The sequence below is a fragment of the Plectropomus leopardus genome, chromosome 22 (genome assembly GCF_008729295.1).
Source record: "Plectropomus leopardus isolate mb chromosome 22, YSFRI_Pleo_2.0, whole genome shotgun sequence".
Lineage (NCBI taxonomy): Eukaryota > Metazoa > Chordata > Actinopteri > Perciformes > Serranidae > Plectropomus > Plectropomus leopardus.
Window position 1 is genome coordinate 22998341 of NC_056484.1, and position 112369 is coordinate 23110709.

At 38.2% G+C, this 112369-nt stretch overlaps 6 protein-coding genes across 8 annotated transcripts; 2 read left to right on the forward strand and 4 right to left on the reverse strand.

The window, feature by feature from the left end:
- Positions 1-955: 955 nt before the first annotated feature.
- hmga2 (high mobility group AT-hook 2) lies at positions 956-20970 on the reverse strand. Its single transcript, XM_042511777.1, has 4 exons — positions 20477-20970; positions 18261-18347; positions 7008-7058; positions 956-1048 (listed from the first exon to the last, which is right to left on the reverse strand). The coding sequence occupies exons 1-4, from the start codon at positions 20582-20584 to the stop codon at positions 956-958; spliced, it is 339 nt and encodes a 112-aa protein (XP_042367711.1). The 5' UTR covers positions 20585-20970.
- Positions 20971-44734: 23764 nt separating this feature from the next.
- Positions 44735-59097, reverse strand: msrb3 (methionine sulfoxide reductase B3). 3 transcript variants are annotated; one of them, XM_042511503.1, is made up of 7 exons: positions 58912-59097; positions 52530-52679; positions 49878-49986; positions 49118-49195; positions 48587-48615; positions 46660-46757; positions 44735-45904 (listed from the first exon to the last, which is right to left on the reverse strand). In XM_042511503.1, the coding sequence occupies exons 2-7, from the start codon at positions 52603-52605 to the stop codon at positions 45719-45721; spliced, it is 576 nt and encodes a 191-aa protein (XP_042367437.1). In that variant the 5' UTR covers positions 52606-52679; positions 58912-59097; the 3' UTR covers positions 44735-45718. The 3 variants fall into 3 exon arrangements, with proteins under 3 accessions (XP_042367437.1, XP_042367436.1, XP_042367438.1); XM_042511502.1 differs by lacking the exon at positions 52530-52679 and adding an exon at positions 55341-55462 and having other exon boundaries at positions 58912-59096; XM_042511504.1 differs by lacking the exon at positions 58912-59097 and adding an exon at positions 55341-55429.
- A 3693-nt stretch (positions 59098-62790) lies between these two features.
- lemd3 (LEM domain containing 3) lies at positions 62791-80209 on the reverse strand. Its single transcript, XM_042511688.1, is given in 17 exon segments — positions 62791-64050; positions 66043-66121; positions 66220-66325; positions 66434-66515; positions 67049-67227; positions 67899-68001; positions 68213-68314; positions 69618-69763; positions 70045-70124; positions 72253-72326; positions 73298-73367; positions 74434-74474; positions 78751-78855; positions 78858-79359; positions 79362-79745; positions 79747-79991; positions 79994-80209. Coding segments are annotated over 17 exon segments (2568 nt in total). The 5' UTR covers positions 80085-80209; the 3' UTR covers positions 62791-63871.
- A 2510-nt stretch (positions 80210-82719) lies between these two features.
- tmbim4 (transmembrane BAX inhibitor motif containing 4) lies at positions 82720-93985 on the reverse strand. The gene is made up of 7 exons (XM_042511303.1): positions 93775-93985; positions 92425-92533; positions 91845-91950; positions 89368-89401; positions 89162-89279; positions 89014-89059; positions 82720-86256 (listed from the first exon to the last, which is right to left on the reverse strand). Exons 1-7 carry the CDS (start codon positions 93968-93970, stop codon positions 86050-86052), a joined length of 816 nt encoding a protein of 271 aa, XP_042367237.1. The 5' UTR covers positions 93971-93985; the 3' UTR covers positions 82720-86049.
- A 3162-nt stretch (positions 93986-97147) lies between these two features.
- Positions 97148-102177, forward strand: LOC121961410 (beta-2-microglobulin-like). Its single transcript, XM_042511395.1, is given in 6 exon segments — positions 97148-97324; positions 99479-99572; positions 99574-99697; positions 99699-99750; positions 101539-101575; positions 101705-102177. Coding segments are annotated over 5 exon segments (354 nt in total). The 5' UTR covers positions 97148-97254; the 3' UTR covers positions 101553-101575; positions 101705-102177.
- Positions 102178-104834: 2657 nt separating this feature from the next.
- On the forward strand, positions 104835-107923 carry LOC121961505 (beta-2-microglobulin-like). Its single transcript, XM_042511515.1, has 4 exons — positions 104835-105036; positions 106246-106518; positions 107597-107634; positions 107741-107923. Exons 1-3 carry the CDS (start codon positions 104970-104972, stop codon positions 107608-107610), a joined length of 354 nt encoding a protein of 117 aa, XP_042367449.1. The 5' UTR covers positions 104835-104969; the 3' UTR covers positions 107611-107634; positions 107741-107923.
- Positions 107924-112369: the final 4446 nt, after the last annotated feature.

Below are 112369 nucleotides of genomic sequence, written 5' to 3' on the forward strand. Positions count from 1 at the left end.
AAGTGCAGCAGGGCGGGACTTAACAAAAAAACTTTTGGGAAAAAAATGTGCTCGAACACCAGCATCGACTGGGAGGAGGTCAAAGATCATCGACCAGGAGATCAAGGTGGCCCATCTCTAAACAGAGGCAGTGGATGTGTTAACACATGATGTTAGCATATGACGTAAATATGGAACTTTGAACATCTAAGCAAACTCCGTTTGATGATGAAAATTGTCCAATCAAGAAAGTAGACTTTGAGTTAAGATCATCTTGTCAAACATAAAGGTCAAGAAAGGTTTATAATGCTCTAGAATATATCATACCAAAAATTCAGACTTGTGTTAGTCTTGCTTGTGCACCACTGCTCTGATTCAGCCCCTGACTCACTCTGGAGACCAGCTCTGCCGGAGGATCTGTTGCCCAGATCCCTGGAGCCAAGTTCCATATTTTCTCTGCGAAGCATGCCAAGGCTATAAAAAGCCTTTTAATGTCTGACACTGATCACAATAGTACAATTACTCCTGCCTTACACATGCAGACATTCAAAGGTTCTCACATGCTGCTAGTTTCGGAGGGCTTTCCAGGCCTCCTCGCCGCTCTTTCAAAGCTGCTGGACAAACTCCTAATCGTGCTGCTCATCACCTCTGCCAGACTTTCTTACTTTTCTTCTCCTCCGAGCTCTGATTCCAACGCTTGGCACCTGCCTTCAGCATCTGACCCGAAGCCAAGAGCAGCAGAGCCTTGTGTGAGATGGGAGTAGACCTCTCCCATTCACACTCTATCAGCTCCCCGAACACACTCTCATGCCACAGCACTTGTGCTCCCTCACCCATTCACTTAGTCATTTCCGCACATTTAATGCAGAGGGCATTAGTCTCACAGTAGACTCCATTTAACAGCAGCGAGGGTTTGCGTGGGCACAGAAAGGGGAGATGGGTATGAGTGTGTCCTGGGTGTGAGTTACGTCGGATGTCAAACACAAAGAGGCAGCTGTGTGGAGGGCAGCAGGACAGCCCAAGGGTAGCGAAATAGTTTGGCTTCCAAACTCTGGCAGAGAGGAGCTGGCTGACCAGAGGACAGGGAAGCAAATAGAGACCGATCCAGAATCATGTTTTCTCCTCTTTCCTGTCCTCTCTATACAAATACAAATGGACCAACTTGTGCTTTGCATTTGTTGGAACATTGCTCGACTAATCATCTTTGTTCACCTTAGACATTGTTTGTGCAGTTTTGCTGTATTCTTGATGGCCATCAAATGACGATCAATAAATTAATTAACCAAACGCCAGGAATCATCTACAAACTGGCTATTTCCACACGTTTCCATACAGAGCCGTCACATACCACCACTTTGTCAGTGGACTTTGGCGTCTATATGTTATGCTGCATCTGCTGTCAACGTTCCGGTATGCTGCTACCGACGCGACACCCAACGCAGTGCAGGACTGTGCTGTGATGTGGCGGTGGTGTATTTGCAATTTAAAAAAAAAAAAACAACCAAAAAAAAACGACATTTGAAGGAGCGGCGGGTAGGATTTAGGAGTGGCGGGCCGCCACTCCTAAATGAGTGTAGAGGAAACACTGATGTGGTTAAGTTTAGGGGGAAAAAAAACTGATGGTTTTGCTCTATATTCGGACGGGATCCTTATACCATACCTTCCTTATACTACGTTGTTACCAGCAGCGTATCACACTGCCACAACAGGTTCTATCCAGCTAACTGGTGGCATATCATAACACAGTCAAAGCTTCCATCTGGCTACGTAACAAACTGACACTGCCTCATGGGATATCATAGTGCCATCAAAGGTGGCTTTTGGCATCGGTATCTTACGCCAAAATCACCAACAAAGCCACAGTATATGACAACTTCGAAATGAGAACAGGCTGGTTATTTTCTCTTTATTCCCTCGCACTGTTTTCAACCAAAACATTGTAAAGACAGAAGGAAATCAATTGAAATACTGTTCCTTAGAAACGTTGCAAAATAAAAGATACTAAAATATTGAGATGCCATTTCACATTGGACAAAAGTATAGCAAACTGTGGTAGGTCACTGGCAGTCATCTGAGCTCAAAGGGACAGTTTACTCCAAAATCAGGAACTTTGGCGACTCTTTGTCATCTAAGGGACAAATTTCATCCGTCTCTGTCCAAACAGCACTTAAACATCATTTCAAATTCTCCTGTGTTTTTGGTGTTTTTCAACAAATTTGTGAGGTGGAACGTAACCCAGCTGGCTGTCATTGAGCATTGGTGTTTGGATGAATTTAGGTTGTGACTTTGGGTGACCAAAATTCAATTTCAGTCAAAACATCTGATGCCAATGTCAATTTGGTGTGGAATACTGATGACAGATGACAATGATACTTTGTTGGTTGCAAGTCTCAATGTAGAATAACAATATTTAGTCGTATGTAGACCAAAACCATGTCATGATAACATCCACACAACGTGAAATTCTCATGATTTTGGACTTAATAAAACATCAATCTGATTTCCATTCCAACCAAAATGTTACAGTCCATCCAATGTAAGAGTCAAATGTTTTTTTGACTAAATATTGATGCCCAGTGCCAGCTGGAAACATACAAGAAAAAAAAAACAGAAAGGCATAGTCATCTTCCGGTAAGGGAGTCTATTGCCTAATTTTAACATTTAAAAAAACCTGCATAGTTGCACTAATTTTGTTCAGAAATGGGTGTTATAGGCAGCCAAATGTTAAGGTTGCCAAAGCTATACTGTAACACGCCTTCAAACAGGGACAAAGAGTTTAGTTTGCCTGTAGAGGAACCAACACATAAAATCCGTTGGACCGTCGCCATTTGGCAGCAGAAAAGGGGGACTGCTGTGATGAATGCAATCTATTGGAGAGCAGAGACTCCCCCTTCAAGCTTTTACTAGCAGAGGAAGCTGGTCAGCTCTGCAGAGGTCTACCCATCCATCTCAGCACCTGCACACAGAGAACAGGACCTGCAGCCATAAGGCAGAGGAGCAAGGTGACATACCGATGAGACTGACCCTGGATCAGTTCCTGCCAGCTGTGTGGTGGTGATAAAGAGAAACTCCACCAGCTGACTGGAAATTTATAAATCTCCTACTGCTTTTGGACATTTCTATTTTTTTATTAATGGACCAATGCTGTGGCAAAAATGTTCTGTGCATTAGAATATTTACAAATACTGACCCTGACGCCAATATATGTACAACCACTAATTCCATCAAGAGTAGGCAGTTCATGCCGATCCAAGCTTACAACAGCTGAGCGATATTTTATTATCACAATTTAGGATGACATATACTGTATACTCCAGCAGTGCGTCATGTGGATGCGACAGGTTTTGTTCATCTGCATTCTCAACTAACGCTGTCTGGTCTGCATTATCCTACTGCCTGTATCAGGTGCCGTTCAAACATCTGGCCCCGTATAAAACCTTACAAACAATTCTGTCTGGCCACGTTCTCAACTGATGCCCTCCAGCGGCGTATCATGCTTTTGGCGTCAGGATCTTACACCGAAAGCACTACAAAAGCAGCAGTATTTGATGACTCCGGAACCATCCGCTCTGAAATTAATCACAGTCCTAAACCTTTCGGCATTCAGACAGCAGACAATTTTGTTACGAATGTCAAAATATCAGCCATTGACTGATAAAGGAAACAGGAAACGAAATGCATGACCAGACCAACTGATTATGTTTTGTAGCCAGTAAGGTGGAGCATAAAAAGCATCACCACATCAACCACACCTGTGCCAACATTTTCCCTTATAATGCCAGATAAAAATGTGACTAATTGCTTTAAACTATAGAAATTCAGCAATTATTTGACAAAAAAGCCATTAAACATATACATAGTATGTATATACATATACATATACATATACACAGAAGATAGAAGATAAAAATAAAATTGAAATTAGTCCTTAAATCCTGCTACATCTTTTGATATAGTATTTGTATACATACAGACATATATATACACACACACACAGACACACACACATATATATACACACACACATGTATATATATGAGGCATCAACTAAAAGTTGAGGCATGCAAGTGCATTATGCTGCTGCATTGCTCCTGAATCCTTTAACGTTGAGATGTGTAAACTAAACAAGAAGACAAGAAAAAAAGCAGCTAAAGAGACTAATTATGGTGCTGACAGGTAGCTGTGCTGGTTAAACATTCTCTTTCAGATGGAGCAGAAAGCAGCCGGAAGGCAGAGACTTTGTCATATGGGCGTCAGCATATGGCCTGTAGCAGTCACAAAGGTACGCTATTTACAATGCAAAACTGACTGGTTTGCAGCGCGGCCTTACTGTAGTTCTGCCAGGACGGTTGACGTAAAGCAACCGAGGCCGCTGCGTGGGTGGATGTTGGTGTGTGTACCTGGGACATGCAGGCACCGGCAGGCTGCACAACAAAGGAAACGCTGCAGTAAAGCTCCCTGTTTTATCAGCTCAGTCCAAGGGTTCAGAGGCTGCCCACGGCTGGGCTGAAAAAAAAACTGACTTGTTGGTGTTGTTGCTCTGACTGAACATGGTGCTTGGCTGATACATATATTTTCAATAGTAGTGAAACTCACAAAGACTTTACACAGCTGGTTTTACATTTACCACAAATTATTTGCCAAAAAAGTTACAATGCATACTATGAAGTACTATGTTGTTGCTGTTTTTTTTTCCTTTACATGAGTATGTGCCCCTCTTATCATTCTATGTCCACTCTCTAAATCTGGAAATCTTTTGTGGGTCCATGAACGCACCACAGGTGGAGCTCTTCATGAGTTCTTTTTTTTCTTCAGCAACGGTTCGTGACTTATGTGGTGGATAATTGATCTGTCAATGTCTTTAGAACTGATCAGATCAGATCGATAGATAAAAAGAGCACTTAATGTAACTAAAAGCAAACTTTTACACCAAGCAAAATGAATGGCTGTTTGCAAACAGAAATTTTCCCTTTCACTGCGCTTGACATTCTGCTGCTCCCTCTGTGCCCTGATTACACTCTACCCTCCAATACTGTAGTGCTATACATAACCAAACAGTATAAACTATTCAACAGTGCTCCTAATAAATGGTCCAGCTCCAAAAATAGAAAATCTATTCGGGGCGGCAGATGTTTTGATCATGGCGGCCGCCACAAATACAAGAATGTAAGGGAAACCCTGATATAAATCTTATAAAATCATAAAGGTTTTTTTTTTTAAAGTTAGTATTCATTTGTTAAAACAAGTTTGTTTAAAACAAGTGAAACTGAAGTTAATCATAAAAAAGTAGTGCTGACTTTGCACTTTAAAGCGTATAGAATTATTTACCACAACAGAATTAAACTGACATGTTTCTGTCCTGTCTTGGTGTATTTAACTCATGTTACATTGGAAAAAAATGTTCGTAACGTTCTCTTCTGAACTAAGTGTAGGGGAAGGCATCAAGTTTTTTCAAGTTAAAAGGCTCAAGTCCAAGTGAAGTTACAAGTCATTGGTATTCAAGTCAAAGTCGATATACAAGGTTTTTTTTAATTATTATTATTGTGTCAAGGCAACTTGAAAGTCAATATGCAAATATAGCTATAAATCTTAATATATGTTCACTTTATATCTAAGTGTTAACTTAACCTAAATTTGCTTTATTTAATTTTAAGATGAAGTTGAAATAACCTTGTTACTTTGAAGTTTTAGCAACTTCAATAAACCAAGTTAGTCTGACTTAACTTGATCATGAAAAAGAGGATTTTGCCAATGATGACATCAGGAGACTTCACAAAATTCAATAAATATAACTAAATTTTAAGTGAACTTAACAATTACATATAAAGTTAACATTAAAATGGATAGCTATATTTACATACACTTTTCAAGTACATCAACATCATCAAATCAGATTTTACAGTGTGTGTTGTTGACGCTCTTTTCCACCGACTGTATAATAATTCTATTTGATTAATTAAGTCATGCACGTTTTGTTCAGTCTGTCTAATTGATTGTCAGCCACTAATCTTAACTTGCATAAGTTTTCCGTTGATTCACGATTTAAGGAAAATTTTGCTTTATTTCAACCTGCATATTTCCCAGATATGTTCCCATTGTGACTGTTTTGGTCACGCTAACATTGCACTCAGCACCTCTGTTATATCCTTTTGCAGTGATCGCTGACTGTATAGTGATGTAGATCCCTATGCAGTCAGACTCGGACACATGCTTCATGTAGAAATTATGTATTCAAAGTTAGCGTGACCAATAGAGTCACATGCACGTGAGCCAGGCAGCTCATGTACTCACTGCAGCCTTTGAAGCTACCGCATGAAGCTGATAAGTCTCAATGAGAGCTTGCACCAGTGAGAGTTTGGTTAATGGAGAACATACTAAATATTCTAAGAGTTGATTCTTGGAACACACCAATCCATCCAGGAAATGAAAATAAATCTAAAATTCACTCTTTACTTCTCTTCCACTCTGTTCTTTTGGCTTTCACTTCTTCTTTTTTTCCTCCTTTGACACATAAAAATGCAGCTGTGATATATGCAGGAGAAAGTTCATGTTCCCTGCCTCTCTCCTCACCCTTCCTGGTGGCACTTCTAACCGCCGACTGCCTTTCCCTGCGCTATCAATCAAGCCTGTTACTTTGGAGCTGATAAACAGTGAGGCCTTCAAGCTGTCAGTGGAATTATTTAAGTATTCCTGCGGCCAGCGTGGAGAGTAAACATTTTCTTTGACTGATAACGCAAACATTTTGGAGATATCCCCGAACACACACATACAGCAGCAACCAGAGAGGAACCTCTGGACATATTCAGGCCACATAATCAAAGTTAATAACAAATACAGAAGAATTCAACAGTCCGTCTAATTATGTTTTAAACCCAGGAGATAAATCCACTGGGAAACAAAATGCTTTTGAATGATGAGTAGCAAGAGTTTCTCTCTCTCCGACAGGGTTTTGTATGTTGTTCACAATATGTGTTTCAGTATCCAGCAGCAGAATCAAGCTCAGACTCAGAATCAAACTACAGACTCACCCATTTCCTGGGTCGCCCCCTAGGTCTTTTCTCCCCGGTTGCCTCGGCTTTCTGTGAAGACAGATAGGGAGCAATACAGTCAGTCTTTAACCAGACTATCACTTCACAAGGTTCCCACATATATTGTCATGGACAAAATTTCAAAACTTTTTCATGACTTTTCATGGAACCAAAGAAAGATCATTTTTGCCCCACTTGCCCATGTGTTCAAGGACTGTCGGAAATTTAAAAATTAGACAATCATTTTTGATTTTACAGTTTCAAAGCAAAAATACTTTTTTTTATGCAAAAACAAAATAACACATTAAAGAAATAAGCTTTTTTTTTTTTAAATAAAACTTGCAAATCTCTTACATATCCCACGCGGTGATAATTTAAAAAAAAAATCTACTTAGCATGTACTATTATTAGAAATAATTCATTTTTTGTGTTTTTTCATCTACAAACATAGTGACATCATGACAAAAACCTGGCATTTAAGGACAATTACAATTCTGAAAATTAATGAATATTTGATTGATATTGATATTTGTTTGATTTTAAACAAAACTTATCAAATGATTCCACATTAGCATTAGGCTTACATGGCCTAAGTTAGAAATGTGACTAGGTTTTGAGAGTCTTTCCTTACTGTTAAATGAATACCTGGAATATCCCAGTGTGTTTGGATTAAAGAGGGATAGAATTACTTTTCTTACAAAGATATCAAAATAATTTGACAATTGTGGGAACTGGGAGATATTGGCCCGTGCAGACTGTCCATTGCAGTCACAAAGCCAGCTGTGCGGTCATCCACAGTTAACAAGCCCAGACCCAAGTCAATAATTCTTTTAACACATCCACGCTCTCTGGCTTTGGCTGACAGGTGAAATCTTAGTCAAATTTCTGCACCGCGATGAATTTTGCAGACAATGACCAGCTGGTATCGGTGGTGGTGTTGGGGCATGTGTGAGGCCTTCTGCAGCTATTTGGCTCAGTAAACAACACCAGCTCCTTTTTCATCCTGACACTGAGTACAAGTCACCCAGCCTGGTCACATGGCAGCAGGTGGAGGGTTTCAACACATCACCTTCTGGGTCCCAGAGCACCAAAAACACAGAAAGCAAGACCTCTTGGACCAGAGAATTGCTTTGCTCAGGGTCCATTTTTTAATATAATACACAAATTGTCTGTTTTCAACCTTTCAATGTTTGCTTCCTCACTGATCTTTGCCTAAAGGTAAATTCAGCTGCAGTAGCCCCAAAATTTCCGGAAAATGTCACGACAGTTGGGACTCATGCTGCATTAATGTGCTGTCTGAAGGTCGTAGTTTCTGAGTTGGGAAGTTGTTCTTCCGACTTCGTTGTGTTCATGTGCTTTGAGGTCATAAAGTGAGAGCAAAATGGAAGCTACAAAGAAGATGGGTTGCATTTTAATTCTAAGAGCATGTAAACAAGAGGTCCATAGCTGTTTTCAGTTTATTTACTTTTTTATATATTATTTTATTATTTTATATTCTTACAATTTATGTTATGCTTTTATATATTTTCTTATTGAATCTAGTCAACCTACATACACAGGCAAATTAACACTGATATGATATTACACTTTACATGTAGCCAAAAACTGATATCTGATACATGAGTCAATAAATACGTTTCTTCCCATTGACCATTGACTTTTGCCGCCATGTATGCATTTATTGACATCACGTCATGTCATGTCAACTCGTGTTAGAAAATAAAGTTGTTATCTATGTTAGTATACTCGCCAAGCATGCTTTATAGTTCAAAGTTTGCTTGCTTGCTACAGCTAATAGATGCAGATACTAAAATGTGCAACTACAAATAGCAAATGATAGCTACTAGGAAAAAAATAACCAAATATATGATTTTTTACAGTCAATTGTTAAAACTTTCCATGCTTTCCATCATTTCTCCTGCCCTGAAGCGTCACGCAAACTTCACAACTCGGCAGCTCAGGTATCATCGAAATTTCCCAATTTTCCACTCTTAATTACAACTTTGGGGGGCCATTCGTGTGCTCATAATTCATAAATACAGTAAATATGACACTCCTGAGGAGCACATGAAGGCAGCATTAGCCCGGGCCTCTGTCAGTGGGTCCAGGGGATTTTACCTGCTGCAAACTCTATTTTTATGCCTTTTTCATGCACCCTGGCACTTATTTAGATTACTTTTTTTTTAAATCCTCAGTCTGAATCAGCTTCTATTCTTTGTGAATTGGAAAATGTTTGGCAGCCAACCAGCCAGGTTTGACCAATGGGCGATAAGTTCAGTGTTGCTGTCTTAGACCATGTCCACACTAATGCATAGTTGTCTCTGTTTTGGCCATCCACCTAGAGTAATGGATCACATGTAACTGTTAACTTTTCACAGGCATGGTAAAGTACTTTCTCATAGCTGAAATATTTACAACCCAACTTTCTATTGTCGGCAACAGCATGGGATCACCAGTGTTGGTCAGTATATGTTTCTCAGTAATGCGTGGTTTATGCTCACCATAGTGTCAGCAGCTTAAGCTTAGCATGCCAGAAAATGACATAATCAGCCCTTCTGCCTCAAGTGTGAAGCCTCTGAAAGTTGCTGCAGTGAATGGTTGTCCACCCCTGAATTTTTGTAACTTTCAGTTCAACAGAGATGCTCTCGAGGAGGTCTGATATCCTACAAACTGGTGCCCCACGAATGTTATTGCATCCTTAACCTTAAGTTACGTAATTAACGTAAAGTTTTGGAGGATATGTTTCAGCAAGTCAAGTTACTGTGGTTACGTTAAGGAAAAAGAAACATGGTTGGGCATCTTTAGGTTTACACAATTAAGTTTAGGGAAAAGAAGCAGACATCTGTAATGATGTCTAATAACTAACAACAATGAAATAGCCACCAGACTTGGGATTGAGGAGGTTTTTGCTGCAAGCTTTGGACAAACATGAAAGGTCGCTGTAATCGCTAAAACGCTGCATTGTGTAAAGAGTGGAGACCTGGTGTGAAAAAAATGGTATGAAATAATTTTGACTCAAAGGTAAGCGGCAGTATTAATTATAGCATACAAACTCAAAGTTAAGCAGTACATATGTGTATACCATTGCCAGGTAGTCTACTTTTCTGGAAACGTTCTTCCAGTAATACTTGTTGCCATCTTGTTTATCCACAGAGCATTTTGTTTGTAATTTATGACACAATGATGAAGTCTTGTCATGGGATGTTCTAACGCTCTGCTCATGCAGGTCTCCATAATGACATATCAAATTGCCGGCTAGCCAATCTGTGTACTGTAATCCCAGTTCTCTGTTTAGGATGCTGCATTTTTAATGTGGAGATTTAATCGTCTGAAAGGCAACACCCTGTTCAATTAATCATCAGTGTGTTTTATATGTCTGAGCAGAGAGATGCAGCATGTCTGCGGCGGCCCTGAATACCCAGAGATCTGACGCCTCTTTCAGCAGGATCGCCTTTCAAAGCCATTACAAATCACCATTACAATAAGATTAATGTGACCGTTTTCTGATGTGTCACTGCTGTGGTTAAAGTTGGATTAGGGTTTAGGCAGAAAAATTAATTGGTCTGGGTGAGGGAAGGACTGCGGTTTGAGTTTGAAAAATACTTTGTGAAAGTTTGGGAACCATTTGCATCATGGTTAAAATAAGGACCACTTGGTTAAGGGATGGTTAAAGAAACCAAATGTTGACTGTTAATAAGAAATAGGAAGCAAACACCTCCTTCCTACAAAGTTTGGGGATGTATAACAATGGGTTATCATTCAATGAGTTTTGGGGATGACATCTCTGTTTCAGTACAGATCTATACTGCTCTGGGTGAAATGCTAAAAAGTTGTTAAGGATATTAGCAAGCTAATATCTGCTAAAGGACAAACTACAGTTGAGGATGATGGAGATGTCATTAGTTTTTCAAGTATTTAGTCATAAAACAAAGTATTGGACTGATTTTATATTCTACCTTTATCCAATCTTACAACAAGCCATTAGCTGCAAGATTTTACTGAAAAATACAAATGTGACCCTCTGAAGTCGCAGAGTTACTAAGGTTCAACCTCTGGGTACCATGGATATCCATACCTAATGCCACAGCAATCCATTCAATAGTTGTTACGATATTTCAGTAAAAGCCAAACAGAAGAAGTGTAAACTTGCTGATTGCACAACAGGAAAAGTAATGGGATCACTGTAGTTTGAAGACTTCATGCTCTGGGGACCATGAATATTTGACCAAATGAGAGACTCAGTACGTTTACATGCACAGTTGAGTCAAGCCACAGTTATAGCTCAATTAGGACATTAAATTGGGCTACCGTGATTCGGGAGATTCGATTTATTGACAGAAGTATGTCCAACTCTGCCTCAGATGGTGAAGATATGTCCCCTTTCAGCTCGTTGCTATTGGACCTTCTGCCTGTTCACCTATTACACACATGCCAAACAAGTTAGAAAATGGCAAACAGGGTGCATGTTGAATGGTGACAACATGGATTAACTTTTAAAGTACATTTCCTACGTAGTCTATGCCTTAATTTTTATCTTTGTCCTGTTTTCTATCCTTGATCTTTTGTTTTTCAAGCTTTCTTCTATGTATATTTAAAAAATGTGTGTTAGTCCAAATTCAACTAAATTCAATAAATTCAACTCTGTACGAGTTCAGTTAGACTAACATGTTAAACTGTATTTTAAAAGTCCAGTTTTAGTCAAACTAATACAATAATTTGACTTTTTCAAACATCCCACTCTTTCCATCACTAGAGCCATGCTGCTAACATGGCTAAAAAAACAGAGTAATAGGAGATATTCCCCTCAGTAATCTTCCCAAAAAATTCCTCTTTTAACTCCAGAAACTTATAAATAAAATAAAAATCAAATAAGGTGGCAGCTGGCTGGAGATCAACAAGGATCTGAAAGTTTCTCATAAATGACCATTGCTAATACCAACCTGTTTTCTATATTGTGTCATTTCTGGTAAATACCACAATACAAAACCTGTGATTTCTGTTTTAAGTACAAACATAGGAAGACAGCAAAAAGGCAACTCACCCATCTATAAAGTTGTCATTTAATGAATTCATTGTTGAACATGGTAAGCTTGTTTACTGTTAGAATACTGTGTCATTATGTTCCCATCAGGAGCAACTGCTGATCAAGTGCTTGACCTAGTAGTAAAATTCAGTATACTGGTCCTGGCCAGTGTTTGGTTTAATATCAAACCACTTCAAAAATGTTTACACCTGCCAACACTAGAAGGAAGGCATGGTTTGAATTTCTCTTGAAGTTTTTATTGTCCAACTTCTGTGTGAAGGTCTACAAAGACAGTCTTTGAAAGCCGTTATTCCAATTTGTGCAATTCATCACAACAAGCTACAACACTGCAGGCTTCATGGGCCGCCTTTGAGAACAGGTCAGACACCACTTCATAAGGCCTTGTTTGTTTGAAGCATAATGAAGTATTCACTCACTCTATCAGTCTATCCACCTCCACATCCTAATGGAAGTAATGACAAAACAGTCATTATCTACAAAACCTTTTTAGAGGGCTATTAAGTGTTTGAACAAACAGCCAATTCTGCTGATTTCTTGGTAAGGGTGGCCTCAGATTTTGGAGAGAATTCCGAAATCTCCCTGTATTCACCCCTAGACTATATATTTTCTATTTATAATGTCTTGTTTTTTCAGAATGGCATAAAATCTAGTTTATATTTTGTAGTAATAGTCCAGTTAAGGTTTGCAGTGCAATAGTTTCTACTTACAAGCTGCCGTGATGTGTGTCAGAGATTGCAGGAGTGATTGATGCGGGGAGTGGAAGTGAACTTTTAAAGAGTATAAGTTAAAGGTGTGGGCTGACCCACGACTCTTTCATCTGGAAAGATTGATATCGTCAGTGTTTATCATAACAATACCAGATGAGATGAGACTGGATTATGGCGAGTGCAGAGTGGTTCACTTTTCAAAGTGCTGGGAATGTTTACAGTGGTTCATGGTGGCAAGGGAGCACTAAGGCTGCTGTCATCGTGAACCTAACACAGCTTCATCTACCTAACGAATGAAGACACGGGGACTTACCCTTGCCTCGCTGACATGTACAGTATCACATCCCAGAAGTTAGGTGGGATATTGCTGTGAAATCCCAAAGCTTCTCTCTTTTTTTGCAACTTTAATCTTTTCTCATTCATCAACTCTATCTCTCACGCACACCCATGTCTCCCCTCTGTGTACACAAGTGGGTAAGAGTGCTGCTGAGTTATGACCATGTGTTTCTATCAGCACAGATGCACAAATAGGTTCCTGTGTTTTCAAATGTGTTCATGTTGCAGTGTGGTCTTAAAGACTGGAACACACATCTGTGAGCTGTACATAAATGAGCGCACAGAGGAGTCAACTGGAGACATTCCCATGGCTGTTTCTTTTATACCTTTCCAAAACGTTAACAGTTTCTTTTCTGCTACCCATAACACCCTTCCCACAGTATAAAAATTAAGCCAAAATATCTCAAATGCAGCAGCTGCCATCTTGCGCTAGTGATGTCATTTGGAGCCAGAGTCTGCAGTATGTGTTGACCAATATTGGTTTTTCAGGGTCGATACTGAATATTTGTAGTTAATGGGACCAACAACCGATATTTGGAACCGATATGCATTAACAATAAAAATGAAAATCCTTCTGTCAATATTTAGAATTTGGAATATAACAAAATCCAACAAAAAACTTTGTTTAAACGCCTTTAACAATGATAAATCAATATCATACCATATACAGCAAGCAACTTAACTTTTTTAATAAAGTCAAGTGAAAATTTAAATTAAAAAAAATAATAAACAAAAAATGGCTACCTAAGGTTTTACAAGTCAAAGTTACTCCCATGCTGACACTTTCTTTGCACTTTTTACTTAATTAATTTTATCGGCAATCATACAGATCATCGGTAAAATGCCAAATATCGGCCCCAATATCGGCCAGGCTGATTATCTGTCGACCCCAGTTTTTTTCTGCTACACATAACACCCTTCCCTCTGTACAAAAATGAAGCTAAATATCTGGGATAAGGCCGCTGCCATCTTACACTAGTGATGTCATTTGGAGCCAGAGTCTGCACAGTAGCAATCTCTGCGGTATCAATCTCCTGACATACACCCATCCACCCAAACGTGAGCGGTGCTATGTCATCAAATTCCCTTTTATACAATCAAATCACTGCTTCAAATCAAACTTACAGGATAAAACAATACTTGTCAAACACCAGCGTGATAAGAACCACCTAAAATTAAATTTATTTGACAAGTACATTGAGTTTTCAGTTTGGCCAATTGGGAAAGAGACGTCTGTAAATTAGTGGATACATTTTTATGAGCATCAAAAACTTAGCAAAATGATTTGTTTTATTATCTAGATTTAACCCATTAAGTTCAATAACATTTGGAAACTTTGATCAGCATTCAAGCTAGGGAACTGTTAAACCAGAAGTCAGCCTGTTCAGAAAAATATTTAGGTTCAACCAAAGCTAGTTGGACCATCCAGCCATGAACTCTTTTCAGTCAACACTTCGCTCTTTTTTAAATAATCAAACCTGTCATATCTTCAGCTATTGAGGAAAAAACCTTTGGTTTTTCCTTTTGTTTTAAACATTTTCAGTATTTGGTTTGGTTGAAAAATCTTGAAATAGGCTTTCCATCACTGCTCCTATGAGAATGATTCTGAGTAGGGCTTGGCGACATGGGCTGAAATGACGATATGGGATTTTTTTTTAAATTCATTAATGAAAAAATACTTCATTAATGCTAGAACTGGGAGACACAATCAAAAAATTATCTTTGAGTTTACAATATTGTATTGATACTTTGAAAAAATATTAACAGGATTACATTTTTGATCAATAATCATTAGTAATGTAGATAGGGCTGAAACGATTCCTCGAATAATTCGAGTAACTCGATTACAAAAAATGATCGAGGAATTTTCTCTGCCTCGAGGAATCGTTTAATTTTGCCAGCTCAAAGCATGGTATTTCGCCCGGACTACTTTTAATGCGGCACAACGCGCTGACGTCACGCGCGTAAAGGAAAACGAAAGAGGCGGCGGATATGTTTGGTTTTAACCATGGATGTAGAGGTAACGACGAAGAAGGCGATGAAAGCGAAGAGAAAGGCACAAAGAAAAGGCAGAAAATGTCAAAAGTGTGGGAGCATTTCAAGCTGGACACCAAAGCGAACACTGCTGTGTGTATTCACTGTAAGACAGCACTTGCATACCACAACAGTACGTCTTCAATGCTGCAGCATCTCCACCGAAGGCCCCCTGTTTAATCCGAGAGCGGAGGACCGTCACCCGAGACAAGGCAAAATTAAGTTAACGTAGCGCTAATTAATGAGATTAACGTTACTGTACCTTGCTAACATAACGTTAGCCCTGCGGAGGGCTAGGTTTCTATTAATTATGACTACTGTCGATGCGTGGCTAACGTGCCTTTCATACAGGCTTTATTTAATCTGTAAAAACACAGCGCTGTAGAGTGATGAGGGTGGAAAATAAAAACATAATAAAGCTAACTGGGTAGTTAAAAAAGGAAACCAATGGTTCATTATTAGGTGAAATGTCTTATTGTCTCATGTATATTTATAATTGCTCTTTAACTAAACAAAAATATGTTTTATCCGATTACTCGATTAATCGATGGAATTTTCAGTAGAATACTCGATTACTAAAATATTCGATAGCTGCAGCCCTAAATGTAGATATAATGACTTAATGGGTAAGGGCAAATATTAAAACAAGTAGAAATGTCTGATAAGTTGAGAAAAGTATATCACTTTACTGTAATGCAACCTTTAAAATCAGGGGGAAAAAATACCATTTAAACCATATGAGGATATAACAATATCCAGTATCTAAGACCCTATATATCTTGTCACATCTCAATACGATTTCATATTTTTACATTGCCCATCCCTAATTCTGCGCAATCAATTTATTAAGACAATCTTCAGATTTTAATGCAACTATAGTAAATACATAAATCCTGCAGTCAAATCTATGGTGGTTATTTTTATGGCTCTGGTCAGTGTTGAACTGCATCACAGTGGCAGGTGTTTCTTGTATTTACATAATTTATATACCTGACTGGAGCAGAGGAAACAGACACACCTGGCAATAGGGCCATTTACCATAAGGCCACCACTAATACGACCTCAAAACTGAATCTACAAAACTGAAGCATGTCTATAAAGTTGGAGGATGGGGCAATTTTGCAGGGCACCAGCATGACAGACAGCACCTGAAAACCACAGTTTCACAGTGTCTCCGTCATTAACACCGCCAACAGCGTGATTTAGTGAATGTGTGTGTGTGTGTGTGTGTGTGTGTGTGTGTGTGTGTTTTGGAGTGGGGTTTCAACCTGTTAAGCAAGAAGCAGCTGAAACACTTTCTGATGTAACTGAGGTTACAGTAAGGCTGAGATAAGGTCAAAAGTAGTGCATCTTCCAAATTCAAACTCATCTCACTGACTGATTGACTGAAGATTATGATTATTAGGTAAACACACAAATCCTGAGAACCATCAAAAAGTTTACTTAGATGTTGTAATTTGCACAAAAAAAAGGGAAAGCATGACGTGAGATTTGAGTGACAAAAAGAATGGGTCTGCACTGAAACCTGAATGATCTACATGACAAAACACTAATTAGTCCTACTCATGGTGCACTAAGTAATTTTAGCTCACCATTTTAGTACATTTATATTTATTTCTCTTTCTCACATGTGATGTAGGTTGTTCACATTTTTAAAAAAGCAAATTAATTATGTTTAGAATAATCTTAATGAGAAAATTGGGCAGTCACTTGATCTTAGCAATTAGAAATATAGTGTTAGTGATGTCCACTCCAAAAGCCATGTATTGGTTATTGACAACCCGGGTCTTATTTGCAAGTTATTGTGTGGCAAATAAAATGAAACTTAACACTTCAACAATGCATGGTGAACATGTGGTACGGTTCAGGCACAACAACCACTTCATTATTGTTGGAAAATCATGTTTCGTCTTAAAATACCCAATTTTGAGGGCACAGTCCCCACTGGAAAAGCAGCAATGTCTCAGTAAAATACAACACTTTTTGTGGCACTATCTCCACTGCAAAAATGGTAACAGGTCCCTAAAAAACACCCATGTTGGGGGCCTAAAAAGCTGCTGGAAACAGTGATGGGTCTCTGAAAGCACCCACATTTGTTAACTAAAAAGCTACTGAAAACACAGTGATAGGTCCCTTAAAAATACCCACACTTGGGGGGTGAAATTCCACTGGAAACACAGCTACAGGTCCATAAAAACACCAACATTTTTGCCTAAAAAAGCCGCTGGAAACACAACAATGGGTCCCTAAAAACACCCATGATTGGTGCCTAAAAAGCGGCTGGAAATACAGTCTTGGATTCCTAAAAAACGCCCACATTTAGTAACTAAAAAGATGCTGGAAACACAGCGATATTTCCCTTCAAAATACCCAAGTTTAGGGGTGTGAAATTCCACTGGTAACACAGCAACAGTTCCATAAAAAACACCAACATTTGGTGCCTAAAAGCCTCTGGAAACATAGTGGTGGTTCCCTAAAAAACACCCATAGTTGGTGCATAAAAAGCTGCTGGAAACACAGCAATGGGTCCCTAAAAAGCACCTATGTTTGGTACCTAAAAATCCGCTGGAAATACAGTGATAGGTCCCTAAAAAAACACCCATGTTTGTTGCCTAAAAAGCCTCTGGAAACACAGGGATAGTTCCCTAAAAAAATACCCACATTTTGGGGGGGTGAAATGCCTCTGGAAACACAGCAACAGGTCCCTAAAAACATTGATGTTAGGTGCCTAAAAATTTGCTGGAAACAAAGCAATAGGTCCCTAACAAAACACGCCATGGGGAGCTGAAAGCAGCTACCAAAACAGCCTCGGCCACTAAAAAATACCCACGTTTGGTGCTTTCAAAGCAGCTGGAAACACTTAAATGACCAAAAAACTGATTTTGTTGTTTGTTTGTTTCCAGTGATCTGCAGCTTTGTGACCCATCATTCACCATCCCCTTCATTTTTCAATGATAAAATAAGCTCACATATATGTCACTTTAGAAATGTCAAATGATAGTGAAACATTTTTGCAGTTTGCAGGACGTGATGTCAACTATTTCTACAAGCAACAGCATTGTAAGTCATACATGTCCCTTAAAGAAGCACTAGCAGACATATGTGTAGCATTTAGGTGTCGAGGCTCCTCACCTTCTGAGCTGCCTTGGATGGGCCCTTGTTCTTACTTCCTTTGGGGCGGCCCCTCGGTCGCTTGGGGACAGGCTCTCCACTGGGCTCCTGTAGGGGAGGGGGGACATGACATGGGTGTTGTGGACAGGAAACAAAGCTTTGAACCCCCCCATTTGGTCATTGCTTTATGGGTCAAGACCAAAAGAGGGACAAAGGTTGTGTGTGTGTGCGTGTGTGTGTGTGTGTGTGTGTGTGTGTGGGCACACACCATGGAGGGAATGAATGAGAGGGATTTATTACCCAGTGATTCTCCGCTTTTAAATTCCACACTGAATGTTGCACATTTACCCTCAATATCTCATTATGCTAAAAACCTGGACTTGTTAGTGCATTCCATAATGTTTCAAGAAGTTTCATATTTAACTCTAACTTTACATAAAAGCAGCTGCAGGCTGCTGTGGCTCCAGTTTCTCTCACCTCCGGTCACACTGCACACTGCGGTGTCAATGGACGTGATTTTGGTGTGAAGTTTTGGTGGGAATGTGACTCAACAGTGAATCACATCCATAAACACATTCACAGAAACACGTTCAAAGCCCTCGGTTGCCATGGCGTCTCTGATTCAACTCACGAAAGTTCTGCACAGTTACATTCATCTCCATACTATGCTTTTTAGTCATGTTGTCAATTAAAGATCAGCCAGGGCCAAGACTGGAAACAGGCACATTCTTCATCATGTGTACAGACCCAGGCTATATTCAGGCTACACAAATACACAGAGTAGACCAACTTGCTCTTTTTTTGAGGGGAGGGGGTGCATTTTGACATGGGGGCAAAATTACATGTGGCCAGGGGACAGTTGCAGCAGCCCCATACATGTTTCTAAGATTTTAGGACATTTGTAGGATTTTAGGACATTTGAAGGATTTTAAGGACTTTTCTTGGATGTTAGGATGCTTCTGGAATTTTAGAATGTTTGTAGGAATTTGTGGGATTTTAGGCAGTTGCAGTATTTTAGGACGTGTCTAGGATTTTAGGACGAGTCTAGGATTTTAGGATGTTTCTAGGATTTTAGGACTTCTGCAGAATTTTAGGACATATGTAGGATTTTTGAACGTTAGTAGGATTTTAAGACACTTGTAGGATTTGTGGATGTTTCTAGGATTTGAGGACTTTTGCAGAAGTTTAAGACATTTGTAGGATTTTTGGACATTTTTCTGATTTTCTGACATTTCTAGAATTTCAGTACATTTCTCATATTTTAGGACATTTCAATGATTTTAGGTCAAGCTCTGTTTTGATGTTGTTTCATGCACTCCGGCATCTTAAAAACACTTAAAAGTAGAAGTACAATTCGCCATGTGAATCACTTTTTTTTATTGTGAATTAGAAAATGGTTGGGGGGGCACCTGGCACCCTATAGGGGACCAGATCTGGCCAGAGGGCCTTAAGATGAGTTTCTTTGAAGTAGACCTATAAACCACAGTATAATGACAAAAATGTGCAGTTGTTTTAATACATTTGTTTGGCAGAAAAATTGCAAGCCATAGGAAAAAAAGATACATTGAACTGCACACACTGCTTCAATGTTACCATGGAACAATTACACACAAATTCAGCGCTATTTGTGCACATTCATAAAGAAACTGCCTTCACCACCTTGTTGCAGCTGCTCCTGTTTACCTCAATCCTCCGAGCAAAATAAAAGTATGATATTTTGGTCAGACTCCTTATCATGTGTATGGGTGTATATATTCAGTAATGCATGCAGAAAGCCTAAATCAAACTGCAGTGTGCTATATTTGACCAAAATATGCAGTTGTTAATTGCATTTTTTAACAGAAACTTTCACAAGCCAGAAGAAGAAAGAAGTTATGGTGGATTGCACACACTACTTCATTATGAACATGGAACAATTAAGTACAAATTCAGCTCATCTTAAGACAGAATACTCGCTTTTTGTGCAATGTTAAAATCAAAGCGGCATCACCACCTTGCTGCACCCGCTCCTCAATGTTTACCCCAACTCTTAGCGCAAAATAAAGTGTCTAAAGGAACCTCCGAGCAAAGTAAAGAGCCTAAAGGCACCTAAGGGCAAAATAAGTTGTGTAAAAGCAGCAGTTTTCGGTGGTCACACACCGTGCAGATATAACCTGAATTTGACTCTCGTCAGCAGGGTCAGGACGGCTGCCTGTCCGCAGACTCTTCATTTAAAAACAGCGGGAAAACAAACTTACTTTTGGGGGCTTCCTCGGTCTCCCCGGCCTCCTCTTCTGGGGCTCCGCGGCCCCCGCGGGCTCCTGGGAGCCAGAAGTCTCCCCAGCCTCGTCCCCGCGTCCGCTCATGCTTCCCGGTGCTGCGGTTCCTCCGTTCTCCCGGTAAACACAAACGACTTCCACAAATACCGTCAAAAGAAGCAGAAAGAGCCGGCGTGTGTAGCTTCAACGGCACTCTAGCAGCTCTGTAGTCCGCTTGTACACGGCGGGTCTGGCGGCTTTGAAGCGGGTAAAAAAGAGCCAGAGAGCAGCTGGAGGATTTTTGGCTCAGCGAGCAGAAGGAGACACACCGGCGGGGACGGTGGAGTTTGAGACGCCGGGCCGCTGCGACTCAAACTCGGCTACAAGTCAGCGCGGCACCGGGCAGGACCATGCAGCGGAGAGGCGTGACAGCTCGGCGCGGAGCGACGGAGGAGTGTGGGCATAATAACCGCATCCACAGCCCACTCCTGAAAACCAGGACCCACTCAGTGAGGATGGGTTAAAAAAAAAGGAAGGAAAAAAAGAAAGAAATCACCTCTCCCGTGGGTGGATAACACGGGCGGGGGCGGGGGAGGGGGTCTGGATGGGAGCCAGAGAAAACAGAGAGGAGACGGAATCCTGGCGGCGGGCCAGACATGGCAGGCCGCATTTATGAATTAAATTCACATTTTCACACGTTTCAATGGAATCCGCTGCAGCCGGACACTGAACAGCCATTCAGAGTTCACCTCTGAGAAATATGAAGACCTGTTTGCCTAATGTTGGGAAGATAGGCCCAGTATCACGCACTATAAGAACTGATACAAACTTGTAGGCTACTGCTACATATACCACTACTACTACTAATAAAACATTTCTTTTAATATTTAGTCATTTTACAGCCCTTTGGAACATACAAGTTAACCTTGAAGCCTGGATTGACATCAGTGTTCATGTGCTGTGCTCAGATGACTTGAACAACCCTTTGAAACCTGAGCAGTTTGATTTCTCTCAAAAATGAGGGGTATTGGCAATGAGCAACTTCGATTTTTTTAAAGACAGAGACAAGAAAATGCTGTGAGAATTCGTTTTTTTAAAGGGTGGAATCATAATAATAATGATAATAATAATAATCAGAATAATAATAATAATAATAATAATAATAATAAAAATCCAAAATTGTCTTTCCTTTCTTTGCACTTTTTGGGTATTTTTATGTATTTTTTATTTTATTTTACTTTATTTTATTTTTGCTTACTTGCAGGTGATTTTCTATCTTCTTTCTTTTTTTGTACTAATTTCTTGCTAATTTTTGGGACATGTCTTGTTAAGATGCTCATTGCCTTCTCTGATGGTTATAATAAGTAACTTTAGTTCATTGTTGTTTATTGTTAACATCAATAAAACATTTTAAAACAAAAATGGATCCTAGATTTTGCACAGGCCTGTGTGAAATTAAAAAGCTATGGTTCAGGATGTGAAATGTCTTAATAACATGTATATGTGCAAACTCCCAGAGTGAAAAATACAGTTTTCAGTGTGTAGCTAAATTTTTCACAGAAATTGTTGCCTTTTTCTACAATAGTTTCATGTGTGCATTAAACATTGTCCAGTAACTGTAAAATATGACAAGTTGATCTTATTTTATTTAAATGTACATATAACCTTGAAAAGGGTAAATAAAAAACTTTTCTTATTTTATGTTTACTTTGTATTTATTTTTAAGATTTACCTCATATTGTGGAGTAAACTTATGAATGATAAGTAAAATTAACTTTTTTTTCTAATTGATCGCAACTTAATCAAACCAAGTAAGTCTGACCTATTTAGAAAACTGATTGCATTTGAAAAAAAGAAAAAAAAAGTAGGCATAATAAAGAATGATTAATTTGCAGGACTATTATGATTTCTGTGTATTTTGAGACAAGACCAGTTTTTGTACGAAAGAAAAGAAAATTCCACTATCAAACAATCGAAAGGAATCCACTTTAAAGCCTTACAAATATCTATATATATATATATATATATATATATATATATATATATATATATTCATACTAAATCTTTCTATTTGACTTTATGTAAGATTGCAACATTGAAATATGCCATGTAATTTTATCACAAATATCGAATTTCAGCCAATTTGCAAACACATATACATAAAACTGTTCAATTAAGTCAGACTAACTTGGTTCACTTAAAAACTTAAGTTGCTCTCACTTTTAAAGAACAAGTTAATTTTTAAGTTGCGAAACTAAAATTGTAAACCTAAAAATTAGGTATGAAATATACAAAAATTAGACCTAATTTAACCTTTTAATAAGGCAATGGGTTGTTTGTTTTGTTGTTTTTTTTTTTAAAGTAAGATCAGCATGTGAGTTTACAGTGTATTAAATAAATGTGCAGATTTTAAAGTAGGTTAAACCTGAGCCATGAATTGGTTCCAATCAATAACAAAAATCTGAGGTTCGAATATTTCAGGTTAAATTTTTAGGAAACATGTAAAAAGACAAAATAAACAATGCACGCTATACGTCTGTGCATGTGTAAAAGACCTTTACTTGAGAAATGGTGCAGCCATAAAAAAAAGTGTGTGTGTCTTTGAAGCACTCCGCCGTGGACGTGGAGTGAGATCAATTACACAAGAACAACAGACACAAAGAATAAAGTGCCTTACGTGGAGGACCTTTCCCACGGTCCTGCAGCCCGCTCTCCACGCTCTGGCCACTGCGAGCAAAAGTAGCTTAATGCTCACTGAATATAAGCAACATTCTGAGCTTTGTGAAACTTAACAGGAATACCTGCAAAATGCACGCTCTTGTTCCAAAGCATTTATTTTCATAACTGCAGAGCTTCTAGGGAAACAGTGGATTTATTGAGAGAATGTGTGGTTAATTCGTAGCTGCACTTCATTCATAAAAAAACAGCTCTCAGACCCCCAAAGAAGGGCTTTCTGTGCAGACCCCTCCCCTTCAGACAGAGCGGCGTCAGCATCAAACCAATACAATCAATGGCTGCACAGATCCATTACCTAAGGCTGGTTTCATGCACACGTCTGTGCAGCGGGCGCACAGCTCTGTTTGAGCACAATGAACGAGGAAATAAATGTGTTATTGCAGTGAAATGGACAGCTTAGTGTGTTTGTTTGTGTGTGTGTGTGTGTGTGTGGGGGGGGGGGGGGGGGGGGGGTTAGTGGGTGTGTGTGGGTTGGTGGGTGTGTTTGTGGCAGAGTGCATATTGATTTAAGCAGCAGGAACACACACATGACTGTCTGCTTAAGTCAGTGACCTTTCACCTTGTTTGGCTGAAGTGCTCCTCTGCGGCATCTAAATGCATCAGAACTACTTAATAATTAGTAATATTTTTGCAGCTGTTTTTGTCAATATTCAATATGCTTGCTTGTAGTCACTTTAAAAAAAAATCCAAACTAAAAAATTGATAACTATATTTGACCTGCAACTCCTGAGTTCTACACAGTAAAATAGTTTTTATTTCATTCATAAAACTGCTTTTGTGAATGGAGCCTGATTGTTTTGAGATAATGGCTTCACTTCCCCAAAAGAGAGGGCTGTCTGTTAACAAGGGAAAGCCATGAAAATATTCTAAATATAGCGTACACTTAAAGGTCCAGTCTGTAGGGGCATCTGTTTGCAGAATTGGTATATAATATTCCTAACTTTGTTTTATTTAGTCTATAATCACCTGAAAATAAGTTTTGTTTTTGTCAACTCAAAATAAACTGTTTTTGTCTACATAAGCGGCAGGTCCTCTTTTATGGTGTCAGCCATAGTGTTCTACGGAAGCCCAGAAAGGACAAATTAAACACTGGTTCTCGATACAGGGTCCCACGGTCATGGAAAACATGGAAAAGTCATGGAATCTTAAAAAACATATTGAATGTTTTTGAAAAGTCATGACATTTTGTTGTGGGTAATGAAATTGTTACCACAGATCCTTAAAAAGTCTCACAAAGCATTGAAATTGTCCATCTACAAATTAATTAATTGGCATTCAAATGGCTGAAATCAATCTTTCAAAAGTCTTAAAAATGCTAAGATGTGGGAAGTAAGATTTTAGGATTTTTAAAAAAAAATTTCTGATGTTGCATTGTAAAATCTCAAAATAACGGTAACATCTACTTCTTTAATGATTTTTCTTTTTTTGAAGTAAAGAAAGAAAAGACGTCTGTTTTTAGTAAGTTGTTTTTAGCTAAACGTGACATTGGAGAGACAAATGTGGATTAATCCACCGCTGAAAAAAGTCCCCAACAATTTTACTATTTCCTTCTGTTTGAGTGACATTTGTTAACAATTACATTGACCATCTTTTGGGGGATATTACTAAGCCTTTTCCTAAACTTAAATTGTATATTTGTGAGCTGTTTTTAAAAATTTTCACCTTCAGGAAGAATGTACAAAAGTGGTAAGTTGGGACTTCAGACAGTGGTGAGACTAATGCCATAATGTCATTTCAGAATACTGTGCTCTGATGCAGCTTTGGTTTAAGATCAGAGCAGTTTGTGGTGACTTGTGCATAATGTTTGCATAAATTCAAATACAAAGTCCTCTCATGGAGCTAATGCTAATTGCATTCTTGGTCCTTTTCTCAGTTGTTTTTTTTTTGTAAGGAGGAATTGTCCACAGCACGCTAAAACATCTCAGTCTGACCACAGACTCTTTGCCACCCAGAGTCAGTTTTAACTGTTTCCCCTCCAGATATGTTCCTCCCCGACTCCGTCAAAGCAGCAGCACATATGTGATACATTTATGGCGCGCAGTGCCGAGAGGCCGTCTGCCAAACACTTCAGACTGTTTAAGGATTTCTATTTCTATCTCCTCTCAGATTACATTCTTTTCCAGCAGATTTTCGGGGCATGGCACCACAATGGTGTCCTTAAACCAATTAAATACAGCCGCTCCTCTGTCCTCGTGCTCACTCTTTCCTGGACGAGGTTTCGCTCGTGCAGCTCCAGCTCCTGTGAGAGGTTACTGAGCTGTCTCTGTGCTCATCCTCACCGTCACAGAGGAAATGAACAAATTAAATATAGAAGCTGGGAGATAAAACAAGCCATCCACATGTCAGATACCAAGTGTGTGTGTGTGTGTGTGTGTGTGTGTGTGTGTGTGTGTGTGTGTGTGTGTCAGAGGTGACCATAAGCAGACAAATGATGATCTGTGCCTGATGTTGTCTTCCTATCTCTCTAGTGGTCGGTTAACCCTTTAACACCTGAGCAAACTGCCTTGATTTTTTCCAAAAGCATAAGCGGGAGAGGGCAATGAGTGACTTATCAAAAAATGTCCAAAACATTAGCAGGAGATTTACAAGAAGAAAATTACCTAAAAGTAAGCAACAAAAAAGAAAACAATAATAAATAAATGAATCATTAAAAAAACTCTTAATATATAATGATTAGATTTACAAATGAAGTGCTCTGGACACTTTTCCCTACTTTTATGATAATATCATATAATGCACCCAGCTATTTTTCAGATGATTCTCTGACATCACCTTATACGTTGTTTGTTTGGGTTTTTTTGGGGGGGGGGGGGGTTGCAAGTTGCAGGAAATTTCTTTCCAAGTTGCTCAGTGCATTTTTTCAAAATTTTTTCAAAATAAATCAAACCAATGTTCTTAGATTTCAAAGCTTTAGACAGGGCATCTGAACACAGCAAAAGAAAACTGACGATGTTCCAGGTGTTAAAGGGTTAAAACACAAACAGAGGGTGAGTGCGGGGGCCTCATGAACTCCAGGGGGACTCTGGGCTATTAATAGACTCAGAGATTTTATATTGCAGTGACTCCTTATGTAAACGGACCTGTTGCACGATCTGTGCATGCTGCAGATGAACTTCCCCTCACCTCTGATCCAGAGCTAACAGGTTCTTCCAGGAGCTATGTTATACGAGATCTGCAACACTCCTGACCCAGGTGCATAGCCGTTGTTTAATGTTGGCAATGGGAAAAGATAAGATGAAGGTGAACCACCCCTCCTCCATCCTCTGCTGCCACCGAGGATGCAGCCACTCTGGTGTTGGTGGACTGGGGGAGCCTGGAACAAGTGAAAACAGGTCGAACTGTCACTGACGCTGATCTGCCCTGACCAGCCTGGCCCCACACAAACCTTTGTTTGTCCACAAACACACAACAGAAGGTGGACATCATTAGACTGTGTGGTCCTGTCCACTGAGGTGGACGCTGTAACTCTGACTGCAGCAGCTGGACCATATCTGATGTCAGCAACAAAGACAGCCATCAATCTGCCTGCCTGTCCATGCTGCACTGTGTGTGTGTTTGTGTGTGTGTGTGTGTGTGTGTGTGTGTGTGTGTGAATACCTTAATCAATATGATGTGAATGTATCAGATTTGTATCAGAATTTTAGGCAAATTTCTATTTGCAGTTCCAGGTTGACATTATGCATAAACAGAAACAAGAAGACACATACCAAGACTATGTGGACACTACAGCCACATTTAGATGAGAAAAGTCCAACTAATAACAGAAAAGTCTCTCCTTTTCCTTTAAAAAAAATCATATGATATGATATAATCATATGATAACATTGTGAAAATGATTATCATGTAAACTGATCTGCAAAAACAACTAAAAACACTGTAGTGTGCATGTCAGGCCAGTAGTTGGCGGTCTAACTTTGTAATGACACACCATACAAGAACACAACATGCATGCATAAAGTGCGGCTGTGATGTCACTGTTCTCACAGGATCCATGCATTACCAGTTTACACGGCAACAGAAGGGGTGGTGTTTTCCAAAGATTACTCTCTGGAATCTGATTTCAAAAGTTTCAAAACTATTTTAAGCCCCCAAAACACTGCTGTCGTGTGAACGAAAGGTCAAACTGCAAGTTTTGAGGCTAAACTCTTGGCTGGTTGTTATTCTTGGTATGTTTATGCAATGACTGATGATGATGATGATAACAATGACAACGATGACAACAGAAACAATGACGATGATGATGGTGACGACGATGGTCATGACAATAAAGGTAATGATGACGATGATGATGACAATGATGATCACACTGATGATGACGATGAGGCTGATGATGATGATGAAGATTATGATAATGATGATGGTGACAATGACGACAACAACGGTGATGCTGATGATAATAACTATGACGACGATACCGATGATCAAAACAATGATGATGATGACAATGGTGATTATGACGACAATGACAATGATGAAGATGACAATGACGACGACAATGATAATGATGATGATGATGATGGTGACAGTGATGACTATGATGACAATGACAACAATGACGATGACAACAACAACGATTATTGTGATGATAATGATGACGATGATGACAGTGATGTTGATGATGATGATGAGGTCGATGATGACAATGGTGGGGATGACTACATTTTATAGATGACACCTTGGGTGTTTGTATGATGGAAAGCATGTTATGATAAAGAGATGCTGATCTTTTTATGCATCTTATCCATCCTGTTGGGTCAACATGCACTTTATTTACCCTTCTCCACTTCAGATGCTGCAAACCATTCAATTTGCACAGTATTTTTTTTACATTGCAATGGCATGGCTGAATCCCTGTGTCCACTGGCTTACCTCACTCACTCTGTCACTTCACACCTACAAGCAATTTCTATCCTCCAATTTACCCACGTGAACTTGCATATATTTGGACAAGCAAAATCCACAAACAAAGCCCCAGTCTGCTGTCTAATTCAAGGCTCACATCCTTATTGCTATGAGGCGACAGAGCAGCCCAGGCCATCCACCTCCATCTGACTAACTATTTTATCCTTGTACATGCAGATACTTGTTGAGGCTTTGTTACATTCCACATCAGAAGAATGTATAAAAATTAAACTGAGGCAAACTAGGGAAAACCTCAGAAGAATTAGAGGTTGTTTTGTTGGTGTTTACACCCTCCAACAAGCCTGATTAAGGTTTACAAGGTATTTCATTTTAAAAAGTGTTTGTTTTTCCTGACAGACCTTAAGGAGCACCCCCAACATTTACTGATTAATGATGAAAAATAAAGACTAACACTGGGACACTGGGCAAAATTGAGATTGTTTATCAAAAATAAAAGTGTAAATGGATCCTCAAACCCTGACAGAGATCCTAGCTAATCTCTAATGTCCTTAAAAAAGTAGAAACTTCCTAAAATCCTAGAATTGTCTTAAAACCCTTGAGACATCCTAAAATCATTGAAATGTCCTAAAATCCTGGAAATGTCATTAAATGCTAGAAATCCCCTAAAATCCTAGAAACATCTTAAAATACTGGAAAAATTCTAAAAACCTAAAAATGTCCCAAATCAGAGAAACGTCTTAAAATCCTGGAAACACCCTAAAATCTTAGAAACTTTCTGAAGTCCTACAAATGTCCCAAAATCCTGGAAATGTTAGAAAATCCTAGAAACATCGATGGGGCTGCTGTAACTGGCCCCTGGCCTCTTGTCATTTTACAAAAGTGGCCCCCAAGAAAGCAAGCTGAGTATCCCTGTAGTAGATCTACTAAAGCTTTATATTCTAAGTGACCTTATGAAGGTTAGTCAGTAGAAGTCTGAACCTGTGTGACCGTGATCCCCTGGACAAACTCATCATCTCAAAAATCATTACTCTGCCTGTCTTGCACTCCAGTGCCTTCATTGCTTCTATGTTATTCTAATTTGGCCTCATGTAACCAGGCTGCTGTCTGGTTGCACTGAGCTGACCCAAATTAATTGCAATGAGACCTTTGACCAGAGCTGTTGGCATTCTGACTTTTGTCTGGTGGTGGATGAAGTCAGTGTTTTGACTGAAGCTGAAGCAAAGAGTTCAATTTAACAAAGGCTACATCAACACCAGTACAGTTTTGTTTTAAAGTAAGTAACTGTTGCTATGTTTATGCAGAGCTTCCACACTACCCTCAAGTTTCAAACATGGAGACCTTTGAAAATACTGCTGAATGCTTTTTAGAATGAATTCTCCAACACGTTTTAGTCTGGTACAGGGCTGTGGGAAGATGTTTCTAGTTGGGGGTGCTGTGATAAGAGTTTTTTCTAAAGGCATATATTGTGAAAAATCCCTTTATATTGTAACATTCTATCATAACATGCGCTACTGGAATATGGATCAAACATGTCACCACACACTGTTGCACATAGTGAGCAAGAACATTATTCCTAGTTTTACAATAAGAACACTGCACACATATCCAAAACACAGAGTATTTTAACCTCAGAAATACATCACAGTATGAAGCCAGAAAAAAAGTGTGCCAGTCTTTAAACTATTATGTGCATGCTTAGTAATAAAAGAAAAATCTTTAAAAAGGGGCCATCAACAAATTGCCTGCAGCAGGCCAGAACATGTCGAAATGTGCAGTTTCAAACAATCCAAAAGGCCAACTTAGCCAAATAGCCAAATACACTTTTGCAGCACAATTATCAGCGTAAAATACCGGCCCCAATAATGGTGTTAAACTCCACAGCCGCAGCTCTTAATAGACACTGTACCTTGGCTGGGTTTGTGCTTCACATATGTTAATCCAAAAGTGGCTTGGCGCTCAGGGGTTGATGAGATAAAGTCACTTATGAATGAATTAATGTGCAAACTTTTTGAAATGTCTGTGTGCACGTTCGTCAGGGACATGTGCGTGAGTCTACAGCAAGCTGACCTACAGTAGCCTACGTAACGTCTGTTGACCATGATGCTTAGCGTAATAATAGTAACTACTAATTATTCAGTGTTTCTAATTGAGTTTTAAAACTTACTTAAGCCTTCATTTTTGGTAGATACTAACAGAAAAAATATATATTTTAAATTTTATTTCCTTTATTTTTTTCATTTTGAAGAGAGTGTTGTGATGTTGGCCTTTTCCAGCAGGGGGTGCTGCAGCACCTGCAGCACCACTACTTCCCACAGCCATGGTGATGAATGGAAACAAAGACGTTTGGAAACTTTAACTTCCTGATAGGGTCTTATCAGTCATGACTTGTTAAGCCAAAACATTACAGCTCAGCTTGCATACCTTTTGTGAGTCAAAATGGCTTCTTCTGGCAATGGATAATGATACTGCTATTGCTCTGATATGATGTTGTATTTGCTAAGGGAGGGCCTTTGGACCTATACTGTAGACCACTGACTGTAAATACAGATCCCCAAAAGTGTAACTTTTCAATCTGGACCGCCCCCTGGTGTCTGGCTGTAGTAAAGGTCATAAAGCCCTCCCCTCCATGTTAGCGAATATGACATATGCCGTGGAACATAAGTTCTGTTTTAATTAATTATACAGTACAAAAAAGGGGGATTTTTCCACCATGACTGACAGGTGTTTTGGCGGAAACTCCTCACTGAAGGTAGTTCTCATTACCCTGATTTTTGTTCAGGTTTGTTTTTATGATAAATTGCATTTTAACAAGTTTTTCAATTGTACAAAAGGGGGCTTTTCCATCATGATTGACAGCTGTGACAGCCAATCCGTATACTCCCATTCAATGGAAGTGCTTGTGAAAGGTGTTTCGGTGAGAATTCCTCCACTGCGGATATCATTACTGGACAGGCTCTGGTTTTCAGTGACATCACCCTCGTAAAATGCCATGCCCGTTTCTCAGATATTTTAACCTCACTTCAGCATAGCAGGGGTTAGTGGTGGCGTTGTCCATTTTTATATACAGTCTGTGCTGCAGACAGACACCAGGAAGCGATCCAGATTGAAAAGGTACACTCTTGGGAAACTGTCATGTTGTGCATCTTTATATATAGTATAAAGATTTTGAGTTTATGAAGATTTGTATAACCCCCACAAATATAACATGCTAACGTTATTAGCACATTTTGGCATTTTTGTGGAGATATTCTTTGCTCATAAGCTAGGAACAACAGCAACATTTTAAAAAGGTAATGTGCCAAAATTTGGGTCAATTACAACTCACTAGGAGCACTGACAAAACCAGTGTCTTAACATGTATTTCCCACAAAAACAATAGGCTTTAGTTGTTAGCACAAGCCTATAGCATTTTACATTGCAAAAATTAGCCATGCACTCAACAGAGATTTCCTCTACCCATATGAAGTCAGGATATATCACACACGGGACTTAAAATGCCATAGTGTCTTCAGATTTGATTTTTTATCTGTAAAATAAAAGCTGATAAAAGTTTTGTTATCACTTGGGGAAGTTTTTCAGCTTACAAAATTACACAGCATCTGCATCAATGCACATCAGGCTACAGTGTAGGTCTACACCATGCAGAACCTACATTGTAGGTTCGGTGTTGATTCATTGCAGAAGTACAGTCTAAATATGGCTTTAGCATAGATGGAGATGATTTCTGCAACACTGTTAAAAATGCTTGTGTGTATGGAGATCTTTGTAACTTATTTAAGCAGATGTGGCCTAAATTATCATGTGGGGGAAGTTGAAAGTGTACACCGACATGACTTTGTTTTGAACCTCACAGTAGTGATTCTCCTCCACCCATAGTGTGAATGTAAAGTGTGTTTTCTGTCACAAAGTGGTGTGTTTACTTCCTATGGGAGGTACGCAGGAAGCTGATTGAAAGAAAGAAAAAAAAATTAAACAGAAAAAAAACAGTGACCTTTAAAGCAGCGCAGTTGACTCTAATGGATTTGCAGTGGAATCCAGTCACCACACCCACAGAGGTCAAGGGTCACATTGCAACATAGACTTCCCTCCCAAGGGTTCTTTGTCAGCACAATACAGAGATTCCTGCTAAAAGGTGCATTTTGCAGACATCATATATAGATCATGAGCACACATTTTATTAAACTTTCTTGCTGTGACATTGAATAACCTTATGTTGCTGTGATGCTGATGTGTTAGCATGAAAAAAAAGATGATTGCCTCTTATTTTATGATGAGCAATAACATTTCAAAAAGGCACGGACTTGCTCTTATGTTTTCTTTTGTTTTTAGTAATTCTCAGCACAAGGCACTTGGTGCAGCAGTATCACTTCTAGTAGGTAGAAGGCTCCATCTGCTGGTCTGCAGACTCCCAGAGCATCTCAGAGTTCCCCCACACCATGACCATCAACATACCAAATCAAACCAAATCATTCAACTGCAAAGATATAGCAGGATCAAGGACAAATTGTAATTATTTTAAAAATCTACCTTGTACCTTGTAATTGATACTTAAATTGGACTTCTGCATTGTTTGTTTTTGAGACAGGACTATTTATGAATGCCTAAAAATGGAAGTTACAACCTGTTTCCCTGTCCGCAGTCTGTCTGCTGGAGACCTGTCCGGGATGTTTGCAGCATGCTGTGATAGACTCCAGCCCACCCACTTAGAGAAATAATGACGGGGGAAACAAAAAGAATCATTGAAGATGTAGGAAATAAACGTTTACATAATAAGACCCAAAGAGACATTACAGCCTATATTTGTATATGCCGTCTTTTAAGTGAATGGCCTGTACAAGCTAGATGTGTCAAACCAAACAGTTCTCCAGACTTTCTTTCTTTCTAGGAGCAACATTTATCACACTTTCTCCTTTCTAATTTGTTTTCCTGTAAAGTCCACATCCAGCAAGTTCTCAAGGGAACTTTTAAAAGCTCAAACTGCCTCGAGCGCCCAGTCCTTCTTCTCGATGTTTTTGTTCGTATGGAGGCAGGATAAGTGGGCAGGAAATGTTGCTTACTCTACAAGGCAGACACACAGCAGTGACAGCAGCAGCTGCTGGTGGAGCTGGTCACTTCAAAGCTGACAGGCTAGGTGTCTTTCTTTTCACATGCTCCAGGCGTGTCTCAACCAGCGGATGTTTAAATTTTCACTAATCCACATTAAGAGTGTTCAGGTCATTGGTATCACTCTGGAATGACTTCTCCTCCATTCCTGCAAGCATGCACACACACACACACACACACACGTATAACTATCCTTTGAGAAACCTACATAATTCCTTTGACTATAACCTTAAACCTTAAACCATCAGCTGTGCATGCCCAGACTCAAAAAGTGCCAAAAATTGCAGCTCCTCTAATGGCCACTTGAGGCTAGCTCCAGAAGCGAGTCGATCCCCATAGACCTCCATGTTAAAATGCCAAACTAATAATCATGTTTACAGCCTGGTGCAAAACATCATCTTCGTCTCTGCAGCTTATTTCAATATTCATGACAACTTGTCATTAACGTTTAAAGTTAGGCATAATTAAGGGCGTGGCCACTTCAGGTGACGTGGTTTGCATCCGAGTAGTCAACTGCTCTCTGTAGTATGACACAATGAATCATACAAATGGAGACTCTGTCACATAATTTTTGGACCGTCTTTCCTCTGAGGTGTTCATGTTGTTGCACTTAGCTGTTCAAAAGAAAAGTTTCAATCCAACCTACTTTTAAACCTCCACACCTGGCCTATCACCAATCACTACTATAACTAACAGTCGGACAAGTCAGCTACTTCATGCAAAGCCAAAAATGCACTCTATTTGTAACAGGACTTTGGATAATCTAACTTCCCAGTTGGAAATTTCAACCAAATGCCCGCCGAAGTCAAAATTCCAATCAAAAAGATGTAGAAGCTTTACCAACCCAAAAAGCAAAATCCAAGAGGGCCACTCTGTGCATAAACAGTAGTGATGCTTTGTTGTTAATTACTAGCACTAGTAGCAATAGTTGCTAACTCGACTAGAACTTAGGTTGTATTGCTAACATCACTGTGGTTTTCCAACATGTTCTGGAATGCAGTCAACTCGGGTATGACCTCAGTCCCGGCTCCATCTTTCAACTTCCAGGGTAAATGGAACGCAGCAATAGGCCAACTGATGCCTCAGTGACTTTATCAAGTTGCATCATGGGAGATGAAGGATGCACTGTTTTGTAGCTAGACCCATTTCAAGGTCTAGATTGCAATCTCTCTTATTTCTAGCCCTTGTTTCTTCAATATTTGAGAAGTATGGACTGCCAAAAATGTCCCAGGTCTTCAAGAATATGCAGTATCCAAACGGGAACACTCTACAAACACTGTTATGAAGAGCAAATAAGAGGAAGCCAGTTTGTTTTCATACAGTTGTTGTGAGGAACTTCTGCTTTCATTTAGCAAAAGCAATTCCATCTATTTCCTGTATGACTCTCTGCCAAACACATAAAGCCAGTGAATGAATTGAGGTATGGGGTGCACAGAACCACTGCTCTTATTTTGGCAGGGTCCACAGTAGCAGCATGCAATAAAGCACAGGCTTGTGAGCTTTTCCACGAAAGTGCTTGTTTTTCCTAGAAGAAATATTTCCAGAAAGGCTGAGATGTTCCTCTCATGCTCGCACACAAGTGTTCTGTCTCTGTGTCGCACACAAGCGCTTACAGTTTATCACAAACCAACATTCTGTGTGCCGGCCTTTAGAGAAGTCCGCTCTGTTCTCCGACGAAGTCTCCATCACTGAGAAGCACGTGCAGGCTGTCCCCCTGAATTGTCCACAGGAGCCTGAAGGCTTGTTGCATATTTCCGACCACCCCAAAACCTTTAAGCCTGACAGAGAAAAATACACCTCCACTCAAGCAGACCCTCCTGGGAAAAAAAACACAGTTTATTTATGCAGGGCAAAATAACGAATTTCCTATTTCCAATTTGTTGAATGCATTGCTTACATCGTCCACCCTGTAACACAAATTACTTCACAAATTGATGGCAACTTTCAGAGCTTAAAAAAAAAAAAAGGAATTATGCTTCGGATCAAATGTGTCATCTATAAATCTGTAGTAATATTCTCTTCTTCACAATTATTGCCACAGCTTTAAAGACCATTGGCTGTTTCATTCAACATATTTAAGGCCCGTATCTCCTATGTGAGTGTGTCTATTGTACTTTCAGGTCTCTTTAAGTGTTCGGCCTCAGAGTAATTCACAACACAAGGTCCTCAGTCTCAGGAGGATTTAGAGCTGTGATATTCAGCTTATGCCCTGCAGGCCAAATCTGGCCACTGACAGGGTGCCGGTTGGCTCCCCAACCCTTTTTTTTCAAGTCACAATAAAAATAAAGCGAAGGGGAAGATAGTTAGGTGTCGAAAAAAAAACAACTTTCAGATGGGAAGTGAACACTGGGCTCACATTGCACCACATTAAAGTCTGGGGTTTGCTGGCTCCATCCATCATCCCTCCCACTTGCCCCACAGGGACCTTTTTGCTCCTTAAATTATGTCATTACCAGCAGCATTTGACCTGATGCCGCCCAGCAGCGTATCATGCAGACTTGAAAGGTTACATCCGGCCACGTTTTTAACTGATGCCGCCTGACTGTGTATCACTCTTCCAAAGCAGGTGCCATCCAGCTGTCCACCAGAGTATAATAACACCACAAAAGGTTCTATCCAACTGCATTCTCAGCTGAGGCCACCCAGCGGCGTATCATACAGCCATGAAAGGTGGTGGTGGTGTCAAAATTACTGCCAAAGTGGCAGTATTTGATGTGTGTTGAATGTTAACAGACTGCAATAATGTAAAATGTTACATATTCAGAGTTTGTGGAGAGGTACAACACCAAGATTTATTCTGGTTGTTGATACAGAGCAATGAAGGTGACCCCGATGTTTGCATTCAAACTTCTTTTGTGCACAACAACCAGTCCATTTAACAATGTATCATTTTTGATTGCATTACATTGAATACATTTCTAAAGTTAGTTGCAAATCGAGACACAACTTTGTTTTTCGGTCCATTGAGTGGATAATATGATGTGTTACCGGAGTAGCTTCGACTCTGAGAAGTGTTTGTAGAAGTACATCTTAGTTGGTGAAAGGTTGTGCGGTGGGTAGACTGGTTCTGGGTTGAAGGATGGCTATGGGGAATGTGAGGAATTTGTGAGCAGACTTCTCAGAGTCAACAAGGTCACAACCCAAACTGCAGCAGCACTCACCGATCCAGACTGACATTATCAATACGCTGCTCCAAGTTTGAGGGAGAACAGCCTGTGTGTCAGGCCAAAGACACGTTATCTGTGTTTTTGTCTTGTGTTAGTGGTGGGAGGAAAGAAGGGGAGGGACAGGAAGCTGAAGTTACACTCAGTAGTTAAAAAAGTTGCAGTAGAAGTATTGAAGCATAAGTAACAACTGAAGTATAGTGTTCTTGGCTTCTTAGATCTGACTGCACAAATTGAAGAAGGAACCTTTGGACTGAGCTAAAGAGAGGCTTTGTAAAACCAAGCGCAGTATACGTCATTTCCCATATATTGCAAATTGGTTCAATTTCTTTCAGAAACAAGGGGGGAAAAGCAATGAGCAACCTGAAAATAAATGTTCCAAAAAATCCAAGAAATTAACAGATTTAGAAAATTATTTTTTACGTCATTCTTGAATCCAAGTGGATGTTTGTGCCAAATTTGAGGAAACTCCTTCAAAGCCCTTTTCAGATATCCCATTCACATAAATGAGACGGATGCAAGGTCACAATGGCCTTGACCTTTGACCAAAATCTAATCGTTGAGTCGTTGAGTCAAGTTAATGTTTGTGTCAAATTTAAAGAAATTCCCTCATGGTTCCCAAAAATGAGCAATGGAAGGTTACTGAGACCTTGACCTTTGACCACCAATATCTAATCAGTTCATCCTTCATATGAACGTTCGAGCCAATTTTGAAGATATTGGAGGCATAAAAAGGTAGGCAAAAATGTCTGTAGGACTGCATTTACAATTATCATAATTACATTTTTTTTTATTTTTTAGTTTTTTTTTGTTTTTTCTTTGTTTGTTTGTTTTTACTTTTACCTGTTTTTTGTTTGTTTGTTTCTTGGGTGAGGTTTTGCTAATTTTAAGGTTATTTTCATCTACTTTTTAAACTAAGATCTTGCTAATTTCTTTTATTTTCTCATTGCCTTTTTCCCAAGTTGTTGAAAGAAAATCAAACCAATTAGCTAAGGTTTCAAAGGGTTAATCCCCCCAACCCCTGCCCACTCTCTAAAATATTTTTTGCCTATTGTGCCTTCACTGGGATGTTGGACCTTCAGAAAAAGTTGCATTTCTCTCCTGTTAATGTGAGTTTAATGTATGTACAAATGTCATTTTGTGACAGCACAAGTTTGATGCAAGTCATGGATTTTTTAGAGAAGACTCAATTTATCTATAAAGTAGAAGGAGCAGATGCTTTTAGAAATGTTTAACTGATAATTCATTCAGACATGAATTAGTATTTTTGTAGCCTGTCTTGAATCCAGTGTGTAGGATTTAGGTGGATATATTGATAGAAATTGAATATATTACAATGTACGTATGTTTTCTTCCGTGTATAGTCATATGTCTCATGAATACATTTTTTATTTTATTTATAAGTGCCTTTCTGACATTCATTTCATGAAATGACATGAAATTTGGAGCAGGCGGACCTAAATGTAGGAGACGACATGCAATATGACCTCAAAAGATCACACTTTATTTCAAGGGAACAGGGGGATGATGTTGGTTAAAAAATTAACTCAATTAAAGTAGAAAATTATATTAATGTATAATGTGTTTTAAAGCTTGATTCTGAAAAGTGCATTTTGTGCACAGAGCAATATGAGTGTGCGTAATATTAAAGTTGGCCCTAAGGGTTAAGATTAACAGTTATATTTACTTTCTTTTTTCAAGGCAAATGATTATTTCAAATAAGATCAACTTGTTAGATTTTACAAAGTGAATATCACACCACCAAGCCAACAAACACTGAAGTGAAAACCAGGACTTAAATACAAACTAGGTTAACGAGAGGATGACGTGCAGGTGGAGAAAAAGGAGAAAAGCTCAGGTGAGGGAAACTGAGGAGCAAGAAGGACTAACGAGGCTGATGCAGGACAATTGTGTGTGGTTTAATGAGTGAAAGGCTTCACAGGAACACAGGAGGGGAAAACACAGTCAACTGAAAGCCAGAAACCAAGAAAACACAATCATCTTGATAATAAGCTGATCAACTGACAGACTCACTAATGAAGGGAACTTAAATGAGTCTCAGACAGACACTTAATCCAGTCTTCCCAAAAGTTTGAAAGAATAAGGACACAGCAGATTATGACAACACTAAAAAACAAGAATTGTTGTGTTTTCTTTAGCTCAGGTCCTCACTATGGAGTCCAACATGCTGCAGTACCATGTGTCTACAGTAGCCCAGAATGGACTAATATTGGCTCTAGATAGGGATATTCATAAATTTGCATTTTAACGAGACTCAGTACTCAGCCACAAGCAGTGTCAGAAGAAAACATTTTTTAAATATTAAACTGCTTTATTCTGTGTTTTTAGTGGTTTCTATCATCTGGTCTACATGTTTGGGAGAAGAGGAGACCTCTTAAGATAATTTGGCTCCTGCTAACGTATGAATTATTAGTTATCAGGTGAGCCTACATATTTTCTGGTACTAAGCAGGCAAGCCATCTGTGACGTGCTCAACAGCATCTTCGAAGCACTGATTTACGCCTTGAAACTGCTTTATTTAGTGTTTTTAACGGTTTGTTTTTACCTGGAAATTATAGCTGGTTGCAATCTGCAATGCTCATCACTAGATGCCAAAAAATAGCCCTAAATTTAACACACTGTTTCTTTAAATCATCTTCAAAGGTTCTGTATGCAACTTTCAGGACATAATTATAGCAGCAAACCACTATTTACTATGTAAAGATAAAGTGGAGTAATGGCATCCTGAGCAGACATTGAGGACACACTCCACAGAGAAGCTCATGGAATCTGAGTTTGTTGTCGTTAACCAATATGATCATGCATGCATGTTAGTGCATGTATGCATCCCAAGGGTTAATTCATCACCACCATTTTGCACAGCACTCAAGGCAGATATTACTGATATCAGGACAGCGTCAGGACAGAGGCATAGCATCCACCCTCTGGTTCCCTGCGGTTAACACGTTAGCACTGTCAGCACTGATGCAGTTATTTAGCACTGGTTAACACCATTACGCACTAGCCGCAACTCAGCTTTTTTGGGCACACATAAAAGTTAAAATATTTTGAAATGTTTCGCTCAAGGCATGGAGCACATTGCTTGTCAGTATCACTTTGGTTCACATACATGCTGTATGTGCGCGCGCATCCTGAGGCATTTTTGGAGTGGTTGCGCCTGGCACAATGAGTCTCAGTGTGATCAGCCCCACAGAGCCACTTTAAGGTTAAGGACAGATCATGATTTTGGTTAGTGTTATTTAAAAAGTAATGTTAAAAAAAATGAATGTCATAAAAATACATGTTTCTGGGAAGTACTAAGCATACAACTGGATGATAATAAATCCTAAATTATATTGTATGAGTTATTTCAGAGCTTATAAACTTATGTTTTGATATAGTTTTGCTCTTGTTAAACATGAACCTCATTTACTTCAATTCATTAAGAATTTTCTTCTTTTTTGGGCTTCTTCGCTCACCGTGGAGGTATACAAGAAAAACAAAGTTTTCTTCATAAATTCAATGTAACACAAGGGTGAGTTATCATTTTGGGGTTGAAGTATTCATTTAAGTATAAACTACTACTTTAGTAATGTATGCATAAAATTAAAGAAATGCTGCTTTAAGTTTAAAGCTTTAAATAAAAAGAACACGATCATAGGTCTTTTATCATGATCACAGATCTACAATCTGGACCTGTGATGTTACAAAATAGTACATCGCGTTCACTAATGCACTACCCTTTGAATTATAACACTTTCTCAGTTTCCCACAGTCCTCCTGACTGAGAGTGGAACACAACAGTCTGAGGACTTGCTGCTATACTTCTATTTCTATAAATAACTCTTGGGTGGCCTCATATCTCCTTTCTTCCCGATGGCTGGCTCGTAGCCTAGATCTAGTCTTTTTCTCCAGATGTGAGTTTAGAGGAAAAGGATTTGACTGCAGATGCCCCAGTAGCCCTGCTCAGTGTTACAGCATCGCCATGTCTCCAGAAAGACTAACTGTCATTCAGTCCCACATTCTCAGAAGTCAACAGCGGGCACAAGAGGAGGCTCCGGAGCCCCCAGGTTCATAATTGATCCCAGAGCTGCTTCTTCCGCCAAGTGCCCCCCGCTTCCCACCCCCCAACCCCCATTTCCCCCCCCGCAAGCCTCTTAATTAATCAAGAGTAACATGAGTAGGTAACGTATTCCAAACATCCTTGGCTTTAAGAATAACTCGCCTCTCACTTCTCTTTCCCTAAATCTGTTTCCACTCTGTCCCCCATCCCCAATTGTCATCAGTCCCACCATTTCCTCTGAGAGACAAACCCCTCCTTTGTGTCTCCTGTTTCTCCTCGCAGAGAGGAGGGCCCAGAGTGGTGGGTGTTGGCCTGACACTGCACCGTCTACAACACTATAATAACAATAACAGCATCTACATAACGCCACCCTGCTCCTCACTGCTTTAAATGACCATGTTTTTCGAAGAGTGCTGCAAAGTGCTCCATCCCTGTTCAACAGATTGGTATTTTTAGGCTGAAATACTAATGCAAAGCTATGCTGTGAGAAACCGAGATTCAAACTTATAATGCAGACAGCATGAAGAGGACAGGATATGTTTGGCTGGTCTCTGTTACAGGGTCAGATGCACTGACTGTTAACACCCCCCAAACAGAGGACACATGTGATGTTGGTCCACTGGACTCTTATTAGATTGTGTTCTGCTATGTTTAGAGATCGGGCAAGCATTGGCACCCTCAAGGGAAGCCCACGTGGGGGGCCATGGCCAACCTGCTCCAATCGCTGGCTCCCCCGTTCAAAACCATAATTAATGCATGCCTGCAGGTGTTTCATACCTGCTAAAAAAAGGCTATAGACTGTTTTCCCATTGCCAGTAGAGCAGAGTTGTGTACATGGCCCTGCAGTAGAGGAGCATGAGTGTGTGTGGGTAGTTTTGGTGTGTCTATTCGATGTCACAAACAGGCTGGAGAACAGGCAATCAGCAGAAAGCAGCATGGACAGGTCTGAATCAGTAATAGATATCTAAAGAGAATTAACCACTGTTTGGACAAGAACACCTTAACTAAAAAGGGAAAAGTCTATCCTTTCCGTTTACAAAAAAATCTGCATTCATATGATAACATTGTGAAAATGATCCTTTTTTACACAGATCCTCAAAAACAACTGAAAATGCTGTGGTATGCATGGCACTTTGTCACTTTGTGATGACACACCATAGAAGAACACCACACACATGCGAAAAGTGTGGCACTGACGTTCACACAGAATGCACGCATTGCCAGTTTACATGGCGACAGACAGTGTGGCGTTTTTAAAAGATTACACGAACCCGGTTTCAAAAGCTTGCGTTTTCAGGCCCCTAAAATGCTGTTGTCATGTGAACGAAAGTCCAAACCGCAATAAAAGTTTACCGTTTCATGCATGAGCCATTGCTGTGTAAACAGCCCCTGAGTCTCTTTTCCAACTAAAACCAGTCTTTGTTTTTGAAGGTTCTGCTGAAAAGCTCTCCCTACACTTCACAGTGCTGTACGCCCTCTTCATGTGGTTTCCGTCAAATTGCATCATTTGGACCAAGGCCAGGACAGCCTCAGTCTGACCCACAGACTCTTTCAACGCAGCCCCCCGTCTGAAAGAAAACTCCTTGGCGAAAGTTTACAGAACAAAATGAGATCAGTGCCTTTCCTCCCAGAAGAGGAGTCCTGGCCAAGACATGGTCCTGCCAAGCCAAAAAGTCAGTATGTCTGTCGGTGCGTCTGTCTGTCTCTCAGGTTAACAACAGGAACATGAATGTTGTGTTCAATCATTTTCTTAGGGAAGAGGAAGGCGGGCCCCAGTAAAGCTGAGACTGTGCTATCAGTGGAGGCTTATTCCTTCCTAAAATATATGGCTTTTTAAATTTGACTTTCCCATTTGTACAGTCTTTGTTAACGCTAATCCTACTGTCTCTCCGGGGAGCGAATTTCCAAAACCTAGGAATAGGAAAGGAATAACCCCACAATTCTGTCTCTGACTGGCTTATGCTTACATTATCACAGTTAACTATAGCTATAAATGCATCATAATGGCAGCTATCGTTAAAGTCATCTACACACACCCATCTAAATATGTTTACTTCTGGCTCTAAAAGTCTGAGACCACAATGGCCAAAAAAGAATTTAGGTCTTTTCTAAGATTTTGGGGCATTTCTCAGATTGTAGTATGTAGTTCAGATTTAAGAACATTTCTTGGAATTTAAGACGTTTCTAGGATTTTAAGACCTTTTGTAGGATTTCAGGATGTTTCTAAAATTAGAAAATGGTTGGGGGATCACCTGGCACCCTATCAGGGACCAGATAAGTTGAGTATCACTAACGTAAGGCAATGGATATGTCCCTGTGTTAGGGTCTTTGTTTATTTGATTTTCTTACACGGACAGTCTAAACAATTTGTTTTGGTGCTTTCTTGCTTTTTAATGAAAATCAAGTTTTTTCCGTTTGCCACAATAATCAGCAACAATTCATCCGCACTTTGACAAAATCAGTTCAGAACTGCATCTGTCTGTAAACACGAGCCCATGCTGCAGCCTCCCTTCCTCATCTCATCTGTAAATAGATCACTTCCTCCTACCGATGCCCTCCACATGTTTGTGTGACCTCAGGACGAAGATGACACATTGTAAAATGTTGGGACTTAAGACTCTCCGGCTGCCCTCGCCCTCCCTCCCCCACCACCCCATCCTCTCCCAGCTTTATACTGCCACTCAGCAGTCTAAACACATCTCACTTGTAAATATTCCTTATTGCAGGCCGAACATAAACGCTCTCACTGCTGAGGCTTAGCCACCAGGCTTTCCCACACTCACACAGCGAGCTGGGAGCTGGGCTGATGTCACACTCCTGCATGCCACCCACACACTCCATACCTCCACCCTCTCGTGACTTCCAGTGTTTAGAGAAACACCTTGTGACCTGAAGGCTTCTAGTCTGAAATCCAGAGGAAAATAGGTGTAGACAATCAAAAAATCTCTAAACATCCACTGTCGGGTACACTTAAAGCTGAGGTGGGCAGTTTTGTTTTGAAATAACTGGACAAAAATCCCTTTAAAACTTTGAGCATATTGTAATTCATGTGGTCTGAGAGAAAACTACACTTATGCACCTCCTCTTCGATTTTTAAGCTTTAGAAAATTTAACTTGTGACAGTAGACTTTGGCCAATCACAGGTCATTTCAGAGAGAGGGCATTTATTGGCTGTATAAATGCAGATGCACATGCATGTACTTTCAGTGAAAGCTTGATTCAATGGCAGAGGACCCTGCACAAAAAGTTGCTATTCCAACATTTGCAACACATTTCTACTGAAGGATGAGCTAATCAAGAGTCTAAAGGATAGTCTGACAGTATATTAGAGAGGAATTACTGCCACACAGTCGTATGCCTCTGTGTACCAGTCAAGTGGACGCTTCACACACCGTTCCCCGGCAGCACAGAAGATCTCTACAATCAGCTCAGTTTACAGATTAGTGACATTGAGCAATAGCCAGAAAAGTGTTTTTGCAGAACATTATGATGTCACAGTTGACCTGTGACCTCTTAGATATAAAATGTCACAACTTCATCTTTATATCCTTGTGTTAAATTTGAGTAAATCAGTTCTTGACTTATGGCCAAAAACATGTTGTATGAGGTTACCTTGACCTTCGACTATCAATTTATCAAGTTGATGTTCATGCCAGATTTGAGGAACTTCCCCAAGGCGTTCTTCAGATATTTCACACACAAATCAGACAGATGCAAGGTCACAGTGACCTTGACCTTTTCACACTAATGTCTAATCAGCTCATTGTTGAGTCAGAGTGAATGTTTGTGTCGAAGTTGATTAAATTCTCTTAAGGCGTTCTTGACATATCACTTTCACAAGAATTAGACGCATACAAGGTCACAGTGGCCTTGACCTTTGACCACTTAAATCTAATCAGCTTATTGTTGAGTCAGTGTGAAAGTCAAAGAAATTCCTTCAAGGTCTTCTTGAGATATCACTTTCAAGATAATACGACCTTTGCCCACCAAAATCTGATCAGTTCATCCATGAGTCCAAAACATGAGTGTGCCAAATTTGAAGGAAATCATAGACAGTAGTCTTGAGATATTGTGTTCAAGAGAATGGATGGACAAACGACCAGACAACTGGATGACCTCAAAACAAAATACTTCCAGCCTATTGCGATTCCCGGTGTGGAGGGAAAATAAAACAAGTCAATATTGGCAAAGTTCTTTGCACATCACTTGATGTCCCAGTTCCACCCACAGATGAAGACCATAAGATGAAAGCTCCAAAGAAAGTAAGTAGACCTTAAGTTGATATTATGTTGTGTACTGAGAAAAGTTTTCAAAAGCGGAACAACAAAGTCACAGTGTTTCTGTATATTTTATTCATCCAGTAACTGGTTTAAAGCAAGCCGTGAACACAAACTGAAAAGATTTGCAAACAAGCTGAAGGAACAAATACAGGAAGTGACCTAAAGGCCACATCACCACAATAAGATGCCCTCTGTCACAGTATGCTCGGTCACTGCTAACAGGAGCACTTACATGGGGGACTTCATCAAATCCTCAAAACCTCTCAGTATCAAATATCACTTCAAAAATATACTCTAATATAATAGTTTTAGTTAGAATATAAAACAACCCTCTACATTTATATATTTATATATATATGAGTGTCTGTGTGTGTGTGTGTGTGTGTGTGTGTGTGTGTGTGTGTGTGTGTGTGTGTGTGTTTGTGTGTCTACTACTACTGCACGGCACGCCATCCATGTTCAAATTAGCAGACCAAATGCTACCACCCAGACTGGAGAAATTAAAGGGTATGAAGGGAAAACGCTAATATTTTTTAACATGGGTGTTATCCTCCTCTACCAGAGTGATACTGGCTGCTTCCATACCTGTCTAGCTCTGTGGAGGGAGGTCTGGCTACTCAAGCGTTCACAGAAAGTTGTTGGTTGGAACTCCCTGTAGCTGTTTTGGTAAACTGCGGAGCAAACCACGTCCTCCACCTGCTCCCCTTTCCCCACTTCAAACACAATGTTAGCATGAACAATAGTCACAGTGCTGAAAAGTCAAAGAGTAACACCCAGGTTGGAAAATACTGCAAGTTCCCTTTAAGGCAATCAGCTGATACAGTGTGTGTGCAGCTTTGACTGTGACTGTTTTGGAAGCGTGCACTTTAGATTATACATGAGAGTATTTCTCTGCTCTGTGTCTGAGCTCTTTCTTTTTGCAATATATTCACCCACTCCGTCTTTACACTGTGAATCAGAAACACAAGCTAGCTCGTGAGTGAACTCTCCGTACACGGGCGCAGTCCTCAGTCGGCTGTGGTTCCTGAGTCTTTCAGAGCTCTGTCTTTTCATCGCTCACGGCGCCGCCGGCAGCTCCACCCTCTGCCGCCGAGCCGGAGGTTGAGGAAGAGGCGGCGGCGTCTTTGGGCTGGAAACCCAGCGAGGCTGAGTTAATGCAGTAGCGTTTACCTGTGGGTTTTGGTCCGTCATCAAACAGGTGTCCCAGGTGAGCTCCACACTGAAACATAAAGGGAAAGATTGGTTTGCAGCTATTTTGGAATTTAATGCTGCGTTCATGTGATGTCAGAAGATTGTAGTTTCTGAGTTGGGAAGTCATTCTTCTGATTTCCTGCAGCCTCACCAGCCTCCCCGCCGGCTCGGCTACTGGAATCCCCCTTCCCTACATTCCCATTCTTCCCCACCAACAACCATTAAACCCATTATTCATCCATTCACTCTGTCTGTGTGTTCGCTCCTGGGTCCTCCCCTTTCTTCCGGTTCTCAGACCGTAACAATATGTATACATAATAGTGGCTTGAAACACAGCTGCGACATCACTGGTCGTGCAGATTTTGTATCGGTGTTCCACAGTATCAGGAATGTGTACTTGCCCTTGTTTAACTGGCCGACACATTGAGTTGCTCGATGTCGTGTTGTGGTAAAAGTTGAACTAGCTTCAGGTTTTTCGGAAGCTGAAATCAGTGCAGCTGATTCTTCTTTCTAATGTTGGTCTAAACACAGTGATATGGCCTGTGACTCCATTTCCTGCAAAATGTGTTCTGTTATAGGTCACAACATTTATCTGACTGGACATTTTTCTTGTTATTCTTACTGTGTCTATTTTTGTTTCAAGTATTATTTTATGTGATTGATTTTGTCATATTTCATGTGCTGTGTGAAAGCAGGTGCATCTGATGTTGTTCTCACAGTGACTCTGTGCTAAAGGAGTGAACAGCAGATGCTGTCAGGGTGAACACAGTGTTCACAGTGTACCTGGCTGCATGTGGTCTCCACTCGGTGCATCCCATAGGAGAAATCATCCGCCACAGAGACGGCTTCCTCCTTCACAAGTTCATAGAAGGACGGCCAACCTGAACACATGACGGTATCATGTTAGGAAGGTGTTAGCACACGGGTAGAGAGACATACAGAGGACAAGAAGTAGCTGTTGGCTTTGGAGACTCAATTAAACCTGTTGACTGATGTCCACCACTTTGGTGGGAATATTTCAACAGTTACAGGATGGATAGCCATAAAATTTGGTACAGATATTCATGGTGCCCTGAGGATGAATCCTAAGAACCTTAGTGGTCATCTGACCTTTTCTCTAGCACCATCATCAAGTCCAACTCTCAGTTTGTCCTGCGCTTTGATTCATGACATGCAAAACTAACCACTTTCTCATTATCATTAGAAAGACATAGAACTGCATTTTGTGATGTTTCCAGTTAGATGCTCATCCTTACTTTCACTTTTTTAGCAGGACTGTGGCGTAACACAGACACTGTTGGAGCTAAATCAAGCAGAGTCTGGAAACATGGTCTGCAGTGCCCCCTGCTGACTGATTCTTACATGGAACTGGTCCATGGTCACATCACAACTGTGCAACCTGACAGCTCATGAGGAGGTGTGTGGTGAATACACCTGGCTGTATTCCAAGAACTATCATAACCTTGAAGAGTATCCACTTACAATATATGCCTTTGAAAAGGTAAACACATCTCTGTCATATTTTTTGTGCATTTGTTTGTTTGTTTTTGGGAAATAGTCAGTATAAATTTATAACAGGAAAGATCTTGTGGATGAAATATATGAAATGGAGAAGATTAATATCAGAATTGGGAAAAGAATACATATATTTTAAAAAAGGTGGAGAAATGCATTGAAAAAATATCAAAGAACTTTTTCTTTTTTCTTCTCCAATTGTCTCACCTGCTGTTATCCTGTAACATGAAATGACTCTTTTTATCAGCCTATGAATTTTTAACAATTTATGAACTCTTCATGTTAATTTGTTTATTTATTTTTATTATTTTTTCTTCTTTGTCTTTATTTTAACATAAACTATATATATATATATATATATTATTTGTTTGTTAAGCATTTTTTGTATGTTACTGGTTTTGTTCATTTCACTTAAAAATAATCATTTAAAAAAGAAAAAATATTGTATACAGATATGCTATGGTGATTGTTAGGTATAAGCATGTTGATATTTCTCATTGTCAAGTCTCCATTTAATCATGCGACAAAACAATATTTGCTCGATAGCCACTGGACAGCTCATGTGGTTTGTAGTATAAACCAAAGCACAGTCCAGCACATTCACAACAAACTGACTACAAGATCTGAAGAACATATTGTTCTCTGCAAAACAAAAAAAGGTAAATGTTTTTAGTTACTGTCATTTACACTGCAGACCAGCCGGGCACACATCTGATGGAGCTGTCAGAACTCTCCTTAAAAAAAGAGAATCACAGCAGTTTGAAATGATTTTGCAGTCGCGACTGTGGCGACTTTTATGTGCAGTGTTAATCTAAATGAAACATGGCCACACAGATTGGTGCAGAGAAGCCACTGCCTGCAAAAGAGGCAACGACTCCACATGATACAGCCTCTCAAGTCTGCTGCAAGTCATGGATCCATTCATGCTGTAACTACAACGGGCTGCACACTTGTGTTCACACTGACTTGTGTGGATGTGTAGATGGACCAACTACTGACTGACTCTGTTAAACTGATGGCGAGTATAACCAAAAAGAAAAAAAAAGTTTTGTTGTATGTGCATAATGTCCAAAATTGAAGGTCAATGATTGGGAAACATCAGAATTTATGGACAACACATAAAAAAAAAAAGAATGTCAGGCTTTAAAAAATGCTTGTGACAAACTGGCCAACATGTTACAGATGTTCAACTTACCCGATCCTGAGTCAAATTTAGTTTTTGAGCTATAAATGAAAATAAAAAAAATCAATTAGAAAAGGTATTTTTATTCCATGTTTCAAAAACATACTGCCTTATCTTTCTTACATGACTCATTTATGTTAATTAGGGATGACAACAATTTATCGATGATCAATTAAGAATTTAATTAAATGTGTGAAATGTAATCAATTCATCAACGCTGTCAAAGTATATGCAATATGCTACTGTAAACTCTGGTTGATGGATATTTGGTGTTGTTTGAAATAAGCAAAGTTTTTATGGTGTTTTCGTATGATGATTAATAAATTAATCAATCGTGAATTTTACCAATAATGCATTGAGGAGAATGCTCAAGATATGCAACTCTAGTTGTAATATAATGACTCCCATCTCCTGGCAAAAGTTCTGGTTTTCAATTCAAGACATCACATAATCAGGATTTACAGTCTTTCACGCACGCACACACACACACACACACACACACACACACACACACACACACACACACACAGTACCGGCTCTTACCTGAACAGCTGGGACCCGCAGACAACACAAGTATAGGTCCCCTCATCTTTGTGATCTGTGAAGCCTCCGGTGAAGGCACTGTGGAGAAGTCAAACTGAATGACTCAAAATGATAAAAAAAAATATGAGTGTTTAAGTGTTGTGTTTCCATGACATGTTCCTGACAGCACATTCTTTTATGGCTTTGACGTGTGGGAATCTGACAGGGGAACAACAGCCATTGAAAAAAAAAGATGATGTTCAAGAGGACCTTTTGTATTAACCCTTTAAAACCTGGATCGTCTAAGCATATTGGTTTGACTTCTTTTAATAGCTTGTTTAACTTAACTTAGCAAGAAATGCCTCACAAATTGCAATACATTCGTAAATGTGACAATAAATTACCTTAATTCATTTTAAAAAAGAGGGGAGGATCGTTAGAAAAGGATCCATAAATAGGGAAAAAAAATATATATTTATTATTTATTAATTCTATATTCAAAAATTATGTTACAGAAAATTATAATAAAATAAATATTATAAATACATGTTTATTTTCTCTTTTTTTTCCACTTTTTAGGTCTTTTTTTTTGTTTTTGACTTTTTATTAGGATTTTCAATTAATTTTTTTTTACTTTTGTGTCTTGTTGAGTGGCTTGTTGCATTCTTCCCATGTATTTGAAAGACATCAAACCAAACTGCACAGGTTTCAAAGAGTTAAATTGTGCACAAGGATTCAGTTAACTTGCTACTTTAACAGGCACGGCAGAAAATGTCACTACCTCTCAGTTCCTCTCTCCTGGGTCACGTGGTACTGCATGGGCGTGAGGCGTTCCCTCAGCTCCTCCTGACTGAAGCTCACTGGCCATGTCTTCTTAGTCCTACGTGCTCCTGGTGGAAAGAAGCAATGAGGACAAAAAAAATATATTAATTATACATGTCTTCTGATGGCTCCAGGAAATAAGAATGAGCATTACACTATCCTTTACGTCAAACTAACAACAAAACTGCAAAATCTTCCTCCATGTTAACATTATCTAACATCATGCCAGCTCTTCAGGATAAGTCGCTCAGGTTTTTTTGTTAAATGCATTTCTAGGTCATTTTTCTGACACAATAAACAGATCTTGAGGTAATTCCACAACTCCAGCATGAATGTTGAACATCCTACTCCAACACTTTTTCTCCTCAGACATGAACCATCACTGCTTCATCATGCAGACTCTAACTGTGCAAGTAAAACTGGTGCTCACTGTGCAAGGCTAAACAATAAACACACAAAAGAACCTCAGCACAATCAATCCTTTAAACATTAAGTGTAAAGTTAAACAAAACCACAACAATCGGTGCATGCAAGCTGCGGGGAAGCAAAGCGTGATTATTCTGTTAGCACTTGTGTGACAGCGGCATGTGAGTACTCAGATGCACAGATGCTGAACTCAGAGGAGATTTTAAAAGGTCCCCCATTCAATCTTTTTGACCACCTATGGCACTAATGCATCTCAGTCCAGCACGTCAAGAGTGCGTGGGTGGTGATACAGAAGGGCCCGAGCTGAGGAAAACAAACATCTGAATTTTTGTAACGTTTGTAACTGTAGGCTTGTGTACTCCTTCAGTCTTGAATATCTAGAACCTCTAATACGTCTTACAAGTCAAGTATTTGTTTGCATGCAGGCACAAATGTTAATGATTACAAATACTGGCCCCCGTCATTTTTGTGCCCAGATGCTCCAAAAGCAAGGTTTTCTCAAAACATTTGCTGAAATCCCAGAACGGGTCTTTTTTAAATTTTATTCCATGTTCCAGAACTCAGGTACCCCTTTTCCACCGACATGGAACCTGTTCCATTCATAGACTTTATATAAAGATGGACAACATGACAGTTCCTCCAAAGTGTAACTTTTTTAATCTGGATCGCCCCCTGGTGTCTGACTGCCATGTAGGTCATAAAGCCCGCCCCTCCATGTTAATGAATAGGCCAAACTGAAAACTCATGCCAAATAAATGTTTCCCAGAGATGGTTTCTGTCACTGAAGGTAGTTTTCATCACCCTGATGTTTGTTCAAGGAATATTTTTTCTAAGTTCTGTTTTAATTAATTATACAATACAAAAAAGGGGATTTTTCCACTATGATTGAGAGCTGTGACAGCTAATCTCCCACACCACGGATCTCATTATTGCATTAAATGTGCAAAAAATTAATAATCAAAACCACTAATATAGTGTGTGTTTTCACTTAACTGTAGGCATACAATTATGGAAGAAAATGCTTTCTGAATGAAGTGAAAAACAATACACTGTGTTTCTATGCATTTGCTTTTTATCTGCATTTTATTAGCATGTATGGCCAAATGAAAAACATATTTTGAAAAGGAGTAGTATTTAGCCTCTTGCTTTCAATAGGTGAATGAAATCACAGATAACAAAGAGGTGTATTACACCTAAGTGTTGTCCGGCAGAGAGCAGCATAGACCTACAAAGCTGGAAATAATGAGCTAGTGTGGAGGCTGTAATAGAAATAAAGCTGCTAATGTTTTGAACATCCATCACCATGCTTTTTGGAATGTTATCACCAGAGAAGAAGTCTCAGAACATCACTGAGTGGAAACACAGTCATCTCACAACTGTGTTTTGATCAGTATATCGAAGTACCACTTCAGTTTTGCACAAATCTGTAATGTAAACATGCTCCGTTACAGAATTCCTGTCTCTCATAGCTGCCATCAGCTTGTGTCAGCTTCGACAAGCTTGTTCCACTGATCCACCCAAAGCTGTGATAGGACAGTTGAATATTTCTTCATTTGGGAATGTCAAAAAAGAAAACACTCCTCTGTACCATCTTATGAAAACTAACAACAGCTCATGTCTCTAGTATTGGCAGGTCTGTGCTGCTCTCTGCTGGACAACACTGAAGTGTAATACACCTCTTAATTTTCTGGGCTTTGATCTCATTTTAATGTGGCATGGAAAATACACGTCAAAATGACAAACAATAAATTCAAACACAACAAAAAAACCTACCTTGGGAGATATGTTTTTCATTCGATTTTTACACAAAATGCATACAAATTAGACCCCAAAAAATATATCTAATCAGATAATGAGAAAACAAGAGTCAGACTGAGCATTCAGAGCTAAATCTGCAGCACCTGAATTTTTTTTTTGGAAAATGCATATCACTATAAAATATAGAGGTGCAATAACCGTGTTAAGATTTGGTCCAATCTGGGAGCTCTCAAGCATCGTTCACTGCGCATTATTTGATGGGTCTTCTCTGAGAGGGCCGATCAAATGTGGGAGAAGAACTAAAAGCAGCTCACGTCATTGTGAACACACGGAGACCGGGACAGTAAAGACATGCTGACACACCAGCCAGGTGTTAAGGCTTTAGAGAGGCAGAGCACAGCAGGCACACAGCACCCAGTCAGTGGACCTGAGGGAAGACTGCAGGACCTCAGAGCTACAGGCTGGCTCTTGGTTATTAGATGCAGCAGATTGAAGCCCGACATGGCTGCTGGAGAGAGGTGCTCCACCCGCCAGTAGGACCAAACACCTCTCAGTGGGGCTACAGCCAACGACTAGGCTGGATGAAGGGGAGCAGACAGAGGGAGAAACAACACAGGTCACCAAACTCAACAGCATTAAGACAGGAGGTGGAATAAAAGCGCCCGTCATCAGGATCTGTTTCAGGATTCCCGCTGTTAATGCAGAGTCTGAAGGACATCGGTTAACAGAAATGAAGAACATGGACACACACTTAGAAAAAAAAAATGAATATTTTATCATGCAAGGAGGTCTAATTCCATTGTTACAATCCACATATTCTGTGGAGTTTAAGGCTTTTTAGCTGGTGATGGCTACAAATTTAACTCACCATGAAAATTTTAATATTTAACCCTTTGAAACCTGGATCAACAGTAGTTTTTGATGCTGCATTCGGGCATCTTTCATAAGCTATTACTACTCTAAAATATGGGGAAAAGGCATTCACCAACTTGGCAAGAAATGTATCACAAATTGTGGTGACAAGAAAATTATTTTTAAAAAATTATCTAAAAATTAGAAAATTATGCAAAAAAGGGGAAATGTCCAGAAAATACATGCGAAATATATGTAAAAATAAAATTATATATATATTCTTTTTTACCACGTTAATTTTTAAAAAAATTTTGGCTAGTTTTTAAGCCATTTCTCGTTAAGCTGCCTTCTCCCCGTGTTTTTAAAAAAAATCAAACCAGTTTGCCAAGGTTCCAAAGGGCTATTTTTTCTGAGATTATAATGAAAAGACCTTTTTAGTCAGAAAGTAAAATCCAAATTCCTAATACATACAGAAAAAAATCAACCAAACGATCAATACCAACACAGATTTTTTTTTTTGAGTAACATGTTTGAATCATCTGTTCATATTGCAATTTTTGCCCTTGACTTCAGTTCCAACAAAAAAACCCATCAAATTGTGCATATAAAGATCTGAAGATGCAAAATCATTGTGGCTTTAAACATCTGATCTCCATACAGATATTTTCTATTTTCTATATTCTATTAGGAAAGAAAACTGTCAAAAACTGAAATCACAGTTTTGAGACAACAGAACCACCCTTTGATGATACTGATAATAATACATATTATTCATTATAACATAGATTTTAGAATGTCACACATTTCAACATAATGCCAAATATACACCATGAACAGAGAACTACATACTGTCTTTATAGATGTATTCAACTGCAATTACTGAAGCACACACACACACACACACACACACACACACACACACACACGGCTCCTTAAGATAACACCCTGACCAAGGGTCTCTAGATGTCATTATTTGATGATGGATTTGATGATTTGATTGCAGTTTGTGTGATTTTATAGTTGTGGAAATGAATGACTGGTATATATGTGTGTAAAACCTTAGCTTTTTGCAGCTTACCCAAGTGTGTTGTGGAGACTTAAAGGGCTAGTTCTCACGTTTTATGAGGTACTCATCCATAGTGAATTATAACAGTAGTTGGCAGTGTGAAGGGTAAGCACCTGAAACCCATAACACATGCTAACATCTGGCTTTTTAATGCAATGAGAAAGTATACTACTGGCATTCACACCCAGGTCAAATGAACTCTGCAGTCGTCACAGGTATTTTTTCGCCTCCAGCTCTGATTGGCAGTGTACACAGCTCTGCTCTACTAGCAATGGGAAGGCAGTCTATAGCTGATTTTCGTGGATTTACCCGTGTTTGAAAAACCTGCATGTTCATGCAAATTTTGGTGGAAAAGGGGTATTAGCTGCCTAAAATGTGAATGTTTTTACCACTTTACCTTGCCCTCAGACTGCAATTTTCATCAGGAAACTGAAGCTAATACATTGCTCTCTTCAAGCTAGACTCTATTGAGAAAAAAAATAATTTAACATAGTTGAACACAGCAGCTGCTGGTCTAATGCTGCCTCCATCAGTTAGTTTGTTTGTGTTAAGCATTTAAAAGAGTTAGTTCAGATTCACCAAAGTCACACAAACACAAACGAATTCACTGTTGGAAGCAGCAGTCGACCATCAGCTCCTGTGTTCAGTGAGCTAAATTTACCGTTTCTCTCAATGGAATTTGGTGGCTTTGACGAGAGCAGCGATGGGGAAGTGAAGCTGTAAACAGCTTTCCTGCTGGAACGGGCTGTCTGATGGGAAGGTAAAGTGATGAGGGTACTCTAAATATAAAATACACTTAAACTGACATTGATTTTTTTAGGTGGGACTTTTTTTAGGTGGCTAAATTTATTTTATTGCTGGCCCCGTCCACAGCAGTACATTGCTTAGCTTCTGTGCTGGCACTCCTGCCATTTCTCCAAACTAAGGACGTGCTGACTGACATTTGCTGTATGCTTCTGAATAAGTACCTCAAACCACCCCATGTTGAAACATCAGAACTATCCCTTTAAAAGGTTTACCTTACGTCTTTGATTGAACTTAAAAAAATTAAAAAATATTTGCATATCTATACATCTCAGAGACTGCACTGAGGATTTGCTCAGATAAAATGCCCAACTGCTAAAAATGCATGTTTGCTCTTGTGTAATATGTATTTTAGAGCATTTCTGCAACTAAAAATTAAATATCACAGACAAGTGTAAAAATCTGCAGCACACAGAGGCAAAGAGACTGAGAGGACAAGAGAGTGAAAAGACAGAAAGAGAGACAGACAACAGTCACACCGAGACGTGCTAACACCAAAGCTAACAGTTACTCTACCTAGCAGAGCGGCAGGCAGTGTACGGTGGCAGACAGAGCTGCTGCTGCCTTGTCCGACGGCACAACGCAGGGAAACGATAAGCCCACGTCTGAGGAGGACAGCCATGAGACACACAGTCACACTGAAGAGAGAGACAGCGAGAAAGAAAGAGACAGACAGAGAGAGAGAAGTTATTTATTGACTGCTCATTTGCTGATATTTCTGAACATACTGAGCCACATCTGCCCATTATTGTAAATACATAGTTATTTCCTTTAAGCACACAACGACTCATTAAATGACAACCAACAAACAAACCTATTTATGCCAATTAAATCAATATTTTCAGTCCCTGTGAACAGTCTGATTATCTCTATATTTAATCTCTGGATTTGTGGCAGCCTGAGAAAACACTTTTGCATTCACAAAATAATGACACATATTCAAAGTGTGTAAAGCAGCTGCGGAGCAGACAGAAAACCTCACTGACTGATGACGGCCAAAATTCAAGAGAAAAACCTCCCTCTGAGAGAGCTGCTTCGTGAGAAGCGTCTCCACCAGAATGGCCTTATATAGCCGTGTTTCCAGCAGACTAATATTAACGTGCAGGAAAACAGATTTCTGCAGAAAGATGGAGAACAGCACTGAGGGCCCTGACACACCAAGATGACTTTAAAGAAAGCAGAGACAGCAGATCCTGGCTGTTCACACACTTTGTATTGCCTTAAGCCACTATTCTGATAAACAATTTATCACTATCCTTTTTTGTTGTATTTTGACACCATAAGTTTTCTAAATATAGGCCTTTCATGGTAATGGTAAAACAGAGAAAAAAAATAAAATGACAGATCATTTAGGATTATAATGCTTGTAATATGCTGGTATACCAACATATCACCACCTTAGGGTGCATTCTGAGCAGTTTTCAGACACCGAGCTTCAGAGTTTCAATTCCAAATAGCAAAGATGACATTTATTTTTTTTGTTTTGTTTTCTGAATAAAACATCTAAAAAATGCATGGAACTTGAAAAAAAAATCTCATGTAATGTTGAAATATTTCACAGAATATGAATATATGAATAACTCAATTTTGACAAAAATGTGAGATAAAAGCCTTATAATGCTATGGTGACAATATATCAATTTGTGACTGTGGAATTAGTAGTATTACAAGTACTACTATTATTTCCATGCATATTTACCATTACATTACTTTGAAAACGTCTTAGAAATAGCTCAAAAGACAAAAGTCATAGATAGAATTTCTCTCCCCAAATATACAGTGGACTAACATAAAAGATATGGTATTAACCACAGTGACTATTCATCATTTTTTTATGTAATAAAACAATACTAATTTATTATCTCAGCATCACTACTTTGATCATAAAAAGACTATTCAATCGTTTGGTAAAATATGGTTTCAGACAGTAAAAAAATATACTTAAAAAAATGATGGATAACAGTAATTCTATCATTTAACAACAACAAATGATCAGAAGTTCTTTCATACCTTAGCAAATAGTTAACTTTGATTACATTAGCTTAGCTTCACTACCTTTACCATGGAAAGCCAAATTAACCATTTGGTAGAGTACGTTTTTATAAAATTACATACTTGACATACTTGACACATACTTGATTTTTATTTTTTGTATACAGTTACATAGATCTGCTCAGTTAGAATTAATGGTTGAGTAGGACGTTAAAGGGTTTAAGGAATTTATGAGGAAAAATACCCAATCTTTGGATTTGGGTTGATTGCTCTTCTCTGTTTTAAAGCATAGAAAGCTGAATATCTGAACTTGAGAATAATCGATAGGACAACCCATCATTGATTAGATATCTATCTGTTATGGATATCTACATTGCAGGCAAATTAATTGGACTTACTAATAGTACCTTCACAGTCACCTTCATCCTCTGAGGGAGGAAACTAAACGATATTTCAGATTTTTTGTTCTCTCCATTCAGCGCTCTGTGCAGTGCTATGCTATTCTGCTGCCCATAGCTGTGCAGGAGAATGAGGTCAGCCAAACAGCTCCATACCAAACAATGACAAGATACGCTGCTGCTGACAGGAGCACAACAACCAAAGCCAGGTGGACGCACACTGCTGTGGTGTTTTATCACTGAACTACATTCACAATCAACACTTGGTTCAACAGTCATCAGCTAATCTGAGGTGTTAAATACTAAATTCAAAGTTTCACAGGTGAAAGGAAAGACTTGAAAGGTTTGTCCTTCTGTGGGTGCTGAAATTATTACACAGCTTTAGACAACTTTTTTCAGGAAGGTATGAAATATTACATACTGCCCAAGCCTAGTGCCCCAAGAGCAGAAAACAATAATAAATGCTAAGTCATTAGGCCAAGCAGTGCTAACAAAACGTTATCAAATCGGTAGTATGCCATTATTATTGTTTCATTCAAAATTTCATTATCTTTTCCAAAATGTTCTGTTTAACATGTCCACACAGACAAAAAGTAACCAGAGTTTGATAAATCCTCACCTTCAAGGTTTTTTTTTAAGATCTCAGTTTTAGTGACTGAAAACTCTGTTTGCATGTAGACAACACATAAAACTGTTTGAGAGAGCTAAAAACTTTTTTGCATTTGCATCTGTCCAGAGTAGTATTTTTCCAAATAAAAGCTGTACCACGTGCACACAGCATAACACACACATACATTTCCAGCTCCTAAACACACTCATTTTAACTGTGTTGTGGAGGAGTCGGAGCAAAGCTGCTCTGACAGCCACTGCCACTAGATGTCAGTTAGGTGTTGCATGAAAAAGAGAGAAATGTATAAATCTTTCAAGTGAATATAGGAAGTGTAACTCGATGCAATTACTGTCTTTACCACAGAACATAAATTGCATTAAGAAACCCATTACATACTGACAGCTAAATTTTCTGAACGCACCTGCCTGATTACTCGCCCTAAATACATTCCTTTTCCTAGGATGGCGAGGGCATAACCCGCCCTACTCTCATCACGATTGGTTAATACTCGTTGCCTTTGTTAGTTTGATTGGCTAGCTTTAAACAGAACGATTGAAGAATGTCACGATAAGCCAATCAGAATCAGAGTACAGCAGAGTAGGGCGGGTCATGCCGTCACCATCACGGGAAAAAATAATTTGCATTTCGGACAGAAGACTAGTCTGTTCAGTTTAGTCTACTTTACATTACTTTCTGTATGTCAAAGTTACAGTCCGTTACATTGTAATGCACTACATTATACAGCGTTGTAGCACACTGCCGCCTGTGTGCATCTATTTGTGCTTGCTAACACGACACTTAAAATAACTGCGGTTACATGTACAAGTACATAATTATCGTATTGTTTTGACTCTACATCCATGTCTCCATTTTGACAGCTTGTCAGTCAAAAATATTATTTCTAATTCGTTCAAATTTTATTGCTCCGAGTTGCTATATTCCCCAACATCCAGAAAACTCTACAAACAGGTCTGTTCGAGCACTCAAATTCGCCCCGTCACGGTTTATGCTAACTGACCCTTTAAAACACTAAGTTAGTCCACGAAATATTAAAGACGGTGTCTTACCCTACAGTCTGTGGTCTTACCTGAGAAACACAGCAGCAGCAGCAGCAGAAAGGGGACGCGTACAGAGAAGCTTTGTATCGCCAGGGTTTATCCTCCTCTGTCACCGAGGCACAGAAAATGGACCTGAAGTCTTGACGAGCTAGCAGGCTAACACGCTCCGTCCCGTTCACCAACAGGCTGAACCGAGTGTGTGTGTGTGTGTGTGTGTGTGTGTACGGGTGGAACAACAAAGTGCCTCCTGCACATCTCCAATTATGGCCAAGACCCCAGCCTCGTCACACAGCATGATGCAACCGGACTACAAACCGCACAGCTAACTCACGGTCATATTTTGAAGTGTCTGTAACGTCATTTTCAACTCGACCAAAGCGTCTAAAACAAAAAAAATTCAGGACACTTGACTGACTGATGGAGCTAACGGAACTAAATGAACACAGTGCACAGGGACACAGCTAGCTAATGAAATTAGCAATAAATTGAAGGGGCGATATGTTGACACAGGGGCGTATGTTTCGTTTCAACACTGTGGGGCTAGTGAATAAACTATATTTTCATCATAATGAAGAAATCAGTAGATTCTGAACATTGTTGTCATTGGAGAAAAGGGAGTTAGGAAGATATCTAGAGAAAACGTCTGAAGAAAAAACTATAATTAACATACATACATTTTTTTAAATTATGGGATTTTTTAAAAACTTATTTGTCAGTTAACTGTCTTGTACTTTTTAAGTTATTTCTTGCTTATTTTTTTGTCTTTTGTCTTTCTTGCTTGTGTTGGTGGGACTCAAAACATGGCAAAAGGGCAATGATCAACTTGGTAAGAAATGTTCCAGAATTTGCAGGTTCTTAATAGATTTCGCAATTTAAAAAAAAAAAAAAAAAGCTGGGGGGAAAGTTATAATAATTGCATATTTAATTTGTGTTGTAAAATTATTACAATTGTTAAACATTTTCACACTTTTATACCTGGGTAACAACTGTCATGGCATTGTACGGGCAGTTTCTGCCTCAAGATAGTGTAACTGTGACATCAAGACAACACAGCTTGTTTTCAAGGTATCTGCATATGGATTGAGAGTATTTTAAAGTAAATTGAGAGTTTTGATACTTTCTCAGAAATTATATATTACTTATACCTGCATTATAATAAAACTAGAATTACCATGTTGCGGTTGTATAACTCCGTGCACCAGTCAAGTTGCTCTTACTGTTCACTCTTACATACATCTTACCCCCACCAGCACAGAAGATCTCAACAATCATCACAGTTTCAAGATTAGTGTCACCATCCAGTATCTGACCAAAGTCCCCCCTTCTGTTCCTGAGATAGGACTCTGAGTACTGGACAGAATTTCTTTTTTCAGAACATTTTTTTCAGAAGTTGATATAAAACATTACTTGATTATTTTTTCCTATTGGACATTTCTGTGAAAGTCTTTCATAATTAGCCAGTATTATTGAGTTCTGAGAGGTCACAGTGACCTTTGACCACCAAATTCTTGTCAGTTCATTATTGAGTCCAAATGGAAGTTTGTGCAATATTTGAGGAAATACCCTCAAGGCATTCTTCAGATATTGCATTCCCAAAAATGTGACGGACGCAAGGTCACACAGACCTTGACCTCTGACTGCCAAATACTTATCAGTTCATTTTTGAGTTTGTGCCAAATTTAAGGAAATTCACTCAAGGCCTTCTTGAGATATTGAATTTACCAGTATGAGATGGATGGACCTTCACTTACGACCAAATTTTTATTAGTTCATCCTTGACTACATGTGGACGTTTGTGCCAAATTTAGAAAAAAATTCCTCAAAGTGTTCTTGAGATATTGTGTTCTAATGGAACAATATGGGACTTTTAACAAGATTAATTTAAACTTGCTACTAAAACTTGAATAAATAAATCCAGAACAACCTCAATGTAGATGGAAAAAAAACTGTGGAAAGCTGTTTCTAAAATGTTTCTACCACATGCCTGCACAACACAACAGCACAACACGCACAATTGTAAAAACTCCTAATAAACCTTTAATTTGAGCTGTTTGTACAATTGACAAATTACATTAAAACGTCTGTATCTTCTTAAATGTCTGTAGTATTGTACACCTCCCCCCTCTGGCTAGCAGGTTAGGGATACCGGTAACTCCAAACATACAACGCAATGGAAATAAAGCTGCATATAATAGTACATATTACAGATATATCAATGTACAGTGTTTACATAAAATACATCAGAGGAAAAGGTTGCATCGGCGAGGATGCATTTAAAGGTGAATCACGAGGCTGGAGAAGTGCCGTCGCATCAAACCAACATTTACAGTCAGCCTCGATACAGTCCGTGCGGGCTGAGACGCTGCAGGCGCACCGTTCTGCTGGAGACGTACAAAAATAGATTACAGTGATGCACTATCGACTGGCTTATTTCGGAAAGTGTTCACTTTATTTTTGTTATTTTTACACATCCTCACAACTGTCTGGAAGCGGATGTAAGGTCGATCCTCGATGGAGAAAAAAACAAAACGTTATGACACATATGTAACAGGTCTAGTGACATTAAAATAGTACATCACCACAGCTGATTTAAAAAAAATAATAATAAATAGAGAGAAGCATTTGGTTTAATATCAAAGGAAACTGCTACAAAATACCCAAAATTTGAAGATGTCTACCAAAACTATCTATGGCAGGCCTTACTCACCCTTTAAAACAGTTTCAACATTTCAGAAATTCAGTACATTCTCCAGCAATGCAGTGCCAGGTTAAAAAAAAAAAATCACAAATTTAAGGCACAGTTGGGGTTTGCCTGCTGCAAAAAAATGTTGCTGCAGGATTTTGAACATTTTGAAATGTGCATCATTTGTACAATTTCACACTGCAAATACTGAACTTTCAATTCACTGCATTAAAAAAAATTGAATTATGTCTGACACCTCCTGGAGTTTTTTTTTAGCTCAATACACAGGTGCCTTAAAAAAACACAAGCAATCAGTACAGCCTTCTTACAGGGGCTGGAATATTTGGGATCGTGTAGTGACCCTTTGAAACCTGAGCAAACTGGCTTGATTTCTTTCAAAAACATGGTAAGGAGGCAATAAGCAACAAAAGAAGAAATATTCAAATGTTGGTGAGAAATTAGTAAAATGTACAGGAAAATTACCTGAAATTTTTTTTTTTTAAATCCCAAAATCTTAAATATGTAATTATGATAATTACACATTTTTTTCCTAAAATCCCCCTAGATTTTCTTTCCCTAGACAGTTTACTCCAGCTTTTTCTCACCTTGACAATTATTCCTAGCCTTTTTCCACTCTTGACAAAAATGTTCTAAATCTACTAATTTCTTATTAATCATAATAATCATATATTTTTACCCTAGGCTTTATCCCCCTAGACATTTTCCCCAAGCTTTTTTATCCCATGACATTTTCCCTTAGCTTTGTTTCACCCTTCACAAAATGTCCTTTATCTACTAATTTCTTATTAATTATGATAATCCTAGTTTTTCCCTAGCTTTTTCCCCCCTACATTTTGTTCCCTAGATTTTTTTCCACAGAATTTATTTATTTTCCCCTTGACATTTTTTCCCAAGAATTTTTTGCCTGGACATTTTTTTTAGCTTTTTTTCACCCTTGACAAAAATGTTCCAAATCTACAAATTTCTTCTCAATTATGATAATCAAATATTTTTCCCCTTGATTTCTTCCCCATAACTTTTTCCCTCTAGATGTTTTTTCCTACCCTTTTCCAACTTGAAAAAAGTGATTTTTGATATCTACTTATTTCTTTCAATTTGTGGTACATTTATTACTGAGTTGCCCTTTGCCTTTTTTCCCATGTTTCTTAAAAGAAAAAAAAAATCATACCAATTGTCTTAGTGTTAAAAGGTTTAAATACTTGTGAAAGGCATCTGAAAGCAGCACAAGAAAAGTTATGTTGCTCCAGGATTCAAAGGGTTAAAAACTGTCCTCTCAGTACGCCTTAGGACAAAAAAACGAGTGTTAGCATCATCACAAGAGGCTGACATGATCAGAGACCAGTACTGACAGCTTTAGGTCGTATCATGACGGAAAACATCAGCATCACCGGAGTGAGACGAGGTTTGGAAATTCGACGAGGGGACTCGCCGACAGTGAAAGTGACCCGACTTGAAAGAGGTAAGTAATAAACATAGTAAGAAATAATCATAATTTGGGAATATACTGTATTAGATCTGGAGAAAAAAATAAAAAGCTTCAGGTGACTGTTAAAGGTCCCTGATTGTGATATATCGTTAAAAAAGTTTGAGAGCACTGCTGGATGCTAGAACTAAAAAGGGAAAGAAAAGGCAGTACATGGAATACATGTGACAAACGCAGAGTCGTCCCTGCTCTACCAGCTGGACTGCCGTGTGTGTCGGTGCTGCGAGCAGCCAGAAAAAACGTATGGTTTGCTTTGAATACGGAGGATGTAATAAAGCTTGTGCCACCATTCACATGTATTTACAGCACACCCTCTACAAGTCCGCTCATGCCCTTCCTCGCTTGGCTAAATAATAATAATCTGAATAATAACACCTGGGGAGTACATCGAACATCTTCGGGGAAATCAACACCCGCACTGTGTTGCATTGAAAGCTTACATAGAGGCATACTCTGATACATGCAGCCATTTCCATACATGAGCTCCGCTGTGGCATCGGTTTGAGGAGGAGCAGGATGAGGAGGAGGGAGGGTCGGAGTCTCTGCACACATCTTAAATATTCCAGAAGAGCTTTGCTTCCATGTTAAATCCACGACATTTTAATACAAAGGTTATTGAAAACAAACACCGCATCGCTCAACAACTTGCGATCCTGTGTTGGAAAAACGAAATAAACAAACAAACGAAAAAAAAAAAGCTCTCCCGAGACGCAGACAGAAGTCTTCCCCCATTATAAAGCAGTGAGGAGCAGCAGCAGAGCGGTGCTGTCGCGCGGGGAGGCCGCAGACGACACATCTGATCTCATGAGAAGCCTGAAGAGTTGGCGGAGCTGCGCTGCTGCAGGCGGGGCGATGTGTTCGTGGAGCTCGTGGTGTTGGCGTGGAGGCTGGAGGCCTTCAGAGGCGTGCTGCAGCCTTGGGCCTGCGGGAAGCGCTGGTGGTACCGGTCCAAACGCAGGTACTTCACAGTCACCAGCTTACCTGTTAAAAACAAAAGCAGAAGCACGTCACTGACCAATCACTGCAGTGCTCTCCAACACAGGCGCTGACATCACATCAGAGTTTACAGCTTCCACAGACGGACGCTACAACAACACTCAGCCAACACCTCAACCAGCCAGTCAGAAGCTAAAGGCAGAATGCAGCTTTTACGTGTTTTTCGTTCTTCATTTTTTGATCATTTTGACTGTGTTCATGCACATGGCATACTTTTAGGCAAGATTGTGTATTTTTGTTATAAATTTGAATTTCCAGCACAGCTCCTACAATAAGTCTAAAATACACTGTGGAAACTAAATAGTTGCATTCAGACTGTTAAGGTCAAAAACTGCTCCACTGAAACCCATTCAAACTGACATTTTTGATCAATCAATCAAAGCATCAGCAATCTTTGTCGGATTATGTCATTTTCACCATATCTGGCATACAGAGAAAATACATGCTATCTCCACTCGGTGCGCTTTCACAATCAATGTTGCTGCTAATCATTAACATATCCCAGGCTGTGATCATAAAATCATTTTTTGTGGCATCATGACAAAAACTTGGCATATTAAGGGTTAAAATTCTGAAAATTAATGAATAATTGATATTTGTGATTAGGAATGATGTTTAAAAATAAATTCAGTGAAAGTAAAAAATCATATTAATGTATAACATTTTTTTAAGCTTGATTCTGAAAGCTAATTTTGTGCACAGAGAAATATGAGTGTGTGTAATATTAAAGCAGGCCCTAAGGGGTTAATAATACTGTGAAAATGTTTGGTTTGTTCCATCATAAGCTGTGTTGGAGAGCTGCTGACTGTTGTTACAAGCTTTAGTTGAGCACTTTAAATAACAGCAGAAGCTGTGTGGGTGTTCTGCAGCTACAGGTGAGAAGATGAGATACAATAAAGAGCGCTCAGTTTGAGCGCCATGTCCATAAGACTAAAGACTTCACCACAAAACACCAGACACCACAGCACTACTACTACACGGCTTTAGAGCACTGTTGCTCAAAACACATCCTACTGACTGCCCACTGCTCCTGATTTACTGGAAACAAACTCAAATCTTTATGGAAAGGGTATCTTTAGTGGCAATTCCATTATTTTTTAAGACCTTCTTCCATTGTTGTTAACAGATTTTTAAATAAATCTATGTTTAGCAATATGTTGATAGTGAGTAAAAGGGCTCTCATGAGAAAAACGTTGACAGCAGATGTGCCCGAGGTTGAGGGCAGGATCGATGTTATTCATGATATTTATGCGCCGGGGAAACTTTAATTTGTTGTAAGAACAAGTTTAAAAGCTGCTGGGTACCTCGGCCTGAACATGTATCCACATTCAGATCAGACTTTGCTTGATCTAACAGGATATAGTCGTAACATCACTTCCCCTAACTTTGAGCTACTGAAGTGTTATTATTGTTATAGAATTTATTCAATTGTTTCGTATTATTATTATTCCGTTTATTTAGTTCCTTTTCTGAAACAATATCTAATTCTGTTTTACTTTACATATTGATTTTTACTCAGAGGCCTATATGAACATGTACAGAATTGTGAATATTGTGAATATGCAAAATGTACACAAGCCGGGAGACGTAATGGTAACAAATCTAAGTGTATAGAGGTACAAGAAATAATATTTTCTGTTTTTTACTTTTGTACTTTTGTTTCTTCCCTACCACAATAATATTATCAATTTATCAAGACACAGACTGTTCTGTCTTGTTTTTTGGGGTTTTTTTTGTTCGAGGTTTTTTTTTTTTTTTTTTTTAAATCTTCAAAAAAACAACATTATTTTATCTCTTTCCCACTTTAATGTTCTGAAGAGAAAATTAGGTAAGCATGCTGTGCTGCATAATGTGCACCAATTTAAATAAATAAAGAACTAAAAAATACAGCCAGCTGAACTTCCTGGCTGGTTTATCATCGTCTCATCTGTCGGCATAGCAACAAACCCGCATCAGCACAGTTAGAGTGTGACTTACCATCAAACCAGGAGCCATGTAGTGCCTTGAAGGCTCTCCCTGAGTGTTCTGCAGAGAGACACTTGACGTAGACGCAGCCCTGTGGAGAGAGCAGGAAGCACGGTGTGACATCACTGCAGCCGACAGCACTGACGTGTGACATCCGCGTGAGCTCATCGCTCACGGGACAGAGCCTACCTCTCGGGAGTTCTTGTCTACAGCGATGTGGACGATGCCGTCGTTGTCATTGCACTTCTCCAGGATGGCCTCGTGGATGGCTAGATCCCAGTTCTCCCCGACCTCCCTAAAAAACAGCAAAACGAAACAAAACAAAAAAAAACAAGTTACAAACAGGAAGTCAAGGGAGGGAGACGTTTGGACGCTGCTGACGGCAAGTCAAACAGGTACTCACATGACAGGGTCAAACATGTTTCTGATCTTCAGACATGGAGTCAGGCTGTTGGGAGGTGAATTCCTTCGGTCCAGAGGGAATGCTGAGGAGGAGAAACAGCTCAGTCAGCATACGGCTGCTTGTCTACAGTCCACTGTAAACTTACGCAGTCACACTGAGCTTATGTGTTCCTGGATCTGAACACGCTCAACACGACACACGAGCGGCCCGTAACCTAGTAACTCACTCGCTCCTGCCAGGTTGTGCAGGAGGAGAGGGAGAGAGCGCCGTGCTGCTGTCAGAAGTTATTTGTTATTTATTTTTCACAAAAGAGAAAATGCACTTGCGGCGTGAGAGTGTGTGAAAAGTCTCACTTGCATGTGTCTCATACATGTGAGAGTTGGCAGCCCTGTCAAGTTACTATATTCATCATTTTTGTGTATATTAAAACAGCTGCTCCATTAACATGTGCATGTAAACACCAGAACGCATTAGAGGATATCCCATGTAAACAGTTGACTCGAAATCTTCAATCAGGTTGAGAAAAAGTGTGCATGTAAACACAGCGAATGATGCTGTGCTGCTCTCCATCCATGTAAATGTCTGTTTGTGAAAGAGTCAGTGTGTGCGTGTCACCTTTTCCTTGCCAGACTTTGGAAGGCATCTGGGAGGTCTTGTCACAACTGAGAGAAGGCTGGATCCACCTCCAGACCAGAAAGTCCGCTCCACCGATCCTCTGAGTCTCTTTTCGAATCCGGCTCTCGTTGGCTGAGAGGAATTTCACAGCGCGCTCCCAGATCTTCTTCATTTTCTTCCTGTAAAGCATCAACATCACACCTACTGACACGTCTTTCTCACCTTGGCGGTTGTTTACAATTTTTAAGGGCAGTTTCCCAGTCACGTTGGTTAAAACTTTGTAAAGCAAAATGAAATATAATCAGTGAAATACTGTATACGTCAGTTTTAGCTTGATGGGGAGGTGAGCTGAGTAAATGTGTTTTCAGCAAGGATTTCTTTCCTCTTGGTGCAAAGAAAGAGGAAAAACACATGTAAAAACTGCATCATTCATCACTTCCATTCATTCAAACTGTATTTGCCGTATGGCAGCTCTTATTTTGGGCTGGGATATTTTTACTGGTTTATGTGACATACAAAAACATAACATACGACAAAATGAACATGAAGATATGTTAAAAGAGAAAATAAATAAGTAGATAAATAAATAAAGAATTCTAATAAAAAGATAAAGAAAATGAAACAGAATGAACAAATAAATAGATGGCAAAAAGGGGGGATAATTAAATAAATTCTATCGATAAAATAATATAAGAGTAGAAAATAAGTAGAGAGGCAAACAAAATAAAACACTTGTTGTAGACAAGGGTATTGGACCAAAACATATACACATAGACAACCCTTAACCCTTGTGAGATGTTGTATCTGGGGATACAGGACAGGATACAGATGAAGTTGTGTGGGTACTGACCGGTCCTGAGGCTGAACCAGGGAGTCTCTGACATGGGGGATGGGCAGGTAGGGCTGCATGTCCTGGTTCTCTTGACAAGCTTCACTGTGGCTCCTCAACACATCTGAACAACAGTGTCAGCAAGAATAAAGGGTTAAATCGTGAGGATAAGATACAGAAACCTGAAAGTCACTGGCTAACAAATCAGCTGGACATACAGTATGCTGCACAGCAACCAGACTTTCAGAACAGGATCTCTATGGACATAACGAGAACTGTGTATTAAACACGTCACAGTGTAGCTGGACAGTCAGCTGACAGTTGGTGGTCCTTACCAATGATCCTCTCCACCATGTCGTACATCTGCCTGGTCTCCTCCTCCTCTCTCCTCCAGCGATACTTCATGTAGCAGACCACGCTCCACACACAGCCGACCACTGCACACACAAACACAGGCTTAACCTTTAGGGCCCCCCTTCATATTACACACACTCATATTGTTCTGCGCACAAAGTGTGCTTTTCAAAATCAAGCTTTTCACAAAATATGATACATTAACACGATTTTCTACTTTCATTGAGTTAATTTTTTAACCAGCATCAGTCATAATCGTAAATATTAAATATTAATTCATTTTCAGAATTTTAACTCTTTACACGCCAGGTTTTTGTCATGATGCCACTATGTTTTTCGATGAAAAAACACAACAGATGAATCTTTTTCAATATACTACATGCTAATTAGATTTTTTTTATTATTATCACAGCCTGGGATATGTCAATGATTTGCAGCAACACTGACTGTGACAGTGCACATGGTGGACGTTTTTATCTTAAAATGTTTAAATCATTCAGTAATTAAGTCTTTTATAACTTTTATATTTGATCTCTTTCTTCTTTTATTGTAAATATGTATCCTTTATTATGTTTTAATATTTTATTGCTCTGTAAAGCACTTTGAATTGTATGATATGTACTCTAAAAATAAAGCTGCCCTGCCTTGGAAATAGCATATATTTTCTCTATATGAAAAAATATGGTCAAAAAAATGGTCATCAAGTGGAGAAAAGCCAAAATGACAAATTCCACATCAAAAGCCCAGAATGACACCAAGAAATAATACAATGCATGTTTTTATGCTTTGATGGCTGTGGGAACACAAATGTCAGTTTGAATGAGTTTCAGTGGAGCATTTTTTTAACTTAACAGTCTGAACAATTTAGTTTCCACAGTGTATTTTAGACTTACTGTAGGAGCTGAGCACAAAATTCAAATATTACACAAAAATAGACAATCTTGCCAAAATGTCATATGCATGAACACAGCCAAACTATCCAAAAAAGAAGAATGAAAAGTGTGTAAAACACTCCAAACAGTCCCTGAGGGTTTACTACCACACAGTCTCTTGTCTTTTGTTTGATATCTTGTGTCTGTAAAAAATGTAGTTGCACTCTGCAGATCTGTCGTTAGCTTGTCTTACTGTATCACTTGAATGCTGCTGTCACACTTCATGTTTCTCTGATCCGCTTAAACTTTAAAACTTTGCATGGAAAACATTGAAAATTCACATGAACGGCCAAACCCAACTCACTGGGATAAATCTGTCTCGAGTACTGGAAACACGTCTAACAGCTGTAGGTGCACTAATCAATTACTGTGCTTGAAGGACACACTCTTTGCTGTGATTTTTCCCTTCATGTCTCTCAGGCGTCCTGCTGTTTATGTGCTGTGGCCGACTCACCGACTGCGATCAAGAAGACTCTGCTGATGACAGTGAGGAAGGCTCGTCTAAAGCGGCAGGTGAAGGGCATCTTGGGATGTGTGGACTCCAGCCGAGAGACCTCAGACACATCCATCAACGGCTCATCAGCTACTTGCCCCGTCAGCCTGCACACACGCACACGCACACACAGTGATGTCACATGTGGGGCACGTGATCAGGATGAATGTGTATGTGGTATATTATTTTATTGATCTATTTTTAAATTTTAAGATTTTTGGGTTTTTATGTATTGATATTGTAATAATTTATTATGATCTTTGTAGAAGATCTTTGTTTACTCTCATGTATGTATGTGTTCTTGTTTACCTGACATATTTTATGTTTTTATTAAATAAAGCTGTAAAAAAACAAAAAAAAAAAGAGGGGGGGGGGGGGGGTTTATTACCTTATTCCAACGTCCTGTCCTGTCCTGATGATCCACTCCAGAGATGTAAGAATGAAGTTTTCAAACTCCTGATTCTGAGCCTGGACAGAGACAAAGGCACTGATGAGAAGAACTGTACTGATCTGTGTGTTCGCTTCCTTAAAGTCCCACTCTGAGGGGTCCAGCTTTATATATACTGCTATTAGATAATCTCCCACACTCTTTTGGCTGACTGAGAAAACACCCATCAGTTTGCTCCATCGTAACTGCAGTGAACGCTGCTCTCCACTGCACACGGAGGTGTATCTTCAGCCTGTTGTGTACCTCTGACCCTTTTCACACAGTGATGGCTACTTCAAGCTGCTAAGTCCCATCTTTACACCTCAATTGCATTTTGACACAGAAACAAACAACATGCCTCGACAGTGTGTGATTTTAAACAGTCAGTGCATATACATGATATTAGAAAAAGTGGAATTATTGTGTTAGTCCAACTAAAACTGGGCATTTAAAATACATGTAAAAATGTTAGTCTGACTGAAGTCGGACTAACACACCCAGATAATGCAATTGGAAATCCATTTCCTCTGTCATGTAAACACGTCAGTCGGACTTTTACTGGACTAGGCAGCTTGCACATGCCCCTTGTTGCCGAACCAGCCTCCCTCAGTGGTTAGGGATGGGGACTGTTCATTACTTATGAGGGGGGAAGGGGTGCTGCAAAATAGGTCAGGCATTTTAAAAAATTAAGCACTGAGGAGGGACTTGTTTTTTAATTTTGGCTCAGTTGAGGGACATTGTACAAGTATTTTATATTCCTTTTATATAAAAAAGTCACGCCCCAGCCACCCCCTCCTCTGATAAATAAAGTAAAGTCCCACAACACCAGCAGGGAAGCTAAGTGATGTCCAGCTGTGGACGGAGCCAAAGCAAAACATAGTTTAGCAACCTAAAAAAAAAAAATCAATATCAGTTTAAGTGCTGACTGTATTTGAATATTGTCTCCTCTTTAGCTTCCACAACAGCTGATGGAGGCAGCGGACAACTCTGTCCACCTATTGTGTGATCGAATCTTTTGACACAGAACAGCAAGGCAGCAAAACGGCTCAATACTGCCACCTTGAACAGGCAGTGCAAAAGGGGCTTCTGTTTGTCTCATCCTGTGCTAATAAAAAAGAAAAAAACAAACTGGTAAAGATGCTCAAGCTGTCAAATTCCTGGAAATAAAGCCAGAAGTTTGTTTTATTTATGAATGTTTATTTACGCTTCAAGTCAGTTTTTTTTGACAATACATGCGTAAATGCGAGGCCTTGTATAAAGGCACTATATATATATTTATTTATCTTCATTTTGCAATCTAGCTGGAGTCAAACAGCGGGGTTTATGTTGTTTGTTATGCACTGGAATTAAAATATCCATGTTATCCAATCCCTTACTTCGTGTACTGTGTAAATCAGAGCGTTGCTGTTTGGATATTTGTATGTTTTTGTGTTGATATGTACTGACTGTGAAAACCAATCTTCCTCTGGGACAAATAAGACCATCTATCATCATGGAGCGAGAGAGAAACACTGATGCTATATCCTGCCTTCACACTGGACCCAAAACATCTTATCCAAAGGAAACAGGCTGGATATACACTCTGCTGTATGAATGCAAAGTGACCCTAGTGCAAAGTTTACTTTGCTAAAAAAATGTATATAGAATATCACACTCCCAGGTAATCCCATGATAACTGTGAACCACAAACCTTGTGGTAGAGTGTGATAACTAGAGCCCAACCAATACTGAATGGTTTTGAGCTGCGGACATTGATATTAGGGAGTAAAAAATTCCAAATTTGACATACCAGCGATGATGTGTATATATGCAATTATGCAATGCAATTATGCCTCAGTTGTCAGCTACTTGTGACAAAGGTAATGTAATGCAGGTGAGATATTTTAAAGCATGACAAACTTTTACTGTTAAAAAATGAAATCAGCACACTGAAATAGTTAACTTCATTAGGAATTTGAACATTCTAAATGACTCCAAGTGCCTTTTTCTGCGTCGTGTTCTGTTCAAAAATAAAGTTTGCATATCGTGCAATATATAAATGTATACCAATACATCTGTGATGGGCCAATATCGGCTGATAATAGCCCGCACAGAATCACTACTTTACACCACAGCTCTTGTTTAAGGTTTCTTTTTTGTGCAGGCAGGGATGTTCGTGTGTGGACGTACCCGTAAATATGCAGAGGCCTCCTCCATGGACAGACTCCTGTTTGGATGCTGCTGGTCTCCACAGTCATGCTGGCCTGCAATCACAATATCAAACCAGCAGTGAAGAAAAACTCCTGATCTTGTTTACATGATAAAGGGACTGTGCACTATGACATAAACTTTAAATCATGCCAGATTAACTGTATACATGGATCATTTCAAGTACGAGAGTAAAGTACTCTGAATTAAGAGCTATATATTCAGTTACTACTCAGGTGTTTGACAGTCACTTGTTATATTACACACACCTGGCTCTCTCTGAGCACAACATGCACTTTTCAAGCTTTAAAAATATTAAGAATTCATATTATTTTCTACTTTCATTGAGTTAATTTTTTTAACCAACATCAGTCTTAATTATAAATCTAAAATATTCATTAATGTTCACAAATTTACAACTTTAAATGCCAGGTTTTTGTGATAATGCCACTGTTTTTAGATGAAAGAAACAACACTAAAAAGTGTATTACAATATACTACATGCCAAGTAGCTTTTTTTGCTGATCACAGTCTGGGATATGTCAATACATAGCAGCAACATTAATTGTGACAGTGCACCGAGTGAAAACAGCATGTATTTTCTCCATATGCCAAATATGGCAAAAAATAAAATAATAATAATAAGTCAAAAGTCCAGAATGACACCCAGAAATAATACAATGCATGTTTTTATGCTTAAATGGCTGTGGGTTTCAATGAGTTTCAATTAAGTTTTTGACCTTAACAGTCTGAATGTAACTATTTAGTTTCCACAGTGTATTTTAGACTTAATGTAGGAGCTGAGCTGGAAATTCCAGGATTAAACAAAAGTAAACAGTCTTGCCAAATTTTACGCAATATGCATGAACACAGCCGCAATTACCAAAAAAAAAAAAAGAATGAAAAGCGTGTAAAATGCACCAAACAGTCCCCAAGGGTTAATAACAGAGTCACTATCAAGGAGCTGCAGTGTAATGCTGGCAGCAACTCAGTCAATGGTCAGTCAGAGCGGAAAGATAATAGCTACCAGCAACTTGGGCCAGGTGGTCATGTAGCTTCAGCAGCAGCTTCAGGATCAGGTCCTTCTCCGTCTTGTCCTGCAGACAATAAACATTTAGTGAGCACACTCTACCAACTCCTCTTACTTTGTTACTTTGTAGACCCTTCTGATGACAATTTCATAGCTGAAATTGGATTCAAACCTTCCAGAAACCCTGAAAAATGTTATCTTGTAAAGATTACCCGATCACATTTTTGATCCTAATCAGTGGTCTTTAACATTGAGTAAATGCTGTTACCAGATCTAAACCTATGCATATGTTAGCTTAAATATTGATTTAGTATGTATCAGAGACATTGAAATAATAGCTGTGGATGGACACTAAACCTGACGCACACAATTTTCCTCACAGAATAATATACCTGCAATATGACAAAGTATGTACTGTGTATCAATATTTCACCATGTTATGATGAATTCGTGGAGAAAACTGTTCTCTTTCAGCATGCCTCAACAGTAAACGGAGAATCCAAAAAGAGGTGAACATTCTTCATGAACTGAAGTCACTGGAGATTGCGATTCTCTAAAAAGTTAAAACATAAAACACTTCTGCCTACAAGTAGCGCTCAGAGCAGCGACTCGGCCATGCATGAAACTGTTTGTACTGACACATTTTAAACCGAAGCGTTGTAGTGACAATGCATGTTTTTGGGAAGTACTGAGCAGATGACTTTTTTCTTTTTTTCTTAATTTCTGGACCCTGGCTTGTCAAGTTGCTCATTGCCTTCTCTCTGCGTTTTTTTAAAGATATCAAACCAGTTTTCTAGGGTTCCTAAGGGTCAAAACATGCCCAGATCTGCTCAGGACATCAAATTGGGCCCAAAGATTTTGTGTGCTCTTATATAAGTTTAAAACATAGCATGTTTTATTAACAGTATTCAGCAGATAAACTGTTTTCGCATCTCAGATCAGAAGCACGGCCAATTTTCAAAGTTCAATTCTTTAACATGGCAGCACTTGAGCTGCGCTCACCGCTCACATTTATGACATTTCCAATCTAATCCCAGGATAAATGTGCACGTCACATCTCGTGTGCTCAACACACCGACCAAAAACTCTGCAACACAACAGAAAAATGGGGAAAGGGGAAAATATGTACTTACATAAGAGTTGTCAAAGTCGCTGCCAAAAGGGTGGCTCTTAACTGCAACAAAGGAGACACACAGAGATACACTGAAGGAGACAGAAACATGGGCAGGCTCAGCCGAACCACAACACGGCAATGTAAAGGCACATGCTGGATCAGAAGAAGGAAAAAGTGGGTCTTCAACAATAAGACGGCGTGTTTGCAGACAGTGGAATGCGAGTGTAGCTCAGACATCACTTAGCACGTGAGTCAGTGTCTGCACATGAAACTCAACCCCTGAAACCTCAAAGCATCAGCGAGACACTTGGAGCGCTGCCATCACGCCGCAATAACATTAATCACAGTCACAAAGTTAATTCAGGACTAAATCATGCTGCATGGAGTGTGGAGAGAACTCTATTTTTAAAAGCTAAAAAATATCTTTATTCCGGATTTAAAGCATATTTAGTCTTGAACTGGAAATTTTACTCGCACATTTTCACATGCACGATAGTCACGCATAATATTCAAGAAAATCTGACACCCGCCTGTTTGTTCATCATGCAAGTCAAACAAAAGCATTGACTCTTTGAAACCTAAGCAAAGTGGTTAGATTTCTCTTTAAAACATTGGGAATAAAGGCAGTAATCTACTCACCAATTTTTAAGGTCTTTTTTTATTTTTTGTTTTTGTTGTTTACTTTTTTTGTTTTTGTGCTTGTTCTCAGGTAATATCCTTGTATTTTTTTTACTAACTGAATGCTCATTTTTGGGCCATGTCTTGTTAAGTTGCTCGTTGTCTTCTCCCATGTTTTCAAAAGAAATCACAACAACTGGCAAGTGATAATCCACTGGAGATGTCCTGTGGGGTTTTCTTGTAAACAGTTTCAGTGTTTCTCATCATTTATCTCACAACCATGAACGCATGTCCTTTTAAATTTGAACCATCTGCTTTTAAACTTGCTTTGTTTACATCGATGTTTACTTTCTAAAGGTAGTTGCTGTTTGTGGCGTGCTGCTTCTTTTTCCCCCTCTGTGGATCAGTGGAACCTGCATGCAGGTGCGTCCTTGAGTGCATGCCCATTTTTGGTATTTTTTAAATTACTCAGAATTGTAAAACATCCCTCTGTCAATGCATTTTTTAAAAACATAATCTTTATATGAATTATATGACCATTATTCTTATTATTTTCTCATTGTTGACACCTGTTTGCATAATGGGTAATCTTCTGAGAGAAGTTTGCACACGGAGCAGACTCTCTGGAAGTCTGTGGAGTGCATTCAAGAGTCCCTGTGCGCTTTATAAATTCAGGATTTGGGGCAACTCCTGGCACTTGCAGACTTCCTGGAAAGGCACACTTTAAGTCTGCGAGTGCAGGAAGTCTGGACATTGTTTTTGTCCATACATTAAGGGGGACGGCTGAAAGTTTGGGCACTACGAGCCACTGCCTGGAGACTGCTGAAAAGTCATTTGCTTGATCGCAAACATATCAGAAACAACACTGTCTAGAGTCAGTCAGGTGTGGGACTGGACCAACATCCGTGCCTACAACTCTTAGAGAGAGATGGATTATGTTCCTGTCGGCTAACAGGTTCTGACAAATATAAGGCAAATGTAGTGATGGCACCTGCAGGGTACACAGACTGAAAACAGGACACCGATATGTTTTGCGGCTTTGCATTTGTTAACAAGATATTGTCAATGGTTATGAGAGGTGAAGCCATGGGAGCAAGGTGAACAAAGATCATGTCAGCAGCTTAAGGCAAGTTAAGGTTAATCTTAAGGTTACTAATTTCTTTACTTATCATTTCTATAAATTATTAATTTTCCTTTTTAATTTGTTGGGGTTTTTTTTGCCTATTTAGGCTTATTTTGTAACATTTTTACTTCTTCTTTTTGGCTTATTTTCAGGAATTTACATATTTTGGCGCCATGTCTTATCAAGTTGCTTGCTGCCTTCTTCCTACGTTTCTGAAAGAAACCAGGCCAATTTGTGATAGTTTCATAGGGCTAATGCCTCGCAGAATTTAAGACCAATTTCACACACAAAAAAGTAAAAAAAAATACAACATAATCAACACTACTTTTGTAGGATTAGGGACAATATTGCATAAATTGTTTATTGTAAGATAAACATAACTTTTTGGGGGCTGGGGTACCTTTTGTTTTCTCGACAAGTAGGGGTCGACAGATTATCAGCCTGACCGATTATCAAGGTTGATATTTGGCATTTTTCTGGTTCCCTGTATCATTTTAATGGTCATCGATAAAATTAATTAATTAAAAGGGGCAAAGAAAGTATCAGTATGGAAGTACCTTTTACTCTGTATAACCTCACAGAGCTATTTGTATTTATTTATCTTTATTTTAATTTTCACTTGACTTGCTGGAAACTTGCTGTATATGATGTTAAGGTTTTCGTTTTGATGAAGCATTTGCTTAAGATATTTAAACAAAGTTTTGTGGTGGAGCTTGTTATATTCCAAATTCCAAATATTGACAGAAAGATTTTCATTTTTATTGTAAATGCATATGGGTTCTCATATCTTTCTCATTAACTACTGATAATCTGTATCGACCCTGAAAAACCAATATCGGTCGACCTCTATTGGCAAGTGGCTTAATTCCCACCATGAGCTTGAAATATTTTCAGCATAAAATACAGGGAGCTTCTTAGGTGTTGCCTTGTAGCAGTAGCAGTTTCTGCCTTGCTGTGATTTTTTTTGCCAAATAGCCAATTTTTGTAGAATTTGCACTTTCCCATGTTATCAGTACAGTGACAGCTTGCAGGCAGACAGTGGATCCTCTGCTCTGAGCATCCCAGCTACAAAATAATCATGTTATTGGTTCCACTACCCTGATCTTTATAGCGTTAATGCAAGAGGCACTCTGTAAAATGTATCAGAAAAATGAACATAAGTTTTTATTTTGAGTTTTTACAATGTTGGATTTTTTTCTGATATCAGATATGCCGATATATAACGACACATTTGGCCAATAACCAATACAGATACCAACATATCCACTATCTCCCCTCCTAATTTTAACGATCGTCATGTCTATTCTGCAGTAGAATTGACATTATCTGGGGCGTCTGGTGGCTAAGCGGCTAGAGCAGGCGCCCCATGTACAGAGGTTGTATTCTCAGGGGTTCAATTCCAGCCTCTGCTCTTTGCTGTATGTCCCCCCCCTTCAATCTTTCCTATCCATTTTCTGCACTTTCTCTGCTAAGGTCATTGTTCTTTTACTTTTCTTTTTTTGTTGCTTATTTTTATTTAAATCTGAGCAAATAAGCTTTATTCTATTCAAAAACATGGAAAAAGTAAAGTAGTTTAATTTAAAACAATTACCCTAAAAGACATCAGTAAAATGCTACAAGAAAATTACCAGGAAAATTGAAAGACAAAAATAAAAACCAAGAACAAATGTGGAAAGGAAAATTACAATAATAATAATAAAATAATAATATCTCTGTTACATAATTTCAAATATAGACTTGACATTTCCCCATACTTTTTTGGATAATTATCTAATAATGCCCTCTCTGTTTCTCCTTTTTTCACCTTTTATAAATTTCTTGCAGTTTGCAGGACATTTTTCACCAAATTGCTGATTGCCTTCTTTCCCATCTTACTGAAAGAAATCCAACCAATTTCCTCACTCATCAGAGGTTTAAATTGGGGGTTGACAATATCAGATTTTTAGGGACGATTATGATTATTAGTACTAATGAGACCGATAACCGATAATTGGAGCCAATATGCATTTACAATAAAAATGACTTTTTCTGTCAATATTTAATATTTGGAATATAACATACTCCAACACAAAACTTTTTTTAAATGCCTTGAAGCAAATATTTCATCAAAACTGAAACATTCAGCATCATGTACAGCGAGTTCCCTGCAACTTTTTTTAAAAAGTCAAGTGAAAATTTAATTACCAAATTGAATAAATAAAAATAGCTCCCTGGGGTTTTACAAAGTTTAAGTTCCTCCCATGCTGACACTTTCTTTGCACTTTTTAATAAATTAATTTTATCTGCAATTATTGAAATAAAATACAGATACAGATAATCAGCAGAAAGCCAAATATCCGCCTCAATAATCAGCCGGGCTGATAATCTGTCGACCTCTAGTTTAAATGCTTTTGAAAGGCATCTGGATGCAGCACAAAAAACTGATGTGGATGCAGGTTTCAAAGGGTTACTGTTACTGTATCTTTTACCAATTTTTTGCATTTTTGGCCATTTCCTTTAAGTTGCCCAATCCTTTCTTCCCATGCTTTTGAAAGAATTGAAGCCAATTTGCTCAGGTTGCAAAGAGTTAAACTGCACATGGTGTCAGATACTTACTGACTCCATCCACCTCCGAGGATCCAGAGCCCCTCATCCGGAGGTACATGAGGCCCAGCAGCAGGAAGAAGAGGCAGGCTGCCGTAAGCAGGAACATGGACAGGTATGAGCGCTGAAGCTCCCGGAGGAGGCCACCTCCTCCCGCTTGAACTGCTGGAGCAGCTCGTCCTCCGGGACAGACAGCTTGTGCTTGAGCACCGCCTGGCTGTATGAGTGGTTGGGGGCGGTGTGGTTGGAGTGGTTGCCCCTGTAGCTCTGGGACAGGCTGCTGTAGTTGGAGAAGCGCGGTCTCAACCCGATGGCAAACCGACTGCTGCTTCTGGATGCTCCGTCCTCGCCGTCGACGTGGTTTTTTTTGCCGGCCTCTCCTCCGTGGTTCTCGGTGAGGGACACGTAGATGGACTTCCTTGGAAAGTTGTGGCTCCGGGAGCCTCCCGACACCTCCGAGTCCCTTCTCTTGGCGTCGTCTTCCTCCCCCTCCTCCCTCCGGCTCCCCACCATATTTAGACTCTCAGACGGGTTAACCTGTCTGCCCGCCCCTCCCGTCTGGGACCCTCTGTGGGAAGGAAACTCCGCTTTCGGGTGGCTCCGTCTTGGCTCCAACCTCTCCGCCGCTGCTGGTCTACGGCACCAGGGCCCCCAACCTCCTCCTCGTCCGAGTCTGAGTAATCCCCAGCTAGCTTGCTAGTGTTTAAATGAGACGCCCCACAACCATTTAAAGAGCGAGAGTTCTTCTCCGGTCCCCCCTCATTATCGTCCTCGTCCCCCGAATCGTCGTAATCCCTCCCTTCCGCCTCGGGGCTGGATCTGGCACGGACTCCCCAACCCAGCGAGACACTTCTGTGTCCGCCCGGACCCGGGGAGGAATTGTTGCTGTTGAGCGGACTAGTAGCGCCGTACTGACTCTTGCTAACCGCGCTCGGTGTCGTAACGGGCCTTATCTTCGGTTGTTGCGGGAAACCGGGGCTCCGCTCTGCCCTGCTGCTGTGGTTGAGGGCCTTTTCTTTTCAGCGGAGTTTCAGCGTCAGACTCGTCGGAGCTGAAGCCGAGGACGGTGGACTTCCTGCCCGGTCTCCTGCTCGAGCTCAGGTGCGTGACGTCATGGCTGGCTGGCCTGGATCCCGCCGTGTTGCCTCCGCCAGTGGTGCTGTTGATGGCCCCGCTGCTCCGGGTTTTACCCGCTCTGGAGCCCCGCTGCTGCTGCTCTTCGCGAAGCTTCTTCAGTTTTCTTCAGATATACCGGGGCGCGTGTTTTCGGTGACCGGGCCTGGAGTGAAACCAAAGCGCTTTAATTCGGAGAAAAGCTCCTCATCCGTTAACTGCGTTGACGCCATCTTGGACAAAACTCTTGGAGAAGGTTGTGTAGCGGAAGTGACGTAGGGGTGAGTGGTAGTAGACACAGGGGTGCGTTCAAAGCCACCAGCAAGCTGTCGATACACGATAAGCTTGCTGAACAGGCAGTATGGTAATTTTGTGAATAAAGAGATGAAAGAAAACAAAAGTGTGTGTCTGTGTGTTTTTATATATATATATATATATATATATATATATATATATATATATATATATATATATATATATATATATATACTGAACAAGACCGGGGGAAAATTGCAAGTATTCGCATTTTGCGGTGGTGGCATCAATTTGTTTTGGCATCAAGCATGCTTAAACAAATTTTTGAAGTGATCAACAAGAACAGTGGGGCTTCTCACTATGGAGTCCTTTTTTGACACTTTTAGTTCTGTTTTTGAGTTGTTTCGGGCTTAGCTGATGAACAGCCTGTTTAGTTTAAATGCCGTTTTCAATATATTGCCTACTCTATTTTTTTCTCTTCCCCCTATATTTCTCTTTTTGCATTTGATGCTCTACTTAGAACCTGGTTACAATCCACCAGTGCGAAATGGGGGGGGGAATACTAATTTTCCCCAGTCTTAAGATTTTGTTCAGGAGTGTGTGTATATATATATATATATAATATATATATATATATATATATATATTATATATATATATATATATATATGAAAAACTGTTTTTTTAAATATGAAAAATATGAAAAATTGCTGCTCAGAGCATGTCAATATGACACCCAGACCCCTTATTGAGTTAGTGAGTGTCATTCCATAATATTCAACAGCTGAAGATATTAAAAGTCATAAATGTACCAATAAACGTATTAGGAATTGTTTTTACAGTAGGGGAAAAGTGACTCCTTGTGGAATATGTGCATGGAACCCGGACCTTCATTCATACAAATATATTTTCCCCCATAAAAATACAGAATTGTGCATATTAATATTTATCCCACTCTTTAAATTTTATATCTTAAGATTTGAAGAGGTGATGAATAAATATGTGTGTTCTTTTTGTTTTTGTAAAGACAAAGACACAGTCAAAAAATTATTTTAAAAAAGTTCATTCACAAGTGTTTTGAGTTTTGTGAGTCAAATAAGCAATTAGATGGAAGCCAGAGATATTTTATGTCATGACTACAAAAAGCAGCAAATACAACTGACTGTTACCTTCTTATCTTATCAGATACATGTAATATACATAAGTTCAAATCGACCATTATTCATAGAATTTGAAAATTAGATTGAGTATTTTAAACTTATTAACAAATGTGTGTTTACAGTCGGTGTGCCCTTTCATGTGCATGTTTGTATTTATCTGTTAATTATTATATTATTACTATATGTATTAATATCATTTAATCTCCATCTTTTTTCATAATTCAAGATAGCACTGCATAGTCACTAGGAGAGGCCACATCGGTCATGCCATGTTGTGTTTTTTAATTCTTTTTTACATTACTTTTTTTAATACCTTGGCGGTGATTATTATTTAATATTCAAATACGTTTAAAATGCCCTTATTCCATTGGAAAAGAAAAATGTTATACAACAGATCTATCACTGTCAATTGTTCTAGTTCTTGCAAAGTTGATTTGTCATAAAAATGTCATTAAAATTTGAAGTATAAAGTCACAGTATATTGTATGTATATTGTATATAAATGATGTAATTTTAAAATGTCATAGTGTGTGCACTTCTCCTGTGCATATGCTGGCTCCCTAAAATTGCATTCTCTCTTCAAAACTTTGAGTACACCTGATTTATGATTTTGTTTCAAAATGCTCTTTTATGGTCAGTGTAGTTTCTACGAAATTCTCCTGTGGATCTGAGTGAGTCAGTTACGTTTTGAAAAGAGATGCTCTCCCCCGACAATTTTTGGGATCCACATTAAACTAAGTCTTCACCTCCATTCTCAAATCCATGTCCCTTTGTGACGGCGATAGACATTAAACTTTTGATCAGCTGATGAACAGCCATTAAGTATTTACACACTTAAAGTCTGTTTTTAATATTTTGAAGTCTGTAGGCTTATCTCTGGAGGACTGGATAAGATTAATTTACAGGGTTTGGGGGAAAAAAAATAGACAAAAGTTCTAAATTTTTTCTAATAATTTCGATAATAAAGTTATTTATTTTGGCTGTTTTGCAGCAGTAGGACCAAATGTGTATGTACTCTGGTAAAAAATTCAAAGATAAAAAATTCAAAAATAGAAAAAAATATTGAGTTGTGGACAAAAACATGTTTTTTTTTAGGTCAAAGTGACCTTTAATTACCGAATTGTAATCAGTTCATTTTTAAGTTTAAGTGTTAAGTTTGTGCCAAATTGAAAGAAATTCCCTCAAGGTGTTCCTGAGATATTGGGTCTATAAGAATGTGACAGACGAGGTCACAATTATTTTGACGTTTGACCACCAAAATCTTATCAGTACATTGTTTTGTCCAAATGGACGTTTGTGTCAAATATGAAGACGTTCCCCGAGATATCTTGTTCTGGGGAACGGGAAGGATGGAAGGTTGGACAGATGTACAACCCCAAAACACAATATCTCCAGCCTCGAAATCGCCCACACGGAGGCATAATAATCAATGTATCCAGAACCTTTCAGATTGTTTCCTTCATACTTTTTCCATTTGGAAAATACAGTCTTTATTTTCACAAGTCTGTTACAGCTCCAGAAAGAATATTTAACAACAGAGATTACAAAAAAAGGGCAAAAGGAGACCAGCAGCAATTACCATAAAACTTCAAATAAAAGCCTGTCCCAGTTAAAAGCATAGTCCCTTTAACTAGCCCAGTGTGCAGACACATTTTGACAAATAAAGGCCTGTCTCAATCAGAGGCTCGATAACCATGCAGCGCATTTATAGAAGTTATAGAATATATAGAGGTTCTTTGACTACCTGCTGGAGCTAACATTAATTAGCTGCTTAGATGATGCATACAAAAAATATAAATGTTAAAACTTTTGTCAATATGGACATGCTACACACATGGTTAGCTTGGTAAGATTATCTAAAATTCAAACATTCACTTCATTTTACTGAAACCATGAGCAGCAAAGAAGAAGTGAGAGAGGCAAAGAAAACAAGATGCAAAAACAAAAAGAAAAGGTTGGAATCAAAATTTGATTGTGTTCCCTGTGGAAAGGGAATAAAAAGCCTGTCCCATATAGAAGCTTGTCCCAAATATAAACCCGTTGAGTTAAGTGGATTAAGCAAATAATAGTTCGGACTGTTAATTGAAGTTTTACGGTAATCATAAACCATAATCAACAAAACAAACACAACAGAAAAAGCAGTACAAAACCAAGTTAATTACATTCTTTTTTTAAGACAAGCACATCTGTGGTTTAAAAATGGAAGAATAATACATGTGTTATTTTTATTAAATCATTCATTAAGAACAGCTGAAGCATTTATCCATAACTTGAAGTATGAGATTACTCAAAAGAATAGAATTACATCATTTTCATATATAGCCTTCAGATTTGACCCTTCAGTACTAAACTGTACAGTTACATTTACACCATTAAAATATGTACAATCAATAACATATTACCACACCCAGGGCATGCACTTTAATAATATGAATCAACTTCTTGCTGCTGCACATCATTAGCAGATGTGGAACATGAAAGAGGTGCAGTGATATTGATTGAATATTAACTATTTCTTTCTGTTAACATTAAAAACATTCACCGATAAATTCAATTTGAGAATAAATTAATGGAATGACAGATATGAAACCCTGCAAAGAAAAAAAAAGACACTAAAAAATGCACTCTAAATTTGTTCCAGTGTCCACTAGTGCCACACATGATCAAATGTCTCACAGCTCACTTTGAAAATTTTGATGTACTGGACTTTATTTTATCGCAACCCCACAAACAAAAGCACCCAACTAATGTGTGATTGCTAAACTAATTGCCGACAAAAATAAAAAAAAAAAACATTGTCATAGTGTTAAAAGAGGGACTGAAAGACAGACAGAGCCTGTTTACACCTGGTATTAACAAGCATCTCGTGTGATCTGATCATGCGTGGACAGCTCTAGGTCCGTCTCTTCACACCTGCCATTAATACAAATGCTACTCAAGTGACTGCTTGTGATCGCATCTTACTTTTCTACTTGGTATTAACAAATAAACGCCTATATATCATTTCATACACCATCATAAACACCTTTTCCACCATAATTAGCTATTGTATGCATGATTCTGAACACTTTCCCTGCCACTGATGAGATACACCATCAATCTGTGTTTTCACTGTTATGCTGTAGAGGGCGCTGCTATGGATATTGTGCAATTGAACAATATTTCCGTGTTCAAAAAAACCCCAAAAGAACAAGACGATCTGTGGGTATTAGGAAGAGACGGCCACAAACTTGCCAACTTTCTTGCTCTTTAGCAGCTTTTAAGACCTTCTAAGCGTCGTTATTTTAAAAAGCAACAAGAGACACATTTACCGACTTACTCAGTTCATCAGGGAACAAGGGAGAAATAAGTGACCGCAGCCATTAGGCTTTTCAGGATTATTTTTGGCTTCATTTCATTTACGTTGACATGAAAAAATAAACAACCAATATAAACAGGGTACTGATTTTGAATTTGAAGATGACTTTCTTGCGAAATGCCATTTCATCAGCTTTTTGTCCAAAATGTTGTTCTTTTTATTAAAAGGCACAAAACCAGGTGTTGATAAAAAGGAAAAAGTAATTGAAGAAGCTAGGATAAACTGTTCACTTGTTTATAAAAACAGAAGATCTGTTTTTTATTTTGATGCATTCATTGTTTATATATTCAAGGAACAAAATATTCTGGGGTCTTAAAAAAATTAGGGAATATGACCAAAATTGCTGGCACTGGCTGGCAACTTAATAATAATACTCTAAAGGGGAAAGTGTTAATATGGGTTTCCCCCCTAAGAATGCCCTTTCTCATTGCCAGTATAGCAGGGCTGTGTACACAGCTCCACAACAGACTAGTATGCCTTTCCGTGTGCGTTTTGTTTGTTTGTTTCTTTTGGTGCGTCACATTCGATGTCACAGACAGGCCGCAAAACAGGTTAGTAAACAGTAGAAAGCAGCATGGAGGCCAGTGAAAATGTAACAGTGGTTACTTTTATTATATGTCTCTCTTTTATTCAGTCTCTCTCTCTCAAGCTTGGTGCTGACAAATTTGTTATGATTTTGAGCACCACTTGGGCGACAGTATTCTGTTTCAGCTAGCACTGGTAAAGAGATTAAAATTAACGTGTTCACCCTGGTGTTGTGTTACCATCAATGCTAATCAGAGCCTGAACCGATTAATACTCATGACTACTACAGAATCATGTGACCCAGGTATAAATGCTGATTGTAACTTTTCTCACTATATATAAAAAACAAACAGATGTCAGCAGGTCTTAGTGGGGTTTTTTACTGCTGGAGTGTGAGTTCCACGCCAGGGACATTTGGTTAGAGTTCGCCCTCACAAACAGCGACAGGGCTAACTGTTAGCATCAGTTACTTAACAGTAATTAATGGCTTAAGGGGTTTAACATCAGAGTTGAGCTATTTTGGTGTTGGTGTGCGCAGAGTAATATTAGTGTGTGTAATAATAAAGCAGGCCCTAAGGGTTAATACCAGGTGTAGACAGGGTCAAAAACACAAGGTGGGCTGCAAATAATGTGATGCTAGTTGGCTCTATATCAAATCAAGCAGTGTCCCTTTAGGTCAATAAGCTGTCACATAATATGACGAGTACATTTTGGTTTCAGACATAACATAAGTGTAGACGCCTGTAAAAATAGTTCATAGTGAACAGACTGGTTTTTATTTTCGCAAAGATTCCTCTCTAAAATCAAAGTTTTGTTGAATTTCATAAACTCACATGAACACAAGGTGGTCACAGCACAGGCAAATCTGAGGGTCTCCAGTCAGCTGAGTTTAGTGGTCCATCAGTGCTTCTTCATGGCGTCCAGGAGACGCAGGATGTGCAGGAAGAGGTTGACGATGTCCAGGTAGAGGTTGATGGAGGCCAGGATGTGCTCCTCGGGGGAGAGCTGCTTCATCAGCAGTTGGGTGTCGTAGATGATGAAGCCACAGAAGACGAGGGCCCCGGCTCCAGCCATGACCAGCTCTGTGCTGTCACTGTTGAAGAACAGCTGCAGAGAGAGAAGAGTCAGCATTAGGGGTGGCGTTTTGTGTGATGTGGGGTGGGAGCTAGGGATGCATGATATTGGATTTTTTGCAGATATCCAATATGTCGATATATAAAAATTCATTTGGCCGACAATCAATATCAATATATTCCCTTTTTTCTACCTAATGTTAGTGATCATCAAGTCTATAGAAATATTGTTGTATAGAAATACATACATGTTTAAACATAAAAACAAACAAAGAAAAGAAAAAAAGTAAAGATAAGAAAAGAAATAAAAGAAAAGAAAAGAAAAGAAAGGAAAATTTAAATAAATTAGGAATGATATCACTTCATCATGAAATGTGAAATTTAATCGATTAATCCATAGGCTTTAAAATACTGTCAAAATGTATGCTATATGTTGCTGTGAGCTTTGACTGAGGTTAAAACACATTTGGTCATGTTTAAATAACATAAATAAATAAATCAATTATTAATATTACTGATTAATATATTAAGAAAAGTGCCTACAATTTGCAACCCAAATAAATAAATAAATAAATAAATAAAATCTGTAGCTTTCGATTTTAGGCCCCTGGCTATTGTAGCAGCAGATGAATGCCTGTGAAATTTTTAGCACATGTTCAACTATCACACGTGGAATGTTCAGGTGTCCGTATACTTTTAGTGATCTATTGTATGTTATTCCAGCATACACTCCATTCCTTGAACACAGCCATGTGAGTATTACTATACTTTTTCATGACATTAACATTAATAGCCAATGAATGAGTTTTCTGACTAACACCCATACTGACTGTGTGTGTGTGTGTGTGTGTGTGTGTGTGTGTGTGTGTGTGTGTGACCCGTGTTGCTGTGCGTGAGGCTCCTTTGTGTCTCTGCACAGTCATGAGGAGGCGTCATCCAATTTAGGATCAGTGCAAGAGTGAAACATGTTTCAACTTGAGCCAATGGCTCTTTCCCTAACTTTTCATTGCCTCTACAGAGCCGATCTGTTTGCCTCCTCTCCCACTAACTCTGTATGTATCAGTGTTCATTTACATTTCTACATGCTCTCTTGTGTTATATATGCTTTGCTGAATAATGCTGACAGACAGCATTATTTGTATTTCTGTCCTGCTCTCTGGCTGGTTGGTATGAGCATAATAATCTACTCTTATGACTGGATGTAGAAAAAATAACTCCACAGACACAAACCCATTTCAAAACCTTGAATACATTTCAGTGTAGCTCAGCTGTTTGTCTTACATAATGTCTTTGTTTCAGTTTCTTTATTTCTATATTTGTTTCACTTTGTGTTTTTTTACTTTCTGTTTCTTACTCTCTCCTTCTCTCAGAAGCTTTCTCTTTCTGTTTTCTCTCTATTTGCTCACTTATGTCACTTATGTCAAAAAACACACTGCTTGTCATGTTCACCAGAGTGAGACACATGCAAGGTCACATTGACCTTCACCTATGACCACCAAAATCTAATCAGTTCATCATTGAGTCCTGGTGAACATTTGTGCCAAATTTATAGAAATTCCCTAAAGGTATTTGTAAGATTTTGGGTTCATGAAAATGAGTCAGATGTGAGTTCACAGTGACCTTTAACCTTTAACTTATGACCACCAAAAAAATCCCTCAAGTTGTTCCTGAGATATCGTGCTCATGAGAATGAGACAGACAAATTCACAGTGACCTTGATCTTTACTCTTTGACCACCAAAATATAATCAGTTCATTGTTGAGTCCAAGTGAACATCTGTATCAAATTTAAAGAAATTCCTTTGAAGTGATCTTGAGCTATCGTATTCATGAGAATGGGACAGATACAAAGTCACAGTGACCCTGACCTTTGACCACCAAAATATAATCATTTCATCTCTGAGTCCAAGTGGATGTTTGTGCCAAATTTGGGGGGAAAAAATCCCAGAAGTTGCTCTTAAGATATCGCGTTCATAAAAACAGGACAGCCGTACGTACAGACAACCCGAAAACATAATGTCTGTGACCTATAGGCTATTGTTGACGAAAAGGAATAAAAGGTGGAACCTGGCTTAATGCAGCATCATCTGGAAAGATGCTGCACTGGCCAAATAAATAGAGGAAAGCAACTGCTTCTGGTACATCACCAAGAATTCTGCTGGATAAACAAGGTGGGGGATAAAATGTCACACTCAGGACATTTCCACGCACAGTTTACTGGAGCAGTTATAGCTTGATTAGGCCATTTGATTGGACTCTTGTCCTTATCCTCCTACAAGCACCGGGGGAGAATCCATTTATCCAATCCACCGCTTTACCTTGATGTCAGACAGCCCTTAGCGATGAAGATTTAAAGCTGTTACATTAAAAAAAAACAGACTTCACTCATTTTACTTCACTGAACTGCTCTACCGCTGACTCCATCAGCTGTTGTGGAAGCTAAAGAGAAGACAACATTCAAATATAATCAGCACTTAAAGTGATATCACAGCAGGACATCCCTTAGCTTCTGTGCTGGTGTTGTGGGACTATACTTTATTGTTCAGAGGAGGGGATGGCTGGGGTGTGACTTTTTTTAATTAAACTGAAATACTACCTTTTTAAGTCGAAAGCCCAGTTTTAGTCGCACTAACACAATAATTCCACTTTTTTTAACATCATGCAAATGCACTGAGTGTACTGCAGTGCTTTGATGTCTGATAAAACTCACAGCAGACTTCCTGGGTCATGTTTCACCAGCCTTTTTCTCACTTTTAATTCTTTCAAATTAAACACACACGCATGTCACTCACCCTCATGAAGCTTGCAATGATGAGGATCCACAGGCAGGAGAAGAGTCTGTAAGGACAGAGGAGATCAGACGCTGTGACGGTGGCTCCCTCTAGAGGAGTAACAGCAGCTTTAACAGAAACCACTGAGCAGCAGCCCTGACGCACTCACCCTGCTCCCATTTTGCTGAAGTCTCTCTTGGACTGGAAGGTGTAGCATGTCAGTCCAGCAAAGACAGCACAGGTCAGGAACAAGGCTTGCAGAACGGTGGAGTATTCATAGAAGGTCACTGTGGAGAGAAAACCTCAGAGGTCAGAACAGTCTGCAGACAGGATCAGAGGATGGACACTGACACACTCCCTCAGATAAATACTTACACGCTGTGGCCACAGAAACGGCTTCCAGCAGAGTCTGAAAAACAAGACACAGTTAGTGATACTTAGACACAACAGCTGGGAGCTAAAATAACCAGCTACTGCACAGATTACAGCCACTGAGAGGCTCATCTAGCATCAGAGAGAGATACAGGAGATGGAAATAAACACACACTGTGATCTATTGTAGTGCTCCAGCTAATGTTACATTTATTAATATTGAGCCAGTGACATAAAAAATTGATATAATAAAATCCAGATCCCATGAATTTTGGCATTTTTTATGATGTTTCTTTTTCTTTTTTTAAATGCTGATTAGCCACACTGTTCAAATTCAAATATTTTTTGACAAATAACTTAATTGTGTGCTGGCTTACTTCTATCAAAAACACGGGAAAATTGCAATGAGCAACTTAAATGACCCAAAAATTAGCAAAAAATGTAACAAGTACAAGAAAATTACCTAAAAAAATAAATTAAGAAAAACAGGGAAAAAAGTAAAAGAGATCCCAAAGAAAATGACCTGAAAAATGTTCTAATAAAACAAAAATAATAATAATAATTTTAAATATTTGACAATGATATTTAGAAATTTACATACTGTTTTTTGGACTGTTTTCCCCTGTTTTTTAAAATTATTTTAAAAATCCGCTAAATTCTTGCAATTAAAATTTTATAAATCAAATTCCAACTCCAATGAATTTTGGCATTTTTTATTACGCTTCATATTTTTCGGAGTCATTTCCCTACAATGTTGATTAGCCACATTGTTGGCCAAATATTTTTTTGACAAACAACTTAATTTTGTGCTTAACCCTCTAAAAACTGAGCAAACCTGCTTGATTTCTTTCAAAACTATGGAAAAACGGCAATGAGCGCCTTAAATGACCAAAAATTAGCAAAAAAAAAGTGAGAAGTACAAGAAAATTACCTAAAAATTTAAAAAACAAAGAGAAATGACTTGAAATGTGCTTATGAAATTAAAATTATTCAAAAAAAAAATCAAATCCACTAAATTCTAACAATTTGCAGAACAGTTCTTGCCAAGTTGCTCATGCCTTTTTTTCCATGTTTAAATAAAAGAAAAAATTAAAAGAATCTGCTCAGATTACACAAGTTAAATTACTTGTGAAGGCCTCATAAGTGATGTTGATTTAGGGTTCAAAGGGTTGTTGTTGAAGAGGAGGATGATGTACACCAGAGTGGATGCTCACATTGTTATGGTTATAGTTATTGTTATAGTTAGAGTGCTTGGTGTGGACGGCCCTGAACTGCTATTGCTATGCATGCTGTCACTCTCAAATAGGTCGTGGTTAGACGGTTGACCCGGATTTGCAAAACTTTTTTTTTTTTTTTTTTATTGGTGATAAAGTGCAATAATATACATGAACAGTAACAGTACTGAACAAGAACACATAACACTAAGGACAAAACACCAAAACAGACATGAGGATGACTAATATGAAATGTGGTATAAGGAGTTCAGGCTTATTTGGTATGACATGGCAGGGGGGATTAGGGTTAGTGCTAAGGACAGTGTGGATGTCCCAAAATAAATATATGAATGGATTTGTTAATTGGTTACCCAAAATAAATAAATTAGAGAAGAAAAAAAAGTAAATAAATAAGGACGTGAAAAAAAGGAGATAATAATAATAATAGTAATAATAATAATAATAATGAAAAAATAACAATAATAAAATAAATAAAAATTAAAAAAAATTCCCAGGGCCAGCGATGCCAGCCAGGGCAGGACGGGCGGTGACAGGCAGGGGACGGGGTGACAGCAGCGACCCACAGCAGCCGGCAACCCCCCAGCCACATGGCAGCAGCCCCCAGCAGGGACAGCCCAGGCACAGCCAGTACAGCGTCCCAAGCACTCAACTCCCAGAGGGCAGGAGAGAGAAAAATTTTTGTGTTGTTGTGTTGTTTTTGTCTTTATTTCTGTTTTCTTCATTTTTTGTTTGTTAATCAAGTATATATTTTAAAGCTGCATGTCCTCTCATGGGTGGAAGACTCCCAGCCCTCCGGTAGGGGGTCCGTCCAACACCAGGAGTGACTTGCCCTGCCTCTGTTTATTAGAACAGATAAATGATTTGCCCTCTAAGGGGGAGGGGCAAGACCACCATGGCCAGGCCGAACCCAGCAGAGGGCACCGCCACGCCGTCAGCGGGCCACTAGCCAGATGACAACCGCTGCCCAACCTATCAGACCAACATCCCAGCTCCAAAATCAATCCCAGATGCAGGATAAAAAATAAATAAATAAAAAATAAACTTCCCTTACTATGATGGTGGTTATAATAAACTGGATTTGCAAAACTCACACAAGCTGCTTCAAACTGCTGCTTCAAACTGCTGCTTCAGTGGCAATCTGGTTGCTGTTGATTACGTATTAACCCCTATTCTCATTCAGAAAGAACTGAAAAACACCGGCAGCAGCAGAACTTTACCAGACTGGAGACAAAAAGAAAGGCTTACGAATACGAGCAGCAGGTAGAGGTTGACTGGATGTTGGTGTCTGTACACGGCCAGAGCCAGCAGGAGAACCAGAGAGCCCAGAGCCGAAACCAGAACCACCGCAGGACTGCAGAACAAACCACATCACAGTCAGACTCAAGCATCAGATTTTAAGGAGGAATACATGATTGCATACACAGGATCCATGTTGTTTACAAATAGTACTACACAAAATCCCCCAAAAATATGCTGATATTACGAGCAATAAGTGAATTATGATTTCTTTTGTTTGTGTGATTTGGGTAAAATGACCCTTTAACATGTAAGGGCTGGATTTAGACAGTGTTGTACAGTATATGTCTAAAAATGAATGTGTATTGTCGCCACGTCACCACAACAAACCACTGGACAATATAGTTGTTTATGGTGGAGCTTATCTGAGTTTTAACAACAACAAAAAATAGACATGTTTTACTTTTAGGGGGCATTATTAATACTGGAGAGTATTTGAATGAAAGGTCAATGGCCCCTCAGCTTTCAGTGTGAAGTGTGTCACGAAGCTGTCATTTCTCATCTTGACTTCAGATCAGGTCGTCCTCACCTGGCATGGACGAACTCCTTGATGGTCTGAGAGAACATGAAGAGGGCGGAGGTGGCCGTGGTCAGGATGATCTGCAGGCTCAGCAGGGTGTACACCTTCCTCAGGAAGTCTGACCAACAAACACAGCAAAGCAGCAGTCAGTTTGTTCACATTATGTTAGAAATATATGTCAAATTATTGTGTTAATCCGACTAAAACTGGACTTTTAAAATCCATGTGAACATGTTAGTCCCACTGAAATTGGACTAAGTTGAATTTCTCAAAGTCAGACTAACACACAAAGACAATGCAGCTGGATTTCGAGCTATTCATTATATAGGGACAGTTTGTTATTTGGGGTGGCTTGGTGGTGTGGTGGCTAGCACTGACGCCTCACAGCAAGAGGGTCCCCGATTTGAACACAGGTTGGGCCAAACTTCGGACCTTGGGGTGGCCGTCTGTGCGGAGTTTGCATGTTCTCCCCGTGTCTGCGTGGGTTCTCTCCAGGGTCTCCAACTTCCTCCCACATTCCAAAGACATGCACGTCAGATTAACTGGTGGCTCTAAATTGCCGTAGGTGTGCATGTGAGTGTGATTGGTTGTCTGTCTGTATGTGTCAGCCAAGTCAATTATTATTATAATTTTAAAGCCATTTAAAGATTTGGTTTCTTTTTACATTTCAAAAAAATACCTTTTTGTCTTGGTTTCCCCCAAAATTTTAAAGTAATTTTCTTGTACTTCTTACAATTTTTTTTTGTGATAATTCTTAAGTTGCCTTTGTCCCGTGTGTTTGCTTTTCTGGGGGGGACATACAACTTGAAAAGGTAGTATTTTATATTTGTTTTAAATAACAAAGTCACACCCCAGCCACCCCCGCCTTGAAAAATAAAGCACAGTCCCTCACAACACCTGCAAGAACGCTAAGCGATATCAGCTCGAGTCCGAGTCACACTTACGTATTTCTGTTTTCATGTACCAGAAGATACGACCAGTATGCTTTAAAGGAACAGTTCATCCCAAAAGCAAATATGCATATTTTATAAAAGTGATACAGATGGTATTTGACGGAAACGACGTCAGGTTATGCTTTTTAACGTAGGTTTCTCCCGTTTATCGATGCTAACGACGTTAATACTGTAATGGTTCTGCTAACTATTAGCTGTCGTAATGTTGAACCAGTGTTATCCAGCTAACACTGTGTAGACTTTTTCAAGTCATGGAGGTGTTACATGGTTATTAACGACAGCTTTAATAACAATATTAAAATGGCAGTAATGTATTATTGTGCAGGAATGTATTATTGTGCAGTAAGTGACGTTAACTAGCGTTAGCTGCGGTTGCTAGCTGCTGTCAACTGCATCGAACACTCACCCATCCGGATCTGGACGCTGGCTGTGGCGACATTGGTGCCATAGTTAAAGTCGTCTTCAATAGAAGACCTGGGGTATTTTTCACTGCTCATCTTCTTACTACAGCGGTTTCTCAAATTAAGAAAACTAGATGGTAGATTCAGTAGAACACGGAAACGCTGCTGTGTGATCAACGCAACGCCAGGACGCACAGGCATGACGTCAGCGAGCTGAGGACAAAACAAAAAAACGTTTGTTTTTTTATAGTCTTTACTGGATATATACAAGGGTCACTGCTGAGAACGGAATAAACAGTGGGGCATAAAATATCTATACTATCTTTATATTTTAAAATATTTGTAATGAAAACGTGTATGTATATGAAAACATACTGAAAAGAAACAACTTCCTTCAGAGATGCAATGTCATGCTCCTTCTCTCTGAGGATTCTAAACCAACAGGTTTCACCAGTCAGCAGGGTGGCTCACTGACACATTACTAAGACAAGAGACATTAACATCCAATAGAAATATGGACATTGTTTCAAATATAATAAAGAGAAAGTGTTATGGAATTCTGAAGTCTTCTTATAAACAAACAACAAGTATTCCAGCTGAGAGCCCAAGAGAAGGAGACACAGGGAATCCAGACCTGGTTCCAATGTCAGATATACACAATTTGTGTTCCTGAATAGTGATACTTAACCTATGCCCCCCCCCCCCCCCCCAACCATTTTCTAATTCACAATAAGAATATAGTGATTCACACTGGGAACTGTTTTTGTACTTTTAGTATGCAGAAGGTGCCAGAGTGCATACTGCTCCAAAATAGAGCTAAGTGTCAGTGGAGGATCCTCACACCCCCCAACAGAGGTCCAAGCTAAGACTCTATGTCCTAAAATCATAGAAATTTGCTAAAATCCTACAAATGTGCAAAAATCCCAGAAATGTTCCAATATCCTAGAAACGTCTTAAAATCTGATACACATCCTAAAGTCCAAGAACTTTCCTAAAATCCAAGAAATGTCCAAAAATCTTTTTTTTCTCCAAGATTTTCCCTTTATTTATGGGGGATTAAAGGTGGGAGAGAGAAGGGGGAATGACGTGCAGCAAAGGGCCACAGGTCAGATCTGAACCTAGGCTGCTACAGAGGCCTCAGGCATATGGAGTGCACACTCTACCCGGTGAGCTAGAGGTCGCCCTAAATGTCCAGGAGTCCTAAAATATTTGCTGAAATCCTTGAAATGTCCTAAAATCCTAGAAATGCATTAAACTCCAAGAACTTTTCTAAAATTGCAGAAACGTCCCAAAATACTCAAAATGTGCTAAAATCCTAAAATGTCCTTAAGTGTTAAAAATATCCTAAAATCTTAGAAACATCCTAAAATCCTAGAAATGTCCTGAAGTCCTAAAAATGTCCTAAAATTGTAAAAACATCCTAAAATTCTAGAAACATCTCAAATTCCAAGAAATGTCACACAATCCTAGAAAAAATGTGCTGAAATCCTAGAAATGTCCTAAACTCCTAGACAAGTCCAAAAATACACAAAATGCTGGAAACATCCTAAATTCCAAGAAATGTCCTAAGGTCCTAAAAACATGTGTAAGGCTGCTGTAACTGGCCCCTTGCCCTTTGTCATTTTGCAAAAGTGGCCCCCATGGAAAGCAAGTTGAGTATAAGGGTTGAGGGTCATCCAGTTATGAAATTGGCCTGACCTCTGCTGGTCTTTCTAAGCCTTTTCTTTTCATTTATTTTTTATTTATTTTTTTGTTAAGATAGGCGATCTGCACATTCAGACTGTACAGTGATTTATGTATGTAGAGAGTCAATAAACAGCATGCTGATATTAGTTAGGCATAGTTGATTCAGCATTTAACAGGACATGAACAAATCTGTTGTTGAGATTTTTATCTGTTTTGTTCTTCTTTCCCATGTTTTTGTGTCTGAATAATCTCAGAAGAACAGCAAAACAAATCGAGCAAAATTTCACTTTCGCTTTGGTCCTTGACTGTCATTAACGTGTACTGACCGCTTCACATGTTAATAGGGGAAATCCAAAATCATTAAATCATAAGACACATTGGCAGAACAAGTTTGACATACTCAGAGGAGCGTTCACACTGTGTCGAGCTGATTGTCTAAATACATGCCTCTGACCAGCTCACACGTGATTTTGCCCAGTCTTTATGCAGCACTGAGAGCAGTGGTGAACCACAAATGAATAATACTTTGTTACTATACTATACTATACTATATGTCATTTTGGCAGTATCTGTACTCTGTTTGAGTTTTCATATTTCTGCCAAATTTTACTTTTACTCCACTACACCTACTAAATAAGAAAAGAGGGAAGGGATGGATGGACAAATAGAGGAAGAGGGAAGGAAAACTGGATTTTGTTCTTTAAATCATTAAAGTTGAAAAAAAGGACCTGGTTTTTGTTCGAGTGTAATGTAGGCTTTATTTTTAAGTTGGTGTACATCTGACCGAAAAATACATTTCAGAATTCTTAAAATTCAGACCACTTGCTTTTATATCGCCAGCATTTACTTGTACTTTTATTTTCAATAATTAAGTACATTTAATATCATAAAATTGCTTTTGATACTTTGGTGCAGTAAATATCCGATAAGACTTTTAATCAAGTAACAGGTGACTAAATCTTACCAAAGTCATTTTCTGCATTCAGGCTGCAGGTCGGAGATATTAGTCTTGAATTTCTGCTAGACTGCTGTTAGCAAAAATCATCAGTGATAATTGATCACTTTGTGATAACATGATATGACTATATGATTATTATTTCATGTTTTAAAAAGATCTTAGGAAGCAAGCAGGGGAACCAGAGTTACTCATACTGAAATATTCTTAGATCTAACATTAAGTTTTATGTACATATTCTGTGTGTGTGTATGGTGTATATATATATATATATATATATATATATATATATATATATATATATATATATATATAAACTTAAAATCAGATAAAATCAGAACTATATTTATATCTTAAAACAATATCTAACTTGAAATATGTTATACTAAGCTAACTATAACTATTAGCTTATGCAACTCGTGTTCATACCTGTGTCTTTTTATTTTTCTGTCTGTCTGGTTTGTACCTACTTGTGCCATTATTTTCTTTTGTACATTTCTGGATTGACCACTAAATGTATTGGTTTCAAAACGGTTCATAAAAAGTAAATCGAAGATGTGTTACGGCTGTGGTGACAGTGGTTCTTCAGGGAGTTTCCATAAACCTGGCCTGCCCTCAATGTAGCAAACCTGTTTGGCCATATTTCACCTAGTAACAGTGGGATGGAATTTTGTGATTGGTTAGTGTCATTGTAGTGGGCGGTCTCACAGTACTTGATTACTGTGCTCTGCTCGATGCTTTCAGTTTAAAGGAGCTGTGAAGAGAAGACGGGCGGACGTATCTCTGTGTTAGTGCAGCTACTGTAAAACTACAAACGAAGAACCGATCAAAGAATTGATCCAACATGAAGATGAGCATTGCGGTGTATCTGACAGCTCTGGTAGCTGCTGCCTGCGTACTGGCCACCAAACACTGTGAGTAGTATTTTTTTATGCTGTAACTTAAATCATGCCATTTTACTAAAGAATGTCAGAGGCTGTTTCCCAAGTAAAATAGCTTCTTTTCTTATAAAAGCAAACTGCGTCACAGATTAACTAGGCTGTATGTTTTAAAAATCCAGAATACAAACAGCTGATACGATTTTCATCTTGAATAGGCTGTTTATTATCTGTTAGAAAGTAACAGGATCATTTAAGAGTTGATATAAGAGTCAAATTTAAAAGAGAATGGTCATAAAACATGTCTGTCATCCGTTAAAATGGTGGAATTCCCCCTAACAGTCAGGCTTTAGTTTCGATTTCTTGTAACAGGCCTGTAAACCGTGCAGGTAGAGCTCCCTCCACTGGCCTCACACACACACACACACACACACACACACACACACACAGATGACTGTGTGACGGACTCTTGCAATCCAAACTCCAGAAAGTGAATTATTTAAAATTTCTCTGAAAAATTCCCGTTGAAAAAAGCACTATTAAAGACATACACTGTTTGTTTTTTAAGTGAAGATACGACGGAGGAACATCACTATGGAGGTAGATTTGTGTCAGTATTATCTGTGCGAAAGTATAATCTGTAAATTTAAAGCAACTTCCACAAATACTAAAAGGATTTGTGAACTAATTGAACTGATCAGCAAATATACAAATTCCATGGATTAAAAAAAATAAAGACTCTGTGCATAAAATAGAAATCGGCAGGCATAGAATAGAGTTTAACAAATACCTCTTCGAAAGTTCTAAATTATAGAAAAGTCTTAATAATTGTTTTTCACTTATTTCTAAATTAATTAAATGGAATCACTGTGTTTAGTTATGAAATAACTATTTACAGATCTGTTTTTTTATTTACAATGTGTTTGAGTTTTTTTGAGCTTACATTTTTTTTGTATTTCCGGATGGTGTTATATAGTTACAGGTTACACATTAATTCACGGACTGTCAATCTGTAGCGCAATGGAATAAGTGTACAGAGGTAGATTTGTGTTAATATTTTTTGTGTTAATAGATAGACAATCTGTATGACATGGCGTAATCCCGAAGTATATACCAACTTCCACTAATACAAAAAAACATTGTAAACTCAAAAAACTACTTTGCAATTATAAAATGAACATGCAAATACACAAATAAATACCACAATTAAAATAATCTGTCAGTACATTTAATTAATTACATTTAAATAATATTAGACATAAAAGAAAAACCTTTGTGAATGTTTTAAAACTTTCAAACAGATATTTGTGAATCCAGTTTTTATTTGGAAATCTCACTACGAGGATTTCCAATTTTCATTGTATGCATACCAATCTTTTTAATTATTATTATTTATCGAATTTATGTGTTTGCAGATCTGTTTTATAAAGGCAAAAGAGGTTGTTTTTTGGTTGTTTTTTTAACAAGTCTTTTTTTATATTTCTGGGAGGTGATTTTATTAAAGACTACACTTTTACACATGGATTGTCAGTCTGTTAATGGAAATAATAGTGAGAGAAATCTATATACATTCCATTGTGCCACAGACTGACAATCTGTCGATTGACAATTGTATGTCCGTACATTTATTCCATTGTGGCATTGTTTTTTTCAGTTAATATTAAATATATAGGTCCCTCATCTTGGCTTTAATTAGTTTTTAGTTTTATTTAACCTTTTATTTAAATGTATTTATTTATTTGCGTTTACGTATTTGCTCTTATGGCTGAGGACAAACGTAAAAAGAAGTCTTTCTGGGCTCCAAGTATCTCTCCTCTTGCACCATGTACAAAGGCTGTGTCCTCGCTGCACCCGCCACGGTTCAACTCCAATCTGCAGCCTTTTGCTGCATGATGAGCGGCACTCTTCCAAAAAATAGTTCCTTATGTGGTGTTTTGATGGTGTTGGTGGAGAGTGCTGTCGAACACATTGCTCCAGTCTCCCATAGCTGTGTAGATAGGTTTATATCCTCTGACTGTGAATATTTAACATTTTAAGGTTATGTGAGCAAAGCAATTTAAAACAAAATAAACTTAATTCAGTGCCATTAGTTCTTTTGTTTACGTTCCACCAGCAAGCTAAATTGTTTCCAGCCAGTGTTAATTTGGTCAGATCAGTTTGGCATCATTTCCTTGTCTGTGCTTCCTCTAGCTCCACCAAAGGTTCAGGTGTACAGCTCCCAGCCAGGAGAGTACGGCAAGGACAACACCCTGATCTGCCACGTCAGCGAGTTCCACCCCCCTGACATCAATCCAGCTGATGAAGGACGGAATGGAACTTCACAAATGCAATCAGTCTGACCTGGCCTTCAGAAACAACTGGCAATTCCACCTGACCAAGACCGTGGCCTTCAAACCCATGAAAGGGGAGAGAGTACAGCTGCAGGGTCACTCACGGGACCAAAGTTAAGGAATATGCCTGGGGTGAGTTAGGAGCAGCCAAAATATGTGTGCAACATCCTCATAACTTATGAGCGGACAGAAAGATAACTGTACAGGAGACATTATGAAAAAAAACAAAAAAACAAAACCCTTTTAAACGTAAGAAACAAAAAAAAGAAATCGACGATTTCTTTAAAAAAACACAGGGAGAAATAAATGAACAGTGACTGAAGAAATGAGCCAAAAATTAGCAAGAAATTAGTAAAAATCATACAAGAAAATAACCAAAAATCAGAAAAATAGATAAATAAAAATAATGAAAAAGAAATCAAAGAAGACATACAAAGAGTTAAGAGTAAAATTATAATATATAAGATAATATAATAATTAAATTCTAATAATTCTGTAACATAGTTTTAAATATGTTATTATGATGATTTTAAATAAAGCTTTTCCCTAGCTTTTTTCTTTTTTCCTTAGATATTTTCCTGAGCTTTTTTTAAACAATAATTTCCTAAATCCTCTAATTTCTCTAATGGTTGAACATCTTTTACCAAGTTGCTCATTGCCACACCAATTGTCTTAGCGTTCGAAGGGTTAAAAACTTAGGATGTCTGAAAGCAACACAAGAAAGTGTGTGTGGCTCGAGGTTTTAAAGGGTTAATATAATAATAATAATAATAACAAACTAAGTACATACTGTGCCAAGGCTGAAACATTTTTGAAAATTGAGAATTGTAATGTTATATTAATACAGGATTTTTAGAAATGATCTTGATTAGGGATGGGGAAAATCATCAATACAGGATTGCAATATTTTTGCATGCTAATATCATATTGATACACAGATGCCAATTAATTAATTTTTAATTCTAAAAATTATAAATCACAAAAATACAATTGAAACTTTCGGTAGTCTTCAATAACAATGAAATCAATTTGCTTTTCAGTCCAGTTGATACATTTTGCTGTAATTAAAATGATTAAAGTGAGACTGAAAACTTCACCCAATTAGATAATCAAGATGTTGAAAAAGTTTTTTCTTTTGGGACATAATTTGCAGTTGACAAAAGGTAATAAATCACAACATAAAAAATGTATATCATTGCAAAAATCAGCATATCCCAACAAGTTTTCAAAAGTTCTAATAGTACTGTATTTTGACTGAAGTATCGCGATAATGTTTTGATTTTTTTTTCTTGCCTCTAATACCAAATCATTTGTACTCGATAAACTAAATGTCCCAAAATACAAAGCACTGATTATATAAGTATTATATATACATTTATATTATACATTTTTCTTCTATTGTAAATAAAAAATGCAATTCTATGACAGGCAACCACACAGCTAAAAAATAATCATGAGCAAATGTAATGATAATCAGAAATAGCTAAACTAAACAAATTGCCATGAGTAGTACTACCGGTTCTAGCACTACAGTTCTACAGCAGTTCTGTGTGTAGTTTGTCCAAATAGTGTTGCCGTACCCCAGCAGAATTCAGTTCACGTGCATATTCAGCTAATCTTTATGTCTTTAAAATGTTATGTTTCAGTCATTTATGTGTAATTTATGTTGACAGTAGTAACTTTAATTTATTTAATTTATTGAATATGTGTAAAGTATACTGTGTAGTTTCATTTGCTTATTATAAATAATGTAGTAAAAAAAAAAAATTTAATTCTGAAATATTTTGTGGGGGGGTGGGGACCCCCAGCAGACCCCCCCCCCCCCCTCCATGGCTACAGCCCTGCAGAATAAATGTGCCAAAGTGGATTCCAGTGCAATAAAAAGCATGTTGTTGTTGTGTGTTTTTTTTTTTTTTATAGACTCGAACATGTAATCATCAGCAGAGGCTTCAGATCGGTGAGTTTGTCTTAATTGTATAACTTTGAGTAAAGTTATTCCACCACTGTAAAACACGAGTGTCACACTTGGTTGTCATTAGTTGTTGTGTGCTGTGTAACGCCGTTTTGTTATCTTCTCTTTTCATAGTGACGCCAGGTGTTTTTGCCCTGTTTGCAGCAGCGTTTCTTCTTCACATCTTCGATCAAATGGATCAGCTTCAACTGAATTGTTCACTTTTCTTTTGCTAAACATACCGTCAATCATAAAATATCAGTCAAACTAAGGGCAATTTTTCCTCTTTCTGTTTTAATGTGAGAGTATGTATGGGCCTCAGGGCATGGGGTTATTTGTAATTTAGCAGTGTGTTGCTAGGATTCGGCTCCTCTCCACCTTTTGATATTGAAAAGTGTGTATATATTAAATCAAAGTTCATTAAGCTGAAAATATTAGCTTTAATGACTCTTTATTTTTCCTAAATGAGGCAATGTAATTATAATTGGTCACATTAATACATGAATGAGTGTTCTTTTTGGACTTAGATCAAAGTGTGTTAAACAATTCTTATTTGTTATTTAAGACATTTGTTAATGCACTCTATGAAATAAATGCCTCTTAATCCATGGATGTCTTCATTTTTTGTATACAATATATATACCTGTACACTTTTATTTTTAAGATACTGATATATGTTAATAACGTGATATATATATAAAGTAGAAAATGGTAATGCTTCAGGGATACATCAGGTGGACAAACCAGTTAGGGACTGTTCTTTTATTAATTAGATGGGCAGGGGTGCCTCCCCTATTTGGCTCTTAAAATAATTTATTAAGCTCTGGGAAAGGCATTATGTTTTTTTGATTTGGCTAAGGGGAGGGGCAGTCAACCTTTAATGGTCATATTTTGTATTTATTTTACATACCCTCAGAACCTAAGAACCCACTAGTAGTGAGTATGAAAGGCAGGTGAGTAACATTTTCTTAAAATATGTTCAAAATCCCAACATTTATAAATGCCATGAACCCTCAAATCAGTCACAACGCTGCAAAAACTGCCGATCTAACCAAGTGTAATAATCTTATATTTAGATTAAAAAATCTAGTTAGTCTTGTTTTAAGTATAAATGGATTATCTAGTGCACACAGTTTTATTGGTTTTAAGACATCTTAACAAGCAAAATTTGCTTACTGCACTGGCAGCCAAATTTGCTTCTTTTAAGTGCAAGTATGCTTAAATCTAGGGTGTTTGGCCTTAAATTTGACAGGCCATTTTTGCAGTGAAGATAGCTATTTCACTGCTCTGATAAATAAAGGCATCTGCATTTATTACACAGCAGTCTAATGCTGATTCTGTCCATGAAATGACATGTTTATGGAGCCAGACCAAGGCTAAAAAAAACAAGACTAAAAAAAACAATTTGATCAGGAATATTAATAATATTTTTTTTAAATGAAGTGTCAGAAAAGTATGATTTCAATTTGAATATAATTTGACTAAATTCTGATATTATTTTGAATAAATTATTTTTAATTTGACAGCATAATAAAGAAGGCTCAGGGTCTTTCCCAATTATGTTGCTTTCAGGAAATGTGGGCGCTTTGAGATATTTTTTTTAAATTATTTTTTAATTATAAATCAAGATCAAAACTTGAACTTTCTGTGTCAAATTTTATTTTTTTCAATTACATTATTTCCTTCAAATTAACCAAACTTTTTGGCTTTGATCTGGCTCCATACATATCCATCCAAAAACACACCATGTAACCTGAAATGAGCCCTCTTTGCATATTTCTTTCTTCAGCACATTTGCTTCCTCAATCATATGACTCATACAGATACTGGTTTTATAATGGCATCAGGTGAGTCATTGCACTGTAGCTGTAAACAAGCTACCGAAAAGTTAGACTCGGGTTGGCTGGATATACAGTATTGCTTAGGTTGGTTCTCTGCTATTTTCTAGTCCTTTGAATGGAAACAGAAACAAGAAACAGAAACAAAAATGTAACATCAGAATTTGTTTTCTTGACCTGCACTCATTTACTCAGTCACTAACTTTTTGATGAGGGTATATTTATATATTTTCATAATGTAGTTTAATTTCAAAAGTAAAAACGTGGTACGTGAACTAAATGAATTATAAAACTGTGCTTGATAGAGATAATAGCAATGTGTTTCTCATAGTTATTAGACATAAGCTACAATATGATATATGATCTGAAAGTCTGTAATGAGTGATGGTAGCAGACTAATATGATTTCATCACATTGATTTTGGGGTGACACAATTGTAACAGTAACAGTTGTAGCTACCTGAATTTTTAGAGATTAACTGATTAACACATTCAGATTTTTGTTTGACTTAAAGGTTTGAATTGTTCCTATTTGTCAAGAGAGCTTAACATATATATATATATATATATATATATAATATATATATATATATATATTTGTAGTTATAGCATGTAATTATGTAATTGTGCCCACCAATCTCATGATGGAGGCTGGTTGGCACAAATGTACAACATGACTTTAATCACAAATCCCCTAATTTTGGAGAACATTTGTGTATATTACATACATTTATTTATACCTGCAACATAAACCTTTTATGTGCTTTTGTTTCACATACTCAAATATAAAGTTTGCTACAGTTTTAGGGCAGAGAGGGAAAATGTGCTAACTAATCCGTTCTCCCCTATTCAAAATATAGCTGGCAACATTTTCACCAAAATTTTTACAAGCATTGTACTTTGTGTGTGTGTGTGTGTGTGTGTGTGTGTGTGTGTTTGTGTATGTGTGTGTGTGTGTGTGTGTAATATCTATAGTAGGCCATATAACAAAATAGAACTTGTTTTAATTCTGATTTAACTTAAATATCTGTTTATAGGTTTTGTGTGTTTAGCGTGAAAGAGCTACAACTTACGTTGTGCCACACTGTTGTAAAATGACAAAAATGAACTATGAACTGTCATTTCAGATGGTATTTCCTCTACCGTGATACTTTTTTCTTAACTTTTAATGACAACGTGTCAAGTTTGTCATTAGCATTTACATGTGTAGAAAATGACAGTACTAACAACCCCACTAAAATATTTTTAAAAACGCGAAAACGCCTCTAACATGGAGTCAATTTGTTAAAACTGCGCCACAGACAGACGTTAACATGTCTTCCTGAATTCTACCTAGCAACAGTTCCTCTTGATTTTTCTATTGGTTTGTTTCTCCTAAAGGCAGAGCCACTCGTTTGGGTGGGAGGGGTTAACGGCGTTCACTGGTTTGCCTCGACTTACCGCTCGAGCGTCCCGAAAAAAAGAAGTCACTCTTTACTTTCGGTTTGGGTCGAGCGCAGCTTTATTTCGAGATATACGAGTTATACGATCTTTTCTGAAAAGAGGACAATTGGAGGTGAAATCATGAAGGGGCTGGTCTTCGCAGTTCTCGTCGCTTTGCTCTGTCTCCTGCCTTCAATGGCCAAAGATAGTAAGTAATTTACTGTACCAGTACTGAAATATTTACAAATGGCGCAGTGTTATTACACGGAAGGCCCTGAAATGGCAGGTAGGACCAAAGTGCTCCGGCCTCACTGTCGTGTCACCGTATAATATATTTCTCACTTCAACAGTAAATGTATATAAATAGCTCAGAAACAAGAAAGAAAAAAGTCAAAACGAATGTGGTGTGTCTTCGAAGGAGCTCTGACATCGTAAATGTAACATTAGCCCCAAATAATGTAGATAAAAATGTTTTGGTTGTTTTTTTTACCAGATTTACAGCAATATTTGTGAACTTTGTCACATTAACTTTTACTTTCACTGTTGTTATTTTTTGGGGGCAAAAAGTTAAAATTAATGCCAATGTTACATCTGAATATTTAATCAAGTTTAAATATGACACATAAATAACTAATTTAATGTAAATGTAAAGTCCAAATATTAAGGCTAAATGTAAAATTTAATCTAAATGTAAATTTTAAATATTAAATGAAATCTATGTGTAAATTCAAAATTCTAAAAAAAAATCTAAATTAAATTCTAAATGTCAAATTAAGTCTAAATGTAAAATCTATAGGCCTATGTAAAATTCAAGTATTTAATCTAAATGTTTAATCCAAATGTAAAATCTAAATATTAAATTTAATCAAAATATTAAATCCGGATGTGCTTGAAACCAAATATTTTTAAAACTAATAGCTGCTAATATGCAAATTAACATGGGTAGATTTAGCTGTAAAATTTAACATTTAGATTAAGAATTTAGATTTAACATTTAGATTAAGAGTTTAGATTTAACATTTAACATTTAGATTTTACTCTGGCATTCTAGTTATTTATTTTATATTTTTTCAAGAAAGTTAGCAAATATTGCTGTGAATTTGCTTAAAATTGACAAATCATCAAATCACTTTTTAAATGTTGTTTGGAGCTGGATGTGGTGAAATTTTGCTGTTAACTGTGTGACTTTACAGTTGGCTCTTCGTAAGTGTGAGGCCACTGCCCAAAAAAAGCCTACCACACCTGTTTGTTTCATACAAAATCCTTCTGGTTAATACTACTTTAGTGCAGCGTCGTTGTTTAAAAGTAGGGTAAAGGAAACTAGAAGGTATTGAATAGAACGTGAGTGAAATCTCCATTAGTCTTTGCAGGCTCTGATTTCTTCACCTCCTCTCTGTGCATTTGTGTGTGTTGCTAGCTCCACCCAAGGTTCAGGTGTACACCCGAGAACCAGGAGAGCTGGGCAAAACCAACACCTTCATCTGTCATGTGAGCGGCTTCCACCCACCACAAATCTCCATCAAGCTTCTCAAGAACGGACAGGAGATGTCGGGAGCCAAGCAGACTGATCTGACATTCGAGGAGAACTGGCATTACCACCTCACTAAATTCGTGCGCTTCACTCCAAAGGAAGGCGAGGCGTTCGCCTGCAATGTGACTCACATGGAAAACTCCAGATTATACTACTGGGGTATGTGTTTTGTCTTGTCATTGTCTACTACCAATAATTACAGTATTACAGTAGGTGTACAGTGTATGTATATTAGTTTAGAAAAAGAAGAAAAAAGTCAGTGATGATTTACACACTACTAGAAGACAAAGTCAGCTTTATTCAATTCTGCCATGTGTTAGACATACAGGAATCGAACATGCATTTCTCTCCATACCCACGGTGCAAAGAAAAGGTACAAAGATGAAACAAAGAATTAAAAATATTGACATGGAATTAAATAAGCACCAAAAGAATACTGAAGCCGTACCAGAGTAAAAAAAAAAGACTTAAGAAAAAATCCAAGACCTATTACAGTATATATACAGTATATATATATATTCTATAGGATATACAGTCACGTGCTCTGCATTACACTACACCACTGCATGACTACACTACAGTATGCAGTTTACTGGACTGAATGGAAAAAAAATCACAAAGATGAAAAGTTAAATGTAGAAGATGACAAATGCGATATACATATGAGAGATGACATACAGCTATGTCTGTTAGAAAATCATATAGACAAATATGGACTATATAGATAAATATAGATATAGATAAATACAGCTCTACGCCTGTCATCGTACAAACAGCAAGTCGATACACACATTTGTTGTATACCATGTATAGTAGTATACCATGGCGCCTCTGTAACCAGTTTTGGTAAAAAGAAAAACAGCGAGAGGGCTGTGTGGAAGTTCTTTGCTTAGGAGGCAGATGAACATGGAAAGCCGAAAGATGCGAGCAAACATACGTGCTAGAGGTACAAACATGATCAGTGTAGCGAAGCACCTAAAGGGTCGACACGTCGACCTATTTTAAGAATTTCCAGCGGCTGGTAACAGCTCCCCTTTAACCATGAAGCATTAAATGAATTAACTGCGATGGATAAGAGATTTTGTTTGTTAGCTTTGTTTGGTGAAATAGAAATAAAACGGCTCATCTCAATTAAAAACAAATTCAACTGAAGTCACAATCATCGTATGTGTCCCCTTTCCAGATGTGAGGTGATTGAAGGTATAGATTTTCAACATGTTTGTTTTTCTCTCCACAGAATCTGATATGTAAGCTCCCTGCTCTGCCTGTCTCCAGGTGTGTACCACACTCACTCTCACTGCCATTTTTCAGTCAGTAAACACGTCGTTTGTGCAGTTATTGTGTGGGTTACACTGTTTGACCCTTCGTTTGTTCACCACAGGTCCTCCTCAGGACTCAAGAGGATGGAGACGATAAAAATGATTTGCCTTCAGAGCTTTTCAAACTCGACAATGAAGATGAAAATTCAAGATGTGTTCTTAAAGTGTTATCTGACAAAGAAACTAAATAGTTTCCTTGGTATCTGACAGAAAGTTAACAGGTCCTGTAGTTGTTGCCCTAGCAATAGAATAACAATGACAGGATCTCTAATCTGCGGGGTCTTTGTGAAAGCTTGATGCATTTAAAAGTCTGCTGTGTTTTTGTATCAGAAATACAGTAAAGCTTCATTAAGCTGTTAGTGTGCAACCAGCCAGGCTCATCCAGTTAACCCTTTAAAACCTAACCAAATTGGCTTGATTTCTTTAAAAAAATATGGGAAGAAGACAATGAGCCACAAAAGAAGAAATTAAGCAAAAGAAATAGCAGTAAATGAGAGAAAAAAAAAGAAGAAAATTGCTTTAAAAATTGGTTAAAGAAAATAAAATAAAGTTAAAAAAAAAACAAGGCAAAAAATATTTGTGTTTTTAATAAAGTTATTTCATTTTAAATTATAGAATTCTTTATAATCATTTTAATAATGTCATTATGATATATTTTTCCCTTTCTCCCGAGACATCTTTTTTTAGAAAATCATTTTCTAAATCTACTAATTTATTTTAGTTTGTGAAACATTTATTGCCACTGCCTTTTTTCTCCATGTTTTTATTTGTTCATTTTTTATTTTTGGAAGAAAATTGCAACTATTTGCTTATCTTGCAAAGGGTGTGTCATCACAGAGTTTAATCTAAAATTACAGAAGAGTATGCATACTGATCTATTGAATTCTCCAAAAAGTGTACACTAAAAAAAAAGACAGTAGTTATTAGTTAAAATCCGTGATGGATTCTGGCGTCTGCTGCCAGACACGACTCATCCTGGACAGGAAGTGTCCGACCGACAGTGAGCCACTAAAACAAAGCAACTAAAACTCATCTTTTGATTGCAGATTAATGTGAAATATGTTGCTTCATGGAGCGTTATGGAAAGCTTTTCCACTGATGATTGAAGGTGTTCATCTGTATTTCTTTGTGTTTTTGATGACTTCTATCATTTCTCTTCTCATTAATGTCAATCTTTAATTATCTTTTACACATTTTTTTTGTTGTTAAATATTAAGAGAGGATTAAACTTATTTTTTCAGGTGACTGCAATTCCTGAGCACTTGCTTCTGTTATTAATGAAAAACATACTCTGTTTATGTTTTTTTGTACATTATGGTTGGGTAAAAAATGAAATAAATGTGGAAATAATTATAGATATAAATATCCTCCTTGTTCAGTTCATTGATACATAATACATTTCAGAGCAAGTTTGAGAACTCTTTGTTTTATTGGGCTGTTTTAGTGAAACAACTATAGTGACTTGTTCTTAACAAAAACAACAAAACCGAACCTAAGCCACTGAGGGGCTGCTGCTAACTTAGGACTGATAATTGACGTCCGTCGTCTTCCGGGTCCAAATCCAACCTTCTTGTAATCATCCACATTTATTTATTTGACACAATGCGCCGATAATTGAACTGCACAATACATATTTGCATAAATAAAGTCGACGACCGACGATCCGAGAACGTGACGGTCAAAAAAACTGTTTGCCTCTCATTCAGCAGCAACCTGCTGAGTAATCGTCTTGCTCTATTTAATATTCGAGTGCAAAACCTACTGTGGCTTCCAGACAAAAAAAAAAAAATAAACACAAATACACATAACCCAAAAAATGGCTCATTAGCTGAACTTTATTTATTTATTTGCAGTAGAAATACATTATGAGGGAAACCTGCAATTTCAATCTTACACGAGTAAAAGCACAAAATATTAAAATCCCATATTTCAAAAGCAAAACTAAAAGTCCTCATGCAGAATGGCCCATTTCAGAATACTACATAGGGTATACTAATTATATTTATTGATGAACATCATTCTAAATTACCCTGAATTATTATTATTATTTTCCAAAAAAAGAAAAAAAAGGACAACAAATACAAAGATGCAAATGACCTGGAAACAATGTTTAAAAATTGTAATAGTTATAAAAACATACGTTTTAGATATGTAATTATAATTAATAATTATATGTATAATTAAATGTAATAACATGATTTCAAATATAAAATTATTTGAATTATAAATATAGCTTTTGGGACATTTTTCCCTATTTTTGGATAATTTTGTGACAATCCTCCCCCCTCTTTTTTAAAACTATTTTTAATAGTATTTTCTCATCCCATTTCACTAATTTCTTGCAATGTGAAAGTTGATCATGGCTTTTCTCCTATGTTTCTCCTATTTTTTTTGAAAGAAATCAAATCAATATATTCAGATATACTCAGATTTTAAAGGGTTTAAACAGCATGTGAAAGGTGTCTGAATGCAGTGTGAAAGGTCATTCGCAATAGCTGTGACCTCTGTTCCAAAATTCAGCTGGTGAAATATTTAGGAACCAACCAGCCTACAGGGTGAGCTATAGAGCTGCTGGTCACAGGTTTCTGTATGCAGCCTTCATGGCACTGCATCATGTTTTCTCCACTGGAAACATAAAAAGCTAAACTCAAACTAACTGCTGTTAGCTGTACTATAAGGCTTTATGTCAGCTTTCCCGGATGTGCTCAAACTAGTTCAATTATTTTGTCTTATCTAAACTTCTTTTAAAAACATGTATTTATTCATTTTAAGCAATTATACATTTAAAAATACAATACAATGTAACAACAACTGAATTTTCCCAAATGAAATATATGACATAATAAAATAATAAAAAAAAAAATAATAATAATAGTAATGATTTTAGAAAATGATAAAAACTATAGAAAATATGGGAAGATGGGAAGTTAAACAAATTTGACATGCAGAACAACTAAAAAAAGCAGAGCAATTAAATCAATTAAATGAAAAAGTATATAAATACGGCATGGATCAGGGTTTACTAATTACACATTCTTCACAGTAAATTGACATATTCAGCATTACCTTACCTCCACATTTATACCTTTTTCAATTTGTGTGTTAACCCTATGAAACCTGAACAAACTGATTAGATTTCTTTTACAAACATGGGGAGAAGGCAATGAGCAACAAGAAATTAGTAAAAAGTAACAAGAGAAATACCTGAAAATAAGCCCCCAAAAAAGAAAATAAAAAGAAAACAAGAAAATAACCCCACAAAGTGCTAAATATTGAAAAAAAAGTATCCCTTTTTTCTAACATAAAACTATTTTCAGTTTAATTTCATGTTACCTTTTACTAAAGTTTCTTTTAATTTTTAGGATATTTCTTGGAAAGTTGCTCATTGCCTTTTTTCTGATGTTTTCTAAAGAAATCAAACCAAGAAATAACCAAGGGTTAACTTATAGAAATTGTTGCACAGCACATAATAGATATATCAGGGTAGTTAAAAAAAGAAATTAAAAGGGACAGTTCACTTAAAAATAAACAGCAACGTCTCTTTCCATAAATCAGTTATTCCAGATAATCTGCAGACTTTTTGTGAACAGTTTCATGTAGGAACTATTTTCTTTCTACCAAACTAGACCTACCAACTGTATGACAGCGTAGAAGTTAGTGCACATAGGGCGTAAGGTTTCAATTCCACACTGGGGAGGACACATAGAAAGGGGGGTTTGAGATCCCTGCCAGAAAATTTTGAACCTCTAACACTTCCTGCATTCTGGTAAATTTTTATGCATCAATTTGTGTGATTTCTGCATGAATTTACACAGTAAATGTCTTTATCGAAAATAAAAGTTCTCTGCTACTTTCATGTTTTTATTGGAAACAGGGAAATGCACATTCTAAATAATCGAGGTGGCCATGTCCTCTGATTACCCTCTTAGCAATTTTTTGTTCTAAAAACATTCTGAAAAGACATTCTGGCAAAAAGTTTTCTTTTAGTTTCCAGAACTTTCTTCTTAAAGTTCAGGTAACATTCTCTATAAACATCAGAAAAACATATCACATATTTTCATTTTAAAAAACATCTGTAATCTCAGAGCTCAATAACATATTCTGAATGTTGAAAATGTTCTTTCTTTGTTCTTGTGTAACATTATGGGGATGTTTTATAAAAAAGAACATTCTGTGATCTTTCACCGCTCAACATCACCATAACAGCCTCAGAATGTTGCAGTTATAATGTTACGTCTTGGTCGGCATTTAACCTTATAGGAACATTATTTGAAATTATAAATAGCCTTAAAGTGTTTTCTTTAAAACATTATGTCCACAGAAATCAATAGGGGACTGTCTTTCTGGGCCCCATGGCATCACATGATGGTTTAAATTCCTCTTTCGGCCACGATGTAAGATTTGCTTTAAAGCCAGGAACTGTTTCTGGTGGCTTGGACACATGTCCACGGCGGATTACTTAAACATTCGGCAACTCACACCAAAACAAATGAAACAGAAAGATAGTACTAAAAGTAAGAGGAAAAACGTGAACTTTTAATTTGGGGTTGGACTGTCCCTTTAAAGTCACTTTTTAAACTATAGAGAAACTTCATGTGGGATTTACGTTAACATCGTGGTTAACACCTTCAGTGGGACTGCTGGGAGCTTCCTGTGTAGCTTGTGGTTTAGTCAATACAACGTCTCACGTG

Coding starts and splice junctions, on each gene's coding strand:
- msrb3 (XM_042511502.1), bottom strand. CDS start 55,446: ATGGCTGTCCTCCTCAGACGTGGGCTTATCGTTTCCCTGCGTTGTGCC. Junction 49,987..55,340: donor ACTGCCTGCCGCTCTGCTAG/GTAGAGTAACTG, acceptor TCTTTCCACCAG/GAGCACGTAGGACTAAGAAG. Junction 48,616..49,117: donor TGCGGGTCCCAGCTGTTCAG/GTAAGAGCCGGT, acceptor TTTCATTTATAG/CTCAAAAACTAAATTTGACT.
- LOC121961505 (XM_042511515.1), top strand. CDS start 104,970: ATGAAGGGGCTGGTCTTCGCAGTTCTCGTCGCTTTGCTCTGTCTCCTG. Junction 105,037..106,245: donor GCCTTCAATGGCCAAAGATA/GTAAGTAATTTA, acceptor GTGTGTTGCTAG/CTCCACCCAAGGTTCAGGTG.
- hmga2 (XM_042511777.1), bottom strand. CDS start 20,584: ATGAGCGGACGCGGGGACGAGGCTGGGGAGACTTCTGGCTCCCAGGAG. Junction 18,348..20,476: donor GACCGAGGAAGCCCCCAAAA/GTAAGTTTGTTT, acceptor CCTCCCCTACAG/GAGCCCAGTGGAGAGCCTGT. Junction 1,049..7,007: donor GGGGGCGACCCAGGAAATGG/GTGAGTCTGTAG, acceptor TCCTCTGGTCAG/CCAGCTCCTCTCTGCCAGAG.
- tmbim4 (XM_042511303.1), bottom strand. CDS start 93,970: ATGCCTGTGCGTCCTGGCGTTGCGTTGATCACACAGCAGCGTTTCCGT. Junction 92,534..93,774: donor CAGCGTCCAGATCCGGATGG/GTGAGTGTTCGA, acceptor TTTGTTGGTCAG/ACTTCCTGAGGAAGGTGTAC. Junction 89,060..89,161: donor TTCAGCAAAATGGGAGCAGG/GTGAGTGCGTCA, acceptor CTGTCCTTACAG/ACTCTTCTCCTGCCTGTGGA.